The 144,179-nt window shown below is 40.5% G+C and overlaps 3 protein-coding genes across 6 annotated transcripts; all 3 read right to left on the reverse strand.

Moving 5' to 3' along the window:
• Nucleotides 1-344: 344 nt before the first annotated feature.
• MYH15 (myosin heavy chain 15) lies at nucleotides 345-42,722 on the reverse strand. The gene is made up of 42 exons (XM_053934599.1): nucleotides 42,598-42,722; nucleotides 41,453-41,556; nucleotides 40,784-40,927; nucleotides 39,169-39,325; nucleotides 37,771-37,798; nucleotides 36,842-36,935; nucleotides 35,562-35,579; nucleotides 34,865-34,957; nucleotides 33,538-33,601; nucleotides 33,347-33,445; nucleotides 31,383-31,486; nucleotides 30,834-30,972; nucleotides 30,163-30,281; nucleotides 28,925-29,074; nucleotides 28,426-28,596; nucleotides 27,151-27,330; nucleotides 25,745-25,877; nucleotides 23,921-23,988; nucleotides 22,423-22,510; nucleotides 22,077-22,194; nucleotides 21,722-21,845; nucleotides 20,904-21,040; nucleotides 20,280-20,535; nucleotides 19,602-19,844; nucleotides 18,821-18,997; nucleotides 18,166-18,311; nucleotides 17,491-17,581; nucleotides 16,135-16,524; nucleotides 15,035-15,161; nucleotides 13,787-13,905; nucleotides 13,099-13,295; nucleotides 11,706-12,055; nucleotides 11,035-11,159; nucleotides 9,577-9,692; nucleotides 7,449-7,641; nucleotides 6,595-6,798; nucleotides 5,473-5,598; nucleotides 4,915-5,085; nucleotides 4,313-4,417; nucleotides 2,953-3,048; nucleotides 2,305-2,442; nucleotides 345-495 (listed from the first exon to the last, which is right to left on the reverse strand). Exons 1-42 carry the CDS (start codon nucleotides 42,689-42,691, stop codon nucleotides 478-480), a joined length of 5,814 nt encoding a protein of 1,937 aa, XP_053790574.1. The 5' UTR covers nucleotides 42,692-42,722; the 3' UTR covers nucleotides 345-477.
• Nucleotides 42,723-51,535: 8,813 nt separating this feature from the next.
• On the reverse strand, nucleotides 51,536-90,816 carry CIP2A (cellular inhibitor of PP2A). 4 transcript variants are annotated; one of them, XR_008429374.1, is made up of 22 exons: nucleotides 90,618-90,816; nucleotides 89,473-89,620; nucleotides 87,680-87,792; nucleotides 85,701-85,795; nucleotides 84,977-85,073; nucleotides 83,919-84,041; nucleotides 83,625-83,767; nucleotides 82,849-82,924; nucleotides 81,530-81,757; nucleotides 80,889-81,048; nucleotides 79,890-80,031; nucleotides 78,980-79,079; nucleotides 77,969-78,087; nucleotides 75,282-75,474; nucleotides 72,986-73,060; nucleotides 72,792-72,902; nucleotides 71,858-72,054; nucleotides 67,895-67,977; nucleotides 67,261-67,400; nucleotides 66,030-66,171; nucleotides 60,814-60,987; nucleotides 51,536-51,876 (listed from the first exon to the last, which is right to left on the reverse strand). XR_008429374.1 is itself a non-coding variant. In XM_053935466.1 (21 exons), the coding sequence occupies exons 1-21, from the start codon at nucleotides 90,780-90,782 to the stop codon at nucleotides 51,848-51,850; spliced, it is 2,679 nt and encodes an 892-aa protein (XP_053791441.1). In that variant the 5' UTR covers nucleotides 90,783-90,816; the 3' UTR covers nucleotides 51,536-51,847. The 4 variants fall into 4 exon arrangements, 2 of the variants coding, with proteins under 2 accessions (XP_053791441.1, XP_053791440.1); XR_008429375.1 differs by lacking the exon at nucleotides 51,536-51,876 and adding an exon at nucleotides 53,150-53,229; XM_053935466.1 differs by lacking the exon at nucleotides 60,814-60,987.
• A 15,953-nt stretch (nucleotides 90,817-106,769) lies between these two features.
• LOC128784771 (SH2 domain-containing protein 1B-like) lies at nucleotides 106,770-116,975 on the reverse strand. The gene is given in 5 exon segments (XM_053936650.1): nucleotides 106,770-107,681; nucleotides 110,915-111,083; nucleotides 113,358-113,421; nucleotides 116,736-116,857; nucleotides 116,859-116,975. Coding segments are annotated over 5 exon segments (513 nt in total). The 3' UTR covers nucleotides 106,770-107,640.
• Between the last annotated feature and the right edge of the window lie 27,204 nt (nucleotides 116,976-144,179).

Consider the following 144,179-nt stretch of genomic DNA (forward strand, 5'->3'; position numbering starts at 1 on the left):
TCCCGGAAATTGTTCTCAGCCTGTGGTTTTTCACTTTTTGTAATTCAACTCCCAACTCCATTCTGGGAGTGGGAAGGGGGAAGGGGAGGGAGAGCAAGAGAGTGACAGTGTGATTTGAGAGAATGAAGGGAGAAGTACTGTTCATAAACCAGGATAGCTGCTTTAACAATCTGCATATAAAATACGTGAGGCTGTGCAGCATGACTGGATTTGCCCTTAGTTTTGATTTTGTCAGAGATCTGCCAATTAGGATTTGTTCCAAGATAATGAAGTCGGCTGTTGGCGAGATGTAATCTTCTATTGATCCCTAAGGCTTGGCAAAGTAAAAACACAAATAAATGAAAGAAATACGCTATACAGTCTATTTAGATTTTCACTTGATGTTTATTTCTGTAAGTGCTTATTTTTTTCTACATCTGCTTTCAATTGTGCTTGATTATGTCAAGTATTTTCTCATATTTGTCAGCTTAGACTTTTTTATTCCTCTTCATGAACCTGAAAGGCAATTGAGATAGTATGAAACTGTTAAAAATAGAAATGTCAAGAGGTTTTAGTGTGAGTTCATAAGTAAGTGACAAAAGCTGCACTAATGCTTCTGTTCCCTGGTATTACCAATTTGTATCTGATATAGACTAGCAGCAGTCTAGCCAACATTTACCATCTTATTCCAGCTAACAATGCAGGTATCCTGTCCTTTTTCTAGGTTATATAGATCCTTTTGATGGCAGAGGACTTCTACAACCCTTTTTAAATAGATGGTGGTGCTCTGAATGACATACACTCCCCAGAGTATAAAGGAAATGGTTACTGGTAGCAGTAGACAAGGTATTTCTAATGCTGCAGGATTAGAGTAGTCTCTACAGTGCCCTTCTCTCCCCAAAGGACATGTGATTTTTGGGACAGCAGTCTCCACCTGAATGTACTTCCTGGCAGCTCCTGCAGTTGCTGCCACATGACCCTACTTGTGGAGCTGCCACCTCTGCGTGTTCCACTGAGCTTATCTTTTGGCAGAGCAACACTCTGCTCCATTGCCAGAGCTGCAATTGGTGTTGGCAAACAGCATCTGACTAGTAAAAACAGGCATCCACTTTTCTGTGACTTCTGCATGTTTGAAGCAGAAAGAGGGTACCAGTAAGGTACAAGAAATAAACAGCAACTGTAACAGTATTTAAAAAAAAAAAAAAAATTCTCATGGTGTACCTGTTTCAGTGTTTGTGTGATGCCATGGCTTTGTGAATCTTCAAATGATCCATATTAATTTTGATTTTTTTTTTGTAGGGGTAGAATAATTTAGAAAAATCTGTGGAATTTTTTTATCCTTAAAAGCTGCAAATCTTTTGAGGTTCCATTACAGTACTGCTTCCATTGCACATAAATGTGTGATAAACCAGATAGTTAGGTAGTTTTAATGTATCTTTGCTCTGGTGGAGCAGCACTAACTTCTGTCAGTCAAAGGTGATTTCATTAGGCCAATACAAAAGCAGAAATTAAGAGTGTAAAGGGGTTTTCTCCCCTTTCTTAGCTTGGGAGCTATCAACTCCATAAAACATATGTGATGTTAAGCATAGAAGTTTGTTCAACTTGCAAATGAAATAGATTAAGCAATGACCCTGCTCCTGTTTTTATCATTCCTAAAAGTAACAACCTCACTCTTTTTTGCCCTGTTTGCCACAAGGCAAGTATAGATAAGTTTGCTTTCAGTTCCAGACTAAGTTCTTAAGCGCTTTCTAGTTTCATCAACATTATTCTACTACTATTCAGTTCAAGTGCAAAACACCACAAATATATTTCTAATCTCTAAAGACTTTCCAGCATCTAAGTGACTAATCACCAATATTTTCTTTTCATCCAGCTCTTCCAATCAATACAAGTTCATTGAAAGAGCCACGTTAAAATATCTGCTAATGTGGTAATGACCAGGCTCTACTACATACATAGAAATCTGCATCATCAGGGAGAGAAAAATGGGGAGTCTTTTAATATCCTTTCCAAAAAGAAACCCAAAAACCAAAAACAAACCCACCAAATCACCAGTTCTCCTTCTGCTGCTAAGAACAGAGGTTAAATGACAACAAAAATACAGAGAATATATTTTGTCTAAGTGTCAGATTGCTGTCCTACAGGGTTATCTTAATATTAAAATAAGGGGCAGAGTGAAACAAAGCAAATGTAAAAACCCAAGAATTTATCCTAGTCTACACTACTTTCAGAGGTGTAACCGATACAGAGCATCCACTATTGTGTGTTAACACAACTAGTTAACACTATTGTGTGTCACATCTACCCCATACAGTATGACCATACCTTTTTCATGCCAATGTCTCTTGACTTGCTCCTCAGTTTATTAACTTGAGATTCAGCTATTTCAGCCCTTTCTTCAGCATCATCCAGATCATGCTGCTGTTTTCTATACTTTGAGAGGTACAGATTGGCTTGAGCTTCCTGGTGAGAAAAAAAGAGTACAGCTGATTTCCTTCTGTCCACATGAAACAAAGCTTTTAATTTCAAGTGGGATGGAAAGTGCTCAGCATGAGTAGGTAACAGCTGTATGGGCACCACTTGCCTCCTGCAGAACTGAGATAGTTGTTTTACAGAATTGATATTTCTAGTGGCATTTTCCATGTTAAGTGAACTGAGAGGCTCTCAGCGTGTCTTCTGAGGGGCTAAGACGGGCTGAGGGGCTGTTCTTTCCCTTTGTCCCCTTCTCTTGCAAATTATACTGCTGTCTTAGGATAAAATGGCATACTTCTTTAAATATAATCAACACATATGCTATATATTTTATTTTATATATAATATAAAACAGTTTTATATGCAGGGCTTATATAGATATGAAAAGAATTATTTATGGACATAAAATGTGTATTTGTACTAGGAGTTTCTATGGATAAAAAATTGTGGGTTTAGAACAATACATCTCTCAAAGGTAAAAAGACCCAGATGGTTACTTACAGCTTCCTCTGCTTGGTGCTTGTAACTCTTCACTTTTAATTGTAGCTTGTCAATCAGATCCTGCATCCTGGCAAGATTTTTCTTATCTTCTTCTGACTGTATCAAAACACCATTAATTGGGTTGATAGAGTAAAAAGGTTTAAAGCATCTACCACAATACAATAATTATGGATGCCATAAATATTTTCAAAACATAGCTCAAAGCACAAACTAGCCATGTCCTGTGTACACATGACAAAAATTTCTACATCGTCATTGAAGATGTGTGTGTGGAGGATGAAGACTGAGACTACCCTTCCCGTGTATAGATGTGTAAATATAAATGTATGTAAAGAAAGATATACAAGTGCACAGACTTTCAGAGGTGATACACGAAGGCAGAGTTCCTTGCTCGGGGTGAGGAGCATGCTTGTCATTATAAAGTGTGTCATTATATATTGAAGCAGATACGGCTGAGCCTGGAACTATGTAATTTGCATAATTTGAAGTTTGATTCACAGGCATTTCTGGTAAAAAAAGCCTAGTTTAAGCTGTCATGCTCCATAAGCAGAGGGACCAGCTAATTCTGCCTGCACACCGTATTCAAAGAAAACAACCCTCAGCTTCTGCATACGAAAGAGAAAATAACAGGTAGGAGGCTAAATAATCTCCTAAGGCAGATGGATGGGTTTATCTTCTTAATGCTGTTCAAAGCAAAAAGATAAGTGCTCTGTCCTACAGGCCTTTTTTGAAGGCCAAGCAGCATGAGCAGCTGTTAGCAAACCTGGAGGAGGCTCAAGACTAGATCCTGCTGCTCAATAATAGGTGACAGAGCCCTGGGACTCAGCATCCCTACGCTGAGCAGGGCATTAGAGCCACCTGAGTCCTTATGGCTCCTTTTAGTAACAGCAGCACAGCTGAGAGGAAGCTGGGTTCTTTCTTCCCTTGCATTGTAAATAGTCATTGAGGCCTGTTCCATATTAATACTGTGCTAAAAATGTCCAAATCCCCGCAACAGAGGCTTTCTAACATTAGTTACAGCAAATCAGGCAACAGGATGATGATCACTGGCACAGGTAGCGCAAAGAACCTGTGGATGCTCCATGCCTAGAAGTGTTCAAGGCCAGATTGGATGGGGCTCTGAGCAGCCTGGTCTAGTGGAAGGTGTCCCTGCACATGGCAGGGGGGTTGGAATGAGATGATCTCCAAGGTCCCTTCCAACCCAAAGCATTCTGTGATGGAAGCCGTAGGGAGATGTTCCTCCTCTGCCTAAAGCTTCCAGCATTCAGAAAGGTCTGACTAACGCCATTTTTCCTCCTTCACTGTAACCCTGAGGCTGCTTACAACATGTCTTGCCGGTGACCTGGTGCTGGCTGCATACCTGGTAAGTCAGCTCCTTTATGCGTCTCTCAAACTTGCGGGCTCCTTTCTGGGCATCTGAATTGCGACGGAGTTCAGTCTCAAGTTCATTCTCCAGCTCACGAACCTGCAAAAAAGGGAAAACCCTTGCCATTATGCTACTTATATTTAAAGCAGCAGATAATTTGGTTCACAGTTCAAGAAATGCTTACTTGCTAGGTATCTCCATAGAGTCAAATTTCAGGAAGACATCACATTTCCACTCTGTTTTTTCATAAAAGTATTCCAGCTGCACCATCAGTCAAAAGTGCAGACATGTGCAAAGGCCAAAAAAGTTTAACCAAAGCAAGCATTGGGAGAGGCTTTTGCTGAGTTTAGGTGCTGGGGCTTTTAATTCTTTTCTAATCAAGGGCTTTGTTCATCTGCTGGTCAGCAGCTCATAGCTGGATAATGAAGGGGAATCATGCCTCCACAAATTGTTCACCTGCATTTTGTGAAACAGAGGAAAGTGTCCATACTACCCCCTCTCAGCCTCTGTGAACTTATTAGGCAGCACTAGGCTACAGATCTGGTGCCAATTCTGTAAGCAGAAGGCTGCGGTCTGAAGTTGGATCACAAACTTACCCTGGATTCCAGTTTTTGGATCTGCTTCTTCCCACCTTTCAGAGCTATTTGTTCTGCTTCATCCAGTCGCTTCTGGAGGTCTTTAATGGTTTGCTCCATGTTCTTCTTCATTCTCTCTAAATGAGCACTAGTATCCTGCTCCTTTTTGAGCTCCTCAGCCATCATTGCTGCCTAAAAAACAACCACATTTTACAGGAAATTCTGTGTGCTGTTGGATTATGTTTCAGAATAAATGCCGGAAGATCAGTCCTGAACTATCCCTTTCTTGGATAAATCACTGTAGCCAAAGCTCCACAGAATACCTTCTGTGTGCATATCTTGCCTGGACAGAGAAAATGGAAGGACAGAAAAACCTTGGAGGCCTTTTCCCTCCTCTCTGTTCTAATGCTTTTATTTAAGATTCCACCTCTCCCTTTTTCTCGTTTTCTTTATCCCTGTGCTTTACCACTAGGCTTCTAATTTACAATGCCTACAAGTAAGCCTGTGACATTCACTACACTCTAGTGTCCTGAGATGCTGTGGTATGAAAAGAAGTGAGCAAGGAACCAGCCTACTTACATCTGTGATTGCTTTCTTGGCTTTTTCTTCTGCATTCCGACACTCCTGGAGTGATTCTTCCACTTCATTCTGCATCTGGGAAATGTCACCCTCCAGCTTCTTCTTTTGATTGATCAAACTTGTGTTCTTTTATTAAGTTTTTCCCAAATGAATAGTGGAAAAGGAGGAAAAGTGATGATTAGAGACAATTACTCTAAATACCAGAGCACACCAAGGCTTCCTGATTTTTGCCACTTCTGGATTACTCAGAGCAATATTTGGGAATGGAGACCCAGCTATGTGGTAAGGGCTGCCTTGACTAGCATCGGTAGCTTCAAACTGAAGAAATATTAAAAATACTCTCAAAGCTGTAAATATTCACATTTTGATTTAGATAAAATAATAAGCAATAGGCTGAAATAGAAGAATTAATAAAGCTGTTCATTTTGGTAAACTAATCAGCCACTGAGGTGATTAAAACAACATCACCAATGGGCAGGAGAAAATACTGCAAAACATTGCCAGCCTGTAGCACATTTTCATTTCTTTGTGACTATTATTTGGTGAAGAGAAGCTTTGGGTTTTAGTAAAAATGCTGTCAAGTCAGGACATGCCCCTCCATGGCACCCTAGAAATGGCAGTGTCCACCGGGACAACACCCAAAGGCTGATCTCAGTGGAGACCTGCAGGCATAGAGGGCACTTTGCTGCAGGTGGGTCCCTGTTGTTTCCTGCCCTGCATCATCTCCCTGTTGTGAGAGCCCAGCCCTGTGGTTTTCACTGCTGAGTAACATCACAAAAGCAGCGCCTGCATTGCACTCCAGAGAAACACCTCACTGTCTAGGGCATGGCTTAACTAAAGCAGGAAACTGGTTTTACAGCGGGGAAGAATAAAGGAAATCAACTTTACTATTTTTGTTTTCTATCAGTGTTTTTCCTGGAAGCTGTTTAAAGCAGTTGGATGAATCATCTGTTCCAGCTAACTTGGAGTCAGGTGGCACATCCCCAGAGTGACTTAACTCCTCTGCCTCATTTTTCCTCTGGAGGCATGCCAGACTTGTGGTGGCCATGAACAAACAGTGTCAGTGATCAACAGAGAAGGCTCAGGTTAACCAGTGAGGCAGAGGGCACAGAAAGAGCCAACCTGACTGTGAAGCAGGTTCACACGTTCAGTGGCTTCCAGCAGTTCATGTTCTGCCAGCTTCCTTGCCCGTTCAGTCTGGTCCAGCAAAGCCCTCAGCTCATCCAGCTCTGACTGGAGAAGATTGTTCCTCCTGTCAGAGACCGCCAGCTGCTCCTTCAGATCTTCATTCACATGTCCTGAGTCATCCAGCTGCACCTGAAGCTCCTAAAATAAAACAACCCCATTTCAAGCCTCTGTCTTTATATCAGGTTGCAGTGGCTACCTGGGATCAACCTCAAGAATTTCAGTACTTTTAAAATTTATTATATTTTTATTTTCTTTCCAAACTGTAAGTTGAATAGCTTTTGTGGTATGTAGTGCAATGGAGGAAAAAAAATCTATGCTCTCAAATCTCTCAGAGCTGGTGGTTCTGGGAGAGGAGACAACAGAAGAGGTGCCTTGGCAAGAAACACTTTTTTTTTTTTAAGCTATTACAAAGGTTGACACAAACAAGAAAGCTGAATATACACACAATCCCTGTACTCCAAACAACCCACTTGTTCTCTGCTTCTTTTAAAAGCCTTGCAAGCTCACAGGAAAATGACAGGTTTTCAGTTCCTCATGCTGTACCTTTCTGCCCCTGCAAGAGGCTGCAGCCAGCAAGGGTTTTGTGACTGGATCTTGTCCAGCTTGTATGCAAGTCTGAGAAGAAATCCACATTTCAGGATTTTCCTATGCCAGACATGATCACCAAGGCTTTCCCTTTACATTGTTGGGAGTAGCTTCTCTCTTAATCACCATCACTACTGCTGGTTTGGTCTGTGCTAAGGAAACCCAGCCCGTGAGTACTGCTGGGTGCTTGGGGTCACCAGTACCTTTATTTGTGTCTGCAAGACTCGTGCTGACTTGGTTGCTTCTGCAGCATGCCTGTTAGCATGGCTGAGCTGGATTTCCATCTCATTGAGGTCCCCTTCCATCTTCTTCTTAAGCCGGATGGCCTCGTTTCTGCTGCGGGCTTCAGAATCCAGGGTGGACTGCAGTGAGTCTATGGCACGTTGCTGGTTTCTCCTGAAAAGGACATGAAGGATGAATGGAATGATTTTCCTCTCTGTTCAGGGACACAGAAGTACTTGCAGCAGTACTTCACTTTCTGAAAGTGTCTCCCTTACAGAAATAGTGTATTTCTGATGGACATAGGTAGCACTCATAATAGCATGCATAGCTTGCAGTGCCTCACTGCTGTCTAACTGGCTGATGTGCTTCACACCCTCAGCTAACTCCTGATCTGTAAGCACCTCTAGCATCCTTCTTCTGTATTTCCTTTGGCAGTACTGGAGCAAGGAGTGCTCTCAGAGCTCTTGTAAACACAAGCAAGTATGGATTTGAACCTGACAAGAAGCACTTCCAGCCTAACAGTCACTTAGTAAAATATTTACTGAATAATTTCCTGGAATGATTTACATCTTAGCCTTTTACTGAAGGCATTAGTGGAGGGGATTAATCAAATTGAAGGTAGGTTGCTACATTCTAAGCTCTAGGTGCTCTTTATAGTAAATGGCACGTGTAAGCTACAATTTATTGTGTCTTAAAACAGATGTTGAAAAAACTTCTCTCGTGCTAATTATAAGGGGAATGATTCATTAATACAAATCTGTGTTACGGACATCTAAATTTAGAAGTGATTTTAACCCACCCAGCTGACAGCCTGGTCCCCTTGGGAAAGGCAGCTTAATGTCAGTTTAAAGACATAGCAGATACAAACAGCCTAATTTTCTTGATTCTGTAACAGAGAAGTCCTACAATGAAAGTTTTGCTCTCTTAAAATCAGAAAGTAACTCAAAGCACAGAATAGGACACACTTGGAAAGATTTATTTCACTGCTGGCCAAGTTCTGCTGAAAGTGTAGGAGTTCTGGGAAATCACCAAGTCAACAAGATAAAACTTGAGGGCTTTATTGCCCAAGACTTCCAGTAAGCAACACAGAGCACTCATTGTGAAACTGAAGCAAAAAGCACTGATTAGCACAGCTTGTCCCAAGATCTCTGCAATCCAAACATCTGCAGGACACCAGAAGGTGAAAGGGCCAAAATATTCTTGGTTCTGAAGCAATTAACATATCAATCCCTCTGGGTATGCTGGCCAGGGTGGGCCTTGGACTTCCCCTTCCCTATCCTTTAGCCTATCAATAACCAATAATATGATTCTTGAATTAATGACATCACAACACTGACTAATTCAAGGCTAAAGTTTTCTGAATAACTGCACAAACACATAGGCTAGCATGGCCTCCTCTTAAGGGTATAACTCTTCAGACTTGCTTTTCTGCTGGGTGGGAGGGGAGAGACAAAAGACACCATCCTCCTCTCACCTAATTGCTTTCCATTTTTTACTGTTTATCCATCTTGTCTGCAAGTTCCTCTCCTGTTCCATTCACACTTTCTGCACATCTGCAATTCTCACTGCTTACCCTAATGGTGTACACATAACAGCAAGCTCTTCACATCCTCCCACACTCAGTGTAGCTGTAATTGCATAAATTAACTAAATGCCTTCAGATAGCATGGGTTTGAGCACCACTGAGGCAAGTAGTGCTGATTTTGCCTGGGGGTCCCCCTGGGAGGTAGCCATCCCACACAGGATAAGGAGATGACAGCTCTCTAGATCTACTTACCTCCGCATTGTCAACATACAGAGTTAGTGGCCCTGGTCTGCTGTGAATTGAGTATGTCAGCCAGTTTTTTACAGCTGCAGTGTGTTATGCATGATGGGTTTAATTGTACACTGTCAGAGGCTGATCTGACAGGAATATTTGAACTGAGCAAGGGAAATGTGGCAGGGCTAGCCTTCGGCAGATAGTCAGAGCTGTCTTGGTTTCTGGTACGGACAGTATCTGCCTATGCTGGCATAACTATCTGCGGTGTGTTTAACTGGCTTGGGTTCTGAGAATAGTTCCAGTCTTTTCAGACTTTTCCCTTAAGAAACATGCTGCTTCCTGCACAATACCTTATATTTTCCATTTCTTCCTCCTTTTCTGTCAATTTCCTTTCAAACTCTGCTTTAACCTGAGAAAGTTCAAGCTGAAAACGAAGAGTCTTACTTTCTTCATGTTCCAAAGCTCCCTGAAATAGAAAATACCAAGAGCTTGCAAACCAGGAATTGATTTTTTCTCCAAACTACAAACAGCTGCACAAACATGATCCCTCCACACTTCTCTTCCTGTTTCCTCCTTCTCTCTCTAGGCAAGGACACAAGTAGCTTACATGGCAAAACAACACATTTATTTGCCTTCTAATGCAACCTGACAGCTGGAAAACCGAGCAGCAAGCTCCTCAGAGGACAAATTGTCGAACAGTCCACAGCTCACAAAAAAACACCCAAACAACACCCCAACACCTTCAGCCCTGCCTGCATGGTTTTGACACCAACAGATGTTCCCCACTCCACACCTCTGTACAGACACCCTCCAGAAATTCACAGGCTTGTAAGGGACAGGGGTAAGCTAAAACAAGATTGTTGTTGGGAGAGTGAAGGGGTCCACACATCCATTCGCTCCCGCTCACAAAAATCTCTCCAAATCACAAAGTGTTGGAAACTTCCCAATTACATAACCTTATTAGGCAAGATGACTTCAAGGAAAGAAGTAACAGACATCAGCTCTGTATGACAAAATGCAAAAACTCTCTGTTCATTCTTTCCAATTAACATGAAGACAAATCTGTGAAATGGGTGATTTGTTCCTGTCTTTATTCCCACATTTCTCTTATATATAGAAGTGAAGAACTAAGCAGACAACAGCCCATAAAGAAATAACAAAGCCTCTGACTTTCAGGTCTCGTATAAGCCAGTGTCATTCTGTCTCCCTGCTGCTCTCCCTCAACAGGAATGAAAGCACAGAACTGAACACCATATTTTGGGAGGTGCTCTCTGAAGGGTGGAACTGCACAAGCTTAGCTAGGCTTCCATCGAGAGAATGAGGAATGAGGATTGTGAAAACAAAACTGTACAAAATCCCTGCTGATCTCCAACCAAGATGCAGCAGGTCCACACATCATGACCAGGAGCCACAACATATTAATGGGAAAGGCATGTGGAAATTCTTTGTCATCAGCAGTGACTGCCAGAGGCCCAAATTCACAAGAAAGGGAGAAAATCTGCATTAACCCATTTCTTTCACATCTAAAGTAAGATACATCATCACTTTACTTTTGTTAGTTCCTAATACCACTGAGTTTTAGAAAGCCATTCCACACAGTCCAGGAAAGTAAACTGTGCCCCTTAGATCCCTCAAGAACTGATGTATTCTTCCCTTCCTAGCAGGGGAAGCTTTTTGACAGAGTACATAATCATTCTCCACATCTCAGAGCTGTGGAAGACATGTTCTGGTAAAGTAGGGCAGATGAAAATTATGGAAAATCCTGATAAAGACACCTTCTCATTTTCCCTTGAGCTTTCTTTCCTTACCTCTGCTTCTTCCAGAGCCAGCTGAACTTCCGACTTTTCTTGCTCAACCTGCTTCTTGATTTTTTCTATTTCATGGAGGCTCTTGTTTCCTTCACTAATCTGATTGGTGAGATCAGAAATCTCCTCTGAAACAAAAGAGGATGGATGGATTTAGCAAACAGAGAGTTTGGAACATCCTGCAATTCATGGAGTGTGAATAGAGAACCCATGCCTCAAACTGCTACCTCAGGGGCGCCTCTGTACAAGAGCCCTGCCTTACTTTCACTTACAGCAAGATGTTTTACCTGAACAACTTGCAGACACACCTTTTCTTGTGAATGCTTTTTGAAGAGGCTATAGTGATTTAGTTTTTATCTGTGATCTGCAGATAAAAACTTCTGTTTAGGCTTCATCCACTGCACCTCTATGATCTTTCTTGTTCCTCACTTGAGACTGCCTCCTCTGCCAGTGAGTTTCATTGGCAGGGGGCAAAGGGAAGCCTCTGTTCTGGTCATACCAGTCTCCATGTGCAAAACATTCACTGGCAGCATCAGTGTCTCAAATGACATCGGAAAGCTCATCTCAGGATGAGATAAGCATCTTTCCCCACAGCTGCTGCAGGGCACCTGCATCCCTCCAGCCATCTGCTGATGTGGCTCTTGCATTGGCTGCAGGACCTGAATGAAGCCTACCTTGGAGGTTCTTGTTTTCCCTTTTCAAAGTCTCCAGGTGGTCCAGTGTCTCCTCATAGGCATTCTTCAGTTTGAAGAGCTCAGTGCTGAGGCCACGGGCCTCCTTCTGGGAAGCCTCCAGCTCTGCCTGTGACTCCTCATACTTCTGCTTCCAGTCACTGATGATCTTGTCAAAACCACGCTGCTTCTTGTCCAGCGAGGCAGCTGCTGAGTTGGCCTTCTCCAGGTCAATCATCATGTCTTCCAGCTCATTCTGCAGCCTGTGCTTTGTCTTTTCCAGAGAGGAGCACTTGGCATTGGCTGCCTCAATTGCTTCCTCAGCTTCTTGCAGGCGAGCAGCGAGCTTCTTCCTACCAGGTGGGAAGACACAGTGAAATGACCAAGTATCACTGCAGCTGTGTTATCCAGAAAAACTGACACCAAAGCAATAACTCAGTAAATCAGTTCTTAAAGGGAGAATAGGGAGGGGGTGAGGATGAGGATGAGGATGGGGCAAGAGGAAGAGGAACAGAGAGGGAAGTTGAGCCTCTCCCTCTCTTCTAGAGAGAAGGAGCTATGATGGGAAAAAAGGCTTAAATTATGCATAGTGGTATGTGGCAAAACATTTTGTTGCGTGTCTGTGCATATTTGAAATTGAACTTCTGAACTCTCAGGCACCAGCTAGCTACTTACTAGCTGCAACCAGTATGGGCTGGTTGTAATTTTTTTATAAGACCTGCTCTAAATGACAGTGTCATTTTCCTCCAATTAAAAGATGAGACAACCAGCAGTTAGGAGGCTGGTCATGCCCTGGGCTTTTGTTCATAGACTATTTAGATCGGGAAAACGGGGAGTCCTGGCAAGAAGAGGTGCTGGAAAGAAAGCACTGCCTAGAAAGAAGATTATGGAGATAATACATTAAGAAAATATGCTGAAAGTGTGGTAAGATCCTGCAGATCAGAGATGTGTAGAGGCAGAAGTTGGAGATGTTCAGAGACCTTGCCCAGCAACCTGAGCCTGGTAACTGGGAGCAGCTGTACAGTGTGAACCAACATGACTTTCTGCCCTGCTTTCCCAGGGCAGCAGTCACTTCCCAGTGGGAAAGGGAAGTCAAGACCAAGGAAAAATAGTACTGGGCTGGGGCAAAGTAAGAGAGTGTGATGTAACTAAGTAGGACTATCTAATTTTGTTAGTTCTCAAATAAACCCCCGTATCTGCATCCACTGCTCCAGAGACAGGCACTCAGCAGAAACATTGACCTGCCCAAGCAATAAGAACAGAAGGACAGCCCCAAATTACAGCATTGAGTCAGAGGGACTTTCCAGCCAGGAAAGTTTATTACCCTTAGCACACAACAAGACCTGGTGAGCACAGTTCTGCCAATCAAGGGTATGCTGAAGCCCACATAACTCACTTGGCATCTTCCAGCTCCTCAGTTCTCTGAATGGCATCAGTCTCATACTTTGTTCTCCACTGTGCCACTTCTGCATTTCCCTTGGAGAGAGCCCGCTGCAGCTCTGCCTTGGCTTCCTGTTCCTCCTCATACTGCTCCCGCAAGAGATCACAGTCATGCCTGGCTGCTTGCAGCGCATGAGCCAGGGCATTTTTGGACTGCAGGGATAGAAAGGCCACAGCATTGCAAGGTTACCTACAGCAAAACCAAAACAAACAGCCCCTAGAAATTCAAATGGAGGGTTAAGCTTCTTTTTTCCTTTTTGCCTCTGTCTTTGACAGTCCAGGTCAAGTGAGGTGAAAATTGTTTGAAGTCATCCCTAACTGGTGACATGAGGAGGAAGCTGTCAAGACTGAGGATAATTTAACAGCTTTAGAGAAACAACCCAAACTTTTAAGATGTAAGACCTGAGATTTTGGCTATCCTGCAGGGTAAGTTTTATTTAGCATTTATGATTTATTTAGCCGATGATTTTCCCAAACTCTTCTCTTGTGACTTGCCTCAGTCAGGGGCAGGAACTTATATCAGTACAATTAGTAGGAATCATTGTCATGCCTATGTCTCATTTCAGCTTTTATCTAGGCTACAATTGAACATGAACACTTTTCACCATTGCATTTCAAGGAATGGGTCACAGATGAAGAATTACCTTGGTTTCCTCTTCTAGCTGTCTCTTAAGTTCTTCAATCTGTTGTGTAAAGGATGTTTTTCCCCGGGACAGCTGACTTATCAGTGACTCCTTCTCTTCAAGTTGTCTAGTAAACTCACCTGCCACAAGATTTGACAAATAAGCAAACAAGAAAAAAAGAGCAAGATGATGAAATGACAAAGTTGCAGTCAAAAATCATAGTTCTACCTGTCCAATTCTGCTGATGAAAAGAACTCACAGTGATTGTGATCAATCTGTTGTGAAGCTTCTTCCAAAGTTGTAACCATCAGATACTTCACCAGGATAGTTTTTCTTAGATTTTCTTTTTTTTTTTTTTTCCTTTTTTTGGGTGGGTTTAATGACTTGAGTTTTCTTGTTTGGTCAGTTGGGTTTTTTTTTATACTGCCAATAGCTTGATTCATTAATTTTACTTCAGTTTGTGAATCAGACTAGACTGAGGCTTATTTTCATGGGCAGTTGTAGCTGGTTTCACTTCTTTCACTATTTTATATTGCTTTTCCACAGACTTCTTTTCAGAGGGCTGCAAAGCACCCTGAGAACCTCACAATGACCAGCATACAGAACAGATGAATGCATAAGGAAAACATAATTGGGCACAGGAAGTGTGTCACTGCAGGGTCAAAACCACAGTCTTACAGGAGACACAGAAGTTACAGCTAACAGCAAATGAAAAATATGTCTAAAAATACACAGAACAGTGGCATCTGATGAGAATGCAGAAATTAAATAATACTGCTCTGGCCAGAAAGGTAGCAAGAAGTTAGAGGACATGTGGTATTTAGAGGATATGTGAACATCTTCTAGGGTGCAATGCTCAAGGTCAGGCTGAGGAAGATGGGATTCACACAGGCACAAGTCCTTTTTCCCTCCAGTACTTCTAGATACACATATGCTTGTTCCTGAAAGTAGGCACCTAGGCAGCCTGGCACATCCTGGGTTCCAAGCTGGCACATCCATTTTGGCTCATGAAACGGTATCACTGTATGCTGATAAATGTGGGTATAGGTTTGTTTTAAAAGCCAGTCCAAGGCAAGGTGTCCCCACCAAGGTTATAAGAATACTGAAGATAGAAATGTCAAAAGACACAAAGCTACTGCTCCATTCAGCAATTCCAACCTTGCCACCTTCAGAGCAGATGCATTGCAGAATGCATCTCATTGATGCAGTGCAGAGGTGCCCCATATAAATTCCTGGGAAGCACTCTATCTGGGCAGAACATGCACGTACCATTCTCACTCTGGAGTTTAGTCTTCTGAGTAGTGAGGTCATTCATGAGGCGAGTCATTTCCTCCAGTTTTGTTTTTGTCTCATTCAGATGGTCTTCATAAGTGCGACAAAGCTTCTCTGCATTGGCCTAATTGGAATCAGGAGAAAAGACAAAGCAAGCTGTAGCTTCCAGGCAAATATTTGGAAGCTCTAGCCTTCAAAATGTATCAGTTTTTCTGTGTGTTTGTCTTTCAGAGGAATGGCAGATAGCAAAGACACAAATATCACAGCAGTAGAGCAGGAAAGGGCAGCCCCATGTCTATGATCCCAGGACATGGGACTCCCCATCAGAGCACCTTCCCTGTTTGTTTTCCCTGAACTCTGTTCTGGATGTAAGCAACAGTGTAAAAAGGCTCTGCAAGAGCTTCAGCAGCAGTCAGTGCCTAAGAAGTGCAGGCATAGCTACTTCATAATTGCTAGATGGGAAAATCACCTCCAATGAAAATTGCTCTACTGATTCTGCTTTAATTGCTATTTATCATAAATTGGGTTTGATGACAGCTTTCCAACTCTGAGAATACTGAGAATTTCTTTTCCTCACTTGCACTGAAAGAAATCTATTTTGAGTGCTCTGAAAGCTACTGAGATTATCTGCTCAGGAAACAAAATCCACAATTCAGCTGTAGGAAGTGAAAATACACAGTGTGATCATGCAAGCCTTTGCTTTACACTCCGTGCTAGCATGGATCAAAACTGTGAACCAAGGGCAGGATCTGAAAGGACTCTGCTTAGGGTGAGAGATATCCTGACTTGGATGGCATCACTTCAGCTGTCACCAGCCTGGAAGAGCCAAATTTACTTGACATGTTTTTGTGCCCTGAGATACATGGATAAACAATATGCCTGGGACTGAGGATGTACCCTGTGTTTCAGACAAGCCATCTTAATTGCTGTCCCATCTCTAGGGAAGAAGGGTTGTACCACCAGCTGGGTAAGGGAGGCATGATGCAAGACACCACCTTCTAAAGCACTTCAGCCATACCAGGTGTCCTGAGAAACCTTCAGACCAGCCTTAGCTACCCATGACTTTTGGGGGGGTTGGGAAGCCTCAGGACCCTTACTTTTCCCTTGACCATCTGCTCCATGTTGGATGACAGATCATCCACTTCCATCTTCAGCTCGCTTTTCTCCTTCTCCAGTTTCTGCTTGACCCTCTGCAGGTTGTCCAGCTGCTCGCCCATCTCGGCCACACTGTCCGCGTGCTTCTTCCTCAGCGTGGCAGCCGTGGCCTCGTAGTGCAGTGTGGCCTCCTCCAGGTCCCGCCGCAGCTTCAGGAACTCCGCCTCGCGCTTCTTGTTCATCTCCAGCTGGGCAGCTGTGGCTCCCCCAGCCTCCTCAAGCCGCTCACTCAGTTCCTCCAGCTCTCGAGCCAAATCTGATCTCTGCTTTTCCACCTTGGCTCGAGCAGCTCTTTCTGCTTCCAGCTCCTCTTCAAGTTCTTCTATACGAGCCTGCCAAAGAAACACGAACACTTTTGGGTCAGTGTTACAATGATTCCCATCAGAAGTCCATGAGGCACCTTACAAACTGTTAAACCCTCTGCCAGCCCACATTTTACCTCACTGCAGAAGCTCAGTAGTTAATGGACTTGCCCATTTGTGCCAGTAAATCAGATCCTGAGCTACAGTAATGATGGTGAGTCACATCTTGCTTGCAGTAGATTGTGCTGCAAGTCCTAGTTCAAGACATATAGGTCCAGTTCATTGACCTTATGTTCACAGGTTTGACATTCAGCTGAAGTACATCTGAGGAGTCACATGCTAGTAGGAGTAACAGCAACAAATTCTCATTTTAAGACTTCCACATCTGGAGTAATTTCTCTCTAGGAGCATTAAGACAGGTTTAAGCAGAGTGTAGAACTGCCTGGATAATGGATATTTCTTGGAAACAGTCTTTTTTATTAAAAGATTCCTTTCACCAATCTGCACTTTTTATCCAAGTTATATAAATATTCTTTATTAACAAAAATTGTGGAGCTGTCGTTTTTGGGTCCAGACATTGTGTTTGGACTGTGTTGAATTTCTTTGGCCTTTAAATTTCTGTTGAAAATTTCCTGTGTGTTTTAACCTTTTCTCTAAATTTCAAATCCATGCTTATCACTGCTGAACTCCTCTCCACTAACTACCCTCACCTCCATGGTTTGGAACCATATTATTTGCTTAAAACAAAACACCAGGACCTTTCTGCCTTGACTGAAACCACTACCATTCTGTGGTCATCTGTCCTGCTACTGGGAGGAAACATCATAGAGCAACCATCCTGAGGGAAAAAAGGGATCTGCCTGGGAATCTATGGAGATGTACCACTTTGTGTCTCAAAGAGGAGCTGCAGCTAGCCATGAAAAGTTTCTGCAAGGTCTTTCAGTAAGGCACAAAGAGAAACTCATCCTAAGATATACAATAAAAAAGCAAGCTGACCTGAAGCTCCTTGATCTTCTTCTGCAGCTGCATCACTATAGCTTGTTCATCTTCTATCTTGGAATTCAGCTGGCTCATTTCAAATTCTTTCCTGGCACAGAAAGGAAAATCCTACTGTGACAATTTGGCTTGAAGCGTCAAGCTAGGATTTTTAAATTTTTAAAGAGTTGTTCAATAAAACTTCTAACATATCTAAAAATGAAAACACTTCTCATGTATTACAATTTGCATGAAAACCCATTTTCCTCTGAGCAGCAGTTTCTGAGTCAAGCCTCTGCATGCATTTGTGCAATTATATTTTTGCTTCTTTGTGTCATACAAAAGCAATGCTATTTTCAGACTCAATGGAAAAACATATTTAACAGTCAGGTCTCCTAACAATACTACCACAGTTAGTTAGAATGAACAACTTTATAGAATTTCTTCAGCTTTCTCTAAGCAATGAAAAACATTAGTAAGTTTCTGGGTGGCTTTTTTTAATGTAGGAAAGTTTAATGAATTCTAATGTTTCAAGTGTCGTGTACATAAGAGTTATTTTGCTTCCCTCCTTGGCTACACATTTTCATAATGGAATTTTCTTTCAGCCAGAATCAGAGCAGGATGACACACCTGAAGGCTCTTAAATGACACTGGAACTGTGCTGCTTTATTTGGTACAACAGAATCAACTTCTTACTTTTTCAGCTTTTCTTCCATCTGCAATTTATCATTTTCCAAGTCCATGACACTCTCTTGGGTCAGCTTCAAATCCCCTTCCAGTTTGCGTTTTGCCCTTTCCAGATCCATCCTCACTTTCTTCTCTTGTTCCAGTGATCCCTCAAGCTTTAGGAGCAAAGTCACTTAATAAATATATTGAACACAGATGGTTTACAACAGTCAATTGTAGGTTGTGCCCAGTTCTGTGCTGAGTTCTAGTGAGCTATGAAGCAGAAGCACTTAAGCACAAGCATCCTAGTTTACGGGGTTTGTTTTCTAGCAGCCAGTGGGCAAATGGGCTACAGAAATAGAACAAAAGGGTTTGTCCATGCTTTACATTTGTGCAAGCATTACAGTTCTCTTAGTGGCAAAGTTCTGTCTGACTTCATGCCAATTACACTGCAAGTGTGAGTTGGGAGGATTTTCCCTTGTTATTGCAACCCTTTGAAAGGCTGAACACAGATCATTTTTTGTGGTGTTTCTGTAATTATACCTTTTACAGACAGTACAAGGCGTACATTTCTAAAAGGAGAGGAATATATTTCGAAGTTTTGCAACCTTTCAGGCTCATGAAAGGTCCACTGTAAGTGGTAGTCAAATGTGTCTCGTAGAACATAAAGGAAGAGACAGCTTACATCATCCACTTGCTGTTCCAGTTTCACTTTAGCTTTGCTCAGTGTGTTGACCTTGTCCTCTTCTGCTTGTAGGTCATCTAGAACTTGCTGATGAGATTCCTGCAAGGACTTTTTCTCCTTAGTAAGTTTGCTGATATTCTCATCAAGTGTTGCCATTTCTTCTGTCAGATTTTTGACCTGTGTGAGAAAGTAAGATGTGTTTGTAAGACTTTGAAGGAAGGGATTATCATAACACGTCTCAAATGACTATCTGGTCTGAACTTGTAAGCAGGAAAACAAGAGAAAGAAAGGGATCTCTCCTGTCCCAGCACCTCATGACTTTTTGAGTTAGATTGCCATTAAGGGAGTCTGCCAGTTTTTGGTATGGGGGTAATACATTGTTTCAAACATACTAAATTCTTTTCAGAGTCACTCCCATTGATGGACTCCTGCTTCTGAGTCTCTCTGGGAGGAGTACAAGATGAACTTTTTACATTTACAAGCTTTAAGGAGGAGACCTGGAGGAGTTCATGGTTACAGCAGAAGATTGTTTACTTAAAAATGCCACAAGTAGGTATAATTCTTTAGCTGAATCGCAGTAAGACTCTCTTAAAAAAAAAAGGAAACTTAGGCTCAGAGGTAACAATTTTCACCTCATAAAGTCCAATTACTGTATATACTGACCCTTCAGTGTGGCCTGTGTTAACAAAGAGTGTAAAACCATCAGAAGACCCATAGCACTTTGTGTAAAGGTAATCCATGCCCAGCCTCTTTTGAATATATGGTGAAGTTCTGAATGTACCTTGTTTTCAGTAGCATGTTTCTCTTTCTCTACTTTTGCAAGTGTTATTTCAAGATCATCAATATCCTTCTTGAGCTCAGAGCACTCATCTTCCAATTTTCTCTTCTTAGAAGTCAGCTCAGAATTCATCTCTTCCTCATCCTCAACCCTCTCTGTCAGTTCTTTGACTTTGGCTTCCAGCTGAATCTTTGATTTAATCAACAAGTCACAACGTTCCTCGGCATCTGCCAGAGTGTCTTGCTCCTGGTGTGGTACAAGGAAGAGGACAGCAATGACTGCCTGGCCTTTTTTCTCCCTCACTTGTCCCCTAGCCCGTAACTGGTCAGGGAGCCTGATACAAAGCAACAAAGCGCAAGGAAAACTTCCTACTCTTGATTTCAGAAGACAAGTAATTAACAGAGCAGGATGATATAGTGGTGAGCATGACTAGTCATGTACGAGACTACTTGCATGTGTTACTGCTGTGGACATTGCCTTAAACAGAATCTGTTAAGATTTGCATTGTTAGCCCACCTGGTTATACGCCAAAACATGAGAACTTCTATCCACTCGGAATTTTGGCCAGGCTCTGACAAGATCAACAGCTTATTTTTATTGAATTCCACTAACACTCTAGTCTGTATACCTTTGCGTTTCAAAGAACATCTAATGAGTACATAAATCTATGTGTCTACTCACAGCTTGGAGCTGGAGAAGCAAATCATTTTTTTCCTGAACTAAAGAGACTTGCTTTTCCTCAAGTTCTTTTCTCCGGGCTTCAGATTTTTCCAGGGCCTCCTTCAGTTTCAAAAATTCTTCCTTCATATTGGCCATCTCCTTTTCAGTTTCTGCAGTCTTCAGAAGAGGCTTGATCTTAAAGAAAAGCTTCATCCAAGGCCAGTTCTTGACAGCCATAAAAGCACGGATGTTCCACTGAATTACAAGAAGGGCATCCCTGGTTTAAGAGAAAATAAACAAAACTCAGCCTGAACTGAAAAAGTGAGGGGTTTTGTTTTCATTCTCAGTCAGTTTCATAGTTTTTTTTCTGAGCAATATTAGGAACCTTTACTAATTTCTAAGAATTACAAGAAACTTCCTCCAGATCTCTTTATTTTCAGAGACACAAAAAATTTCCAAATCTCATTTTCACCAAAGCTGCAGGCAACTAACATACAGTTGCTATTATTTTTATCACACATACACTTAAAGCTTTTAATTTAGGGTTATCTATAGCCTTAGGGACTGTAATTAATGGCTCTATTCAACTTATAATTAAATGGCAATTACTATTATCTGCTAAGATTTAAGGGGGTGCCTTCATACCTGCGCTCCACTATCTTCTGAAACTCAATCCGCATCAATCTGCCACGCGCTCTTGCCTGGATCATCGTTAAGATTTTAGCAAGTCTCTCATCCCTCATTTCTTCTAGATGGCCCAAGAGACCAGCCTTGAAGAACACCTGGTATATGCACAGATGTCAGTTCACCACAAAGAAGGATTTATATCAGAGCTACAATGACCTTGCTGAGATGGTTCACCCTGTATTCTTATTGACACATTATAACCTAGGAGAGTATAGAGGGCCAAATACTACTTGCCTAAGGGACTACACTGTAGAGTTCCAGAGTTATTTTAAAACTGGGTTTTATCTCCCCAGTTTTGAATAGGCCAAACTACTTTATCGCCACAATACCTTTCAGCTGTGGCATGGTTCCAAGTAGGTCAGCTGAACCACAACTCCTGACTCCCAGAAATCCCTGCTAATGGGATCATGTGAGAATTCCACACAGCCTCATTTCAAAAGATGCAGCTGATCTTGTGGTCCCTCTATGTTTGAATGTACCTATATTATACTAAATAAGCTGTTGTTTTACTGGGGGACATGGAGCATCAGCTGGTGCTGTGTCTGCTTGTAGAGTTGCTCTAATAAAAGCTCTGTGGAAACTTGAGCCAGAGAGTTGAATTTTCTCTAGCACAGCTTAGAACCTACTATCACTTTGCTGCTATTTTGCTTGTTTCTTCTATTTTTAAATCTCCATTAAACACCACCACCAGAAATTGCAGTGTCCTATTCTGCAAATTAAATACCAGATCTATCACTTTTCTCTTTACATAAGCAATGATAGTCTCTTCCAGTTACCTTAGTGTGTCCAAAACGATATTGGGTATGGTCAACATCTAAAGATGCCATCAGTTTTTCAGCAGCTTTTCTACTATCCACAAACTTATCCTCTGGGATTGCTCCTGGATTCAGGATGCGGTACCTTTTGATAACAAATGAAAAATGTGTAAAATCGGCTTAGATTCCACTTTAGGGTTTTTTCCCTCTTCCCCCAAAAACTTAAAAATAAAAAACCCAAAGCAAAACACCCAGGGTAATCTGCTTTTGTATCTACACAGACACAAAGAAGAGCAGAATTCTACCTTCCATGTCAGGCAAACTGAATGGAAGGTATACTTGAATGGAACAGGAAACAATCATAGCTCTGCATTACCTTTGTTTGAAGTCAGCATAAAGCACCCTGTTTGGGAAACCCTTCCGGCAAATGCGGATGCCTTCCAGGACACCATTACAGCGGAGCTGATGCAAAACAAGAAATGCATCCATTTCGCCTGCAGGGGGAAAACAAGGCAAATTAAAAAGAGTTTCTCCACAGGGATTCATCTTAATTTCTTCAAGAAAATTGGAAAACGTGAGATGTCATCTCCTGAGAGAACAACATGACTGGATAAGGTAAAAAGCACAGACAGTATTTAAGTACAATCTGGTGACTCAGAAGTAAGTAATAAAATGACAGAGTTAAACATTCTAAAAGTTTAAGACTATTGTCTTTTTCATACCTGGAGTTTTTGATTCATTTGGGATAATGCATCGCACAAAGTGAGGGGCTGTAGATCTTAGGTTAGTCATCAGCTTATTTAAATTTTCCTAGAACAGACACATTAAAAACATTATTAGCTTTAGTGGTTTAGTGGAATTCCAATCACTATTACTTTGGTTTGCTGGTTGTTAATTTAAGAAGCTCATTTTTTTAAAAAATTTCCAACAAAATTATAAGCATACCAAAATTATTAGAGAGAAAGGTGTTCAAATAAACCAAAGTACAATTTAACATTATTATAGGATTCCACATCAGTTTTATCAAAGAAGCTATGTGTTTTGCTTACAACCCCAGAAACTCAAAACCCCAGATGAACAGCAAGCAAGACTCAGCATCATCCGGTGGAGCAGTTTTGTGAAGCCAGCTGTATCTTTGTCTAGTCGTTTCTCCACTCAGTAGGAAGAGCTCACCTTTCCCACCTGTTCCTCATAAAGGCTGGGTTTTTGTCTCCTGGCCAAACATTTTCCCTTTATTGGTCTTAATCAGACATATCCCAGGCAGATAGCAAGGTAGCTCAGAAGAAGCCAACCATTCAGAGATCACCAGGCTCTGGGGAAAGTGTTTTGTCCAGTAAGTAGAAAATGGAGACCATGGGAGGTGGAATGTAATGTCATCAGCACAGCTGTGCAAACTGCAGATTCCTCATACTCCAGTCAGGACAACAAACAACCTGAGCTGGGTACTAACCAGCATGTGTGCTGGAAAGTGGGCTTCTATCTGTGGCTTATTGTCTGAGTGCTCCTTCAGCCACCTTTATACCTCTTTAGCTGGTAAGATACAGGTCTCTATTTCCTGTGATTTCCCTTCATGGGTAGTATCTCCAAACAAGAAAAAATAGTGTGACTTGTGGGTAACTACATCCTTCCCAACCTGAGGTTTATCTACATTACAGCTTCCTCAATGTTACCCATATAAATGATAGTAATGGTAAAAAAATTGTAAATAGCCCCATTTTTCCTCAGGTATGATCCTAATGACAGCTTCCACCAGGAGCACATGCCAATCCCAGAAGAAGGGAATAACTGAGGAAACAAGAGGCTTTATGCCACTTCATTCAGCAACTTTTGTCTTCCGTGTCTGCTCTAACCCTAGGATCCCATTACAAGCAGTAATCAGATAGAGACTAGCAAATGACTTGTAATCAGTTCCTGTTCCAAAGACAAGCATGAAGCTGTAAGCAACAAAATAAGTGATACAGGTTGTTGGCTCAATTTTGTGAAACTTTCTCAAACACAGTAAAAAGAACAATGTCCTGACTGCTCCAAGATGATGAAATGGAGCAGCCCCTGGCATGCAGTTTTAATAGCAGTGTATTTCCTTAGCCAAGGTCAAGAACCCTGTCCACAAGTCAAATTTCAATCTTGGATTTCAATTTTTTCCTATCCATTACAGCCCTTAACATTCTTCTTCAACTCATTGTCTTAACTCAAACTGCCAGGTGTGGAGAGGTAGCAAACCTTGTGCAATGAGGATACGGTTTGGAAAGAAGCACCTTTCTTGCGTTTCTTTTCTCCACCCTGGTCACCTAAGGAGGAAAAAAGAAGCATAAAGCAATCTGTATCTCAGCAAGGGATGCAGGCAGAGTGTGGAAAATAGACCATTTTAGTAGTGCTGTTCTATTTGACTAAAAGGCTCTGATTGCTCAAATTTTATACAAGACATTCTGAATATCATGTATGATACATCACACATTCACAGCTCTCTGTACATAGTTAGGAATTTTGTCAAAAACCACTGTAAACTTTCTGGATTGCATTTGTATTTCAGATCTATACTGCATCACTTCTTATGCAGAAAAGCCCATAAATATGAATATGGCAGAAAAAAACTTTTAACAAAAGTAATTTGTAGTTCATTAGAAGCTCCATAGGGTGAGATGATGTAGAAAAAGAAAAACTTAAAGAAAAATAATGCTTACAGAAAATTTGTATTGCACATTGTACTGTATAGAAACTGATTCTCTGCTATGCAGACACTGAACTTGTACAAGTAAGATTTGTCTAGAATAGAGGAAAATAAATATTTTTAATTTTAGATATAGTAACTTTGCATCCCCTGAATTTTGCTTATAGTTTTGGAGTCAAAATCACTCAGATCCTTCAAAGGAATGCTAGTTTCCAACAAGACCTTTACAAAGTTTCACAGGTTCCTGACATGACCCAGAAATGTACAGTATCTGCTGCATCTTTCTTAAGCAGTGGGCCATTAGATCATTCCCAGGAGATCTGTCATTGTGTCACCTGTCAACATAAAAGGAGAAGTGAAGAGTGAAATGTGCTTGATGCCATTATCCACAGCCTTTCCACCTTCAGAAGGTGATACTGATGAGAGTGGAAAAGGTTAATCTAGACAGGCGCTTCCTTTCTCCTGACACCAAAGAAAAGCAAGGTAGTATTCGGATAGACAGGAATATCCACAGGCAAATAGGCAGTTAGTGACTTGCAAGGATTTGCTCATGGCAGGGTGTTTGCTATTTACATTCAGCTTCATCTCATTCCCATTACAAAGTCTGCAGCCTACTTGCTTTCTAGGAAAGTGTCATGTGATTAATGACAAGAGCATCTCTTGAAATGAGGTTTCTGATAAACAGGCTGTAAGTGATTGCAACTTCAGGACCTAAGAGCTACATCTTTGTAATGAATACAGTTATTTACTTAAGATCAATTTTGTGAATGCTTGCTACATGTCTTTTCACAAATAAAAGAGTTCTTTAAAAAGAATAGAGATTAAATATGTCCTCAAATATACATTAGTATAATGTACATTGTCAAATAAAAAAAAAACCAGCAGCAAGCAAAAAGGAAGACATATTGGCAAAGCCTTCTATTGTGGCCAATGTGGGATGGTGTTCCAGTACCTTCTGTGTGTACTTGACACTAATCCAATAAAATATTCCATAACTCTCTAGCCTACTAACAAGGAGTACTACAGCGTGAGAAAAAAGAGCTGTTCTTTTTCATTGGCATTTATGACACAATCTTTTGTGCAGAACTTGCCTGCATGTCTGAACACTTGCATATTCAAATTCCCACAGGATTATTCACAACACAGCTCTCCTTGCCACAGTTACTCAGAGGCACTATACATTCAACCTAGCTGAGATAATAGTCTCCTTCCTATAACTGGCAAACTCCTACAGCTGTCGTGCACATTTAAATAATTAGTCACTCAATCTAGCATTGAGGCAATTGCAGTTGAGAGAATTGCTTAGTTCTTGAAAATCATTCCCAAGCACGCATCCCAAAACCCAAAGGAAGCCCATGTGAGCTGGTTCTGCTTACCACTGTCAGCACCAATGTAGCTTTCAAACAAGCTTGCCAGGAGTTTGTTGGATGATTTCTGGAAAATACCTACTACAGTTTCATTAAGCGGGTCCTTGTTCTTCTCAAGCCACCCAATGATGTTGTAGGGAACCTACAGCAAGGCATTGAAAACAAACCAGAGGTTGCCAATGGTCCCCTTCAGAGTAGTCAGCAGCTCTTTGCAGTTTGGCTTGAAGCCAATGACTTTTTGTGAAGGGCTGTGCTCAGAGCAGTACCAACTGCCCTGGTTTTCATCACTTCCCCTCCAGTTCTCTGCTTCCTAATTCCCAAAACTCTCTTCCTAATAATTAGCATGTGAATCCCACACACCCCTTCCAAACTATCTGGTCCCTACATCTTCTCATGGACTCCATGTGGTTATCTGTGGAGATACCATGTGGCATTGGTGTCCCAGGAAAAGTGCTGAAGTATAGATCACACAAGTAAAAATTTAACTTCAAAATAGAATGCTACACTGGAATAATTAGGGTTTCCTAATAGAATCTTAATTATTACAAACTAACTCCAGGACTTTGCTGCAGCTCTGTTTAGTGGGAAAATATGTTCTATTATCAGTACCACAAGAGAATAGAAATTCTAATTTTCTCTGCTGAATGCATTATCAACTGCAGATAAGTACCAAGATCAGCATTATTTCTTTTAATAATTACAATATTAGTTTAATGTTCAATTATAATTTGAAATTAACAGCATCAGGTAAATTCCTGTTCTGCTATGCTGAGGCTTCTTATCAATTGTAGTTTGATTCAAAAATTCCTGTGACTCTCTCAAATTATTTCTGCCTATCTGGTCTGAAAACAGAACTTCAAAACTGGACAAGTTTTGGCTCAGGTATCACAGTACTGGATTATGTTCTCTTTCACCTTATCAGCAGTGAAACTGTAAACTGAACCACCACATCAAAACTAACCACACTTCCTTTTGCTTTTTTGACACACTGGTCCTAAAATGAACAAAAAGTAATTTTTTTTTTCTTTTAACAGTCCCTTGAGTTACAGCAGAAATTAGTTCATTTTTCCAGGAAAACGAGGTGAAAATTTAGATGCTGCTGCTGTTTAATTACTAATCTTACTCAGATTGGAGGAAAAGTGATAAAGGCAAAGCAAGACACACTTCCAGCAAAACTAGTAGCCCTCCTCACTTTATTTCATTCTAATTGTGCATGTAAGAAGCAGATGTCCTGGAGTCTGGAGACATCTTACCATGCTGCAACACTTGTGCAGAGAGAGTAGATATTTGTTTTTACTCCTCACCTTTCCTTTCTGCCCCTCTTCATCCTTCCCACCCTCCCTTGTTGTGTGCTACAGCCAAACCCACCTAGAAGACCTCTGATACAAAGTCTGCCTGCCAGCAGAGGAACTTACTGCACCAGCATAATGAAGGAGTTCAAAGTGAGCTTCATATTTCCTTTTCTTATCAGGCCTGGGCTTCTGTAAGTTGGGTGACTTGCCAAGATGGTTGTCATAGAGTTTGGATTTGAATGTCATATCTGTAGCTTTTGGGAACATGCACTCCTCTTCAAGGATAGACAGGATTCCCAGTGGCTGTGGATTTAAGAGCATCTTTGTTGGGAAATGTTTAGGCTACCTGCTTTCAGTGGCTATGCAGTCTGTAAGTTTTGTCTGATGGAATGTTAAGCCTGCAAAATTTCTTCTTAACCTGAAGAGGAAGTTTTTGACTATTCTGTTAAAATAGTAACCACCCCGTTGACTATTCAGTATGTCACCTTTGACTGTTCAGTATGTCACTTCTGCCTTAGGAGGCTTTATGATGGCTCCCAGAAAGAGTTTGATTTATCTTTCAGGGCAGCTGGGCCAACTAGCATTTTATCATTCATGTCTCAGGAAGAGATGAATGAACCTTGTAGCACTGGGCAGATTGGTTTTGAGGGATTAGGATCATGCACAGATATCCTGCCCTTGGACAAGAAAGTAATCAAATAGAAGACCACTTAATAATGAGACTTTTTACTGCTGTTACAAATTTCCTGCTAATGCAAGATGCAAAATTTCATGTTTCCTCACAAATCAGCAGGGTTAGATGCCGTGCCATAAAACATGGCAGAAAGAGATACAAAGACAGGTTATACAGCAGAGGACAGCTGTCCCCACCAGGACCACATTATACTCCCAAAAAAGGGAAAAGGAAAGGCATATCCCATGCTGGAAAAGTGGTAGAGGTTTCTTTCCTTTTCAGGGTAGAAAGAGCACAAAGGACTTTGCACATCAGCATGTAATGTGAGGAAGAGGAGCCTCATGGGAGACATACAGGGCACAAGACTGAAACATTGCATTTGCCCTGAAAAGCTGATGAGTTTGATGTTAAGCATATGTGGTACAGACTAAATGGAGGAACAGCAGGGACAAAGAAAGAGAAAAGTGCAAACCAGGGAAGATGATACAGCCATACAAATTACCAGTTACAGCTTGTTGGCTGCTGTTGGCTCTTTAAGGCAGAATTCCAAAGGTAAAGCTGAGTGGCCACAAATACTGATTTTCCTTTGATTCTGTATTGCAGGTAGACAGGCAAGAAACTTGTCATGCTGTTTATCCTACTCTGTTCACAGGGCCATGAGGACACATCCAAAGGAGCATTGTGAATAAAACCAATTCAGTGAATACTCCTTGGCATGTACATACCTTCTCAATTAGATCAATGCAAGCCTGCAGGTCCATGCCAAAGTCAATGAATACCCACTCAATGCCTTCCTTCTTATACTCTTCTTGCTCCAGGACAAACATGTGATGATTGAAAAACTGTTGCAGTTTCTCATTAGTGTAATTGATGCACAGCTGCTCAAAGCTGTTAAACTACAGAAAGAGAGAAAAAATAAGCATTTGCATTGCAGTTAACGTGGTGGAACAGCAAGAAGGAAACTGTTTACAGCCCAAAGCATATGAGATGTTGCTCCCAGGAGCTATTGGCATGTCCAGCCAAATGGTTTTGATATCTATTCATGGGAAAAAACCAAAAACAAAAACAAAAACAAAAAAACATGTAAAATCATACACATTATTTGCCTTATGGCTTTCTCAGTACTTTGCCTTCTGTTCATTTAGAAAGAGAAACACACAACCAAGAGCTATCTCTTGGCATCTTTTATGTCCTTCCACCCAGTCCTCACACATTAATACTCACATCAAAGATTTCAAACCCAGCAATATCCAGGACTCCAATGAAGAACTGTCTTGGCAGCTTAGTGTCCAAGGTCTTGTTGATACGGACCACCAGCCATTTGAACATTCGATCGTACACCGCCTTAGACAAGGCCCCAACAGCATACAGAACCTAAAATACATGTTTTAGAATACTGCAGTGTGGAACAAAATTTACTGTGGAACACAAAGATTTTGGTGCAGTAGACTATTTCAATGTCTGTTTACAGTTTAAATGAAATTTTCCAATGCTTTGTATAATCACCAAAGGCATAGTTAATACAACACAGTTTCTCCTATTATCCCTGCTGAATTTCCTTCAAATCACTGCTAAATATATGGATGTCTACTAACACATATGGTAAAGTGCTCACGAAGTACATTTTGGGAAACAGCTTGACAGCAAGTTCCAAATGTTTTAATCCATTATGTTTCTGCAGAAGTAAGGTAGCAGAAACTCACAGGCCAGAAGCCAGCTATGATGTCCAGAGCTATTGCCAGAGTAGGGTAGAGGTTTATGCTCAAGTTGTTCATTGACATTTGCTTCTAATTTTTGAGGGATGCTATGGCATGAAAAGGCAATAGGAAAAGTCTTTCTTAAGTCTCTTTAGCCTGTGCACATCTGCATCATCAGAAAACCTCTCTGTAGTGTTTTTTTACTTACTGAGCCTATACCACAGGCTGTCTTCAAACAGCAACTTTTATTGTAACCAAAATGCTGCAGCATCTTCTACATTATTGCTACAGCGGCAGCATAGCAACCCAAGGAATCCTTTTCCCTTAAATTAGGAGATAACTTTAAGTGGATTCAACCTTTAGCTGATTGAGGTCACACAGAAATTAAAATTACATTAATAATCAATGAGCGATGAGAGAATAAATAATGCATGGCTCAAATCTTCTAGGTAACTATTCTCAAGCAGAATTAGCTATCAATCCCCATGTGGTTTAACTGCACCTGGTTTCCTGGAGTGGCTGCTACTAACATGTCAGAAAAACAATTCTATCAAAAGTTGTGCTGGACGGTATTCCTTTGTCAGTCTCTTCCCCAGTTTCCCTCAATTTCACCATATATTTCCCCAAGTTTGGGCACATAAAATGAGAACAGGCACTAGAAGCTCATGTTAATGTTTCTTGCAGCTGTCTGTCTCTGACATGTTACAGGCAAATACTCTAGGCTTGCAGGACATGTATTCAAATATCATGAAAGCATCTCCTTACTTGTTCAACACTTTGACCTTTGGTCACATACTCATTGCCAACTTTCACTCTAGGGTGCAACAAACCCTTAATCAAATCAGAGGAGTTGATTCCCATCAGGTAGGCAGCTTTGTCAGCACCTGGTCAGGAGAAATAAGGTTTAAATTTGCTTTAAACTTCTACATTTTAAAGTACATTCACTTCAAAAGACAAACTGGATAAAGGCCTTGGTCTCTTAATGATTTGTGGTAGGTATGCCTGTACTCTCCCTTATGGTAGGTCATCTGACTACTTTATACCCCAGTTGCTGCAAGAATCTCACTTAAGAAGCTCTTCATGTTTAGGGGAAAAAACATCTCCCCACACTGGTTATAGACAATTTCAGGTGCAAGAGAAAATAAAGAAGGAGAACCTGAAGTCATGAAAGAGAAAGTTAAGGCAGCAGGATTTCACAACCATTTTGTGTAAATGGTCTCAAACATGGAATTTGATCCTGTTAGTCTGCCTGTGCTCATCTCCTGCTGAGTAAGGTTATCCACCACTGAATAAGCCTGTTACAAATACAGCACTCTTGGCTGATCAGGAGCTACAGTGTGCAAGACCAAAGCAAACAGGCAGCTGCTTCCTCAGCACAGTGCCTGGTACATGCCAGACTTTTGAAGCTGAGGAGTAATTTTAAGTGTTATTCTTACTTTCAGTGCCATCAGCCTCTGCCTGCTCTTCTCGGGGTCTTTGCTTGAATTTCATATTCCCAAAGTGCATGATGGCACCTGTGAGCTTGTAGGAACCAGCCTTCTCATCAGGCACAAATCCCAAAATGTCCATGGCTTGCTGTGAAAAGGAAACACAGATATATTGTCACTTCCCTGCTCAAAACCAGTGGTGGATGCAGCCCTATGATCTACCTTTGCATGGATATTACTATCCTGCCAAGAGATGTTATCACCCAAAGCAGCCACTGGAACACCCTGAAGACCCAGCAGTGGCAGGGGACCCAGGGGAGAGCTCTCTTCATCTAGCAATCTATATGTAAAAAATTATAAAAGGTGCTCATTACATGGAGCAAGGCCAGATTTGAAAGAGTAACAGTTTACCAGGCCTTGTGCTTCATAGTCAATGCTATTAAGACCCAAACCTGCTTTTGCTTTAGTCCAGTAGTTTCAGGGAGAGAAGTCATGCTCTTCCCAGCAGTTTTCCTCCCCTGATCTAGGAAACCCAAAGTCAAATCCATACAGACTTACATCCGTTGCCAACAATTCTTCTCCATCGTCCAAGTTGTCCACTGTAACCACTCCTTGTGAGCAGAAGTGGTAGTCATATGGGTTGGTAGAGATGAGGAGCATGTCTGTAAAAGAACTGCCAAGGTCAAAACTGCCATCCATTCAGGTTATCAGAAATGGAGATGGAAAAATCAACTGTAACCTACATTTGCCTCTGCACTACTGAGTTGTTTTGTTGTCTTTATTTTAATAACTGCAGACCAAAAACATATTCTACTATGTTAGTCTGAAGATGTAGAGGAAGTGAATAAAAAGAATATGGAAATACTGCATATTAACATCTACTGTACATACACATCTATTGAGCTTGTATTGCAGTATATTGAGTCCATAATTTCCTATATAGTCCTACTTTCTGCCTCACATGTTTTTAGGGGTAAAAATCCCATCTAAATAGAGAGGAGAAAAAGATTTTAGTATGATCCAAGACAGGGAATATGGGCATGGCTCTCCTTTTTTATAACAGACTCAGAGAAAAGTGACTTCCAGCACCCTTTGCAGAAGACACTTGGCTTTTCATGAACAAAAGACAGAATATGGCTTGCCCTATTGTCATTCCTTCATATCAAAACCCAAAAATGCAGAGTTGTTTCCTACAAAGCTAGCTGCCTCTAAAAGTACAGGCAGAGTCCTGCTTCCTTAAATGAACTGAAAGTTTAACCCACATTCCCCAGACTGAGGTTTGGTCTAGATTTCAATCTTTTTTATGCAGACACACATCCCTACATATCTAAATATGCATATATGTAAATAAATGGCTATCAGTATATGTTTATATAAAATCTTATTCTCTATAAGCTTGTCTTTGCTGTGCAGTCACTCTGATATAAATTACTTTAACTATAGTTATGTTCATCCATACTTATTGATATTTATACTTGTACATATTTAGATACGGATGTGTTTAAATACAAGCACATACATTTCTTGTCTGCAAAACAGAAGCCCCTGTTGATTCCAGCCTCTTTAAGAGCCTGCAGACATCTTCCTGCTGTCCAGAAAGGTGTGTGCTGTTGTGGAGCACACAGGGAGTTTATGAGAAACAGAGCATTTTCTCAGCACAGAGATCCTCAGGGATTCTCACAGGAATCTCAGTGCAAAGCTTCCTTGAAATCTTTCCCACAATTGCCATTAATTAGGCCACGTAAAGCTTAGAGTGTTAGGGACTTGACCACGCACTGTCCGGATAATAAGACTTCAAAAGTGATTATGATTGCTATAGCTTAGTGGGAGTGTAGAAGAGCAATGAAGTGACTCTCCAACATATTTTACAAAATGTGTTCCTTCAGAGCACAAATTGAAGTCAGCAAAGCATGTCACTAAAATAACTAGTGAAGGTTTTATTCAAAGCATCTCAGCCCCTCTCTGCCCTTCTCCAGCGGGTCTGTGGGACCATGCTGAGCCAGGGGAAGCTTGAAAGGGGTAATCACCACATAATCAGCAGCAGGCAGCTTTAAACATTTTCTCCTGCTACACAACATGCTGGAATGTCAGTTTTGTCACTTGGGGCAGAAAGAGGAAACTAGGTTTTCTTTGTGTACCTATAAGCAAATCTTCTCATATGTGAAAATCTGGATTATTAAAGTTTTATCACCACAAATGCTTTGGAGGCATAGCATTTTCCAGATGTTTTGAGACCTTGGATTACACAAATTCAGTGTGACACTTTTTGCCTTTATAGTGCTATGTTTTAAAAGTCCTGCCTGACTCTTATTCCCATTAGATTAATCTGTAATATGAGAAAAATGGTCTCTGCTGCTACCACTGGAACAACATCTCTAAAACATTGTATTTGACAGTGGAAGTTTAGTTTCATCAAGTAGAAGCACAAGGCCCTTTCTGCACATGGGTTTGCCTCCTAACCCCTTATCCACTGTCTATTCAGTTTTAGGTTCTTAAAAGCTGTGGATCCACATAATGCTTACCTAGTAACTCTGGTTTCTTTCCTGACAGGATCTGGTAGAAGATGTGATAATCTCTTTCACCAGGTTGCTGGAAAATCACTCGGGATTTCTCCAATAAATCTAGTCACACAAAGGAAAATGCAGTGAGAAAGGGTCTTGCAGCTTTCAGATGAGCAGTTGTATTTTTTAAAAGGAGAGAGTTTGCTGCTTACAAATCTCAATATCAGCAGATGACAGCTTGCCTGTAGTTCCAAAATGGATTCGGATAAATTTACCCTAATTCACACAGAAGAATATTCTAATTAGTGCATATAGTATAGACAGAGGGAAACAAAGAATGCAGTTTGGAGGCAATCATTTAGCCCAAAGAATCAATTTATGCAAACTCCTTGGCTTTGCACAGGCGTATTTTCAATGAAAAATATCAAACAATGATATTACTATCTTCCAAGCCTAAATCTGTACATAGAGCTATGTAATCTGCTTGTGGAGAAAGGATAACAGCGTACTTATCTGCCAGGCTAAGATATGGCAGAGCACATGGCTTCCAGTTGCATGATGCAGGTTTACTGTAATGCAGGACTCAGAGCATTAAGCCTGGACTTAAGACACATAGGCTCCTTTTTTGGCTTCTCCTCATTTGCAGTCCTAACTTACTTATGTCAGAAGAGTGCTGTGATTTTACACAGCTTTGCCCATTAAATTTACATATCCATCTCTCCCAACTCATAAAAAATTAGTAGTTTTCATTTAGTTTCTCATATTCAAACACACAAAAATAAATAATTTCCCTTCCAGCAGACAAGCTCCTTATACAACTGTGTAGCTTTACAGATGCTTACAACATCTGGTCCTCTCCACCTCTTCCAATTTAATTTTTAACAGGATTTGTTAGGGAAGCATGGGCTCCAAACTCAGGCTTATCATCCTCATGCCATTCCTTTTGGACCTCTCAGACAATGTCAACCAAATGTGGCAGAGGCAGAACTCCCAAGAGGATTGCTCTCCTGCCAATCTAATGGAAAGGAGAGCCCCAAGGTGATGGCAGCACGGAGGGACAAGCAGGGACAGCTTACTGAGCCAAAAAGGAAAACCTAATGGCTCAAGGATAGGAGTACTGCAGGGCAGGTGGACACAGGGGAGGATGTGGGGGGGAACAGGGGCTGTGGTGTATTTCTGACAGTGGCAAAGTACAGCTACTATAGGAAGGGGGAAAGACAGGCTAGTGGAAAAAGGGGTAGGAAAATAATGCAGAGGCAGTTCTGAGAAAGATCTACCACTGCTTTTCAAAGGGCTTCCTAATAATGGGGTTTGCTTTTCTTCTGTTCATTTTAAGCAATTTAAACAGTTTAAACAATTATTCAAGCTTGATCTTTATTTCTCTTCAGGTTTTTGTTAGATCCTACTACGTTATTTTTCCACTATGTGGAAATCCAATAGTTTTAGTGGGCAAAATACAATCTATGAAGGGATTATGACATAGATGTTATTGATGTCCACAGTTGAATAAGATGTCACTAGATTATGCTGCAGACTTACAAAACGTGAGGAATTGTCATTTCTCAGGGTTTTGGCATTTCCAAAAGCTTCTAGGGCTGGGTTTGCTTGAATGATTTGATCCTCCAAGGTTCCCTAGAAATCAAGGTTGAAGTATTATTGAGAAACCTACAGGCCAAAGACTCAGCTGCTAGCTCTAGCTCAGCCATGCATTCACTGACAGAGCTGAACCTCTGTAGCAAAGTGATTTATTTAGCTTCACGCCAGGGGCGGCACGGTGTGAATGGCAGAACAGAACATCAGTCAGTTACAGCGCTTTAAAAGGCCTCGAACATTCTGCTGCTCCCTACTCTTTGGTTTTGTAGTTTTATCTCTTGTGCCATCTGCATGAGAAAGAAATCACCGAATGTACTGCGGAGCATGTGGGGACACCCGAGGAATGAGGAATATGTGTAGGAGAGGGGCTACTGAAGACAGTGACAAGCACTAGAATGCATTTGATTTAAAAGCACTCGGAGCTTGTAACATTTGGGATTCTTGGAGATGAGGAAAGCTTTAACTGTTGTTCGCACAGAGTTCAATTTGGGAAGTGGATGACTTTTCCTGCCGGGGCTCCTGGGATCATTCACTATTCACCCGGGAACCACACAAAGTGAAATGCTGAGGCTCATGGCACATCTGACAGAGTCCAACATCAATTCTGCGAGGCAAAAATAAAATAGCAAAGCTAATGGCTTACCCCCGTTTTCGTAGCTGGCTGTTGACAAAATAGGAACACAATGGAGAGAAAAAAGAGAGAATGTGAATAGCAGCACAGAGAACAATACAAAATATAACAATTAGCAAGGTTAGTTGTCTCATGGGCACCAACACACCAGCAGTGCTTTTTGAAGCCCTCGAAAAGCATGTGTGGCTATTACTTTGCATTCTCCATACATCACAATGGTGCAAAAACAGATATTGCAGCTGGAAGATGTTTCATGTAGGTCAGGTTGCATTTTCATCACCCTTTTTTACCTCAAAATTATCCAAAAGTTCAAGTGAGGCACAATCTTATTGCCTAGAACTTGGCTGTTTGCATTTACACTCTTTTATTCTTGCCACCTAGCAGCAGTTTCTTTTCTAGTTGGTATTTTGGTCTATCATAGGACATCTCCAGAGCAAAACCAGGTAGATTTCTGCAGTGGAAGTTCCAACAATAAGCTTGGGATAGGAGCACCATTGTTGCATGAGCACAGCAGGTTTGAGACACCACGATGAGCACCAGCCTCATTGCATGCAGGAAGCTGGCTCTGGACAATTCAACCATTTGTTAAGAAAGCCTTGCAGGCCTCAGGAGAACATATATTAGAGTTTGATGATGTGAGTTCTGTGCACAGACTTGAAGCGTGGCTAAAATTTTGGCCTTATAAATACCATTCATAGGAATCAGTTAATTCACCACAAAAGAGCACTGAACCCTTAAAGTGCAATGAAGCTCATACCAAAAAGCTCATAGCAACACAAGATAAAAAGCAGCATGAATACAGTATTCATTGTAATCTTAGAGAGCACTTATAAGCAGAACAGCACTTGTCCAAACAGAAATACAGAAAAGCTGATTGAAAAAATATCTTTTGTCAAAGCAATCCTTTTTTTGTGGACAAAAAGGCTTTCAATGAAACAGACATTTTGATGAGAAGGTATAATCCTAGTATCTTTGAAGACTATTTTCCATTTGGAAAAAAAAAAAATCTTATTCCTTACAATCTCCTCATCTTTTGACCAGTTTTAACACAATCAGAAGGATATTTAGCACACACAAAAACCAAAACTCCTGGGGGGAAAAAAAAGTGACAACAACAAGCATCTGTGCAGAACCAGAGGTGGTGTTTCTGCTCCATCTGGAGCATGGTAAGTTCATGTGTGCCTTTCTCCCTTCAGATCAGCATGCTCTCAGTACTTCAGACTCGTGAGGTTAGTTGTATACAAGAAAGGAATCTTGGGAGTCTGAAATGAGTCAGCCAGCAGTAGACTTACATTCTTTTTACCAGTTTCACCCAGGGCTGCCACTGTGGCAAAGTACTGGATGACTCGTTTTGTGTTGACAGTCTTGCCAGCACCAGATTCTCCGCTAGAGGAGGGGGGAAAAAACCAAAAACATTGCTCAAACACCTGCAACTCATCCTTTTAAACCCTGTCCAGCCTGCTCCTCCCATCAAGGCTGTTCTCAGACTCACTGACTCTGGTACCTGCAGCCTGTTGCTCAGCCATTTCTGTGGAAATACCTCAAATTGATTGAATGAAGAGGTGAAGTTCCTCCTACAGCTGAGTGCAGAAGTCCCGTATAAACCGACTACACTGAGCTTCTTTTAGGGGCATGAGGTTTAATTACAAGCATCCAGACTGACTCTCTGGGGTACACATATCTACAGTTAATGAGCTAGAAAAAGCAGAGGAAAGCTGCAGTAACTTGCCATTATTACCAATATTACATGTAACTTTGTAGAGACACCCAAGTCTCCATCCTTTCATGCTTGCCAGTAAACGTCACACCTGCTCTTTTCTACTTTGGTCATCTCCCCCTCTTTAGATGCATCTACACAACACTCTGAAATATAACTTTCAGCAAGAGTAACAACACTGAACAGAAGGAGTCCTGCATGTCCAAAGATGGCAGCCACAGAAAGGCTAATCCTGCAAGGAGCAGTTTTAATTGACTGCTGAGTGAATGCCTACATGGAATGTTCACCAGTTGTGGATCAGAAATGGGCCAGACTCCATCAAACCTTTAGCTACTCCTTTCTCATGGAGGTCAAGTTAACCATCAGATGGCCAAATTGACAGTTACTCGATTCCAGGCAATTTAGCTGAGATTTTAAGAGTCAATTTGTATTTTATCAGGGTTTTTTTCTTTGAAGTTTTTCACAGCAACAGAGTCTCAAATCAGTCAAAAAAGAAGAACTTACGTGATCAGCATAGACTGATTCTCCCGATCTGTGGAGGGGAAAAAAAGAAATAAGAGAGAGAAACTTAGTAGGGTATACAAGTCACTTATTATAATTGCAAATGAGTACCAGAATCAGTCATGCAAGGACAGGAAAGAATCACATGAAGCAAAGACAGAAAGATAAAAACTGGTATCATTTAGAATGATTTCCAGAAGTGCAGGTTCCAACCCTGCCCTGAATCCTTTTCTTGTGTTTTGCTCAGATTGCTATTAAATAACTGTCAGTTGTACACATTCATCTGTGTACAACTATAATAAAGAAAGTAATTTCCTGTTCTGAAAACATTTATTTTCTTACTCCTGAGTGTGTCTTTGCTCATGTCTGACCTTTCTGCTCCTGCAGTACTAGACCAACCCAAGTAATTTTGCTCTTTTTTTCTCAGGCTGTCCCTTAAAATGCATGTGTACTCCTCTTCAGCTGGCCATGCTACTGGAACTAAGCAGCCTATTGTCCACGCCTAATTGCCTTATCAGAAACAAGCATTTATTAGAACACCCTGCAACCCTAATATATTATTAATCAAGTTCAGAAAACGCTAAATCATGGCAGCTTCCCTAGTCATTAAGCCTAAATTCCTCTTTTCTTTTTATAATTCCAGTTGTCATGGCAGGCTACATATTGAGGAGACTTATCTGATAAAAGAGCATCTCTGCAGCCACACACACATCCCCGCTGCCCGGGGCTTTTTGTGCCCTCACAAAAAGGCGCTTTTCCATTTTTTTAAAAGCAAGTGTCAGCACCATGTGTTCTGCTCAAGTCTCTTTTGGATTTATCCTTCTGCCTCGCCAGCCCTGGTGTGAGCACATCGCTGCTGCCCTCTGCTGATAAACTCTTTTATCCCCAGTAACGCCAGGGTCAGGGCGAGGAAATTACCCAGGGAAATCTGGAGTTCGCGACACTCGCGCAGGTCAGGGTCACGGCTGCAGTGTGACACGGCCGGTGCAACAGCCACGGGGCTGGCCTTCACCGGCCTGTGAACGCACACATCTCACCAGCGTCATGACACGGAGCGGAAACTGATCGGAGGTTTGGTTTTGAGTTTGGGAAGGCACTAACAGACCTTTGGGAGCTGGCCCCATTTCTGGATTCACTCAGCTCAGACAGCCAAATTTGTGCAGCTGACAGATGGCCACCAGAAGTGCCTCGGGAACAGGCAGGGCAGTTTAGAAATGAAGTAAGTGTACAGATATACACACATATATAAAATCATCACAGAGTGCCAAGGCCCTGTTGCTTGTGGACTGTTTTCATGTTTGCTCCGTGCTGCAGAAGCCCTCACGCACTTCCCTGCAGCACAGCCACGCCAGCCTGACTGGCAAGGCAAAGGCCGCTGTGGCAGCAGGCAGTGGCACTTACTCCGCAGCATGTCGTGGTACGCATTGTCAGCGATGGAGAAGATGTGGGGAGGAGCCTCCGAACGCCGCTTGCCTTTGTATGCCGCAACTACCTCTGACTTGTAGACAGGCAACCACTTGTAGGGGTTTATGGTCACACAGAATAAACCGGAGTATGTCTAGAGAGTAACACAAAGCCAGGGTGAAAAAATTCACTCAAGCGATAAGGCAAAAAGTCTTGGTTAACCAAGCAGGATGTGGAATTGCCAGCTGCAGATTTAGGCTTGAATTCTGACTTGAATTTCAGACTTTCTAAATTTCGGAAGCTACTGATTTGCTAAGTGACTTCCTAATTGCAATTCATGCGAAAACTGCAGATGTTAAACAGTTTTCAAAAGGGGAAAAGTGGTTTTGAGGTGTCAACCTGAAATGAAAACATCCACTTCAGTAAAACAAAGGAGCACAAATAGACTGGTGTCTGATTCTGTCCCTTGCTGCTCCACTGGAGTTGTTTCCTTTTGAAAACAGACATTGCAATGGAAAGTTACAGCTTCCCTGTTTGAACTCCATTTTTAGGAGGAGAAACAACCTCCCATTATTAATTGTATGCAAGAACCTTGAGACAATTTCTGGTGGGTGTTCAAAGAGAAAAACCACATGATAGTGTTGTAAAGCTGTGGAACCTTTCTCAGCTTTTGGAGATGCCAGGTTGGTAAAAATCTCTTTATAGTTGCTCTTTGGATGATATACATGGGGCCTAGTCACTCCGAGGAAGAACAAGCTTTGAGTTGTAACCCCAGGCAATTGGTGTCAGCTGGTAACTTTTCAAGTACTTAGCCCAGCTTGGAGCAATATCTTCAAAGAAACCCACTTATCATAGGGGCACAATCGCTATATGCACATAGATTATTGAGTTCAATTAAGTTCTAAAAGTTTCAGGTAAAATCCAGGTCCCTTCCCCTAAAAATAGCATTATAACATGCTCCCAAAGGGCCTTGGCATGAATCCTCTGTCCTGTTTTCTAGAAAGAAAAAGAATCCACCCCTACCAGTAAACGGATTAAAGATGCCAGTTTAATTCTCTATATATACTGATCTGCAAACAAAGCTATGCTTTAGGCCTTACATGTTCATACAGGGGTTATTAGAGAAACACAGAAAATGTTTGACAATCAGAATTGAAATGGGTAATGTTGGATTTGCTCTTCTGATGAATGCCAAAAAACAGAGCAAGGGTTGGCTTGGAAAATCAATGGATTCCTTTGACTGATATAAAACACAATTGAATGCAGCTAACTGGGAGCAAAAGAAATCCCTATGGCTGGCATTGACATGGGTTAATATTAGAAGATTAAAAATAAACTGGGTCTCCCCAGCACCTTGACTTAAGAAAAATGTCCCCCACCACCCCTTTCCTGGGCAAGCAAGCAAAACTAAGGAGACAGGTGCCATCTTACTCATTCAGTTTTGTGTTTGTGTTCAGCCAGCTCCAAGCAGCCTCTTTCTTGAGGTGAAGAGCAAGACCCTCACTTTTGTGACTTATCAGAGTAAAATGAACATGAAGAACACAACACGTTCACACACAATGTCAGCACTTGAAATGCAGGTTGCTAAATCCACCCCTGCAGTGGCCCTTACGTAGATCATCCAGTTGCTGTAGCGCCTCCTCAGGTTGTACAGCACAGAGGCCTCGTTCAGGTGGGTCAGCATAGACATGTCCTCAATCATGTCAAATTTGGGAGGGTTCATGGTCTGCACGTCATCTTCCTTTATAGTCATGGTCTGCAAAGACAAACAAATACAGCAACACTGGAAGACACTGGCATCCTCTGTTGCTTCATACACCTTATGGAAGAAAACACATTTTTCCCCCAGCAGAGGGACTTTCTCCAGGTCAGTCCCTACCTATGTGTGCAATACTGTGTGTTTCCACAGCTATCAGAAGAATGGGGGAAGGCTGAGATTATAAAAGTAAGAAGCACGATGCTATGGATGCAAAAGAATCCATGAAATTTGAGCCTGGGTTTTTAGCTCTGGGCACCAAGCCACAAATGGTTGGTTGCAAACCTCCAGTCACAGCCCTCCCCTGGCTGCACGGTGGCTGATGCTCACCCACCCATCACTGCACTGCTGGTTTTCCCTTGGTGGTTTTTTCATGTGTTATCCTATCCTGGCATCGGCTTCCAGGATTCACAACTCATTCACAGCCCATTTCATGAAAAAATCAACTGAGCTGAAACCAGGACAATTCTGTAGCTTGCAGTTCTGGCCTTGTTAGTCACAGATCAGACAAAACCAGTTGTGTACCCTTCCATCCATTGTCTGCACGGTCACTTTGCCTTCACTGGTTTCTGTAATTTCAGCTTCAACGTAAGCTTTCTTTTCATCAGGAATCCAACATTTCTTCTTCCCTGTGAAATTAAGAAGACTGAGGGTTCACAGCCTTACATCAAACAGCAACACCATGCCTAGATAAGTGAGATTGCTGGATTACTTTTTCTGCAGAACTGACACAAAACCTCTGGGATTGCAGCAGATTGGCAGTGCTGGGAAGCTGCGTGATGAAGGAGAAGGCATAGGGCTTCCAAATGTCTTCCTTTGAAACTAATGCTCGGCTTCCTCTAGATCCTTCTAGCACAAGGTGTCAAAATATTTCACAAATGCTGGCTAAGCCTCAGCCTCCATGGGAAATCCATAATCATTATCACCAGTGTGCAGATGGAGGAACTGAGATTCAAGCCCAAATTAAGGCGTTTGCTAAAAAGTCACACAGAGAATTTCAAACTGCTCAAGGAATCCAGCCCACGTTATTCAGCTGTCATCTATCAGATTTAACCTTATTCCTTCACATTCTTCTGAGTATTGTGTTGAAAACTAGCAATATTTGTAATTCACATTTAGTTATGTATGTGCCTTTTTAGAGTTTGGAGCAGCTGCACAAGGTCTTTAGTTACAGCAACTGTTGTGAATTGTGAAAGGCCACAGTTATTGATGTATTCACACTTACTACTAAACCTCAGGGCTCACAGAAACCCATAAAATGAAAAATAAATTATGGGAAAAGCTAACATCACATTATTATACAAGCTGCAAAGCAAATAAGACATCTAGTCTGAAACATCAATGTCTGTTGTTTTTCTCTAAAACTGACAGAGAGATGATTCCTCTTTTAGCAGAGTGGTACCAATACACCTTGCTTCTAAATCTAGATAAACACTTACTTGCCATAGATTACTTTTAATTTTTACCATCTGGGAGTTTTTAATAGCTTTGCAGAATAAAGGAACCCAAACTTGGCTGAACCAGCTACCTCCAACAGCAGCAGCACAGCAGTGACAACGGAGGCTTTGCATCCTGCTTTGCTCTGCATTTCTTTGACTCAATTTTTATGTAACCCTTACTCCTCTGAACCAGCCCCTGGCAGCACAAAGGGCTGTGAGTCTGCAACTCACCATCGAAGGCCACAGTCTGAGCCTTCATCAGCTCCTTCTCGCTCTTTCGGAGGTAGGGAGCAGCCTCCCCAAACTCTGACATATCAACCATCATCTTGGCAAGGGTTCAAGGTGGCACAGCTCACAGAGGAAAAAGAAAGGCACCCAGTCTACCAAAAAAAGAGGGGGAGAAAAACAAAGCAATTTTATATTTTGTGAACTATGTCAGGAAATATAAAATGTTCAGCATAACATGGCAGGTGGCTGATCAAATGGATGATTAATGTTAAACACAAATGCCTAACACAGATTTAGGGTTACACTGCACTTTTAGTTAAACCCTTCCTTGACTCAGTTTATTAAAAGTCAGACAGGTCTTGAAGGCTTCTAAACCTCAACATTGGTGTTATCTCCACAGGAGGATTTTGTCTCTTTTTTTGTGGCACATATGGTGCTCAAGCACAGGAGAGACCACTTGAAGCTGTGATTTTAAAAAACACTTAGCAGGAGCCTCTTCTGGCCCCTTTCAAAATTGCCTGGAGCAGAGGTATGCTCTCCCGCAGGTCTCCCTCGGGCTGTGCCGCTCAGCCCATTCAAGCACCATCTCAGGCAGGCGTTTTCTGGGAAACAAGGAGCAAGACTTCACTGCAAAGCAGCAGCAATGTATGCCCACACTCTCACTGCAGAAAGTCAGCACTGGAGTTGGAAACAGAACTGCTCCCTGCACTTCTCTGATTCAGGAATTGTCATGCCAATAAAAACACGACTAACACAGCTCCGGGAGGTCCTGTGCTGGTGCAGCTCCCTCTGAATTCACCAGGCTGGGCATCCCCCTGCAGGGGGCAAGCAGGGCACAGCTGAGGGCAAGTGTATCTGCAAAATTGGTGCAAGGGCTTCATATGTTTTCAGATTGCTTTGAGTTTATCAGTCCAGCTTAATACCCACACTTGTTTTCTCAAATTACAAGGGCACAGTGTTTAAGAGTCTTTTTTTTTGTGAAAGAGAGGGCAGGGGACATGGGTCCGTGAGAGTAATTTGCTGCGTTTGTACTGTCAAGTAATTAATTTGTTTTGTACTCTCTAAAATCATCAAACAGATACGTTGGTTTTTTGGATTTTTTTGTTTAGTTTTTTAGAGATTTTTTTACAGTCATAGATATAAATACTTACACACTCACACAAACTACACAGCATGTTTTCCAGAGAATGTCTAAAAGAAGTTCCACAGCTACAAGGTGTACATGCACAATTTTAAAATTTCAGGTTTGTTTTTTTTTTTTTTTAAGTCAGGACACCATTTGACTACTATTTAAAGCTGCATAAGTGACCCTCAGGTTAATCTCTTCACTTATTTTATTTACTGTGCAATATCTAGGGGATCTGGATAAATTAAGATAGACACTGTAGTCTTTCAAAATGTAATTCAATTTATTTCTAACAAAATCCTAGTAAGATAAAAGCTCCTCGTCAACCAAGGCAGCTTCTTTTTCAACATGTTCCTCCGAGGGAACAAAAAGCCCTAAGACAGCAGAGTTTCCAAAGCATTACATCCAGCCCTCTCCCGCTGCTGCAGTAAAAGCTGGATACCTTCTGTCTTGTTGCTGTAGAGCAAAAACTTTCTTTCTCAGAACTAGCTTTAATTTTTTTTTTTTTGACTTTTAAGTAATTTTTTAAACCTTAATCTTTTTAAAGATTAAGCACCGACATAAGCACAAGTATCGCAAATTATTTTAACATCATCTGAACTGGCCAAAATTCCCAGCTGGAGACACAACTCAATGGCAGAGGCTCTCTCTCTCTCTAAGTGTGTCTCTGCTCTAGTGGAGCAATGAAATTACATCAGTTCAGACATTTAAACAGAACAGCATTAGAGCACATAAGTGTAATTTCACATTAAATGTGCAAATGCCAGAGGGGCCCTTTAAGTGTTAATCTCTAGAACCCAGGGCAGGTTCCCACGAGTCCTAAAATACACTAAAGTGTTCTGAATCACTTTTGTGCAACCTGGTTCCATTTGCAGACCTCCCAGGGACAGTTCCTCAGCTATCACCCCCTTGTCTCTCCCTTTTTCCCCCCTCATCTTCAGGGTGGACCACTACAGCGAGTATATTATGGTGTAAAGCTGCATTCTGGCAGGTGGAAGAGAATCCTTTTTCCTTCAACAGCCTGGGTCTTTGGAGTTACGGCAGAGGCTGGAGCCCAGGTCATGCACACCTTGGGGTGCAGAGAACTCAGTGAGGCAAATCCATCGGCAGATACAAGAAGTGGGAAATTTTATTTTGTTATAGATGCAAGATTATTTTTTAAATGCAGAATAGTCGGGAAAGACAAGGCTAAAGCTAAAGGTGTTCCCTTTCAACCTGTTGTAGCCAACAACAGAAGGAGCCAGCCCTTGTATATCAGCTGTGGGAGATCCTTGAAAATGCCTGCTCTCTGTGGAAAGCCCATATTGTTACACAAAGTGAAGTGGCATGGCCAGCACCAACAGTTTGATGGTGCATCCAGACTTGGAAAAAAGGGACTTAGTCTATCTTTACTGGGGCTGTTGGAAGTGACTGCAGCATTAAGGGCAGGCAGGGATAATGCAATAGCAACTGTGGTGGCACTGCCTGGCCTGGAAAGGGAGCCCAGTAATGCTCCAAGGGTTGTAACTCAGGCTGGATTAAAGAATGCCTCAGACCAACAAGCTGCTTAAAATTGTAACTTGTATAAGCCATCATCTTTCGCAGATGATAGTGAGAGCAAAAAAATGACTTGCAGGCACTGGCTAATCATTTCACTCAGATGCATAATTACAAGGGACCTGACACTTCCCTAAGTGGTTATTCCAGCTGGTTAAATGAATGCACTGATGTTAGAGAAGAAACATGTATTTGCTATTCTACCATTCGAGCAGCATCCTACAGTGACTACCACAGGCTAGATGTTTACTGATACTACTGCTAAAACTTTAAGCCACATGAAAACCTTAATCATATCAATCCCACAATACAGTGTTAGACCACAGCATCCACACTTAAAAGTGAGAGAGGTTGGTACTCACCCTGGAGAGCACACAGAAAGTGTCACGACTCTGCCTGGTCCAGGCTTTATATGCCCCTGTCTCAAGGTCGCTGCTGATAACTGTTTAAAGGCTTCAGCAGTTTTCCCCCATGCCTATATTTGTCCGCTGGATCCCAGCTGAGGAGACAATGCTCAAGGAGAGGACACGTGTGGCTGTGCCCTGACGAAGGGGGGCAGGAATGTCAGTGGAGAGTGGCACTCTTGGTCCCAGCCACCCCTCACCACACTTTCATTCTTGCTCCATGACTTAATGGAAGAAGCCTTTCCTGCTTCTGTGTTTTCACTAGGGCAAGTACTGCTTTTCCAAGTGCTTCAGAACTTAATTACTGTGGGCTCCGTGGCCGTGTGTGTGTGTGTGTGTGTGTGTTTGTGCGTGTGTGTAAATTAAGACTATTCAGACATAACTCCTTTGGAATATGCAAATCAAAGCTTTTGCACCAGGAATAAGTGATTATTAAGGGAATTTGGTTACGTGAGCCAAATTCCCTTCAAGCAACAAGGCTAGGATATGGGTTCTTACATCCCAGCCAAGGGCTATAAATCTCTTTTTGGGCCCCAGGAGTTTTAAAGGCAAGACTATAAGCTCAGGTTTGGAATACACAGGTGTTCCCCAGTTTATGAACAAGGCAAGACAGGGAAGAAATCTAAGAATATATTGATTCTGCCTGGAAAGTGAATCACAGCTAAAGAACAAAGTAAACATCAATTTTAGTGAGTCCTTTGCTTCAGGAAACTAATTTATGAGTCTCAATTTAGGCAATGTCTGGCCTTTTTATTGTAAACTCATTTTTCCTGTGAAACAAGTACCATGAGTAACTAAGGTCTCATTTCATTGCAACCCATAAATAATAAAACAACTGACACTGCCAGACTGATTTGCTTTTATCAGCATCGTTAGAGATATGTGTTTCCTTTGGTTCTAGTATAAGCTGAATATAAAAGCAGAAAGGAAAATAAATACTGTGGATAATGCTTGTTGGCCACAAGGGAAGGCAATATATTTGTGCTCTACAAAATTCAATTCCAAGGAAGCAAGGAGGGAGCTTATCCACAACTTCATTGAATTCCTAGATACCCACAGGAACAAGTATCTTGGTTTGTGACCAGGCAAGAAGGAAAATGTCTGCATAGGGAGTCTGCTATTTTTAAAGCTGTTATGCTGATGACTGGACAGGGACAGGTTGTACAGACAAAGTTGGTTGGTAAGAAACAGGAATTTCTGGAAGCGATAGGCTCAAAGACAGGAGACTGATGTGGCAGCTCTGAGGATTTGAGCACTTTGGAAACTTGGTATTTTTAGCATTTGGGGGATGCAACCAAGAGACAGAGAATTACTACTGCTGTGCTAGAGACATGCTCACCTCCAGACAGACTGGAGAAAAGAGTACTCTGCTAGGGAGCAGAGACAGGGATAAGACCTAGGGATGAAGCTTTCCATCCTGGTCTGGATTCATCTGTGAAAGGAACCTGCACTCCAGCTGAATACAAGCAGCTTGTGTCACATTCTCGAGTCTGACTGGCTGTCACACTCACACCAGAACTGCTGCCTAGCCTGCTGCTTTAGAGGCGTTTGGTGCCCTGCAGCACAGATGCATGTTGGTGTTGGATCTGAATCACCATCTTTTTGCTTTATATCTGGCAAAAAAAGAAAAGAGAGGTGGTGATTTTGGCTGCTGAGGTGAACAGTGAATGGTTGTGTAAACTCAAGCAGATGCTCCTGATCACATAATTGGAAACAAGGTAAATCACAAGCATCACCAAGCTTTATGGACATTGTTAATCTGCTGAGAAGACTGAGAATGTGATTATTTCAAGCCATGAAGATATAAAATGCTGATACTCTCTCCCTCTTGCTCCTCTCTCACATAGCCAGGAGCTTTACTTCTAAACACAATATTCTCATTTACCACCTGCATTGCTTAGAAGAAGCCATCTTCTTACAAATATACGGTTATCATTTACATCTTTTCTGTTCTGCAGCTATTCAGCTTTAATCAGTACTGCATGGACACTACAATCTTGCTCCCATGCCTCCCTTTTCTTTTTTGGGGTTGCAAACAACTGTTTCCATAGCTAATTCTAAAGCAATTTTAATGCCTGTGTTGCTTAGAAAGGGACACAGATAACTGGTTCCAACATAATCAATTTATTTTCTTTGCTAGCCTGATGTGAATGGATGCTGCACATTAACCCTGCCTTTCTGGAGTTTATTTGCTTTCTCTTAATAAGAAACAGAAATTGTAGCACATTTTTCCTAGATTAAATTTGTAACAGGAACAACCAAAGACATTTGTCTTTTGCAGGGACTACTTTTAGAAAGGTTAATGCTGGTCACTGTTTCTAGGGAAACAAGGGTCTTCGATAAGGAGCTCTTGTGACTAAACTATCTTTAATAACATTACATACTGGAAAGGAATGCAATAACATTTATCAGCTCCAGACAGAAGATAGTGTCAATATTGTGGTCTAATACAGAAAAGTTGACATATTGTATCTGTAAAAAGCTCAGTCATGACCCCTCTCTATTTTCTTAGACAAAAAGATCAGCCAGCCAGCTGGGTTTTGACAAAAGCTGGCCTTTAGACTACTCTTAATAAAATGTTTACTGTAATAACCTGGCACTCAGGAAAAACAAGATCAGTGAGGGAGAAAGACATAGATGCTTGGGGAAAACATCTTTGGAGTCAGGATCCTCTGGATTGCTCTATAAAAAAAAAAGCAGAAGGGCTATCGCTCCACAAGATGCATCTATTTAACAAACAAATGGGAAAGAACTAAAATGACTTAGTTGGATGAGAAAGTTCATCCATCTGGGAATAGTTCCAGGAGAATAAAGGTGCTAACATCGTATACCCAAGCAAAACCAGGCCTACTCTGTACAAGTGATTTATTTTGTCTTCTGAAGATTTATGGTTTAATTCCTCAAGCCGTTGATGGCCCAAAGTGAAATTGGAGGGGGAAGAGAAACTTAGATTTTAAAATAGTTGCACTCTGCTACATCTCTTAAGGATGAGAAAATTGGCACTGAACAGTACATTGAAAGTGTGTTTATGACAGCTAGATTCCCATTATTAGACCGGAGATTTTCAGGTCTCTGCCAGGCTTTGTGCTCCCCCTGCTGCAGTGCCTCTGCTCGCCCTTGGACACATGTACCTGTAGCCTGAAGAAGTATCAGGAGCATCTCTTCACCTTCCATTCAGCATCATCATTTTAAATACTTTCCCTCCATTAATTCTTTGCTGACAGCTACTGTGTGGTTTGACAGTAGAACGGAAATTTAAATCTCTCTATGGAAAGCATCTGCTTTCATAAAAATATGCCTGGTGAAATAATTCCTAAGCCACCAAAATACTTTAAGTGGCTTTTAAGCCACTGTAATCCGTGATCTATTGCTATCAACATGCAAACCCCGACATCTCTTCCCGTTTTGAGCAGCGTGGGGTCAACAGGGACTGCAGACATTAACCCTCTAAACCACAAGAGCATAGCCAATTTTCCCAGCTTGGCAGCGCCCATCCCTCAGCCTCTCATCCCATGCCAAGTGCAGAGCTCAGGGCTGCAGCTGCATGCTCTCCTCCTAGCCTGGCCGGGACAATAAACATTTCAGAGCTGTCACTGCTGCCTCTCCCCTGCTGACATTCAATCATTACGGTATCTTAAGAACGTTTAAATAGGTCAGGTTTTTAATGGGAGAGCTTGGCTTCTGGGAGTGAGACTGATAGCCTTTTGAGAGCAGATTAACAGTGCTGATAAATCAATCTGAGTCTGACTCACAGCCATAAGAAAAATAAGAAGATGAAAAAGGAGCCTAGTTAAATAAATGCTCTCAGTTCTTCAGCTCTGGAGATGTACCGGGGGAGGGAAAGAAGGATTTTGTTATGTGCCTGGTCACTCTTCTTTCTCCAAATTTGACCACATCACCCACTCCACCAATGTCCTCTGTTGGAAGTTTTCTGTCTCCAATGATCTTGAGCATCTCACCCTGCCCATCAGGTCAGAGATTAATGGCATGTTTTGAGAATTGCTGTGCATCCTTTTCCCAACTATCACATAGCCTAATTGCCATTAGTGAGTTTTGGGTTTCTCTCCCCCACCCCACCCCACCTTAAACTACTCTGCATTATCCATAACCACCGGGGGAAGGCAGGGGTTAAAAGCACTTAATAATGCATGTAAACAGTTCAGGTTAATCTTTTGAGTATTCATTAACGAAGCATTTGTTTGCATAGCACATCATTGGAATTACCATAGTTCCACCACCAATTCCATTAAACATATCTGAAGTTAATAGCAGAAGTATTTTAGTCTTGATCAATGCAAGGTAAAAAAGAAATCTTCTAAGCGTCTCTCTGGGGTTTGTATTATGCAATCTGACTTCAAAGACAGGGTACTTCATTAGCCTACTTCAGCCTCTGACTATGATGCACTCTGTCTGTTCAAGCAGCCTGAAAACCACATTTCCATTTCAATAGGCAGCGCTGTCCTAAAATACTCCTAGGTCTTCAGATACAACATATTCTAGCTCCTGGTGCCAAGCCCCTGCAAGACAACTTGCCTTTTTTTGCCTTTTTTATATTTCAGCTTCAAGGATTCAGAGCCTACCCTTCAGGTACGGGTAGGGGTGGGTACAGCCCTTGCTGATTGCCTGGCTTTGCTGCTGTGGAAGCTTATTTTTCAGAGGAGTTGAGGGCGAAAGAAGTAAAATATTCATGCCTTTCAGACACAGGACATTTTGTGATTTTTCAATTTTTCGCTGCTGTAACTCTGAGTCATAACTCGACTTCCAGTCAAGGATTGTTTGCTATCTTTTGTTTACCTTATGCCAACTGCAAACTACACTAAAACATGCAGAGACAGTTTAATTGGTGAAACAATTTTCATGGGGATACTTTATTAACTTTGCAAGTGCTGATGGAATGAAACCAATGTGATTGGCATGATGCCAAATAGCAGGAGACCACTGCAGGAAGGAGTGTGGATTTCTCAGCATTTACATTCTGTAAGCAACAACAAAACATCATTTCTTTCCAAATACAGATACACTGGGCTGGTCACCTCTGCTGAAAATTCAGTCAGCAAAGCTTCTTGAAATATTAAGGCCAGTTTTTAAACAAAATCTATTTCCAGGACTATTACCTTCTGCCTGAAAAAGCGCAAGTCTGTTCTTCTCACATGGCCTAATGATTTGACGCTTTTTGTCAGCTGAATTTAAACACCTCCAAAAATGGACATGACATCCTTCTCTCCAACAGCAATATTCTGGAGTGACTGGCTAGGGTGTGCATGTAAGTGTATATATAGGAGAGACACACATATATATTTATACATCTGTATGTATATCTAAACATATCTATACATATATAGACTTATAAATTGAAAACAAGTTTATTTTCTAAACCTCTCCCCTCCCAGCTGTGATGCTTCACACTTGGAGCTCAGTACCAGATGAAACAGCCTTTTCCTTGGAGACCTGCAGACATGACCCTGCCAGGGCTGCTGTACCACAGCCGAGCCGTGGCAGACTCCCCCTGCTGTGCTCCCATGATGCTGGAGCTGAAATCCTGCCCCCAGCAAACCCCCCCAAAGGGCTTCGGGCTCAGCCTCTCTTCTGCACAGGGCGCTCCCATTCTGTGTGACGAGCACATCGCACATCGTATCTAACGCCAGGGTCATTTCTGGAGAGGCACAGCGGGGTGAGGTGGGAAAGGGGGGAGCTGTTCGGGGAGGGCAGAGCCAGGAGTGATGAGATAACAGGAGTTACAGGAGAGAAGGATGGTGAGAAAAGGCTGTGCTGGACCACCCAGAGGAACCTATGGATGCCACTAGAGAAAGGCTGCACTACCCACCCAGACTAAAACACATGGAGCTACCATCACCGATACCAGCCAGGCATTGCCTTTGAGGAGGACAACCAATTTTATTACAATAGTGAGCAGCAGCTGAGATTTTCAGTGAGGCTACAGGCACAGCTCTCTTTAGAGTCACACTGGATCCCCAGCAGCAGCCAATCCTGCTGTAACAGAATTTATTCAAGTTGATTAAAAAAAAAAATTATATATATATATATATATAGTTGGTAACTGAAATACACACTTTGTCTTTACAGGAAAAAAATAATGAAGGAGATGGAGTAAAAAAAAAAATCAGATAATGTACTTGAGGCTTCGTGCACAAAGCCAAAGTATCCAAAGTATATGCGATGTATGTAGTTATAGGCACTTCAATCTCACCCAATCGTCTAGAAAAGAAAAAGGAAAGAAAATATTAACATAGCCAGCATTATGATGCAAAGCTAGATTGCTGTAAAAAAGCTGAACAGGAATGGAACACATGCCCTGCCTCACTGGGCCCCTCTGAAGCTTTACTTTAAATACCAGTAGTTCAGAAACATAAAAACACTAAAGAACTCATTTGACAAGATCATCAGCCCGGTTGAGTGACTCATTTTCATCAAAATTCACTCAACAGAAAACCTTGGATTTGGATCTATGCAGCCTATCCCACAGTAACTTCTCACCAGCAAATCTCTATTCAAATCTCTTCACCAACAGAGAGTTTGGGAACAGTCTTGCTTGAAAGTGTGTTTACCGCTCTGTGGGTGTACACTCTCACTCATCTCACCTTTCCAGATGCCCTTTGCAGGGCTGGTGGTTGTGCCTTGCTTCTGCTAGAGAAGAGAGTGACATCCTAACAACAACTCCTGCAACAAGTGCAACAAAATAACATTTTTGTTTATGCAGCTATAGAAAAATGTATATCATGATTTAAAAATCAACCTGATGTTTTTCTGAGAATCCAAACTTACAGCAGGAGGCTAACTAAAACATTTAACTCAGAACTTTGAGAAAAATATAGGCTATTTTTGGGTATGCTATATTAAAAAAGATAAAAGAAAATATGCTATATTAAAAAAGATAAAAGAAAAGGAAGCTGTATTTTTTTAGTTGGATCATTCTGCCTCTTGTCTGTCAAGCAACACGGTCTTGGTAGACTCTCTGGTTCTTCTTGTACTGCAGTTGATTAACAGGGATTTTCCAGAGCAGAAAAATCTCCCCTGTTGTCACCACCCAAATGTGCACCAGAACCACAGAGAAGGAACTGCAGGTCTAAGGTCCAGGTAATTTCCACTGGATTGCCAGCATAGCCTGGATGCCTACCTTTATCCATTACTGACACACCTTCATGTTAGGGTTAGGGTTTAGGGTTAGGGTTAGGGTTAGCGTTAGGGTTAGGTTTATGGTTAGGGTTAGGCATCCATGATCAGAAGAAAAATAAAATTAAATAAATGGTGTGATGCCGGAATTGCTATCACCTTTCTAGGAAAGAGAAACTGAGGCAAAGGTAGGGGTTACATCCATATAAATAATGAGGCATTCAATTCCCACTGCTTTTTCTGTGTGGAGGTACAAGCAGATTCAAAGAAGAAGGACTATGCAGTGTGTTCATGGTCATGCAAGTGTCCAGGCAATAGGGCTGTAAGAATTTGACAGTGCCCTCGGAGCAAGTCCCATCCTTCTCCATGGCATACAGGCTTCTCACCACATGGGTCATCTTTGTCACACTTCCTTGCTTTTAAAAGTAGGAATTTTACCTGTGTAAAAGTGAATGGCAAGTTGTTTCTTACTCAAGGAGTTTATTCTGAATGAAGAATGAGAGGAGCAGATTTTAGATGCTGCACGTGTAAGGCACTGTTGTTCACAACAGAATACGGAGATACATTCAAAGGCAATAGCAATGTCCATTATACTTCCAGTTACCCTGAAGGAAGATTCGGCTTACTCTTCACTGGACACACAGACTTGGGTTTTAGCTATTTGCAACAATTGGAAAACTATTCTGAATACACCTGAACTGCTTACAGTTTTCTAGTGACACAGAGAATGTCTGTACCTTGTCAGGTAAAAAGCATGCCCATTAAAGTATGACACCAGTGAGCAGAATTTATTTCAATGAGAGAACTAACCAGAAAGCAGATGTTTAGATCCATTCTCCAGAAATAGTAAACCAAATTACATATAAGCAGTAGGCACCATTCTGTCCCATACTCATGCAATGCAGACAGGTCTTACTGATTTTTTCATAGCATATGCATGAAGTTCAAAGTTCAAACCCAAATATTTCCCTAACCAGAAAGGACACAGTCTTTGAGACTACAGATTCAATATGTGTTTTAAGGAGAGTTTTAAAAAAGTATGAAGCTTATGGGAAGAGGTTCCTTCTGCACTCTCCCTATTCCCGATACCACAGCCTGTTTGTTAGCAGTAACAATGTGTGACATGTCACATGGGGCTCTGCTGAGATGAGCTCCACACCCCTGACCCTGAATCACTGATAAAGTCATGACATGGAAAAAAGGGCAGCCTGAGTGCCTTCACAACAGCCAAGCTCTGGGACTCAGCAACGCCTGCCACAATCCTGTTATCTCATGTAAGTGTCTCCTACCACTGTTATCAGAACCAGAAATGCAGAGGTATTAGCAATAGAAAGCTATTTTGGCACTGTGCTCCCTCACTGGATGGGGTTCCTGTCTGTGTCCCACTGTCCAGTCCAGCAGCAAGGAGCTGAGCACAGGGAGCACGTGTGTGTGGGGGCAAGGGGGACAACCACCACGGCTGCCTGAGTGGGGGCATTCCAAGGGAATCCAAACCAGTCATTCAGCCACACCTGAGCAAATTCAGAGCATTTGGTTTTCCTTAGTGTCACCTCCCTTCTCTCCCTGCCCTCACCTAAGGGCAAGATGGTCTAGGAGGTAACCTGTGATTTCCCTTCACACCTTTTCTTGGACTTGGGGGAAAGCATTTGGCAGAAGGAGAACACCAACAGACCTCATTGCTTGTGTCTCCACTTTTACAAACCAAGACAACCAGAAATGGGCAAAAAAAAAAAAATAGCTAGCAGAGATTTGTTTCAAAGATATCCCCTTCATCCCATCAGAAAAACCGTCAATGAAACAACAGTGTGGACACCTTCACCTTGGTTGCTGCTGCAACCTGACAAAAGATATTAAGCACTGACAAAATTGACAAGATTCAGCACTTGCCATGTTTATCAGTTTCTTTGGAGATCTGAAATATCAAAAAAAAAAAAAAGGAATTCAGTACTTGCTAAGAGAATATTTTCCTAGCCATAAAGGATTAGAGTCCCTAAATAAATGAAAAGCTAAAAATTCTGTGTGAACTGATGATACGAACAAATCATCAATATTAAAAATGCAAATACAGAGAGGATATATACCATCCTCCCACACCAATGGTATTTCTGATCAGCCAGTCTAAGTAAATCCAGCCCAGCACTTACACACTCAGCTTGAAGTAAAATATTAAGGACAGAATAACAGTTAAGAATATGACAATGATGTTGCCTCCAATAGCCTCCAACCAAGCATCACTAATCCAGGAAATTAAGAGATGAGATCAAAAGAAACCCAACTGAATTGAAATAAGAGACATGCAGCTACAGTCTTCAAAAAGTCTTCATGTTGTGGCACAGTGAGGACAGATTATGACTAAGGCATCTATTTGTATTCCTATGAGCCTTCTTAGAGCTGATTCCACCTTTCTGGACTCATTGAATGAGTAATCACTAGCATTCATTCATTTTATCTGGCTTTTTTTTCCCCTCTCCTTCAGGAAGTTCCTATTTCAAAATGTCTGTGTGGAGACTGAACGAAAGGCACCAGCTGTGGCTCCTGTACAAGATTTCTGTCCTTCTGGAGGAGCAGAGTGCTATTTTAAGGGCAGAGCCTCTGGAGAAGCACAAGACAACCAGCAGCCACCAAACTCTGAGGAGGCTGGTACCTGGTTTGCCTGACTGAAGCCTCACACAAAGCAGCCCATTCCGCACGGGTTTGGCTTTTAATATGGGTTAGGGCATTTTGCTCTCTAAAGGGAGAAGACATACAAAGAAATGCTGGAGGGATCCTACAAGCACCAAATGTTCTCTGTGGTTCTCCCTCATTCCCAGTAGCAGGCAAGGTCTCAGTGGCATGGGGGACATTTCAAGCAGAAACATGCAAGCCATTCAACCATTAAGCTATTTAACCTTTCAAGGCTAGAGCTAAGTGACATAGCTAATCCACCAGTGTGTCTGTGTGCACTCTGTCTCTCCCATAAGAGTGACACCCCAGCCACTGCAGAATGATGATGGTAAGTTGCATTATTTCCAGTTTCACAGTAGAACTAGTTAAATTTTTTTAGGCTATACTCTAGATGTAACATTAAAGACAGCCACTGCTAATAACTTAGCTTAATTATTAGTTGATTTATTCATATACATGCAGGCAGAGGATTTCAATTATTTTTAATTATATGGAAAGTTCCAAGTGTCTTTTTTATTCCATTAAGATCGTTCAAAACTCTGTAAAACCTGCAAGCACTTAATTCTTTAAATGCCAGTTTTTAATTAATTTGAACTCTAAAATATTTGTAGACTGCAACAACCTAATTCATTTTTAAAAGGCAAGGTTTTACATCTGCAACAAATATGCTCTATTTTCCATTGGGATTAAAGATCCAGCCCCTATTTGAAGTGCAAAACCCTCTTCAGCCCTAACAGTGGAATTACAAGTGACAGCAGGTAATAGAAGTGCTCCATCAGCTTGGGCTGTGTGCTGCAAATTACCTCCAAGTAATCCAAGTCCACTGCTCCCACTTGCATGAAAATCTGGGCACTGGAGACAGAAACAAGTGTTTCAGCAAGCCTTTGGTGGTAACGGCCTTGGCTTAACCCCTTACTTACCAAATACTTCCCTCTTTGTGCAGCACTGGATAAAGGGAAAAGCCAATGGCCCCCTCTGACAGCCACCCTGCAACAAAATTTGCTAGGTACCCACAGAAACTCTAGCTTCAGTGGGTAGCTTCAAAACGGAAAGGCAAAGGACTTTAAATTTGTAAGCAACAAAAATAAGGCTGTGGTTGTGCTACAGATATCTCACCACCCACAGCTACTTTTGTCTTCACTGATGATTTCTAATGTCATTTGATGAAGGGGAAGTGACCCCAGTGACAGCCCAACAAGTCAGTAGCTGGCTGCAGGCTGGACTATGAAACCAACAGAGTTAGGAGTTGTTTTTGTCATATTCTGTATCCCAGAGCCCAGGCTTGCTAGCACCTCCATAATTTCCAAGCCAGAATCATGACATGCCATTTCCACCCCAGGGACCCCATTGCTGGAAAGTTGTAGGATGTGATTGGACCAGGTGCTATACAATCCCACCTAGTCTCCCTTTCCCACAAAAGGCTGGACCAGATGATCTTTCCAGGTCCCTTCCTACCTGGGCTATTCTATGATCGCTAGGGGCACAGAAAAGAAGAAACTTTTCTGTAGAGCAAAACAAAGGCTTAAGGAGGACAAAGGACCTGATCCCACTGTGCACAGATTTTGCTGCTTTCAGTCTGCACTGCTTTAAAGGCGTGAAAGTCACAAAGTCCTTGACTGGCATGAGCCAAGTTGGATTTTCATCACACCTTCACACAGCTGCTGGCTATGAGCTTCCTTCATATACAAATATAGCTAATGTATACAGTGACTGCTGGCTTGATTCCTCCATTTGGAGTGAGCAATGCATATAGCCATAGTAACCAGCTCCTGCCACTGAGTCCTCCTCTTCTGAAGGCAATCCATTTATGCATGGCTCTGTGATGAGGAGTTCACATTCCTCCTGTCTGGAAGAGCAGGAGAGGGAGTTCTGGCTCTGCAGTTCTGCCACACGCTGCAGACATGACAAGGCTATTGCTCTGTAAGTGGTTTTCCAACATGTCACATGCATCTGTTACATGCTTATCGACCCACTTCAGTCTGTATAAACGAGCCAATATTCTCTTTCCTAGGCAGTTATTAAAAATGCATCATCAATGTGCAGTAATATCTCCAAACAAATTTCTTAGTCAAGATATTAATAGTTTTAAGTATTGGATAAATATTTTCAATGAGCTCATGGAGTTTCGTAGCAAAATAGGCTTCTAGCTAACATTCACGTTAGTATTTCTCCTGCCTTTTAATGCTTTAAAGATATGAGCATGCCAGAGCCTTTAACACAAGATAACAAAATCCAATTTCACTTGTCTTGATCAGCCTTTGTAAGTGCTGCTACTCAAGTGCTGAACTCAAGTTCCAGATCTGATCTAAGCTTGATCCCTTTCTAAATGGGTAAAAATAAACACATCCTTTCTTGCCCTTTATGGACACAAAAACACTGCAAAGAAGGAAGAACACTTGTACTCTAGAGAACTGAGCCAAGCTGCAAAGATTACCTCAAAAGGGCACACAGCAAGTACTACTTTAGTTGTTGAGCTCTTTATGGTAAATAGTGGTGTTTATATATAAAATAAAAGATTCATATGGCAGTTTAGACTACAGACCTGTAAAAAAAATCTCACCTCCTTCCCCAGAAAGCCCTAAAGAGGTTACAGAGACCTTTGCATAGAAGAATAATATGCAGAGACCATGAAAAACCCTAAAGCTATTGTGATATTTTTAACTGCTAAGCAGGACTTTACTGAATAAAAGGGAAGCTGGCCATATGCATGAACTGTGGAAAGCAACTATTTTAGACAGCAGTGAAACAGGTTTGACCTAAATGCCCGAGCCCAGAAATTACCAAAGCCTAGCTGGCATCAGTAGCTCATGGAATCCCTAAGCTGTGAGGCATGAGTATAACTATCCAACAATATGAATGGTCATCGTTTAATATTTCTGTCCAGCAGAGTTCTCATCCAAGCACATGTCCTTGCTGGATTTTCCTGGGACTGATGATGTTTAACGAGTCTGGGAGAAACCCAGGAAAATGTTATCACAGAACAACAGACAGAGACTAATGCCAGACCTCAGCTACCCAATCTAAAATTGTTATCACACTTCAATTAATGGAAAATAGTTCCCAAAGATTAGGACCATTCCTTCTATCTCTCCTCTAATTACTTTCAATCTAAGTTCTGAGAAATGGAAGAACTCTGGGGAGGTGATGGTGTAGGGGACACTCTAGTTTGTGTAAGACAAGCCCCATGCTTCCTAGGTTGTGGGGCAACCCCCACTCTTGCATCCGTCTATCCATGGATGTAGTGTAATAGTTTTTTAAATTACCCACATCACACACAGTGGTAAAATTCTTACAGATTTAAACACTAAGACTTTACTTTTAAATACTTTCCCTCTTAGACTTGTTTATACAAAACCTCAGCTTTATCTCAACGGGATAATAAGGAAAGATAGAGGGGACTTAACAAGTATTACCTTCCAACAAACAGCAAAGTTATCACCTGGAGAGCTGCAGCTTAGGACTTGCACTCATTTGGGGTCGGCCAAAAGGCTTTTCACCCTCTAGCAATGGTCACTTGCAATCCTCCCTTGTAAGCAGAGTTGATAAGCTAATAAAATCCTGACTGTAGCTTAGGCCTAGCTTCTGTCTTTTCTTCTCACCAACTTATGAATAAAGATGACAGAATCATCAGGCCTTGAGTAGTTAGATATATAATAAACAAGGTTGGGGAGCAGGAGGGAAAGAGGGAAGGAAAAAATGTCATTTGAGTACTCCATGCTTCAGAAATAGAACACAAATTGGAGGCTGTGTGACCTCGCACCAGCACCTGCGTGCATAAGCGCTCTGCTTCCAGTGCTGTGATTAGATGCTATTTTTCCCCCGGGGGCTCTGCCTCATTCTGCATATGAGATAGGTCTGCATGGGGAGGAAGGCAGAGTCAGGTGGTGAAGGAGACTCTGCTGTCTGCTTGTCCCTTTCCACTCTGTTGCAGAAGCTGCCTTGTGTATGAGTCAGAAGTGGGAAAAGAAAGATGATTTTAAGATTCAAGTAATTCCTTGCTGCATTAGTATGCCAGGAGGCTTCACTACAAAGTACCTGTGTGATGGTAAGCAAGCCATTTACACCAACTTTCAGACAGACTACCATAGCTGGTTGTATTTCCTATGTGGCTAGAGGTTGAAACCCCTGATTTGCATGGAAATGCTGAGAAGAAGCACATAAAAGTACGGCATGCCAGGGCTGCAGCCAAGGCCACCAGGACCAGCCTCTGGAGCGATGGAAAGCACACTTGTGCATGCAGGTGTGAAGTGTTATGGACTAACAAATGGAGGCTTTCAGCTTTTCACATAAGGAGCCCCAAAACAGCAGTTTACCCCAATGCATCTTGGTATCATGAAGGCAATTGTATGTGGATACTGTAAGTACCCCACAGAAATGACTGACTGAGAAAGGCTACACATTACATATTCTATCTTAGGGTTTAATAGCTAAAGGCAGACATATCTTTGCACATACATAACCACAGAATGTGCTCAGCTGGAAGGGACCCTCAAGAATCACCGAGTCCAGGTCCTGGCCCTGCACTGGACACCCCAGGAGTCACACCATGTGCCTGACAGCATTGCCCAAATGCTTCTTGAATTCTGTCAGGCTGGTGCTGCAACCACTGCCCTGGGGAGCCTCTTCCAGTGCCCAGCCACCCTCTGGGGAAGAACATTTTTCTAATATCCAACCTAAACATCCCCTGACACAGCCTCATGCCATTCCTGTGAGAGTGTTTGAGCACTGTCTAAACAGCAGCAGCCTTTGAGCAGCTACATGCTGCAGCCCCGTTCTGCTGACACAGGGAGGGCCAGGAGCAGCCTCTGTCATGGCTCTACAGAGCAGAGCAGCCTGTTAACCTCTCTGGGGGAGAACAGACATCTGGGAGGGTAGCATGCATCAGCCAGCCCAGAGACTGTGCAATCTAAGCACACCTGGCCTAAAAATACAGAGCACTTTGGCCAGACACTAACCAGAAAGGATGCTGTTTCCCAGCATATTCATACACACTCCTTCCCCCAAAAAACAACTTCTGCTCTGGATAGTGAAAGGCAGGAGGGCATGTGCTTGGTCTTTGCAGAACACAACTAAAGCAATAGCACAATGCCTCAAAGCACATTCTGAGCTTTTTGGTGCTGAAGCAAACCACTCAACTGATACTGAAATGAACACAACTCTGCAATTTCCCACTGCCTTAGAAAGCCACAACAAAACTCATATTGTTTCACCTCATCCTGAATATAAGCAAGAAAATTAAATGCTTCTTTCAAAACTAGATTCACTTCCAATTACTAGACACATGACAAAAATAAACCAAAGATATTTTCCTCAGCTTTAGTGTCAAAGGATAAAAAGAGGAACAATTAAGGCACTCACCATGACACATGAGCAAGCAGAGATGGTCCCCGCACTTCAACTAAGATTAAACAAAATATATTGTAACTGATCACCACTGGACTTTTTTTTCCTTTTAATATCAGGCTTATCATCATCCTCTGGCTTTTTAAATTACAGTAGCCTTAGATTTCCTTATAGGACATCCCGGCTATGCTGCAAAACATAATTGAAATTCAATATTTGAGTATCAATGTAAGCAAATAATACACCCAGATAGATTATTCTGAAGTAAAACTGAGTCCAAACAAGAGCTGCTTGCTTACAAAATTAGTTTTTAATAACTTAATACACTGTAAGAAACCTAAGCCAGATTGTTAGCTCAGTTACTCTAAAGAAACATTTAACCAGTACAGTATTTGTCCTCTCACATGAAGGCTTAGCTACATATGGGTAAATCAAGGGCTGGCCATCCCTGCTATGAGTGGGATCCTAGCAGTATGAGGTGCTTGTTCTGCATGCAGAGATAACCTTTCCAAACATGTACAAGATCCTTTGGAATTTAATCAGTGCCTATTCAGTGAAAACTCACAGGCTGGACTAGAGTCTCTGTAACATGAGCCAGCCACTTTCAAAGAAAACTGCAGTCAAATACAGCCAAAGGTATGATGATACATCCAAAGAAATCTAGGAGTATTTCACTCCTGTCTTAGGATCTGGTGACACAATCTCACCCTTTCCATGTACTCCTTGTCCCAGAGTACAAGCAATGCTGGAAATGTCTCAGAAAAACAAAAAAACGAAACTGTGCTGTCTGCCTCTCCAGACTTGCAATGTTGCAATGAGGAATGTGCAAGCCACCTCCATCACATTTCTCAAACACTGATCATTTCTGACACAGAGCTTTAGAAGGAAAAGATGTTTTAATGCTCTGCAAGCAACCAGCGCTTTCAAAGTCCATCCAAGCAGCAAGAGTACAATGCCCACTCCCAAGTAACATGCTGTCCTTGGCTTGTCACTTCTTTCTTTAAGGAGAAAGCTGGAAGCTTTGTATCACACATGTGCACAGTATGCTGTGTTTAGGACTAAGATTGGGTACTGGCTGAAAAGATACTTCAGATCACACCCAAATATACTTCAAGATCCTCTGGACCTTCTTCCTTCCTGCCTCCATACACCAAATAAAGTGTTTCACTACCTGCTTTCTTTGAGGTCATGCAAAGGCTCAGACATTGTCTCAGCATCTTTGGATTCAGTTTTACAATAATGCACAGTTGATACAAAGAGGTTGAATACTTCCTATTGCCATTAAGATTTGCCTTGCCTGTGATCCCTTTTGTCCCCACAGTCCATTTTCCAAGCTAGGCCAGAGCCTGCACTGCCACACTTAAGTTCTGTGGGAGGTGAACCTACAGACCTTTCCTCACAGCCAGGTGCCTTACCCCCAACACCTTCTTTTTTGTTCCTTTGTCTCTTATGTATAGAAAATACAAAAGGCTACCTAACAGAGAAAGTTGTGCCCCAATTGTTTCATTATATTCCTTTCCCTTTTTAGGGGTTTCTCCACAAACCTGCTCAGAAGGGAAGATACTGGTAGGGCAATGCAGCATTCAGTGATGCTCTTACACATTTCTCCTGGAAAGATGGGACAGTGGGGCAAACACCACAGAAGTTTTAATAGTTAAGGACCACAAGTTTGCATATTTCCATTTCCAAAGACATCCTCTGTAACCAAACCAAATCTATTGTTGGCAAAGTGCAAAGTGGATCCAATGTTTGCTTAACACCCAACACAGCCCAAAAATAATGGGTCAGGAAGACAGACTATACACTGGGAGCAACATTTAACATAAGGGATCCCAAAACTCCTGAGTTCCCATTTTTAGACAAAAAGCCAATGGCCATAAAAATCCCAACCCAAACTGAACTCCACCTTCTGCACTCAAACTTGCACTGAAAGCTCAGTTAAAAAGTCATGTGGTCAGTCATGCAGGCATAAGAGGAAACACAGAAAAGTTCAAGTGTAATGCTAAGCATGAAACACATACATGGACCGAGCTGGCTCTTAGTAACTGCCCTTTATAGGAATTATTCACAGCAAGACAAAATCTTCCAGCTAACCAGCAGCTCTGCAACCAAGAGCATCAAGCAATCTCAGGTCAAAGAGCAGCATGCCAGAAAGGACACAAGGTTGTTGCTTAGGAAAGGTTTAATGTACTGCAACCATAAGAACCTCAGGCACAGCAGATTCAAACAGAAGCTGGGCATAAAAAAGAGACACTACCTTGTTACATCTGCTCTGACATTGATGCCCTCTTGGATACAGCTGAGCAGAACAACCCAGACTGCTATTCAGGAGGTGGGGAAGCACCTGGCCCTTGTTGTCAGGCATGGTCTGGGTCTCCCAGAATATTTACATCAACAGGTATTCAACTTCCAGTGTGGCATCACTCAGCCTGTTTACCCCTCATTTCTCTGTACTCATAGGAAAGGATCCAATTTAGCTTGGACTAGGGTAGAGAGAAAAGGATGTGTCACTGGGGACATAAATCTAGCAGACTGTTCCAAATTTCAGCACTCTGCAGCAGGGAAATTGGTGAGGGAGATGGAAAGGAAGCATGCTTCAGTGAACAAATCTGAAGATTTCAAAAGTTACCAGATGGGAACGCATGGAAGAGTTTATTTATATATAAACCAACTTTGCAAGGTTGAAAGCATTTTTGAGATATAAGTACTGGCCTAAAAATACCTCATCTTTGGCTGCTAACAATAAACTCCAAGAAAAAGGAGCAGAGAACCTCTTCTTACATCTTCACAAGAATGTTGAACCAAACCTATAAAGCCGGGTGTCACAATTTCAGTGGAGTCTGTCCCATTTTTGGCCTCCACTTATTCCAGAAAAGCACACTGATAGACAATTCTAGACATGTCACTCTGAATAAGGAAAACTGTAAACATAAAAGAGAGCTGGCATAAATCCCAACCAGCAGCTATCACTTTCAGCACTGCTGAATCTGTAGCCTAAGTGGTTTCTAGATTTCTTTATTCAGAATTTTGTTTTGTTTACACCATCACTAAATAAATCCTACTGGTCATCATGAGCACTAAATACTTCCTGAAAAATCTATCCAAGATCAGAGCAGCTGTTCATTAGATTGCTTGCTTTAAAGAGGCCTTCTTACCAGCCCTTACATTTAGGATCACTTTATACTTCCTAGAGCAAGGCCATGCTTTGTTTGTAAAGCTCCAAATTCCTACTGTTTGTGCAGGATATTAACTTCATCCTGAAGTTAAGAAAATTCCAGTTGAAGTTTCACAAGGTTGGGAGGAATAGGTTTTTTGTCTACATGAAGTTGCATGTGCCAGCACAAATACCACAGCACAAATATTTTGGCCACTTTACTACCACTACTAGTAAAAAGCTCTGCCTTGTTTATAACAGGGAAGTGTGGGGTGAGGGGGACAATGAAAGGAATTGGTTCAGGTAAAGTTTCCCATTCCATCTTCTATATAGGTGAGGATGATCAGTTGGACTTAATTCAAAAGTAAGAGTACCATTCCACAGGCTGTTTTATCCTAGGGGTGGGAAGGACTCCACTAATAGATCCAAACAGCACACAAGGAAAGCTTCCAAATTTCAGTAAAAGATATTTCACCAGGGAAAAGCAAATGGTAGGTACTGTCAGTTGGAATCAGTGGTGAAAGAGAGGTGAAGAGATGGAGAAGAAGGGGAAAGTGAAAGGCTAAAATAAACCACTAGCAGGGAAATAAAAAAAGATCAAAGGATGCACAATCGAGACTAAAGAGGAGTGCTAAAATGAAGACAACAGACAACAGGTGATGAATTGAAGCGTATCAACTCCAAACCCTGTATTGTGTCATTATTCCCAGTAAGTACACCAAAAGTGAAATAGAGAGCACAGAAAACACACAGTACAGAAAAATAAATACACATTTAAGGGTATTTTTAGGCATGATTGAAGTAATATACAAAGCCATATAGAATCACCTGTTAAATGGAAAACTTTCTTCAGATTATGTAGAATAAAAAGCAGCTACTTTCAGATAAGAAGTACCGGAATGCCCAACACTGAGATGTGACAGTGCTCAGAACTAAGACAGCACAAAAGTCTCTGCTTGTAGAAAATGCAATTGATAACCTGACATGACTCAGATAATTAAAAATCGACTATTACAGAGCTATTTTTTGTGCTGGTGCCAGCTACTCCCTGCACTAAATGAAAGAGCCTGTGGGGAAAGGGAAAAAAAGTCCAATGGCACGGTGGAAAAGGCACATAACATGAATATGAAAATAGCACTGGGAACTTTATTACAGAACTATTTTGATTACAGAACTGGTAATATCACAATGCCTAAAAGCAAAATCCCTTACACAGGTATTTCTTTGCATTAATTAAGTACAAAAATCTCCAGGGTTTTTTTACAGTATTGAGAGACATATGTTTTAAACAAAATTTTAAACAGACAGTAGTTTGTTAGTTCCATTAGCCACTATTCACTACCTTTTGGAAAAACACTGCCACAAAAAAACACAGAAATGCTGTCAAAATGCCTGGATGCATTTATTTTCTATGCAACCCAGAGTTCAGCTACACTTGGCTTAGAATAGCATATTGAAACAGTACATTTTTCCAGTGGGGGAAAAAAAATCAATATTTATATACTCTGGATTCTGTCACATAAATGCTAAAGATTAATTTATCGTTTTCCGCACACATGTACCTTATTGTCACCTTACTCTGGTGAGCAGTTTGATGGCTTCTCCCTCCCATTCCACCATTTGACAAAGTCAAACTGGCATTTATCAATTTAGTTATTAACATGCTTGGCATTTCCTACTAGAATTTGTTTACTTGAGCACTTTCTGGTAGAAAAGGAGGAAAAAAACCCAAATAACAAAACCCCTCCCAACATTTACTTACCCCTTCCCCATGACCAAGACATTTATAGGGAAAGCACCCATGTCTGCAAATTTACTTTGACACTAAAAGTTTTTAACCCATTACACTGACAATTTCTTTCCCAAATGAGTTTGCAAAACTCCAACTAAAACCCCTTAATTCAGCAGCTCTGATAACATTTTATTTTGTTGCTGACCTTTCTAAGCAATAATTGCATACCAAACTGCCTGTGCTGTGTACAAAGCTAGCAGTCACCCCTATAATTTAGCTCACTTAAGAGAACACATAAAGCACAGGAAACAGAGCCCTACAAACTGAGGTTCACTGTTTCTGCACCTTGCTTGCCATCGCTTAGTTTGTGAATTGCTGCAATCACACTGGTATGTATGTCCAATTTTTCCTTCTGCAGATTTATGACTGCTTCTTTTTCTGCCAAGCAGCCTTCCAACTGGGATTTTTGAACTTCCAGAGAAGATGCCTGGAGAAACAAACAAAATGTTATAGTTTTCTCTATTACCAACTGAAAACCACATAATACAGTGAAAGCCGAGTGGCCTGGTGGTGAACTTAAGCAAGTAATTAAAAAACAGTTTTAAAATTACAAGCCTGTTTCAGAAATCTCCCTCAGCTGTACAGCTGGTACACATGAGTGCTTACAGCTACTGCCACACTGCAAAATGTTGGATACCATGGGAAAGTACCAACCCCTTTGTTATCATTGTGCTACCATCTACTTTTCATTTCAAGCACCACAACAATAAATATTTACTGAGAACAAAAGAAATATTTGCTATATAGTGATTAATATTGCCTGAAGAGATTAAGCTTTTGCTTCCAGGAAATGGAAATACACTACATGTGGTTGTCAGACTGCACACTTTGCATTTGCTGATCAGTTAGCATGTAAAATGAATCTCTGCTTTGTGATTTTAGAGGGAGTCTTACTTGCAGTCAAGGACATGTAGGCTGCACTGAAGCTTGGGGGATTCGTTTTCTGGGGGGTTTTTTTGTTTGTTTGTTTGGGGTTTTTTTTTTTTTTTTTTTTTTTGTTAACATTATTCTGTTAACTTGGCATAGCCAAAGTGATCTCTCTTTTGAAAGAAGACACTTTTTTCTTGGAAATAAAAATGTTTTTTTTTTTTGTTAGAACTTCAATGATCAAAAGAACCCCAGGCACGTTTTGGTGCATACATATGTACCTTAATTCAATGTGAGAAAGGGAGGGAAAGCAAGCCGACCTATTTTCTCAGTAGTCAAAACTACTGAAGAGGAATTTGTTACATTCTGTTATTTAACATTCTGCCACAGGTTTGGTGGGTTTTTTTCCCTTCCCAACATTATGTACTCACATACCATGCCTCACAGAGTCTCATTAGAACTTAATCCTGACTTAAAACTCAAGAGGTACACAATTAAAGTTGAGAGAATTTGTTCTTGTCCATTACTACATCAGCTACTCTAGGGTCTTTAGATATTTAATCATCAAAATACTGATTTACCAACTCTATCAAGTAAACACATACCTAAAACTCCAGTCTCAGGAATGCAGGATCAGGTAATTCCTTACCTTGATACTCAGTTCTTCCCTTGCTTGCTGTGTTTCACTTAATTCCTTTCTAAGAATATCGATAGTTTGTTCCATATGTATTTTTTCTTTCTGCTGAGTTTTTATTTTTTCTTCCAGAACATATATATTCTGTTGCAAGGCTTAAGAAAATTAACACATAAAAAGATCAGATGCCAAACTTAGAAAACAGATACTGCATTGGCCTGGGAAACAAGGGGCTTTTTTTATTAATTTTTTTTAGACTCAACATGGCTGCTAATTGAACTACTGAGTAGTGCCACCTACTGCTAAATTTTAGTGGTTGCTTCCAGTCATTTGCAGAGAGTTAAATTAAGCTCTTCTAATTTGCTTTTGTATAGAAAATAGTTCTAATGAACATGTTGCAATAAGATCCTGAAGGGACACAATATGCAGAGAGTCAGTCAAGTCTGGGAAATCAACTTCATGCATACTTCCTAAAAGATTAAAATTTGTTTTTGTTTCATTCAAATATTAAATTAGGTATCAGTGCCCAACTTTTAAGGTTTACAAGTTGCTCAGTAAGTTATAGCAGCTTATCTAGAGCCCATAATAACAACATCTAGTTAATACAGTTAGTTCTCTAGCTTCAGTGACCTTTAGATAGGTGACTTACTTGCTATTGTGCCATCTCTCTCCTGTAGCTGTTGCTGTAATTCATTTCTGCGATGTTCACTTTCTACTAACTGTGCAGCATTCCTAAAAGTGCAGAGAAACAAAATTTAATTATTAAAATGAGATATGCCACAATATCCCTTCCCAAGAAGCTAAAATGATTTTTGTATTATTTCCTATTGTTGTCAAGAGCTTCAAATCATCAAACCTATGAATGTGCATGTTGTGAGCAGAGATAGATCTTATTTCCTTCCTGCCACCATGACCCAGTCACTGCCCTTCTCTGATCATGGTAGGAACTACTGAAAAGGCTGATACCTGGAGCACAAAGGCCAGAAACTGGTGCCTTTGATCACAGCCACAAATAATTCAAAATACTGTGGCACAATTAATATTGTCATTCAATGCAAGTAAAAATTCCCTGCCATTAGTGATTAAAGACACTGGGGTTTTAGCTCTTGCTATGCTCCTGAAGAGACAATGCAATTAGTAAAACCTGTTTCAGGTATTATCTGTATCTATACACAAAAAAAACCCATTCTGAACATCTCCTGGATTGTCACACAGCACTCAAAAGTGACCATACCATAAGACAGTGACAAAGCTTTTGTACAGGCCTGCCTCAGTTCTCACTAGCTGGGGTAATCCTCAGTTTCCACACTCATTTAATACAGAGGTACTGGCATCTACCAGCAGTACAGCTCTAACATGAGCACTTGACATTCTCTGAAGCTAATCTACTTTTTCCATTAACAGCCAGACTAATTTCTAAGGCATATTCTATTTGCCACTTGCCTTGCCTAGATGGCATCTGATGTCACTTTTGTTTACTTGTTTATCCACTTCCTATCTACCAGTTTCTAAGCTGCAGCCTCCAGCAAGAGGGAGGGATGTATATTTCCATTGTCTCCATTTCTGTGGCAGTTCAAGAGTATCTATATAATAAACTGCTCCTCCAGACTGGCATTAACAAGGGTCAGTTTTCATCAGAATATCTCCCCAATTACCCTGAGCTGGATACTGCACCATTTGATGTAAGTAGGCAAATTTATTCAGTAGCAAACTAATGTATCAGAATGAAAATTTTCTATCTGAATCAGAACTCAAGGCAGTTTGAGTTTGCTCTGATTACTGGCAAGTCAAGAGCCTGGAAGGGTGAAGTGAGCTTTCCAAGTAAAACCAAGAACAGCCTTTTATTTCTCAACTGAATACAAGGCCTGCCTAGGAATATATTTTAAAGACATCTTCTGAAAAGTTATGTATTAAATAAAATCTGTCAAAGAAGAACCTATATTCCCTTAGTTACAATGGTGAAAGGTATACCAGACCTCTATTTTAAGCCATCAAACATGAAAAATTACTTTTCAAGAAGCCATAGGTAATGCTAGTTTCATAGTTGAAAAAGATGTTTTATACCACAGGCAGAATATCACCCATCATGACTTCTAATGTAACTTTCAAATGTTTTCATTGAGTTGGGTTGGTTGTTTTGTTTTTTTTTTTTCCCAACTTGAAAACATTAAGAGAAAACACGCAGGCTAGAAGAAAATACACGGAAATTTTTGCGTGATAAAAGCATTTAAGAATTCAACAACAATCAAAATAACACCTCCATACTCTCCCAAATGCACCTAAGAATTGGGTCATCATCTTTCTCTTCCTACTATTGCTGAAGTCTGTTGATATTCCCTCACCACCTCCAACCAATTAAGGAGCAAATAAAATAAACCACCAAAGTCAGTACTACAGATTCTCATTAAACATAAACATAAAAATAAACCCTGAAACATCTTTGGCTAACTTCACTTCTCAGATGTTACTTACAGCACAGTTGAAAAACTGAGACTAAAGTGCTATTTAGTTTTACTGTTTGACTTGCTTTAAAAAGACTGAACTGATCTGTCATTCTGCTGCTTGAGTGATTAATTTATTTTCATCATTGTTTCTACTTGTTTATTTAGTGAATTGCAGTAATCTGTAGATCTTTATATTGTTTTTCTTTATATTGTTGTTCCATACCTACAAATCAAATGTAATTGCTTTTGAAGAGAGCTTTTATTTTAATAGTTTGCCAAATAAAAATATTTGATATGATCTGTGCAATAGTCCCACTCAAGTGACAAGCCAGGTGTTTCTTTGGAAGGGGAGGTGTTCAGCCGAGTGTTTTTTGGTGACAGCTGGCTGTTATTGTGTTAGATTTTTTGGGACTGTTTTTTTTTTAAATGAACATACTTAGAATCATAGAATCATTTAGGTTGGAAAAGACCCTTTAGATCATTGAGTCAAACCATTAATCCAGCACTGCCAAGTCCACCACTGAACCATGTCCCTAAATGCCCCATCTATACATTTTAGATACCCCAGGGATGGTGACTCAGCCACTTCCCTGGGCAGTCTGTTCCAATGCTTGACTTGGAAGAAGAAAACAGACAAACAAACCAACCAGCCAAGCTTCAGAGGATCCCTTACATATTCTGAAGCATTAATGATCAGGAAGCAACCTCCCTCCAGCAGAAAACTTAACAACTGACAAAACTATAAATATCTTTAGAAATTTGCAAAGACCTTATCTATAACAGTTTGTATATGTCAGTCATTTTTAAGGGACCCTTTAAGGGTCCCTTAAGGTCTATGGTCTTCTATGATCTTGTCTTGTGATACTAGAAACTGAGCATACTGAAGACAATGCAGTGTGTAATTAATACAGGCTTATGAGGCAGATTTCATGCTCTAAGCAAACATTTCCCTACCTTTCTACCAAAAGGCAAATTCTATCCCCTGATGTCAGTCAATTGACTGTTTTTAAGGAACATATTTCATATTTGAAGTATGAAGGTTGTTTTAAAAAGTAAGCTTTTGCTTTAGAAACACATTGTAAGGATTAGAAAGTTTTGTTCACAGTTTGGAGAATTAAAAACTGTTAGATACTAGATTGAGGCTGATTTATTTCCCACGAATTAGACATGTATTGTCTAATTCGTGGAAAATAAATCAGCCTCAATCTAGTACATACACAAAGTGTATGACTGCCTACAATTCAAGTAAAAATAGAGGCACTTCCACAATGACCATACTTGACACTTATTCAAGAAATCTAGTAATGGAAAAAAGTTTTATACATTTTCCTCCCTCAATGACTCATTTATTGGCAGCAATATGCTTTCAAAATTGTCTACTAATGCTTGCTCCTGTTATTAAGCAAGAAACTTGGTCTCAATGTTACCAGTTACTTTGCCTTGCTGACACCTAGTGTCAGCTCATGTAAGCTGAGAAGTCCAAGCTCTCTTAAGCCTTTATTCTTCCAAAGCACATTTGATTTCCAATATTTTCTATCTTTATGTACTTTGTGTGTCTCATAGATTCTTTTTAGCTTAAGATCCCAAAGAAATAATGCTTATAAATAATTCAGGACACACAATGTGTCTCTTTCCTCCATACCTCACTTTCACCTAATTTATGTCAAATTTGGTACAGACTTGACCAACAATACCAAGTCCTACATTATGCAAACACACTGATATTGGCTGTTTCTCCAGAACTCATGCAAGCATGTCATCAAGACAGCATGTAAGATCAAAGACAGACATGATATAATCAAAGAGCATGATATAATGCTAACAGAAAATAAGCATTGTTAGTTCTGTGTCTTAGAGAACAATGGTCTCTTTTTATAGAAAGCTTGTGCTATTTCCTCAACTGGACCTTCAGCACCTACAGTTCTCATTCCACCAAAAGCTGAATGTTAGTATATTAATAAATTTAAGTATGTTAAATGTAACATAAATTTGAGTTCCTGAAAGACCTTATTGACAAGCATACAGAAGGAAAAAAAAAAAAAAACAACCTTTTCATTCAAAAACATGACACAGCATGTAATGTTGCTCTTTTAATGTGCCTAGCACAGTAAAGGACATCAGAACTCTTTTCATATGAAATACTTGTTTAGAGATCCTACATGTCTTACCTCTGAAGGAGATCAAGAGTGGATTTTTTTAATATTTCGTGTTCTTCAGCAACTGCCTGCAACTTCCTGTTGTGCTGAAAGAGCTGTTCAATATCAGTCTGTGCTCTTTCAGATTCTACCTGTTGAGCCTTCAGCAAATCGTTAAGCTCTTCATTTTTTCGTTCTGCATCCTTCAGCATTGCAGCAAGAGTTCTTGCCTTTGGGTGGAAAGATACCCCCAAATAAAAAGGGAAAAAAAAAAACACATACATTAAAGGGAATTCTGTTTCTCAATTTGTATTAGGCATGCTTGAGGCCATAGATCTAACACCAAAATGTCACCATCTACATTAAGAAAATAAATTCTCTCACCTAATATTAACTACAAATTAATTGGTTCACTACATTCCTTTAGCTCCATTTATAGACAGTGTGAGGGAAGAGGGAAGAACAAAGTAAAAGATGATACATTTTAGCTGTGGATTTAGTAACCAGTAGCACAATCTTTAATATAACCTTTAAAGAATAGAAATTATTCTCACTTTTCAATGTGCAGCTCAAATACAGACCCTACAAAACAAGCTTTATTTGCAAGTTCATCTCTGACCAGTGAATCAAAACGGACAAACAGGAAACAGTTCTTTATATACCAACAAATTTGATAGAGAATTCTAGTCAGTGGGTTTATTACTTTTTAATATTGCTGAATTACCACTAATGGTCAACAAATTATATTGAGCAGAGCAGGCTGGTTTTGCTGACTTCTTGTAAGGGAAAGGACATTAAAGAAAACTGTGCCAAAGAACAGTCCAGAGGAAAACAGGATGTTCATGGTGAAAATTAGGACTGCCCTAACTTGCAAGCACAGATAAGCAGTATAGTTTTCATGTGTGGTCACAGTTAAAGCTACCCAGATAATCATTACTCAGTCCCACCTTGAAGCTCCTCAACTTACCTCAGACTCAGCCTGGGCCCTCTGACACCGGTACTGAGCCATCAGCCTCTCAGCCTGAGCCAGAGCTACTGCCTTTACTTCCAGTAGATCCTGCAGCCTTGTTTCTTTAGACTGCATATAGGGAGAACATTTCTCATTAACATTTTCTGATAGTACCAACTGCAGCGTCCCCATGCACATTAGGCTGTACTCACTGCTAACGCCAACAGCTTCTGCTCGTACACATCCATTATGTCAGATATCCTCACATCAGCCGAGGGCTCCTTCATCTGTGGGAACGTTTTCCAATTACTGATACTGGAAATTTCTATTTACTTACCCAGGTAACATGTCCCTAAAGAGCTCAGTAGTTTTGTGAACTCCCCCTGCCACCAGACTTTTTGAATTCTCATTTTTGTATCTGAAGCTATCTACTCAAAGATATCCACCTGACCCTTGAGAAAAGTTGTGAGCAACTGAACTGGTTAGGCTTAATAGGAGTCATCTGCAGAAGACTATCAGTCCAGCACTATAAAAAGGTAAAATCATTCCCCTTGGTCTAATCTTTGCTGGAGAATTAGCAGGCCCCTCATAGGACACCTAAAATAATCTGCCCTAAGATTAACAGCACAAAATGCATATGGCTCATGCACTGAACCATTGAAATGCAAAACTCCTTGTTCATACTCTGTGGCTTTCTCAACATACATATTAAGAGAAAAGGCCCAGGAAAGTTTTTCTAGGATACTGGAAAGGATACTATTGAGGACCTACAGAATCTACTGTGTTAACCCAATGACTTACTAGAGGAAATGCACCATGTATGGTACAACAAGTCCTAAGTGTTTATTGAAGTATATGCCTGAGTCAAGTGAGAATGCTACTTGGTGATTTCAGGATATTTTCTCTTAGGCAGTGCTGCTACAACATGAGTTCTGAGCAGCTCTTCACAATTGCTTATGCACAACCAAGTGCAAATTATGCCAGCTGTTCATACATTGAGCACCTACAGAAAAGCCACCATCTCCGCACCATCCTGAACCTTCATGTAAGAATGCTTTTTGCAAATTAACAGGAGATCCTGTGTAGCTCCAGTTCTCAGCTCATTTTTCTGTCCCTAAAGTATGAAACAAGTAGTTTATTTTCCTACTTGCAAACTTAAAATATCTAAAGGACATAGAAATGACTCTAAGAAAAGATCTAAGAATGAAATTACCTTCACTGTCTCAGAACAGTGATACTATGCAAAGTGTTCTCTCCATTACATTTTTACAAGCATTTGAGCTTCACACAATACACAGAGAGAACTCAATTACTGGATATTTTAAATGAATGTGTATATTCCTTTTGAATTACTAATTAGAAGGTCTAAGAAAAGAATCACTCAACAATTCATCAATGACTTTCTTCTCTAAAAAAAAAAAATTGAATCAGGTTTACAATCTGTCACATTACTGTGAAGCATTAGTATTGTGTAGGCAGCTGTTCTTGCTTTGATTTACATTACTATAAACACAGTAATGCACCCACAGACTGTCATGCAGTCCTGAAAAGAATGATCAATGGGAGCATCCAGTAGCAGAGTAAAAAGTAAGCCAAGGAAGACTCACCTGACCTTTTTCACTGTTATTCTGGCATCTCTGTGAGATGGTAGCTCTCTGAGTTTCACTTTTATCAGTTACAACAGAAAGATAAGAGTTGCAAAGCTAAGGCTGGAGGCAATACCACTCATACAGATATCAAGCTGTTACCAAGAAACTTCTATTCCTTTTCCCAATTTGCATACTGTTCTTTTAAGCCAAAAGAAAACAGAATCAACAATCAATTTCTCAGTTCAAAGTAGCTACAAAGCAGCTAACTTGCATTGAACAGAAAAGAGAAAGAGGAGATATATTCAGTATCTGCCAGGATGGCCCACAAAACAGCACACAGTATGTGGTGCCTGGTTGGGTGTTTCATTCCCAATGCAAGTTGCTGCAGAGGAAAGTAAAAAACTGCCTTCTGAAATAATAACAACAACTTTCCAAGAAGGCCACAAAAGCTGAACTGCAAATGCTAGAGTCAGCTACAGCCAACAAAAGGAGAATGTCAGTATGCATGTTTAGGCACACAAGAGATGCACCACACTTCTCTGCAGTACCACAGCACCTCTACTCTATTACAGGCTATTTCTTCGGAAGCAGAGGGAGGAGGTTCCTTGTATGTGTCCCTGCAAGTCTAGGCAGCGGGACTGCACCTGGCTCCTGCCTCCACATCTGACAGCTAAGATGACTCTGGGCAAACCCACTGGAGAGGGCCCTCAGTAAGGAGCCCTACCTTCAAGTGTAGCTCAACATAGCATCTCTGAATTCTGCTCAGGAGCTCAGTAAAAAGAGCACGTCTAAACAGACAGAAATCTAAACCAAACTTAACAGTTCCACACATGGTAGTCTGACACTTAGATTTTGATTTCCATCCCTCCCAGTGAAAGAAGTGTCAAATGTTCCACAAGGATATGTAAATTCTACTAACCTCTAGTCCAGAATGAAGTTTTTGTATTAATTCCTCAATATTTGAAGCTTTGGAGTCATTACTTGAAGGATAGGATGAAGAACACCTCACTGAAGTAGTGTTGGTCACAGGTGCCTGCATTTGGATTCTCTTTGCTCTGTGCTGCATTTCTTGTTGTCTGTAGGCATTATTTGCTACAATGCTTTCACCCAGCCTGTATAAACATGAGGCTATTAATGACACAACTTGCTACAAATAGCATTGCAAGGATTGGAGATGAGATCGATTTCATAACAAAATGTACAGTCACATTTGCACTATCACACCTTATGAAGATGTGTGTTAGGCATGTGCTCAAACTGGCCAGAGATACAGAAAAAGGGGAAAAAAATGTATCGTGGCTAACCTTTAGAGACAAATACAGACAAATCTCATCAGAAAGGGCATAGTGCTCAGCTCTTTTTGAGCAACAGATCATATCTCCTATGAACCTGAGAAACAGGTTATTTCACCTGTTATTATTCAAATTAACTAGGCCACTGTTTGTCTCAAAGAAGATGGATAAAGCATTAGTAAGAATTTTTATTTGGCATAAAAATAAGATTGAATCAAGAAAAGGCAGACTGCAACCAATAAACCTCAGTTTTTCATTGTCTGCAATTCTATTTTACAAGACTGTATTGCATACAGCACATTTGATTTTGTAGAGTTTTAACGAAAATTTAAGTATGCAGATAAAATGCAATCTCTTTAAATTTGTATGGGAAAGAGAACTCAAAAGCTTAGAAAAAAGTAATTTCAGCACCTATATTCAAGTGTCTGTATGTAATTTGTGGCTGGTATTTTCAAGGCAGGTGTCAATAACATGTTTCAAACAAGAATGATAAATCAAGAGCTGATTGTAGAGGCACCAGTTACAAATTTCTTGCTCTTGAGAAATTCCTTAATTACTAAGCTATCCCAACCACTTCACTGAAGTGGTGTCTCAACTGTTTCCTAAGCGGAGCATAGCTTATTTTTGACTTGCATTTATAGATATGTTATTTGGCTGTTCCATTGTACAATTCCAGACATATTTGATTTTACAGATCCTTCATTCTTTCAGCCAGACCATTCATTATCGGCTACTATAAAAATATTTCTTATATCCACAAACCCATATAATTATAGAATAATTAAGATTGAAAGGGACCCATCTACACGCTGCCTAGTTCAGCTCTCCTGCTCTTAGCAGGTTGCCCAGGACTATGCCTTGTAATTTTGACTCACTCAAAGCATGACAACTCCACAACTTCTCTGGACAATATTTTCCAGTTTGACTTCACCTTACATTTAAAGGGTTTCTTTTCTGATATTTAAAGAAATCTAAAAGGTTTTTTCTTATATTTCAGTTTGTGCCTACACCTATACTGTCAGTGGATACCATTGAGAAGCCTGGCTCTGTCTCTTTTGTTCCTTTCTATCAGACATTTCAACACACTGATAAGAACCCTGCAAGTCTTCCCAAAAGCAAGCAAGCTCAGCTCTTGCAGTCTCACCTTGTGTTAATACACTAGACTCACTCTAGGATGTCCGCATGTCTCTTGCACTGGAGAGCCCAGGCCTGGACACAACACTACAGGTGTGGTCTCACCACAGCTGAGCAGAGGGGAATGACTACCTCCTTTGCCCTGTCATCAGGACTCTTCCAAGTGCAATTCAGGGTGCTACAGATCATCTTTGCCATTCTTGAAGACAGAAGTTACATTTGTTTACTTCTAGTCTTCAAGAACCTGTCCCAATTACCTCAAATTTTCCAAGGCATTCTGGAGTGGCCTTGGAATGACAACAGACAATTCCCTAAGCACTCAAGGGCACATCCTGTCAGGTCTTCTGGACTTCTGTACACCCAGTTACTTTAGATGTTCAATAACCTGACCCTGTGCCACCCAGGGTACGTCTTGCCTCCTCTAGGCTTTCCCATTGCTCTCAGGGACATTGCTCTGCCTTTGGGAATCCTCATCAATGAAGACCAAACAAGGCATTTAGTATGTCAACCTTTTCCATGTCCTTTGTCAACAGGTCCCCTGCTCCACTCAGTAGAAAGGCTCACATTTTCATGTCTGGCTTTTGCTGCTGATGTAATGGTCTTTCTTGCTGCCTTGACATCTGTCAGGTTCAACTCCAGGTTGTGATACAATTTAAAATCTTTTTTTTTTTGTATTTTATTATATCTTCGAAAATAAGGATTCCATCAGAGTTTCTCAATACTTCTTCCACTTTTTAAACCACCTTAAATACTACCTGAACTGCCATCTGCCTGTGTCTTACCCTAATCTATTCTTTCTTGGAAGATACTGCAAAAGGGTGCGCAAAGCTTTAGGAACTGAAGAATGACACATCTGACAGAGGTTGTTGGAGAGCAATCTGACAGTCAGATTGGAACCCTAAGTTCCAAGCACAGATTTCAGACAAATGAGCACAGGGACAGGAGTCAAATGCTCCCCTGCTCTCTAGGATCTGACATAAAATGAACACCATCAGAATTGCGATGGCTTCCTCTGGCCTCCAGGATCACTGTGGTCTTATAAGTGCACATAAAGCAGAAACAAGACAATTTTTCTAAAGTTTTTGTCTCTGATGAGCTGAAAATAGTACTCCAAAAAACATGAATATCACTAAGCCCATAAAAATGTCAAATCTAACCAGAGTATCACAAAAATACTTACAATACGGCAGGAAAATCTGGTAAGGGTGCAACCTCAAACAGGATTTTAAGCCCCACCTGGACCTGCTCTCCATGGTCTGATGTTAAAGCAAATGTCAAAGGCGTAATCAAGCGCTGATCCTAAAAAAGAAATTAGTTTGGTCAAAACAAGATATGGCAGATAACAAAAAAAAGCACCCCACAAAACACAAACTACCAAAACATCACAGTATCAAGGCCCATGAGCACAGAAATGTTTTATTCCAAACTTAAGTTACCTTCTTAAAGTATGCCCTTCTAACTTTCTGAGCCTGAAGTCCACGGAAGACATGTGATTTTAAAAGTGGTCTATACTTCTGAGTATTTGAAATCGCATTTTACATTAGGGGCAACTCAACAGGTAAAGAGGCTAGTTAATTCCTGCAAGTTTTCAAGTGTTTGATACTCAACATAAAAGGTCAGTAGGGGAAGTATAAAGACTAATCGAGGACTGTAAAACTCACTGTTATTCATTAAATTACACAATTCCCATTCTAGAATGAAAAATCTCCAAAACAGCAAGAAGTGTTTGACTCTCTGGATTGCTTTTCCACCTATAAAGTAATTTATTATGGTATCATCTGACCAATAGGTACCAGAAACTGTTTTGGCCACACAAAGTTCCAAATTAGATGTACATATTAAATAGTAACCAACCCCACAAATGATTGTATTGTTGTGGTAATTGTTTTCTAGATTGCTACCTTTAAACTGCAGTCATAATGCAGTCTTAAAAGGATCATTCTTACCAGGCAGCTAGAATATGATTTCATATGCATTACCAAAACCAATGACTAGAGTAAAAACAAACTACTGTTATTTTAGAAGAATTAATAGTGAAACAACCTTTAGGAATTGTGCATAAGGCACTGTATTTTCCTAGAAGCTTTACCACTTCAGAGATAACCATGCAAAACATTTATAACTAAAACTACTGTAGTGCAGGGACACTTTATTTCACAGATACATTTCATAAAACATTTTAAAATCATACCTGTAACATTTGGTAGAAGCTGACCTTCATACCAGGTACATCCTGCTGCAATCTGCTCATAAGATCAAGTGTTTTCAAAATAATATCAGTAGCAAGTTTGCTTTTAAACATCCAAATAGAAAAGCAAATTGGGTGAAAAAAAAAAAGGTGAAAAGGTGAGATATGTCAAATCAGCACTTCAGCACTGACAAATCCAGTCAATTAAAAAAAAAACCCTAATAAATACCTTCACAAAGAAAATAAATATATCTAGCAAGGCAACGATACTGGAACCAGAGATCATACTGAGTTCCCTGGACACATGCCTGAGCTTCTCCAGCATGTCAGGGATGGCAACAATGAAGAACAAAAACACCAATTCCAGTTGAAAGTGAGGAGGGTTTAATTATAGGCCCAATTATATTCCACTGGGTTTTGACCAGTGAAACTGGCTGTAAGTTATAGCTATAGCTTAGCTATAAGTTATAGCTAACTTATAGCTATATTGACTTTTAGCTATAATGACACTGAGCTGAAAGAAACATTTATTTAATGTTTAACATGTATTTAATTTTCAGTGCAACAACTGCTCCCCGTAGTGATGTGTGGTATTTTGGAACTCAGTTTGCATAAAATCAAAATGAGAAATCACATGCCACGAGCAGTTCTAGTAAGCTTCAACTTGGATCAGCCTGAGCATGAGGTTTAAGGTCATTATTCCACATAAGTGGATCTCCAGCTTATGCCAAAAACATTATCTGAATGAACTGACCAGCAAGATTACTTTTTATTCCACAAAATACTAATTTAATTTAATACCAATATTGATTTAAATGGTACTTTCAACTACCATATTCTTTCCATTGCAACAATATCACAACTCTCACACCAGTCATGCCTAATTAGATTTTAGAGAAATATGTGTGCTCACCACATTTTAGAGTCCACCAATTTTGTCCTAAAACCAGTATCAATCCCACAATAAGGAAACTGGTGTTCTATCAGACATGTGCATTGGCTGGCAGTGAGCACCTTCGAGACACGCATTTTTAGTGTGTCATCTCTGCATAGCAGTAGGCAGAGTTAAGAATAAATTCAATATACTTATGCCTAGGTATTAGCACTAAAAGGCAACATTCTGTAATAATAAGGCTAGAGCACAAAACCTAGGGCATCAAAGCAAAGAGCCTCTAAAAATGCTTTTAATACCCAACAACATAAAGCACTTAAATCAAGTCTAACAAGTCAAATAAGCTTCACTTTTCAGTTAATACACACACTTATTGGAAACAGACAGTGAAGGCAAACCTTAATAAAATAAGTGGCATAAAGAAGCATAGTGAACAAATGGCAGGGACCAGGCAGTCCCTAATACAAGACCCAGTTACCTAGAAGTGATCTAGCAGAGACTTCTCCACAGAACTCAGCTTAGATGCAGGACTACACCCTGCAGTCATGCCCTCCTTACTAAACTTACTGTGGACACTAAGGACTCAATGAGGAGTGTAAAACTGTATCATTCCATATTATTTTTCCTTGTTTCTTTATCTAAATGTGTATCATATTTGGCTGGGAGCTGCACTTGACTTAGCTAGGCAACAACACTACATGGATCAAGAAAATGGCCGCCCAAATTCTCCACACAATTTCAACGGAAAACACTCATCTTTGTTTTTGATCAAGAAAGGGCTTCTGTTCTGTTGAATAGCCACAGCATTTTATCCTGCACCAATGAATTACAAAATAATTTCACAGCAATTACAAAGGTACTTTAGATCTCACAAGATGACATTTCTGAGTAAAATTAGGGCAGTTATTGTCATTAGAAGCTATTAAAGTGACCCAAGGTGAACATGCCTTTTAATATCTTAGAGTAGATCATGGTGGAGGAATAATAAATCAGCTGCCAATAAGCACATAAAAAGGATATTTGTCAGGACATTAATAGCCTTGACCATTCTTTCACACTTTTTCTTCACTAATAGCTCATCCACAATCTGTTCTGGCATCTGAAGATGATCGAGAAGAACAGGCAGCAAAAGATCCATAAAGTGTTCAGCTGATTCACCATTCTTATTGTTAATAACATCCTGTAGTAAAGACATTTTATGTCAATATTTAAAAGTACAGCACAAGGAAGCCAAGCTTATTCTACCCCTTCCTGCACCAGTCCGTGTTCCTGCTTTCCCAGCCTCTTGCAATTTCAGGTTTAAGACGGCTGACCAGTATCATACTGGAGGAGGAAGTTTACAGGCAACAGAAACAGCAGGAACTTCTACATTTCTGTAAGTCCTAGAAAGGAACCCTGACGATGTTCTACCTACCTCATGACTTCATAAATTGCCTTGTCTTACTTACAACAGAGACATATTTCTAAAATACTGTATGTCTTTAAAAGAACAGTTGTTTTACGAAGTATGTTTATTTCAACATAACTGTTTTACAATGAACTTTATTACAGGTATTTTTGTATGTGCTATTTTTCATGTCAAATTATAACAGTTGTTTAAAAAGAATTTAAAAATAAGAGCTACTAAGAACCTCTTCAAACTCATTTATCAATCTTGGTACCTCAAAAATCTCTTTGAGTAGTTGCAATGCTAGACCTGAACAGTCTTCAGAGCCTTCCAATGGTTGGTTTGACAAGTGCACCAATGCAACAGATGGTTCAAAACTTTTTGAGCTATTCATAAGTCTGGTGTTTGCAGAGACTGGCAAGCCAGCTGGTTCCAGTATCGCCTGCCGCAGGGTGTGACGCAGTTCTAGCACAGAGCAGAAGGCAAGCAGCAGCTCTAAGATCTGTGTGAAGTGAAGAAGAGTTCAAATGCTTTTAAATCAAGAACTTAAACAGAAACTGCAACTCCCATAACACAAGTCTAAAGAGATATGCAAGCTCTATGCAACTCCTTTTAGCACTTTCAAGTTTTCTCAGGAATAATTTTCTTTCTTTTAAGCCAAGTCAGCAGCAGAAATAGTTCATTGGACTGGTGAAGGCTTGTGACAGTATTCTGTGTATTGCATTCTTTTTTTCTGACATGACTGCTGGCTAGTGATACAGTAGAAGTACAAACATCTACTGAGTATACACTCAGCATGAAGAAAGCTGTCAAAGAAAAAACATTCTGAGACAGGAATGGATGGACATCCATTCTCTGAGCATGCACAAAGAGAAAACGACCCTGGAAAGCTCCATGTCAACATGCCTCTCTAAATAAACCAAATAAACAACAGCAAAACCACACAGAGAGAAATAGTAGCATCTATTATTAACTAGGATGTGTAACACATACATAGAAAAAAGCTCCAGATCTGTTTCACAGATATATTTAGCCCCAACATTTTCACATTTCATATTTTAGCCTTTAGTGACAGATAGCCAATGTTTAGTTACATAAGGTGGTAGCAATACAAAGCTGAATATAACAGTTCACTGCTTAAACAGAAGTGGCATGTATTTGTTCAGCTAAGGTGAGAACACTTATTCCTACACATTTGAAATTAGCATCAGGGTTCCCTGATCACCAGTTGAAGTCTGAATAGTATTAATTCAAGGTTTACAGAGCAAAGTGGGATACACTGCATTCCTGGTAGATCCCAAAATTTCTTATTAATCAAAGCACGAAAGGTGTTTATGTTGGCTTTTTGCCTTTACATCTGTTGCCTGAAAGCAAACACACAATCTGACAAAAACCCCAACATTAAAAATTAAACCTGACAGCCTTTTGAATAACTAGAAAATATAAACTTGGTGAATTCTCTAGGTCATTTAAGAGTCCTGAAGGCAGTGTATTTCATAACCAACCCTTGTACACAAAGAACCTATTTATAATAATAGATGAGAAACTAGATTAGGAATGTAGCCTCTTAGCCTTTAACTGAAAAGTAAATACCTTAGATGATGAATCAAGGTCCCTTCCATGAAGAAGATCTAATACTTGACCAAGGCAATAGGTGAAGTGCTTGTATCTACAGCAGGCATAGAGAGGAAAAAAATTATAAAATTGAAATTTCAGCATATTTAGACATTTACACCAAGTGATGAAAGAAAGTGCCCTATTCTCCTTCTTACCCCCAAACACTTCAAGTACATTGATGGTTTTGATAACTTAATTTCTATTTGAAACAGAAAAAGCATTAAAAATATTTAAACTTATTTATCACTAACAATGAAAGCAAATTCCTTAAAATAAGCTATCATTTTTCAGCTATTTTTACTGCTTGATTTAGATTGAAAACCAGCATCTAAATTAGCAGAATTTGCAGAACTATTAGTCAAGCTCTCCACAGAACCACTCTAACACCCCCCCAAAAATTAATACTTCTTACAACTTCAACCATACTATTCCACTTCAAGATTATATAACACTGTAAAAGGCAGGATAGCTACTCATCCTGTTGTCTGACTACCAACACTGTCCAGACAGAACATTACAGAACAGGGCATTCAATATTCCTTCAGTGACAATGAAAAAAACAGATTTTAAGTCACACTTCTGTGTCAAACTAGTAACCCAGCAACCCTTTAGGTTCAGATATAGTAGTTATAATCAACTAGCAACATTCTTGGGATTTTTTTTCCTAGTGTTTGGTTTAAAATTCAAATAGCATACAGCAAAGAAACTGAACTAGAGCTTAGGAAAAATACTTTTAGGAAATGGAGCCATACCTGGTAAGATAATCTGCAACTTTGGGGTTCTTCATAAGATCCATGAGTAAATCAACAGAATATTTTCTTGTTAGAGTATCTCCATTTACAACAATATTGAATATTAACTGAAATGTCTGATGGATATTTCGAGCGTGAAAGAGCTGAAAGGAAGAAGAAAGTTATGTATAGGCATATACTTTGCTGAGTGTCTTTCTTATTAAAACTAGCTGGAATTAGAATTTTATTTGGCCAGTGTGACAATTGGTTTTATCTACAACTTAAGAATAGAAACAGCTTCAAAGACACACTTACTTTTTCTCCAACTTCTTCATTTAAGGTAAGGCTTGATAATACCGAAAGTGCAAACACAACCATAGTCAAACTGCTGTGGGCCAAGAAACTTATTAAGGTACGATAGAAACTCTTCACATTATTCTACAGCAAAAATGAGAAACAAAGGTATTACAAACACACAAAATGTACAGGTTTGACATATTTATACATAAGCCATACAAATAATGAATAATTAAAAAATAAGTTAGCATGGTAACAGTTCTCCAGGAAAGCAATTTCATTGTTCTACTGCACAATATTGGCATTGATGTTAATGTTCTCTTTTCAATCTGTATAAGAAAACATGAGAAAAAACACCCCAAAACAACAGAGAACCAACCAAGTAAGAAATTCCATCATTATTTTAAAGGAAGATGAGAAAGTCATTTTGCTAAAGCCTATAAGAGAAAATAATCACTAAAAATTTACTCCTATCCCTTCTCTGATTAATGATCAGATCTGATAATAGTTTCTCAGTTTTTTTTTTTTTTTTGCTCCCCGCCTCTCTTCCAAGGTAAACAGAACAACATTTGCTTTTCTGTAGATTAATGTCTCTTTCTGAATTAAAAAATAACATGTTTGCACTGATTTATGAAGACACAGGAACCAAGCAGTTCAGATATCCCTGACATGAAGATCAGTGCTATTCTAGTTATCTTTTGAAAGGCAAATCTCCTTTTTGCTTACCAAAATTCATCTACAGTCTTTGTGTTTTAATGACATTTAGTTTTTTCTGTGGAAGAATGATAAAATTTTAAATTCACTTTTCAGTTGCAGAGAACAGTTGCAAAAACCACACACATAATACAAGCCAGGGCAACAACACAGCAATGTACCACAGGAAAGAGGATATTCAACTTCCTGTTCTACTGGTTATTTTCTCCAGCATGGGAGAAACAACTGCCCAGTGGGCAGAACAAGCAGGTCAGGGTTATCACTGCTGAAAGAAAATTTAAGAAGTACTAAGGTAATTACCTGGAGTCAATTAACTCTTACCCTTAAGCCAGAGAATCATGACACCAAAGCAAAGTTCTTACCGAAGATTTTATCTGATTTTGAATAGACAAGTTGTGACGACAGAGGTTTGCCAGGAGTCCTAAACATGGTATTGTTAACTCATCTTCAGTGGATTGACTTAAAAGAAAAGCCCAAAAGATATTTTCATCAAAGCATCCCGAATTTAATTACAAGAAATTGTAGGGTGGAGGTTGGGAGAGCTGTGTGGTTGGGGGGACTTATATTTTGTGTCTTGGCAGGAGTTTGTTTTTTAATGAGACACCATTTTGCCATGTAAAGCAAAAGTCAGATTGTCATCCATGCAATGTAGACAGCTTTTAACTGAATACATCTGAAAAAACCCCGAAGTATTAGAGATCACTGCTATCAGAGGTTGTTTATTACATATACTTACAAGTTTCATTAGCTTTGTTACAAGAGCGCTTGAATCAAATTTTTATTAATCTAACAAGTCTGCTCCTAGTGACAAGCATGAATTCCCTCTTGGCTTTTCTCTTTGTAAGCTCCCTGCTCCCAGAGGTGTGGAAGTGGGCTGAGGCAAATTAATATTCCATCACTCGAAGTCCCACAACCACTGCATTTGACAATCTGCAACAAGTACCTGGTTTTCAAAGGAAAGTCTGTTAACTTCAGAGCACAGCTCACTTTGGAGACCAGGTTAGTACAGTACTCTAGTGGCCTTCAGAAAGTTTAGAAATTTAGCTTGCTGTTTCCCATAAAAAAAGACACTGAGTACACACTTACACATGATGCATTAGAAACAAAATTAATCCATCGATGTTGGCACCAGCACAAAAGATGAGAACGTTGTAGGTTAGTCTCTGCAGCAACTGAATACCCTGAGGAAACAGAAAACTGTTCACATGCTTCTCCTACACCATCTCAGGAGGAATGTTACAAAAGATGAAGCTGAGAGGACAAATATCAAGACACCACAACTGAATTAATTTTCAGACTCTAACATTAACATATTACACAAGCTGCTGCAAGCACATTGTAATGGCCTAACATACTGATGTACTTAGTAAAAGCCCAAAAAGTTTATTAAGATTCTATTTTGACAGAGGAGTTACCTTTTCAGCCCATTTGATGCCTTAAGTTTTAGCTTTCATATTTTTCAGATTCTGTACTGCCTTGGTGTGTAACTCTGAGCTTCATACTAAGTGTTAGTAAGATCTCTTCACAGAATAGATGGACAAAACAATCCTTCTCCAGCTTGGGAACCAAGGACATCTGTTACAAGCTTCAGGCCCAAAAAGCATAAACAATGGTGAATTGAAGAGAGCAAACATGGAGGATGGAACTGATGCTATAATTGGACAATTAACCCCAATATGTAAATGGATCAAAACTTATAAAAGTGTGAAACCTTGTGACCAGTTGTCCATTTTGTGATCATTTTGGGTCCATCTTGGCTGTAGGCCTGGCCAGGCTCTTGCACTGCCCAAGGTGTATCCTTTTAAGGCCTTTTAATAAATACCTTCTTTTTTTTTAGCTCTGTCTAGTCTCTGTCCCAGGTCAGCCTCTCAAGGCATCACATTCAATTCTCCACGTTTGCCTCACCAGCAAGTTCTCCATTCTGTCAGTGATAAACAGGCTTTGTCCTACTGAAAGGTCTGGAAGTCTCATCAAAATCCAGAAAAGCACTTTGCCACCTCTGGTAGAAAGGATGCCTACAGGAAAACAGGTTTGCTCTAAAGACTACCAACAGATCTAAGAGTAGTAAAGTCCTTCATACAGCACTCTTCTGGCACATAACTGAAGTCAATAGCCTCAAACATGACAAAAATCACAGCTGAGGTTAGCAGTTAAAACAAAACTTAACCATTCAGATACCTAAGAGCTTCAGGGTCTTAAGACTGGATCTATCTGGTGACTACAAAATCTCTCCTATTGACTGGTGAGTCACTTGGATCCCTAGATCTTGTGGTACTCCTAGTGCTTTCAGAAATATGCAAACCACAAGAAAGGGGATCTTTACTGGATGCCTGGCTTATTTTCCAGAGAACAAGAGCCACAGGACTACTGGTAAATTAATTTTCTGTTTTTCAGAAAGAGACAAGTGACAACAGGCAACCAGCAAGTACTTGCTGAAAGCTTAGAGGAAAACTGGTGCATATTTGAAAAAAATAAAGAAAACTTTAAGGACGGGTTAGACTTGGTGAGTTCAAACTGATAGTCAGACATTCCCTGTAAGCTTTGATTAGCACAGCACCTGGCATTCACTGGCAGATAGCACTGACCAAAAAAAAGGAGGCCACATATGCTCTGCAAACCTCCCATGAAAACAGGCAGCCACAGCTTTCCAGGCTTGTGCTATGAAATGGCTTGTGTCAGGAGAAACAGCCAAATACGGCAACTGGAAATCAATCTTCTGAGCTCTCAAGCAGTGACTTCTTGAAATAATTTTTAAAAAGCAGCTTTTTTTTTGGTTGGTTGTTATTTTTGCTTTATGGGATTTTTTGGGGTTCTTTGACTAGAGGAGGTGAGAAACACCGTAAGATTAAAGAGAGTACAAAGAACTCTATAAATTGTTAAATTCCTGTCATATCCACCTCATACAGCAAATAAAGTACACAGCTAAGATCAACGTCCCCCTTTCAACATTATTTCCAATAGAGCTTTTGAAGGGTTATTATACGCATACATATACTTGGGAAAAAAATTGTATAATGTTCATTATGCAACAGGAGCCAAACATTATGAAGCATTAGTTCCTTTACCTCTAATAACACTGGGTCACTCAGATTAGTAGAACTTCGATGAACTACTCCTGCCAGCACGCTGGTCAGATTGTAGGTGTCCTGGAGAGCTTCTCTAGTCTCAGTGTCTGAAGCTGGAATTTAGGAATTATTAGCAAAAGAAACTGTTATATTAGCTACCAGTTCAAGCAGAAGTCAAAGTCTCTGAGCAGTCCTTCATGTATGTTTTAAAGGTAATTACAAACAAATGATAGCTCCTATGACTTTGCCTCTCTACCTCACTTTTGGACATACAGTTAATTATAACACTAATCCATTTCCTTAAGATGTTTGGACACTGAAAGAATAGTCTACCTCCTACCTACCAAGTTTCAGTTCTGAGATCTTGAAACCTGCACTTCAAAGGCTTAGATCTTAAACTCAATGCGCTCAGTTTCTTGCCTCATGCTATGGTGGAAAGGTAGACTCAAACTGATAACTTGATAGGGTTATCTAGCATTAGTTAAATAAATAAATAGAAGCCACTTCTGCTTAGGCAATCCTCAAACAGTTGTAGCAAAACAGGTAGAGCAATAGATCATTTGGAAGAGGACTTAATTCTTAAAATTTTTCAGACTGAACCCCATAACAAATATAATTTTACAGTAGTTGTTCCAAAAACATAAAAGGAAGCTCAGAGAGGCTTAAACTCCATAAATCAGAGAAGATAAACAAGGGAGCATCATAAAGGACTCAAATCTTGAATAACTACTCATATATGATGAGAAACTACACAGTGATGGGATAATTTTTCTCTGTATATGTAGGTTGTGCTCTGAGCACAGAGCTCCCTGGACAATGAAGTCCCATTTCTGTGAAATAGAGGGGAGGGAAAAGACCACAAAAAAGGCATCTCAATACACAAAGAAAAGGCAGTAGAACCTCTTTTGCAGCTGGGAAACTTGATGCATATAGGCCAGGCTATTGGAGAGCCAACAGTGCCAGCAAACACTCCAGCGGGAGATGTAAACTGAGGTGATGACAGTTGAGGATTGTTGCAGACAGGTAAAAGATGTTATAAAAGGTCTTATAAAGTATGGTTTAGGCCCTGCTACTCTAGCTAAAGCTAGCAGTAGCTTGTAAGTTCCCATATGAAGAAATCCTAAGAATGAGAATTTGTTTGCTTAACAACCTATTCTTAGAGAGAAAAATAAGTGGCACCTACACAAACAATAGGTCTGTCCCAGGAGAATCCACCAAAGAAATATGTAAACACCTGTAGATGGAGACAGCCTTAACACCTACACACACAAGCACTTTCTAACCAATGAATTAAGGAGCAAGAAAACTACTAGCCAATCGGAGTTGAACACAAGGTCTGTTAAAATTGTGTAAAAATAGTTATGTGAATAAAGAATTGGCTTCTTCTGCATGAGGATGCTGAGTCCTGACTGATTCTTATTAAAACAGAGGATGTGACACCATTTCTCCCTATCCTTGCACACCCTAGCCAGGTTTCTCACTTGATTAAAAAAGTAGCCTTTTCCAGCTCCAAAAACAAAGGACAGAAGAATAATTTCTCACCCTACCCAGTGGATAAACAAATTCTGACAAGTATGATCATTGTCATTCACAGGGATGACTTCAAATCTCCTTCTCATTGCAAAGCTTCTTAACAGGTGGCTTAGCCAAGCACTCCACTACAATGAAAAAGTACTTCATCTTTCACATCTCATGCTTCTTCCAAGACATTAATCACCCACAACACAGAATCAGCATCTGTCTTATCTTCCCTTGCCCAGACAAAAGATAGAAAGTTCAGATGCAAACCTTACCTAGCTGTGATAGCAAAGTAACCACAGACAAGACCAGAGAAGGGTTTATATTAGTGTCCTCCAGGAGCTCTACAAGGCAACTGAGACATTCACTTGGTAGAATCTGGTTTGAAGCAAAAAAACGGGTAAGCTTCAGTCCAGAGATAACCTGGAGATGAAAGGAGAAAAACAACCTTCCTTACTCAACTGCAACAATGTAATTGACACAGAAGTCCAAGCACAGAGTTGCATGAAATAGATTATGTCCTACTTGACAAACTGAGAACGTGTCATTCTACTGGGACATTTATGTTCACATCTGCTGGGGTGGAAAAAAAGCAGAAATGGAAAAAAATCTGTTTTTCATTTCTTTATGCTTGGAAAGTACCAAGTTTATTTATTTTGAAAGAATAACCCAACAGAGGGCACAACATGTAGAAATCAGCCTGCCTTCCAAAGGTCTGGACAGGGATCCAAAGGTGCCGCTACGCGGGGATGATATGCAGTGGCAGTCAGTGCTGTTTTGGGAGGACTCTATGACTGGGATGAAAAAATGGAACTTGAGCTAGGGGAACCCTATATAAGAAGAGGCAAAAAATGATATACCTTTACACCAATACAGGTAGACACAATGTATATTTTCCATATGGGATATTATGCATAATGTTGGTTTTGTGCATTCCCTCTGTATCTCTTTACAAGGGATATAGAGAAAAAACCAAAGCAAGATACTAACTCTCACATAAACGTTCTAGCAATTAAAATAAATCTGTATTTGAAAAAGGTAACTTGGAGATTAATTCAAAGGCCACCACATAAATTCTACACAAAGCTGAAGATCAGGGCAATGCACTGGCTCACCTCCTTAGTAAAAAACACGTTTGAATACGTGTTGCACGGAACTGAAAAACTCCAGATACATGACCAGTTCGTCATTCATACGCTATTTTTTAAGCTGTGAAACGATTCACGTGGGCCAGAAATTAGGGGATAAATAAAAAATTAAGTCCCTTATGACATACACTATCTGCTTGGCCTGGGTGCCTACAGACTCACAACACACCTCTGTAAACACACAAACACACCATAAAACATTATAAAAACAGACGCCACAGCCACCCCACGCCCCGCTCCCTCCGCGCCCCCGGGACGGGCGTCGCTCCCACCTCCAGGCTGCGCTGCAGGAGCGCGGCGCTGTGGGCTGTCTTGGCGGCGCGGTACTCCGTGGCTGCGAGGAGCAGGGCCTTCATGCAGCTCGGGGGGTCCATGGCGGCCCGACTCCTCGGACGCTCCGCTGGGCCCTTACTCACATTTCCCGCCGCCGCCGCCATCGTGACGCAGCGACGACTGAGCGCGAGCGGCCGCCGCGCGGAAGCACGGGAGACGCCGCCGCCGCCATCTTGCTTAAGGGAGGCAGCCGTGGCTTGGGGCTGGTGGTGAGAGCCGGGGAGGAGCTACGGGATCTGGGCGGTGCGGGTGCTTGGCTCGGTGATGGCGGCTTTAGGGCTCAAGTGCCGTCGGGGCGATCCAGAGATGATTTTTCTAAGCGGAACTCTGTGTTCCGCATCTAAATTTATTTATTTAACTAACGCTTCTAAATATTCATCATCTAGTGCAAAGGCTTGCCCTTACACAGGAAGCTTTATGGACATTTCTAGTCTCACACAAACACAGAAGAATTTTTCAGCTGACTAGAAAATCTTTAAAAAAAAAAAAAAGAGAAATAAAAATCAGAAAAGCCTATGCATCCTCACATACTAGATGTCGGTTACTAAAGATTGGATCTGTTTTGTGGGTGAGTATACTTCCCATTCACACACACGGTTACACCTCTTCCCCCTGCAAACAGATGTGTGATTTTGGGTCTGAAAGAAAGGGCTATCTTTTTTCTGTTCAACCGGCTTTGGTTTTCAAAGTCAAGGGGTATTCTGCCTGGATCTATTGCCTGGATTTATCACCTAGAAGGTAATAAAAGTCATTCAATATTTGGTCAAAACTGTCCTAACTACATCTTCACGTGAACCGTTTAGTCCAATTTAGGTTGCTTGCATGCAATTTTTTCCCCCCAAGTATAAAGGCAACAAAAGAACAATTACATTGATGACAGATCATGTTTTGCAGGAAGACATCTATGGCATGTTTAGCACGCACCTATGACGTGCCTTTTATATTAAGGGATTTTTTTTTCAAGAAATCTCTTTACATTTAATTGTTCCAATTCTTTAACTCTGGATTCGTTCAAATACTGAAAAACTCTCGTTAAAACCAACACTTTGCTTTCCACATATCAGCTACCACCATTCTATTTGGGTTGTCTAGATAATAGCAATCAGTAGAGGGCAATTGTAGGTATCACCTTGAAAACAGATTTTCTTTGATCACAGTCTATATTTTTACAACTATCATTCTTATAGAAACAGAGTTCAATTTAAGATCATAAGAATTGTTTCTAGACTGCTAATAAGATAAGAAATCTACTCTGGAAATTTACCGAAGCTCATTTGCTTTACAAGAGGAATGTGAGAAATGGAATGTAGGCAACCAGGTGGTGAGAAACCCATTCCAAACCTGTAACTGAATATCTTACCATGCCTTGACTTGATCAATGGAGAAAATTATGAAGTGTTCTTAGTAAAAACATAGCTTGATCAAGCAGATTTCAATTGAAGAAAGAACTTGATTGGTTGTTCATTTCTTGAAGTTCTGGAGGTCAAGATTGGAAACATAATCACTACAAATACAGTGAAGTCAATAAGCTATTGATTCCTCAGACCCATCAAAATATCCAAGAGAGGCTTTGTTTGTAAGAGGTATGTAATAAAAAGGCACTGAATTAAATGACAGACACATACTTTTGAATGGACAAGTCCTAAAGTTAACCTCTGGAAAAGCAGGACATCAATCAGAACAGAAATTCTAGGAGCAAGACATGAAATTGCAAGCTGGTTTTAATTCAAAGGTAATCATGCAACTGTGTCATGTCTATTTGTTCAAGATCATACTGCAGTACTTCTGCCAAGTAGAAATACTGTCAGAAAAGCTGAAAGTGCACTTTCATTGCACTAAGTCGAACTGCAGCAGTTTTCACAGCGGAACCACTTCAATAAGCAGCAGTGTATCAAAGTTCCTATCAAGCCTTCTGGATTAGTACTTGCAAGTTTCTCAAATGGATGAACCATAGTATCATTTCAAGTCATTTGGTGGGAAAAAATATGTTGAGCATACATGGTGCCTTGTCCATCATTTCTAGCTTGCCAAAGCAGAAAATAGCCATTCTTAGAAATCTGCAACTACAGCATATGTAACATCTATGCAAAGCGCACACTAGAAATTCAGGTAGAAATGACCATTTCTTCAAAGGCTGATAACTGAAGAGAACAGAGCAGAGGCTGGGCTGCTGCATGTCCCTACAATTTTTTGTCCTCATCTGGCAGAAATCGATTGAGCAGGAAGCTCATTTTAAACTTAATTTAAACAGTGACTAAAAGCACACATATTGAAATTACCTTCTCCAGATCTTTCTATTTCTTCTAAATATGTCTTTTAGAGTATGGAGAACTTATGCTACAGACTGCAGAGGCACTAAGTAGTGACTAAAGGAACTTGCCTATCAATTGCTTCAAGGTAAGGAAGTGGTTGTCCCACTATCCTTCTTCCCTTCTCCTCTGCAAAATCGAAAAGGTTTTCATCAGAAACAGTCAAGTCATCTATCACAACATCCAATAGATCCAATGAATGATCTAGAATAAGTATTGTTCTACATCGTGTCCTTCTTTTACCCCTTTTAAAACTTGGCTTTCAGGGGGGAAATGGGGTTCTTTCATCTTGGGTATTTCAACTCCATGAAAATCTACTTCTCAAAAGTAAATGGTGAGGAATTGATTGGGAGGCTTGCTTCTTCAGCAAGGTGTTTGAAAAGTGATTGTCAAAGCATACCAGTGAAATTTGGAGAGTAGGAAAACTCTATTAAACAAACTAAACTAATGAAAAGAAATGGACCTGATTTGTACAATCATGTACAGACCCATATATATAGGCATCAATAAAAAGGAATCTTTTATTCCTGGAACCAAACCATCTTAAGTTGCTTAAAACCATAGAAATAATGACAAATAATATTTTCAATTATAACTCACAGAAGAGAGCACTGCTACTTACTTAGAAGAAAAAATCATATTTGAAACAATATTCAGGCCAAAAGATTTTTCAGTAGCAATATGGTTTCAAATAGACTTGGATACTTTCTACTCCTTCAACCGGCAAGAGTTACCTTTGCGTTGTGGAAGAGAAGTGAAAAAGTGGCAACCGAAGAAACTGTTTCTTTGGTAGTTTGTTTGTGAGTTTGAGCTTTTAGGTTTTGTTTCTTGGGGTTTGTGGTTTTGGGTTTTTTTTCCTTGGTTTGCTATTATTTCTAACACAAGATCTGTTTCTTACTGCTAATGTTAATAAACTCTATCAGGAGATAGGTTTTGATTTGGGAAGTACATCAAATGTACAGCAGTTTTTCTAGAAGTTCATGCCTAGAACGCAACATGAAACAACTCTTCAGATGTAACCAACTAATTGTACACCTTTCTTTCTAGACACTTGGGACTAACTATTTCTTTCCAGCAGAATTCTTTCCGTTGCTTTGTCAGTGTGGATTTTTTTGTACTAAGTCTTTTGACTTTTCGAGATTTTTGGAAACCAAAATCTCTGTAACAATCTATATCAGAGCAACAAATTAATTCACCAGGAAAAACAACTAGATGGTAGATGAGGAGATGCTATTTTTTTTTTTTCCCCAAGTCTAGATTCTAATAGTGGGGTAAGTGCCCTTCAAGCAAGATGGCAGAAATAAACATAGGAGCATGTTGCTCTTAGAAGTCTGATGAGAAGCTCTGTTTGATAAATTATGAGTGTGTTCTGTGATTCTGGAAAGAATAGAAAATTGTCTTTGCTCGATGGTGGGAAAAATAATGGAGAAGTATAATGGGAATACTGTTTGTTTTAGTGCATTTTTCTTCTAGAAACAACAGCATAAATGCTTTCTAATATTAAATGACAGAGCAGCCAATTGAACCATTTCTGAAAATTTTTCCCAGTGTTCCAAAAAAAAAAAAAAAACAAAAACAAACTTCTGCAAATATTAGCAAAAAACCCCAAAATGATCCAAGAAGTATTAAATGATAGATTGTAAAGGCTATTAAAAATGCAAAAATTGCTGCTGGGAAGCTAATAGGTGGCTAAACTTTTTTTCACAGGGTATATGTCTCTAAAGAAATACACTAACTAAAAGCCATAAATTCTTTATATCATCATTTTATCCTCCTTCATGTTTTAAATGAGAATGAAAAACATCATTAAGGACTCTAGATGTAGATCTCAGATTCTTCTTACATAGCAAGCAAATTTTTTTCACTGCTTTGCGTGAAGTTCTGCTGACTGCATTGCACATTTCTTGGCTTGCTTTTTTGCTTCTTTCTGCTTTCAATACTGGGCAATTGATGCTATCGACAAAGAGTATGATTTCTCTCACCTAAGCAAATGAATTTCATCTTTAGGATCCCTGTCTATTAAATGGACAGAAAAGGAATTGATTTACTCCACCTAACATTGATTCTTTTGGTAAAGGTCACCTGGAGAAAACTTTTTTCTGCTGGCATTCAACTCAAGGATTGGAAGAATTGAGAAGACTGGTAGGCACTGGAGCATGGGGAGCCCTTCAGCTTCTGGGGCGATATACTACAGAATCAAATGATCAACTCTCTCAACTTCATGGACTGTACTGAGCACAATTCTGACTAGAATCTCTTTCACACATAACTACCCCTTTGAAAGACACATGGAAAGATGAATCTCACCTCCTGTTCTGTGCAGGTGTGTGTATTTCTATTCACTATTTAGGATAGCTAGATGAATTTCAGATGTCTAAAGTTAGGTGAGACAAAGTCCAATCTCAAGGCCTAGAAACACCTCCCTAGAAGCTGCAAAACACATAATGCTGCACTTCTGTCAAATTTGACAAATCAATGACTATAGCAATAAAACAACCTGCACAGAAATTTTAAAAATATATGCACATAGGAAGATTTGAAGGCACATCTTTTATCTCTTCAGGGAATACAAGCCCCAAAAGAGAGAAGTTTTCTGAATTTAGCACTCCTGCTATCACGATTATTTAACTACACATGAATTAGTTCAAAACGATCGCTTCACAGAAAGATTGGTAAAGCCAGATAGGAAAGCAAATAAGAAATTGCTTGCTCAGAGTGCGCGAAGGAACACAGGGAAAGACCTCAAACAGTGAGAAAACAAAAGGAAAAAGTGACAATGAGAGATATCCCGCAAGATTCTGGAAGGCTTGCACATTATTTAATCAGTGACAAAATCACAGAACCCTAAAAAATACGAGCAAGAGAGGGATAAGTGTGCTGTGATGGCACAGTTTCTCCTTGCAAAATGTAGTGGAAAAGTTTTTCGCTAAGATGTAGATGACTAGAGAGGCAGAAGACGGCGCTCCGGAGCTGGCCGAAGGGAAGCGCCGGTTGCCGGCGTCTTTCGGCAGAAGCGGCGCTCCGGAAGGCACCGCTGCCGTTCCAGTCTTCTGTGCGCGAAGTAGCCGCTTCTCCGCCTCCGGCAGCCAGAGATCGCGGTAGCTTGCAAGAGGCGAAGAACGAAGCCGCAAAGAAGCCGGCTTGTGTGCGAAGCTGGCAGACTGCTGGAGGACGGTGGCTGCCGCTCTCCTGCCTGCTGAATTCACTCTTGGCATGCGGATGGAAGGCGTTCCAGGACAACTTGCCTGGGTTTTTACGTAGTCCTGACGCATCCCTCCTGGGAAAATCCTGCTCGTCCCCTGAGGCTCCCAGATGCAGAGAACACGATGGCAGCTGCTGAAAAGAAGGGCAGCAGTGAGTTTGTGAAGAAAGAAGAACATAGGCAGCTGACTGTGCTTGGCAAGGAGCAGCTGCTGCATGCTTGCAATTGCCTTCACTGCGCACAGAAGCCCGCTGTTCTGCTGCTTCGTTTTTCCCATTCAGGCAATTGCACCGTATTGAAGCTGAGGCAGGCTGTTCAGCTTTGCTGCTTTTCAGCATCTCAGCTCTCCTAATGCTGCGTTGAAAGCTCTCGAGGTTTTTTGCCTTCGCCAGGCTGGAATGTGCCCGCTACTACCAAGAGCTGGGCAGGAGCGGGCAGAGAGCACGGCCATCTGCCAGCAGTTTGCAGGTTGCCCAGGAAAGTGCAGTGTCCTTGGCATGTGCAGCAAATCCCATTTCTTGGCAAGATCGGGGAACGTGAGCAGTGCTGGTAGGCTTTCTCCTTGCGAAATGCAGCGGAAAAGCTTTTCGCTAAGATGTAGACGACTAGAGAGGCAGAAGACGGCGCTCCGGAGCTGGCCGAAGGGAAGCGCCAGTTGCCGGCGTCTTTCGGCAGAAGCGGCGCTCCGGAAGGTACCGCTGCCGCTCCAGTCTTCTGTGCGCGAAGTAGCCGCTTCTCCGCCTCCGGCAGCCAGAGATCGCGGTAGCTTGCAAGAGGCGAAGAACGAAGCCGCAAAGAAGCCGGCTTGTGTGCGAAGCTGGCAGACTGCTGGGGGATGGTGGCTGCTAATTCTCTCACAGATATTGTCTTCTCAACAATTGCAGCAAAAGAGTCTTCTTGTACAAACCTTTGGGCAAATTCTGTCTCATATTTCCTAGTGGATGCAAATAGGGTTAAAGTGCTGCTTCCAACCCTTCTGTGCGCTTTCTCTACCAAGGCGGGGGTGACCCCAGAAAGAAGTATTTGATCTCTTTTCAGAACACAAAGCACATCATGAACTCATTCATCTTTTTCTGGGACGCCTAGCATCTAAAGACTAAGAGGCTCTCTTGCTTGCTCAAGTGTGTTCAGCAAAAAATCCTTTTCCCATCAGTAAATTTGAACACAAATATAGTAGAATCAATTCCATCCTGGCAGCGGAATACCCTACCCGAGTAGTAATCTGCCACTGTGTAAAAATATTCCCGTACGAAGTAATCAGAGGGAAAAATAAAATTGGGAAGAACTGCCCATGGTTCTGGAAAAAACCTCCTGCAACAGTCTTACAGCCATCATTTGCTGGTATAATTTTTAATCCTTGGAGTTCTATTTAATTTGGTATAAGATAAAATATGACTGCATCTTGATGGTTTCTTAATAGAAGTACAACCATTTCTTAATAGCATAGAAGTAAGCCATTTGAATATGTACAAATGGCCTTTTGGAAGACATATGCTATAGCACACTGTGAAAGTAATTAGCTAGAAATAGAAATGCAAAGGTTGAAAACTATTTGGAATCAAGTAGGTCTAAGGTGATAGAAGAAGAAGAAAACGGCACTTTTCTTCTTCTGGTGAAAAAGAGAGGAGGCAATTGTACAGTTCAGGTGTATTGTTTCACTTCCTGAAAAACGGAGTAGGTTTGCTATTGCCAATGGTTTTCATTAGGATGGAAGCGATTCCTTTGGAGAAAAAAGCTTCCAACTGACTTTACATCAATGTTATGATACTTAATTTCACCAACCATGAACAAAAATTCTCATCACTTGCTACAGAAATCATGATGGTCATGGAGACAAGGATGTCTAGGCCATGCATCAGGAACATAAAAAGCATTAGATTGCAGGTAAGACTGAGCTCCTCTACTCATGAGAAGAGACTGCAACAAAGACATTGTCCTTTAAAGGTCTTCAGGATTAACAGCAAATCCAATTTTTTCATGTGAAGTATTTATGAATAGAATTAACCTTGAAAATAATAGCATTGTCTTCAAAAACCTATTGACAGTATCTCTTCTAATGATACACGGTTATCAGTAGAAAAAGAAAAGCACTTTTTTTCAAACTGTTGTGCACTCCTAAACAATCGACAAGAAAAAGAGTATTTTTTCATGCTGGAAATGATGTTAACTACAAAAATGCCTTGTAGCACACTTAGCATGGTAGGCACTTGATGAGCAGCATTTTTTGATTCATCGAACAAGTTTCACATTGACTATTTTTCATCTTGAATTCATGGCGCCTTTGTACTTAGGAAGCATCTTTGAAGAATTTCTTGGGTTTTATTTTGTACTCAATCCTAAAGGCAATGCAGGTTCTGCATTCTGCCATCTGTCTAGCTTTCCCATTTGATGTAGCTTCTGGGAGGTATTTTCAGCCTCAGGGACTACTTGCAAGAATGATGTTAAATACATCCATTTTACTCCTTGCTTCATGCAAAACTATTTTTCCTTTACAGCAAAATAATAATAGGAAAATAATGATGATAGTTTCAATTCTTGTAGTAATGCAAGAATCATTAGAAACCAAGCAAGTCATATTTCTTCCACATGCAGTACAACCACTAATGCAAACGACCCTGTCCATTCAAAATGAATCTCTCTCATAGGAGTGGATCGAATTTTTCTATTGCTATTTTGCTTCAACCAGAAAATTAATTCTTTTGGGAAACCTAACTTCCAACTACTGCTTTCAAAGGGTCGAGACATGTCTGTTTAGAAAACGATACGGTACAGTACACAATAGCAGATCAGGTCATATACATTCAAAAGTAAAAAAGATCCAAGGACAGAGTCATTCACATCTGCAAGCCCTTAAGAATGTACAGGTAAAATGTCTGCAGAAAACTAGGCTGGTGGCACAAATTTTTTATGTTGGCATCTTTATAGGATGCAATCTTACTTACAGCACCCTTCTTCTGCAATCTTCTGTACCCCTGCCCAATACACCTTCTGCTCTATTCCTTGGACTTCACCTTTGCAGTTCCAAAGAGTCCTGCAAACAGACTCAAAGTTCAGGTCATAGATTTCCAAGATTTAGAAATCTTGTGTTAAGTTGATTTATGTCATATTTCGTCCCGTCGAAGCATACTGAAATATGAAATATGTCAAGTATGTCACGTGTATTTTGCATGTTAGTTCTCCTTCACATTCAAACTTCTCACAGACCCCTGTGATGCCTTACTGTAAAAAACAGAGAGCTGCAAAGAGTGGTTCCGGGAAGTTAGAATAGCCAGAAAACAATCGAAACAATCTAATAATAGAACTTTGAATTTCTGAATAGAATTGCACCATGTAAGGTCAAAATAGAAGATTTCAATTCTTTTCATATAAGGATGAGTGTGGGGAAGAGAGAATCCAGATAGGCCTTTTTTTTTTTTTACAGGTCCAGGAAAAAAATAGTCTTAACTTGGAAGTATAGCATTCAATATTTTTATACAGCATGAATTCTCATTACCTAATAATATGATTTGTAGAAATGAATTGGAAAACAGGAAATAAACTAAGAAAAATATTCAAGCCATAAAAGAGATGAGTTTTCTCTCACAGTTTAAGATTTTCTTTGTATTTCAGATTAAAAATATTGGGTAGCTAAATGGTCAGCCATTATTTCAAAAAGCATCTGGACATCCAAAGGTATAAATTTCTGCAGGACTTGGATGTCAGGTATTCCTGAAAACCTTGATTTCACTGCTGCCCAACCTTGATTCAATCCACTTCAATGCAGCTGTATTTCAGATGCTCAGTGAAACTCTCCATGGAATGCATAGCGTTTAGAAATCATCTGCAGAAAAAGCTAGATCCTTTTGAAGATCTTTTTCTGGAAATGACATTTCAATTCTTTGTACAAACACACAGATGGGATTCCTGCTGTCTTCTTCAGGCCACTTCCTCCAGAGACCTCTCCATTAAATCTCTATAGTTCGACTCTTCTGGTGATCCAAAATCAGCACTGGCATTGCCCAACTGCATGGCATTACTGTATGCTAGAGCTGCACACTGAGGACTTCTGTGTGCGGCATCACGTGAGCTCTACTAATGTTGCTAGAAACTCAGCTAGCTCAGCTGGCTGACAGCTGGATCTTAAAGGACAAGATTGTGCACTGATTTTGGAATACAAATGAGGTACTAAAAGGAGGCTGGAAGATTTAAATATTTCTGCCTCCAGCTTCAGCAACACTAAATCTTGGTCTTATGCATTCTTTTTGGCCATTTTAGTAATGAGATTTCCTGATATGTTCTTTCAAGCTGAAATTGGTCCTAGTAGATATAAGCACACTGGTAGGTAAAAGTAGACTAGAAAAGAGACCATTCAGATATTCAGACTATAAAGGTAACATTCACGTCTTCCCATTCAAGCCAGTGAAGAAAGCAGACAGGAGATCTTCAGATAACATGCTATGTGAATTGAAAAGAATCTGCCCTTATTTGAAGCAACTGAGAAACTCACACGAGGAAATACAGTTCAGACAGATGAAAGGGTCACATATGATGTCTAATCTATACTTTTAATGTTTGAATGAAGCGAGATTTCTTGAAGTACAATCCTAAACAAGAAAGGTGAATTTGCAGAAGCAATTGAACTGGGTCTGTTTTATAAACACAATGTTTTCTAATTCAGCCGAGGCTTCAGGAAGGCAACCTTGACATTAAAAGTATGTAGAAACATACAAATACCAAAACTGGCAGTTCATTAGCTTTGACAGTCTCTTTACCATAAGATTGATTTGGAACTTCTACTTGTAGTGGGTCTGAAGCCTTTAGGAATGCTGCAATATTAAAGAAAAAAAAAACAAAACCAAAATCCAGACACCAGAGAAATGATGATTTTTAGGGGTTAAGTAGTCCTTTAAAATTGTCTCTGGGAAAAGAGATAAAAAACCTCTAATGACTGTGAACTATATTACAAAACTGCAATGAAGCATGTAAGGGGCAAGAGCCTGTAACAAAAATACTATGCTGGGTTTATCTGTTGAAAGCATTCCAGAATTGTCGAAATGACGATTCAGATGCTGTGGGAGGAAAAAAAAAAAAAAAGAAGAAGAATAAAACTGAGGAAAAAAATATTTGGAACATATTTTCCCATTCCAAGAGGGTATAATGGCTTTATTTCATTTTGTTCCTAAGACTATGTAATATCTTATGAAGTGTTTTACAATAGAGAATGAGAGTGTGCACACTAACCATACAATTTGGATGGGTGTCTTTTACTTTATACAGCAGCAGATATGGTTTAGCACTCCACAATTCAGTCCCCGAAAGTGAATGAGTGTGGCAGATTTAACCTAACTGCCCAGTCCACCAGAATCCCTCATTATCTTTAGAAATGCTTTGCTATATCTCGTGATCTGGGCATGTCTCCCTATCTCCACTTTGAGCCCCTTGATCTTTCATCTACAGGATGAGATCCAATTTGGCCTAGCAAGCCTTTCAAAACCACATCTTTTATTTTCTCTATTCTTAAAAGTCCATTTATGTGGATATGACGGCCTGGTCACAGAGCGAGAAAATGAGGTAAGTTTTCTGACGGCGGACTTGGCAGACTTTTAGGGAGTTGTAGAGAAACGATGATAGCTTGTTATTGTAAACAGCCTGCAGCTGGTGTTCTACTCTTTGTTTTTCTGTTCTTCTCAAGGATTGAGTATGAGAAAAGTGGTTTTGCTAATTAGCCAATCAAGTAGAATGTGTTGGAACAGTCTATAAAGAGAAGACGTTTCTGCATTAAAGTTGTGGTTGTGCAAAGCAGCCTTCTTGGAGTCCGTGACGCTTTCATACTCGGTAGCGACACCTGTATACTGCAGGGAACAGTTTGGAAGAAGCTAGTTTTTTTGTTTCTCAGCTATGTTGCTGCATAAAATAGCTCTTCTTTGAATTTTTTCCCTGCTAAAGTATAGGGTCTGTTCTTCAATGATTGTGATGCTAACTCATGATCATATATTCTGTAGTCTTACAGAGTATGCAGCAAAGTTTTCTTCTGCGGACATCTTCCTCTTTCTTGAAGAAATGTTGAAGGTCTGAATTTAGTTGCAAAGGTCACTGATACAGATTGCAAAATTTTTAAGTCTAGTAAGAGTAGGGAAAGTGTGCTGCTGATGTGTGTGTGTAAATGTCATGTCAGCTGCTGTTGGGATTAAAAGCATGAACATAAGCAAAGATATATCTGCATGGCTATAAAAGAAACAAATAAGAAGACATTTGTTGTGATTTCTGCACTAAGGAACATGAAGAAGTATGGAGCCCTCATTTCAGTGGCTCGATGTAGTATCTCCTATGGAGGAAGGAGGGGCAGGAATGCCTTGGGAGGATACAAGAGTTTAGGTGAGAGTGACAACTAGGGTTTTTTTTCCCCATGGTTCTGTGTTCTTGATGTTAATAACTGTTGTGACATCACTTCTAGTCCCTTCCCCAGTTCCAGTATGTTCACTGTTTCATACTTTCCCATTGGTCCTTGTTCTACGCTACTCCCCCTCTGTCTAGCCATTGGTTACTGTTCCTTTAGCTCGCCTTTGTGCCTGCCCTTATGCTTCCTCCCACTGGCCCTCGAGTTGTTTCACCCCACCTAGCCCTGGTCAGTTCAATACCTTGCACCCTCCCCTGTTGGAGGCTCTGACTTCTGGGCTCTGAGCCCTGCTCCTCGCTGTCCCTTCAGCCCTTCTGTTAATAAACAATGCTCGGAAGCCTACACAGAGAGCCTCTCCTGTCTTCTCTGCTCAGCCTGCTCTACACCATCTGCCTATGCGAGCGTCCGCTGCTCGTTTGGGCTATCCGCCTTGGTCAAGGGAGACGCTCTTGGAAGGCGGCCACATCTGCCGCATTGGCCGCAGCTAGATAGTATCACCCTTGGGCCAATTCTCTTCAACATCTTTCTAACAAGCTGGACATGGGACTTGAAGGAATATTAAGTAAGTTTGCCAAAGACACTAAACTGGGAGGGGCTGTGAACCAACTGCCTTGAGGGCAGAGAGGCCCTGCAGAGAGATCTTGACAAAGAAGAGAGATGGGCAATCACCAAGCAGATGAAGCTGAACAAGGGCAAGCACTGGATTCAGCACCTGGGACAGGCCAATCCTGGGGTGTGTATAGACTAGGGAGCAAGAGGCTGGAGAGAAGCACTGCAGAAAGGGACCCAGGCTTCTGGCCAATGGCAAGCTGAATGTGAGTCAGCAGTGCCCTGGCAGCCAGGAGGGCCAATCCTGCCCTGGGCTGCATCAGGTACAGCATTGCCAGCTGGGCAAGGGGGGCGATTATTCTGTTTTCCTCTTCTCTGCTATGCTCTGGGGTGAGTTTTCCTTCCTTCCTTCCTTCCTTCCTTCCTTCCGCAACTTCCGCAACTTCCTTCCTTCCTTCCTTCCTTCCTCCTTCCTTCCTTCCTTCCTTCCTTCCTCCTTCCTTCCTTCCTTCCTTCCTTCCTTCCTTCCTTCCTTCCTTCCCTTCCTTCCTTCCTTCCTTCCTTCCTTCCTTCCTTCCTTCCTTCCTTCCTTCCTTCCTTCCTTCCTTCCTTCCTTCCTTCCTTCCTTCCGCAACTTCCTTCCTTCCTTCCTTCCTTCCTTCCTTCTTCCTTCCTTCCTTCCTTCCTTCCTTCCTTCCTTCCTTCCTTCCTTCCTTCCTTCCTTCCTTCTTCCTTCCTTCCTTCCTTCCTCCTTCCTTCCTTCCTTCCTTCCTCCTTCCTTCCTTCCTTCCTTCCTTCCGCAACTTCCTTCCGCAACTTCCTTCCGCAACTTCCTTCCTTCCGCAACTTCCTTCCGCAACTTCCTTCCGCAACTTCCTTCCGCAACTTCCTTCCGCAACTTCCTTCCGCAACTTCCTTCCTTCCTTCCTTCCTTCCGCAACTTCCTTCCTTCCTTCCTTCCGCAACTTCCTTCCTTCCTTCCTTCCACAACTTCCTTCCTTCCTTCCGCAACTTCCTTCCTTCCGCAACTTCCTTCCTTCCGCAACTTCCTTCCTTCCGCAACTTCCTTCCGCAACTTCCTTCCGCAACTTCCTTCCGCAACTTCCTTCTTCCTTCCTTCCTTCCTTCCTTCCTTCCTTCCTTCCTTCCTTCCTTCCTTCCGCAACTTCCGCAACTTCCGCAACTTCCGCAACTTCCGCAACTTCCGCAACTTCCTTCCGCAACTTCCTTCCTTCCGCAACTTCCTTCCGCAACTTCCTTCCTTCCGCAACTTCCTTCCTTCCGCAACTTCCTTCCGCAACTTCCGCAACTTCCGCAACTTCCGCAACTTCCTTCCGCAACTTCCTTCCGCAACTTCCTTCCTTCCGCAACTTCCTTCCGCAACTTCCTTCCTTCCGCAACTTCCTTCCGCAACTTCCTTCCAAACTTCCTTCCAAACTTCCTTCCAAACTTCCAAACTTCCAAACTTCCAAACTTCCTTCCGAACTTCCTTCCGAACTTCCTTCCTTCCTTCCTTCCTTCCTTCTGAACTTCCTTCCGAACTTCCTTCCTTCCTTCCTGCCTTCCGAACTTCCTCCCTCCCGAACTTCCTTCCTTCCTTCCGAACTTCCTTCCCTCAACTTTGATGTTAATTTCTAACTGTGAAGTAGTTACAGTAAATGACTCTTCCCTAAATAGCATTTTAAAGCATAGAAATGGATCAACAACAAATTTGTGCGAAGAAAGAGCCTGTAAAAGTGATTTTAAAGTGAGAATTTGAGTTAGATCTTGAAAATTCAAAAATACAACATTGAAATGATGGAATGGATGGTTTGAAGGGGTTTTCTTTGTCTTTCTTTGATACAAATGATGATCTCCATTTTTACACCTTCTAAAAATTCATCTTGAAAGTTACTACTTTAGATAACAAAAATATTTCCAAAAGAAGGAAATGGATTGATGCAGATCAATCAATTTCCTTCCAGCCGCCCAGCCTCTGGAGGGCCGCCTCCCATTGAATCTGCCGCCGCTTCCCACCTGGCACCCGCAGCCCTGCCTCGCCTTCCCGCTGTCTTTCTAGTCCCCATTATCCTTTCCCCTCCTATTGGGGAGGGCTTAAGCCCCGCCAGAAGCCAACCTCCCCTCCCGCCTGTGGTTCCCTGGCCTCTCCCATGGGAGGGGGAAGTTTTGGTGGTGTCCTGACGACAGCGGGGACCGACCCCGGGGCCCTGCAACCCGGCCGCCCGTCCCCCTCACACAGCGACCCCCACAGGCTGCTGCGGGCACAGCGCCTGCCCCTGCTGCCTGTGCTGCAACAGGAAGCCATTCCTCGTACCCGCCCCGGGACACCGGGATCATGCCCTTCTTGGACCATGTTCTTCCTTACACCATGTGCTCAAAGTTTGAGGGAACAAGAGGTTCCGCGCCTCCACTGCTCAACCCCCCAACATGGACAAACATGCACTCACCCACCTTTCGCATGTTGGCAGGTAGATGCTGCTGTGTGAAGCTTTTGAACATGTTTTCTCAACTTGTGCACGGATTGTTTTCTGCCATATTAGGCCTGCAAATATGTGTAGGAACATCTATGTCGGCCTCTATATTTTCCTATACTGTTAATAGGACAAACATTGCCGTAAAGGACAGGCGAGCAATGTGAATGTAATGTAAATGTCATTGTGTCTCTTTTTCCTCTTTCAATTCCTTGATCCTTCTTATGTCCCCTGTTTCACATGACTGCTGCAAGGGAACGCTGGGGAAGTGACTGGAGTGTGGGCTTGGAGTCACCCTCAGTCGTGGACCAAGAGCTACAGCCACCACGACTGTTGTAAATCTGAGTCCAAAACACTCTGTCAAGTGCCACCTAAAAGACACCACTGCCGGGCCCCTGTCCTCTGCTCAGCCATCAGAGTCACTCAATAGGCACCATGAGGCATAGGCTGGGATTCCTTGTCACTCGGCCTTTTCCCAAGGCTGAACATCAGTGTGACCGAGTGAGCATCTGGGGGACTGCTGAGACTGTCATTTCAGAAAAACTACAGTGTTGTGCTTTGTGGAGGACCATGCTGCTGGAGGTGGAGTGTCTCAGCATGGCAGTTCCTCAGTCTGGTACCTGTGATAACCTGCTATCAGACAGGCTGCTGGATTCTGCAAGTGAAATGTCAGTTATGTGCTTCTACAGAGCAAGGGCTGGGGTGTTTATGTCCCAGAGTATAATTTTTCATGGACAACTACTTTCTTTTCAATTAATGAAGTTTTGGACACATATTTTAGTATTTCTTGGCATTGCTAGGGTTACTTAATAGTCTAGGTTGTTTTTTTTTTTTTTTGTCTCTTTCATGCTACAAATACTAGTTGAGCCTGGAGCCAAAAACTCTTCAGCACTGATAAATTCATAATGAAGTCCAAAGCACTGAAAGGTCTAAAATTCCTTTGACAAATAATGGTGTAAGAGAAATATAATAGAAAAAAAAATCTAACTAGTATTACCCATTAAAATACAAAAATAATTTGTGAAGGGTCTTAAACATACAACCAATAGAAATGTCTTCCTCACAGTCTCAAATGGTGAGCGAGTCTGTAGTAGTGACTATAAGAGTCAGGACATACATTCCAGTTTTGGCTGTGGCTTCTAGTTGCAGCACCTTCAGAACTGAAGTATTTATTAAGTATTTTAAATTGAGGTTAATATTAAAGCAAATTCTTGCATTAAAAAAACTGAAAACAACAAAAGACATATACATAATACAGAACTAATGGCAGTAGAAAATGAAATGGAGTAAGCATTCCCATATGTAAAGAACCTATTAAAAGAAGGATGTGTTCATGCTGACATTTATGTAGAACTTGTAGTCCTCTTGTAATCTGCCAGAGCCGTTCCTCAACCTTAAAAGTATTTCAAACCGTTTTCCTCTGGTTGGTTATTTTTTATGGCATGGATTTAACACAGCATTTTTGTTTTAATTTGCATTATTCAAACGACAGACTACTAGTATTCCTTGAGATTGCTGAAATACTATTCATTCCTCCAACAATGAGGTAACATGAATCATGTGCAAAATAACAGAGTTTGGGGGTTTTAAAGCATCTTAAAATGCTAATCATTTTGTCATATATGGTTTTTATCAACACCTATCAATTCTGCCATAAATTACTTCTTTATGCCTATTCATTTAATGTATATTCATTTAATTGCTGCCTTCTAACAGAATTCTGTTAGAAGATGTTCACTGTAGCAGTCAACATCTTAGACAATTTGCTGGCTAAAAACCACCCACAAGACACATCCATGGACACCTTCCCCCGTACCTTTATGTGTGTGTTTGTGTCTAACGAAATGTACTTCTTTTATTGCTGAGTGAACATGCATAATAGCTTACACTGGATCTACTGGTTGAAGATACAGCTTCTCTGACAGTCTGCAAAACGAGGAGGGTAATTCCAGATCTAGAGCAGAGGACACCCAGCTGGAAGCTCTCCCCACCTGGGGCACTGTGCCGGGGCACATCCTGGAATGGCAGCTTCCCAAACCATGAGGTGCAGATCCTTCAGGGTAACACATCAACATAATCACCGCTGTCTTCAACTTCTGTGAAGTAATCAATACAAACAAAACAAGATGTCATTGCAAGGCACTCTTCTGAAAAGCTGTAGGAAGCAGCACGGCCTGTGGCAGGGCAGCTATCAGTAACTCAATTTGGTTCCTCAGTGTGCTATTGCAGGGCCAACATTTAGGCCCCCTGTCCTATGGACCAGATTCTCCAGGGAAAGGCAAAGCCTGCATTGCCTTTTCTGAGCCAGCAAGCACTGTTGTAAGCAGTTGTATCCACATGATACCTCCTCCTTCCTGAGGAACAGTTAAAGGTCAGAAATCATCCATTCTTGGTAAATCAGATCAGTAGCTGAGATATCTGTGACTTTCATAATGCATCCCTTCTTCTGTAAATAAATACCCAAGAGAAAAGTTCTCATCTCAACTAAAGGAGGAGAGCCTGAAAAATACTGTTCTCTCTTAGACTTTGTAAGATTGGTTATGGTTTTTGAGAAGCCAGGGAAAAGGCAGAAATTTAATGCTTAGAAATCAAAGCTCCACTATGGAAACCTATTGCTCTTCAAGCAGCTGCCCTCAGAAAAGCTGTTCCTAGGCTAGAAAACAAAGCTCAAATATCTCCAACCACCAGGATCGTGACCCCAGTCCCTTGAGGTGTTCCACTGGTTGCACTGGAGCGCTCAGTCCCATGTGTGCCGCAATGCCAGCTGCTGATGGCATGTGAGGGACAGGACAGGATGCTTGCTTTACGGAGCACTGCTGTGCTTTGGGCAGTGCCTGTGTTTGGGAGAGAGCCATCATGACATTTACATAAGCCCCTGCTGTGGGCATGTAATAATGCAGCCTGAGAGGGATGTTTGGAATGCTATATAAGTGAAATTTAATTAAAAATTTAATAAAAGTTATTCCAAAGTAGCTTGATTATTTCTAGAAAGCCTCAATTTTTATGGAAGGCTACATATATTTTGGCATTGAAATGAAAGGGTTTGTTTTCCTCCCTCTGAGACCAGATGAGGACATTGTGCATCTTCTAGAAAAATTCCTATTGCAGGACCAAAAATAAAATTCATATTACACCTGATTCTTCCTAAAAACATATCCATGTTACTGCAATATTTTCTGTCTCCCTGCAACAGCAATGATAAGAAACCATAACAACATTTTTAGAGCAAATGTGGCATATTTGCCATGTGATACAGGTGACAAGGTAATGTTGATGACGTGGGAAATGTGTCTCTGTGGCTTCCCCTCAGAAGGTTTCTGGGTCTCAGGCCCCAAAACTGCAGCAGTGCACGCAGTGCTGGGGGAGCTCGGCCAGAGTGGTTGCACTGTTCTTGTGTGTGAAACCCCAGCGACTGTAGCACAGAGGGGCTGCCTGCCAGAGACTGAAATAGTTCATGCCTCAGACTTTGATATAAAGTTCTGCTCATTGTAACAAAAACTGAATAAAGAAGCTACAAGCAAAGAAGCCTCCCTGAAGTTGCCTGACCGGAACTTTGGACTGAAAGTCAAACTACTGAGATTAGATAAAGGAAAGCTCATTCTTCAATCACCTGAAACAAACAAGTAAACAAGGAAAAGAATCACATGCCAAACCCAGCAACTGTACTAAGAATCATCTCTGCCTTGCTTTGGGGTGAGGGAAGCCATAGCCCACAGACCCCTTTTCTGGGAGGAGGTTTGCACAGATTTCTCTCCCCACCGAGGTGGGGGGAGGAAGTTTTGGCATGTTGCTGCTCTGGAGCAGCATCCTCCCTTACACAAACTGGCCCAGCTGTGGAACCCCCAACCTTGGGAAGACCACATCCATGGGACATTCACATGAGAAGCAGCTGAGAGAGTGCCTTAATTCATCAAAGACCTCCCTGAAGTATCCCCCAGAGTCGTTCTTGAAGCCTTGCACCACCATCACGTGCAGACGTGATGCAAAAAAACCACAGAGTCTGTTGTAAGAGCAATGGCAAACTCCTCCTTGCCCCAGGGAGGTGCTTGGGTTTTCCTACCTAGCCTGAGTGTATATTAACCCATCAGAATCTATGCTTTCAGAGGGGACCTTCACCACCAAGAAGACCAGCTGACCAGCTGAGAGGATGAACAGAATATTGTTGGGATCCACAATGATATTTTGGTGATATTTTCTGACACTCTCTTTCTGTCCCCCCACCTCTTTCTCCTTTCTCTTATTTTTACTCTCCTTTTTCTTTCTCTCCCTCTCTTATTTACTATCAAATAAAACCCATACTATTGTCACTCATGGCATATGGTCTCATTTGCACCTTAATTCGGGCAGAGGTATTTCTCATAACTTTAATAACTTAATCATAACACTGCTCCACACCACTGTGCTGAGCTGCTGTTGGGCATGAGATTTAAATCACAGGCCAGGGTGGAGACTGCAAAGTTTTGTTTCCTTTATGATATCTGTACTTAAATAAAAAGGATTTCCCTTACTCACGTGTGCCCTGGCTGGGGCTCTCGGCACACTCTGCCAGAGGTCATGGAACAGTTTCGGGGTAATTTTGCAGCCCATGGCCTGATGGATGCTGCAGCTCAGTGCTGTACAGCAGGAACATGAAGAATGGTGTGAGGGATACTAGCAAGTTATCAACACTATCTGCAGACATGCTTCTATAAACAAGGATGTAATGATGACATGGGGCTATACAACACAGTCTAAAGCTTTATGAAAACCTTTGTCTTTACTGTATCCATTTGCATAATTCTGTCAGGTAGAAGCATCATGTCCTTGTCCTACAGCTGGGACTCGTGAGCATAAATTAGCAGAAGAGCAATGAGAGGCTGAACTCTAGTTCCAAAGCTGTGATCCTGAGCACAAGGCTATATGCTTGTTATGTTTGAACACAAATCACAAGCTGGCTTGCTTGCCTGCCCATCTTAGAATTAAGGTTTTGAGATAAAAATATCTTGGAACCTGGACAATGTAGGTAAAGGACAGCCTCAACCCCCAAGTGCAAGGGCCTGGTACCTTGGCAGAAGCACATTGGATAAAACTGGTTCTCAGCCTTCTCCAGCCTAGAAGCATCCATGAACGAGAGAGCTAGAGGCGGCTTTTTTCATCATTGTGTATCTCTAGTGATTTTAATTTGTTCATTTATAGTGGGTGAGGGTAAGTAACCTATAAGAATAACCATTTCAGTGAACATAAGAGAGAAGGGAGGATGAAAAACTTCTGTCCATGCAAGTATTCATGGACAAACCTGTCAATGCTGTTATCTTTAAAAAAACCACAAAGGCAGAGCTAAGTTTCTCACCATCATAAATGTTGTCCATTCCTGACTTGAACCTCTGGCTTCTTCGCAAGGCCTTCGGTTTCTTCACTGGGTAGCAGAGGTTTATTATCAGTGCTTGATTTGGCTTTTTAAAAGTGTATATTAAGTCCTTTAATGTTTTGAAGGTCCTGTCTGGAACACCTTCAGAAGTCTGTAAGGAAAGGATAACAAAATGTGTTTGCAAGTTCCCTTCACATGGAGTCCCCTAAATGAAAAGAATGTTAAGTTATTTCTTATTTATCAAGGAGCTCTTTTGTGAACAGGTTTGGTGACAGAATATTGCACTGTCCTTAAAACACTTGGGACACCTGTTTGGAGTCATGGTTATGGCACTAAAAGTAACCTCCCTCACCATCTTTTTTTTTCAAAAAGAACATCAGTTAAATTATTGGTGTAGTTATGCGCTGCAACAATCCACTACAGCAGAGTGTTGAAGAGCGACAGCATTACACACCACACTCTGGTCTGAGAGCAAAAGTTTAGGGATAACATATTTAGTTCTCACTTAAAATACTGCCTTCAAAAAAATAGGTGACAAACAGAACCCAAACTTTTACAAAATATCAGCATTGGGAAGCAAAGGTCATGTGCAAAAAACTGTTCTTTAAGTGTGGGTTCATATGACAGGACTGAACTGCTCCTGCAGCTCAGCCCCGCAGGGGTCTGTGCACGGACTTTACAGTCCTGTGATTTCAAGGCAGTGACAGACAGTGAGCAGCCTACTAGTAGTCATTAAATGAGAACAGGGCTTTGGTATCACTTAATCTGCTAGCTAACAAAGAAACGTGTTTATTTTCTTTGGTTTTCTGCATCCTTCCTCTTCCATTCAGCCCTGGATGGACTGGGTGCCAATGCCTGTGTTTACTGGGTTTGACTGGGATGAGTTAACTTCTCTCATAGCATCCTACATAGTGCTATGCTCTGAATTTGTGACTGAAATAGTGCTGATAACACAGCCACCTTTTGGGTGTTGCTGAACAGTGCTCATGCAGCATTAAGGATGTCTTTCTTGCACTTGGTTCCCCTGAGGAGTAGGCTGGGGGTGTGCAAGATGCTGGCTGTCCCATCTTAGCCCATCTGACACTGTAGTCAGCAATAAAAGCCTAGGGAAAGGGAGGACGTTTGTAGTTATGTGTGTGCTGAGGCCTCACTTTCCAGGAGGTTGGTAAATATCTGTATCCTGATGGGAAGGAGTTGCTAAACTTCTTTGCTTTGCTTGTGTGCATGACTTTGCTTTACCTATTTACCTATTACACTGTATTTTATCAGGTCCAGGAGTTCCCTTGCTTGTGCTCTTTGTGTTCTTTTCCCCCGACCCTGTCCTGCTAAGGAGGGAGGGAGTGAGCAGCTGTGGGAGTGCTTAGCTGATTGGGGCCAGCCTGCTGCACTCTAGAAAGCTCATGTGTGAATCTGGCATTAAAAAAACAAAAAAAAACCACCTCTCCTTCACCATCAATACATTATTTCAGTCAATTATTTTAGTAAGCCAAAATAATCTGACTTAAAATTTTTAAGAACTGAATTATTCTTTCACATTATTGGCAAAACTTTATAAGGAAGAATGAGTTTGAAAAGTCTAAAAATATCTGTGTTACCTGCTGACAGGAATGACAGCATAACCCCAGTAGAGTGGCTAAGGTCCAAAACAGAATATTTTTTCTTAGTAAACCATTCTTCTTCATGAGAAATTTTGTCTTTCATACACAGGCAAAGCCACTAATAAGCAATAAATTACCAGCATATGAGAGCTTGGAGTGTTCTTTATGAAGTGATTTCCTCATTCCACTTAAATCCTGCTTAATATTGGCAGTCTTCTTGACTGCGCTACTACAAGCAGGGGAGTGAGCCAGCTTTTAAGTGTCCTTTCACATTGCTTGGGGATTTGACTGATACATTAGTCTCATACTTGTTTTACTTGAATAAGCAGCATTATTTGGCATTGTCACTTCAGTCGCACAGAATTATAGATTCTTTAAATCAAAAATATCATTGCAATATCCCAGATCTCTATGAGATGCTGCATGCACTAGCAGTGCTTTCAAGTAGAAAAAGGTAATTAGGTAATTAGAACAGGAGAAAGTAAGAAAAGTAATAGATATTTCATCAGTGCTATCAAAAAGAAATGATCAAATGAGAAAACAGCTGGTTAATAAATAACAGAGCCACTTAGATTATAAAGAAATTCTACAAACACTAACTGTTTTTTGAGTTCACCTATAATAAGAATTGAGTAGAGAGCAAACTTGGAAATATTTTCTATAGTATTGTGTTTATGGATTTTTTTTAATCTATGATCATAGACTAAAATGACAATAGATTTAAATGATCATTGATCCTAGATGAATCTAAGATCTTTTAATTTATGATTTTTTAAAAATCTATGATCCTTAATGCAGTCTTTATAGATGTAATGAGAGTTACTCACCTGTATTCTAAAATATCCTTGGTGTTCTCTGAAGATACGGTAAGTGTAGATGAGGTCCTCAAAGCTGTGAAAAAAAATTGTGCACATAACACATCACATTAACAAAGTGGACATATCTGCAAACAGTGTTAAAGACATGAGAAGTGCAGTAAAATTATACGAGACAGACAAAGGAAAGCAAAAGAGAAGAGATCCTAGAGATTACAAAATGAGTGAAGGTTTAATATCTTTAAATATAAGATTATTCTGACCAGGGATTTCAAAGAATATATGAACTAAGCCTAACATAGACCTTTAACAAGCGTAATTTAATTCCACAGACATCACCTCTTCTCATCTCTCTGTTATCTTCCTCACTGCTCTAACCTTCTTTTTGCATTTCTGTCACAAGAAGGCTGTTGAATTCTTAGAGAGATGTTGGCAGAAAATGGCCTCCAGTCACCAGCACCCAGAAAATGACTGTATGGCTCCTACTTCTGAGAATAATGTTCTTCCTTTGCATTTCCCAGCATTTTAGTTGTTATTTTCGATAATAAGCAGGTGTTTGAACACTGAGGCTACTGATGTCTTTGAATATATTTTGTCAACAGAAATAAAAGCTTTATCAGATACCACAGTAGCAGCAATTCAGGAGGTGGACTGGAGATTGTGACTGTGGTCAAAATGGTAGCAGAATTGCAAGAAAATATACATCACAAATAAGTGAGGACGTTGGGGAGAGGGGGGAGCAGCATCTGAAAACAGGATTTTTTAACTTGTGTGCCTATTCATCAGGAGGACTTCAGCTGTGGCTATATGAAGTGAACTGTCATGAGAAGGAGGATCTTGGGGCAGAAGACTGGCTCAGGGCACTTGCACAGAAGAGTTACTGAAAATAAACAATGTTGTTCTGCAAAAAGCTTACTATGAACTGAGATCAGAATAAGGCTTTCAGTTATAACAGATTTAAATTAATTCAAAAAGTGGTATCACAGGAATGCATATTTTGTTTCTTGTCTTCTTGAGATATCTGTGGAAATATATGTGTTCCATGCTGAAAAGTACTTTTACAAATGTGAGTGCATACAGAGACAAAAAAGTGAGAAAAAGAAATACCAGGAACTCATCCTTTTTGAAACTTGTTCTTTATTGATCAACTAAATATTAAAACGTTTGTGCCTGGATATTATTCAGGTACTGTAATTTTTATGAAATGAACATGAAACTACCATTAAAATGGAAACTTCTGTCTCCTCATTAACTACTAAATGCTTACCAAGAGCTAGTAAAGGGTACAAATAAACAAAATGTTTGGTCTGGAAGAAAAGCGAGGTGAGAGGGAGAAGGGTATGTTGAACAATAAAGAGAACAGTAGTAAAACCTGCAGGTCTGAACTGAGGTGCTGTCAGAGACCTGGGATAATTCTAGATGAAAGAGACAGTGTGCTGTGGAGGAAGAGCTGTGTGCCTTGCTTGATTGGAGGAGAGATGCATTAGAACTGGTCACACCATTCTGCCTCTCACGTCCTCCATGGAAATGCACTCCCCCCCCATATCCCAGTAAAAAAGGACAAGAAAGTTTGTTTGTTTGCTGTAGCAAGTGGATCAGTGTCTCTGCCCACAGATCAGTTAATTTGAGAAGGGTTTATCAGTTTGCACATAAACCATGTTAGTTGCTAAACAAGGTGTTGAGATGCAATGCTAATTCAAAAGTTGCCTTTGAACATCACTAAGAGTTTCAGTGTTGGTTGCCCCCAGTTTTAGGGCAGTTTGCCTAGTGAACCACTGCCAGGCAGCCCAGTTTCTGGGGCAATTCTCAGCCAGTGCACTAATACCATCCCATGTGCTGTCTGAACACAAGCCTTGCTCTGACCTGTGCAAGCCACCATCTGTGTACCACTGCTGCTGCTCTCACAGTTTAATTATGGCATTTGTTCATGTGAGGATTATAGGCAAATCCACTGAACACTTCAGTTTTGATCAGCTTTTAACACTAAAACCCACAGAGGCAAAATGGAAGTCATGATTTTTCATGTGTCTGCACAGAATATTGTGGGAGGCAAATGTGACAGGCCAAAGTATGTCTGCAAGACATCACAAAGCAAATCTGCTTTGCCCTTAAAAAAAAAAGAAAAAAAATATGAAAGGAAAAGCAACTGTGTTGGTGTGGCACAAAGCCTAACCCATTGTTATTTTTCTTCTCTGTCAGGTTCCCCATTTGTCCCCTTTAAAAAAAAAAAAAAAAAAGATGAAAAGCAACTGTGTTGATGTGGCACAAAGCCTAACCCATTGTCACTCTTCCTCTGTATCAGGTTCCTCATTTGTCCCTTCTGAGGAGGAATGCATGCGCCTTCCCTCCCACCTCCCTGCCCTCCTCAGCCCCTGCATTGTCCCATTCCACACCATATTGAAAGCAGGTTCCTGTAGCTCCCTTGCTGAGGGCTCTGTTTGTCCCCAACTTGATATTTCTCTTCTACTCATTCTGTTATTTTGCAGATCTCCTTTCTTTTACCCACCAACCCAACAGTACTCCATTTCTCTCTCCCTTTTTCTCCCCTCTCCATTGATTTGATAAGAAATTCATTTTTAGTGATTGATAAAAACATCTCATATTTGTTCATTAATTAGATGTGTCAAAAGGTTTTCATGTCACACTCAAATGTATCTGGAACGAGAGTGTGAAACTTCATAGGTTCAAACAAAGACCTAGATTCTCATTTTTAAACTTTGAATAAATTATGAACAGATCAATTATATATGAAAAGTGTAAAAAGGGAAATAAAAGTGCTATTCCCTACAGAACAAGAAAATAATAAAATTTTAATTGTAGCAATTAAAGCTTCGGACTAGAAGTAGCAGTTTTCTAAGCCCATCTTGTCTGTGGATTTGTCATATAAATTCAAACAGAACTTTGTAATTTTCAGCTTCAGCCCATATTCTTATATCAGGTAAAATTCCTTTGAACCACAAGGCTGAGCTTTTATCAGACAGAAAGTCTACAAAGAAGGAAGTGTTTTGTAACATGCCATGAGACTTTTCAGTGTCTCAACAGTGCTAAAATACTGTTTACTCATAATTACAGAGGCAGTTACTTTGAGCAAGGATCTTAGCATATTTTGGCAGGCTGAGATATTTTCTCTGGGCTCCCCTTATTCTCTGCAGAGAGAGACCAGCATCACGAGATTATAGTTAATTTATCATTTGTTACATAAAATAGTTTTTTGGAAATGCCACTCCCTCACTAGTCACTATAAAGGAAACCTAAAGCATCACTTGAATACATAGACACACTCCCTTGGAGTCTGTTAATATCAGGGAAGAACTATCAATGTTAGAGAAGATGATTGTTGTCTTTGGATCCAACTGAAATCTCATAAAAATTCGGTGTTAGGTTACTTACAAAACACAGAGACACAAGGCTCCTTCCACACTCTCACTCTCCCGTATTAAATAGCTGCCATTCTTTTTCTTCTTGCTCAGCAGCTCTTCACAGGTTTTTCTTGTTATCTTTCTGTGAAAAAAATGGGAATTCCATGGACCAAAGAAAACAAAGTATCTTGCCTTTCAAAGCAATTCTAGAGCAAGTCAGAAACCTGGCATGAGAAGAAACCTTGTTCCAAAGGCAGCTTCCTGTGGACATCTGAAGCTGGAGGTGCCAAGGACACACAGGAGTTCATCTGTGTTGTTTACTGAACTGTCCCCAGTGAGGTGGGTTAGCTCTGCAGCTTGACAGCTCATGAGCTCCGTGGAGGCAGGAAAAGGTTGGTCTACACTGGTCACAGTCCACATCAAAAAGGAAGACATTTTTGTCACATTATACCAGCAGAGTTTTGGGTTATGTATCACACCTCTAAGCTATGAAATCACTAAGTTGACACTGAGGTATAGTTACATTTTTAAGTTAACTTTTATGTTTAAAGTCGCTCAAAGCCCAGCAAACAGGGTCCTATGATTCAGGAATGTCAGGACTGTATAGGGGAGGAAAAAATTATCTAAAAGAACCCTTGTCTTTTTTCAGGTGATTTTGAGAAGAGAAAATAAGTGTTTGTGATATTTTAATCAGCATCAGTCATGAAGCCATAGGACATGCCAGAAAAAAATTGGCAATTCTCTGTTGATGAAGAGGTTTAAACACATGTCCTCAAAATAAGCTGTAGAATGACACAAGGTGTTTAATGGAGGAACAGGGTGAGATGCAGGGACTCCTGTCATCTTGATCACAGAGAAAAAAACCTGTGAAAAAACCAACATAAATACTGATGGAACACTGTAAGCAAAAACAACCATGTTTTCCATGCAGCTGTTACATTTGTGTTTTTTCTCTGACAACTTTGTATGCACAAAAATCTTACGTTAACATTTGTGTGTTTAACTGCAAGTTGATCATGCATCACACTAAGACCATTTCCAGATGGTATCTTAGTTAGTTTAGGAATAAAGTACCTCTAAAAAGGTTCTGTTTTGTCTCAAAGAAATGTAGAAACTTAAGGAAGAAAGATATACCAAGAGAGAAAGCGAGAAACGGCAAGTCCATGGTGATGCTGTCACTGAGGTCTGTCCTGCAGTGACCACAAGTTACTGATAAAACAAGTCCTGATCACCAAGGAGATTAACTTGTTTAGGTATTTAGATCCTCCAGTTTCAGCTGTCTGCAGACAGTTGCATTTGGAATAAATCTTATTTTATCCTCCAATGGGATGGGGATAGTGATATTGGGAGAGAAATATCCCAGTCTTGTAAGCATCCTTAAGAGCAAACATCCTTATGTGACAAAGATTCTCCTTCTTATCAAATGCACCTGTATTTTCCTCAGGTTAAAACTGTGGCTTTTTTTCTACACATTGTTTAAATAAACATTTTCCATGAGGTGTTGTGAGGTGAATGGCTTTTCCAGAAGCCCAGCTCTGCAAATGAAGAGCAGCAATTGCTCAGCACTGTCCTGCTTCAGGCAGTTCTCTGCTTGCATTGAAAGGAAGGTAGATAGGAAAGAACTGCAAATTCCTCTTTCAAGACAGTAATGAATAAACATTCTTCACAATTTTCCCCGCAGGTCTTATTACTGAAGTGCAGGAATATAAGACAGTAGTTTCAGTAGATCTTGCAGATCTTAATGTAGAATTTACTTAAAGTGAAACAGCAAACCACATGCTACCTGCTGTTGTCTTAGCAGAGTGTTTGTCAGATAAAAAAAAAAATCATAAGAAGAAGAAAGTGCTTGAGGAGAAATGGGGCTGGGGTCTCCTTCCAGCAGCAGTTGCCACCCACTGGCGACTCCTCACCTTCCTCCTCAGTTTTCTCCACAGCTCCCTGAGAGAATTCAGGGATTAACATTGTCCCTTTACCTCAGCTTACCTGTCTGTAATATTCAAATGGACCTGGGAATAGGATAGAATGCTTGATTTACAAGCAGAAATCATTGAAATATACTAGAGAAAGGGGTCTGGGAAGGAGAAAGGAGAGAGGCTGTAAATATGGTCTAGTCAGTCAGTAAATATGTGTGGGTATGGGTGTGTGTATGTGTGTGTGTTTGAGGTCTAACCCAGGGCAAAACCACACAGCTTCTGGCAAATACACAACAGGACTTGCTGTATTCCATTTGGGATACCTGTTGATGGGTGCTTGTGTAACACCTGGCAGATGGGGACTTTCCTTGTCAGTCACCATAGAGCTGCACCATGAGCCTCACCAGAACTTGTATACACAGCATGGAATTTTTACCAGTGCATGTAGGGGCCACATAACAATATATTGCCATAGGCCTAATGTAGCCTCTGAGCAAACATTTCCTAACACAAACATTTCCAGCTTAACAAATCTCACAAATATTTTTGGCTTACACAAACCTGCATACCCAGGCTGCCTCCTCAGCCAAGTCTGAAGAGCGGTAAGAAATATGACCTGATGATATTAAGTTGTTGTAGATGTCGGCGAACCCAATGGGAAGAATGATGATGTCTAACTCCATTTCAGAAGGCTGAATGATTTCTTTATTATAATTATGTTATAATACATTAATATGCTATATAAAAGAGGATACTAAATACTACATGCTACTTTCTCTAACTATCATATCTCACTAACTCACAACTTGTGACCCTGCTTGCCAGAGTCCAGACACAGGTGTATCCAATTGGCCATCAGGCCCGAACAATCCACCATGGTCCAACCAAGCACTCACTCTGGGTAAATAATTCTCCAAACACATTCCACAAGAGAAAAAAAAAGGAGCAGAAATAGAAATTGTTTTCTCTTTAATTTCTCTCTGTGCACCTCAATAAAAAATCCTGAGAGAGAAAGAAATGTGCTTGCCACATTAAGTCTGATTAAATGTGTGATGAGAGACCTGGGGAGATGGAACCAAACCAAGCAATAGCTCTTGTTAATCTGTGCTTAAAGTAATTTTATTTACTCCATTCCAAAATAAAATCGGTTGTTTTTTATTTCTCATCCACTTCAGGAGATTTCACAGTTCCTAGGACAGCCTCCTGCAGTGACTATCCTTTCAGATGGCAGAGAGCAGGGGACAACCAAAGTCCTTTTTCCTGAGAGACTGTCTCTTGGCCTGCTTCTACTATAGCATAGGGAAAAAACAGAGTTTTTCCTAAAAATCTTCTTGTCAAAACAATTGCATCCTTCAGTCAACCTTATGCTTTCTGAAGTTAATGCAATCACTTCTGAAGGAAGTGTTTTTCCATAAGCTGCCTTTTCTTGCAATTGTTCTCTTTACTTTTCTCTGGCACCAGTTTGGCTATTACTTCTATAAAATTTGATGCCTATAAATAAGCAAGTCTTCTGATTAGAAGAGCAGGATAGTTAGCCACTCTTTCCTTCACAAATAAGTGTTAGAGAAACAAGACCTGCAACATTTTGGCAGGAGTGCCAAGCCCTTGTTGACAGTATATCTAATTGGTTTTCTGCTGTTCGGCTGCCTGGATTAATCTTTTTTTCTTCCTGTTATTGTAAAACTTAGCAAGGCTATTTCACAGTGACACCTCATGTTAACAAGCACAGTTGGAGCTCTGGTTCTGCAATATCTCCTGGCTACAGCTCTAGCTCAGCAAAGCTCTTGATAGTGCCTTCTTTAAGAACAGGAAATCTGGGGAGAAGCTAGGCTGCTTGACAACACTGAGGGTCAGATGTTCAGTGAATCATCAGGCAGAATGTAGGACTAAATAAAAGCTGTGGTCAAAAGCAGAACCAGTGTGCTTGCGTAAAGCAAGGAGCTGAAGGTCATTTGTTATCTGGCCAGAAAGAAGAAAACAGCCACAACATAAGAAAACAGAAAGTAAGTTGAGCTCTAGCTAAATCTCCTGAAATATGAGTTCTTGTTGAGCTGTATCGCTGGGCAGTCCCAGATTACTGGAACTAAGTCCTGTGGCTTGCTCTACCAACAGAACAATCATGTTTTTGCAAGAAGAACTGCTACAGCAAAAAATTACGTTTAATTTCAATTTACAGCTTTAGCATGATATCTACACCAGGCTGTACTTTTGCAATTTACTGTGCCTGGATACAAAGAGATTTTTTTGGTAGTATCTGTTGATGGCAAGATTTACTTGAGACTGAAAGAAAAATAATAATGATGTAAATTCAAGAAGAAAATTGAACTAGTGAGTCTATTACTTAGAGATTGCTGCTACAGCTGTCAGTAATTTCCTTCTCACTGGCAACCACATTGTCAGGGTTCAGAGTGATCCATATTCAATTACTCTCTGAGCTTATAATAGCTGTTTGTATTTAAGTGTTAATGCTTGCATTTAAGTGTTATGATCTGCCTCTGAGGCAGGGTAACTGAGGCTCTTGTTAATAGATCCCTTGGAGTGAATTAGAGTGAAACAATACTGAATGACCAGTTTATAAATGAGGCATACTTTTTTAAAAACAATTTAACTGCATCAGAAAGAAGGACTGTAGCCGTTTTAGTTCTTTCCTACAAAAATATATCCTGAGAATTCAGCTTCTAAAACATCATTCATTGATCTCAAATATCACATAAATCAATTAATGAAGTGCAGTAAGAAATTATCTCAGGTCATGATGCCCCCAAAGTACTGCCTTCCTGTTAAGAAACGTGCAAATAAAGCTGTAGGAAGTGACAAACCTCACTTACACTTAATCACGTTTCTGTACTTCCGCTATATACTCCATCACATATAACTGCACTGTAAAAGTTGGAGCTTTTGTCTTAATATTTTACAAGACTCAGACCAGGGTGTTTATCTGTCCTTCACATTTAGAGTCATATTAACAGTGTCATAATTTTTACCTTGTGAATTTTCTCTTACTAGTAGATCTTTTTACCATTACTAATATTTTACTAGTCACTAACTTACAGTGTCCTATGAGAATGCTGTGTACATGGCAACTACAGCTTGCCACATTGGAACAGTGCCATCTTTGCATAATATTGAAAACAACACTGATTCCCCCTCCCCCCCTACCTCCCCCACCCCGTAGTAATTAGTCACAGAATAATGTAAAGAAAACCAGGATGAGAACATACAAACTTCAGAGGGCTCTTGCACTTGAGTGCCAGCATTTAATTTTTATCCTGCAACTACCAAACTTCCTTCACATAATCCTCTTCCTTTACTGATGGTCTGGGCAGCACTACAGAGAGGTGATCAGAGAACCAGGCACTGCAAGAATGTGCAGTGCATGCACAGGACAAAATGATGGTCCCAGCTCTCAAGAGTTTACAGGACAAGTTCACACAATGCTTGGCTTCATATCTTGGGCAAGAGAGACATGAATCCCCATACAGAAACTTATGCTTGAAAGTATCAACTTTCTAAAGCTAAAGGCTAAAACACAAATGGGAGTTTAAGTAACAGACATTAAAATATGGGGTCAAAAGAATAGGCTAGGAGACTGGTTAAAGCTGAATTTGTGGAGCATATCAAAAGCAAAGAAAGCACTTAGGCTGCCCATCTGGTTTAAGCCAAAAGCCAATATCCCACTTCCAAAAATGGCTACTAGTTGATATGTAGAAAAAGAAAGAGTAAGATACACTTTTTTTTTGTACAAAAGTGAGTCCAGTTCTTGTACAAAAGAGGATAAATACTGTGAAAGGACAGCTAGGATAAGAACCTTATCTGTAAAAATCAGTAGGGAAAAACACGTCCTGCTAGACAGAAGCTGCAAAGTTCAGATGAAGTCTGAATATGGGAACCTACAAAAATGGCCCAGCAAAGGTGCCATTCAGCTTTGTGTCCCTTTAGTTGTGCACTGTGGTAGAAAACATAATGGAAGAATAGTTTTAGGGAAAACTGGCTTGGTAGCCCTAGATTCTAAGAGAACGCATCAATTAAATTAAAGGGGTCTGTTAGCCAGCTGTCTCAGTCAGAATCTTCTGTGATTCCTCAAAGGAAAGCCAGAAAGAAGCAAAGGGAATCCCTCAAGGAGAGTGGAAACCACAACAGAGCAGATCATAGGATAGAAGGAAGGGAGACAGACAAAAGGGGCACAGAATGAGCAGCAGGCAATAGGACGCATAAGTGAGATCCTGTAAGGAGTCCTTAAAGTGAGGGTCACTAAAACCATGGGAAGAGTGGCAAGTGTTCAAGGCCAGTCACACTCATCCAGCTAGCTGAGGTCAGCCACATGGGAAGAGAAAGGCAGAGGCAAAGCAACAAAGGAGGGAAAGAAAAAAAAAGATTAATGAATAAAACAGAACGTGATTTTCCTAAAAAACAATCAAAGGCTGATGAGAATAATAAAAAGGGGAAAATATCTAAAGACCATTTGACTTAATTTTTTTTAAAGACGTATCAGCAAGCACTGATACACGAAAAGTGATTCATTAGGACAGTATGAAGTACAGGTACCATGACTTTCATGTGAACATAGCCCATGAACTGCACTGCAGGATGGTTTTCCCAAACTGCTTCAGCTTCTCTGATCAAATTAATTTTTATCTTCTCCAGCACAGTTGTATATGAGCAGGTGAAATTTTCTCTTTTGCAAGGACATTTTATAAAAGTGACCTGAGTGGAGACCATGTGAGGATTCCCAGCTTTTCTGTGGATTTCAGAAGAGCTAGAGCTTCACTTTGGCAGCTTACTATTTGCCTGCAAAAGCACCTGCCTCTCTCCATGAGAAACATTCTCCCTAACCCTTAGCTGGTCTCCTGCTAGTTTTCATTATTTTGCAAATAATTAGATGAAAATTTAGGAAATTAGAATATAGTTTAGCATTTCAGCCCAAATCAGTGCTTGTAGACTCCCAAACTAGTTAGACAACCTTTGTTCTTTTTGACACAAATTAGTAGAGGCCAACATTTATCGAGGGCTTTGTGTTTTTACCGCATGCCGAGATTAGAAGTGCTGAGCCAGGTAGGAACACGTTTTCTGTCACTTGATTAAGAGGGGGAAAAGAAAAGACTTGAACTACTGCAGCACAGCTATAACAGACTCTCATGCTGATGGAGTTCTCAGTTCTGCTCCATTTTGACTCCCTTTCACAGGTAAAACTTCCCACTGCTACTGTTGCTACTATCAAATTCATATTCAAACCCAAATGCTCCATCTCACAGCATGAAAGCCAAGTGCAATGATTCTCTGGCTTGGTGCCTCTGAAAATAACTCCACTGCACTGGTTAAAATAATCATGAAGGAGGAAGCAGAAATGAAAATTAATGGCACAAACACTTCAATTTCTCTTTGGAAGTTTGTGAGTTCATCAACAAAGCTTACTTAACTCCTGTAAAGGAGAGAGGGGTAAGATTTTGTGCTTACATAAAGAGTGCATCTATCTGTATAATATGTTCCATTAAAAAGGAGGAAAATACACCTTACTATGCAATCATTTGTGGTTCACTTCTACAACCTGACACACTGTCAGTGTAACTGTGGCAAGCCCTCACTGTTCTGTTTGTTGAGTCTGTTCTACTTGCAGCTCAACACCTCACTTCTGTGCTCTAGAGAACACATCTGTTTGGATGTGAATTCACAAGGACCTTATTACTCACCTGTGAAGAAAAGACTTGTTATGAGACACCACTTAATATATATGCAAAAACATTTCAAATGTTCTGCAGCTGTGATTAGGACCAAAAGAGAGAAACTGCAGTGCAGAAACCCTTTACATACAAGCTTCAAGGGCCCTGAATGCAGCCCCCAGGGATGACTGGCATGGCTGCAGGGTGTCCTGGGTGCTCCAGGAAACTGGCAACCCAGGGATGACTGGCCCTGGGTGCCAGCAGGTCCCCAGCCCCATGGAAAAAGCCCATGAAGGACTGTAAAACTGTGCAAGTGGAACATCTGGAATTATAGCAAAATTAGATTTTATCCACAAGTTTCCTTGCAAAATTTGAGATCATTAGTCTTATAGTAAAAGGTGATTATTAACAGCAGAGCTTTCAGCAGACTGTCAAGTAGATCTGTTTTCTTGCACACCCTCTGAGAGCCCCTTCCATTTTGCAGCCCATGCTCTTTACTACATGCTGAGCTTTTTGTTTTAGTGAGGAGTTTTTTCAGCAGTTTTACTGCTGAAAAATATGGAAGGCCTGTCATGCTGGTTTGTCAATTCATGATCCATTAAATTGCCTTCTCAAACTGAGAGCTGCTCTGTAGGTTTCCTCAACAACTTCCATAAAATAACATCTCACTCAGCTTGTTGCAGACAAATATGCAATGGTTACATCTTATACTGGGCTAACATCAGGTGGGGTAGACTTTGGCTTTAGAAAGGTACTCAGTTGTTAAATTTTAGATCCTCAAAACAAGTGAGAAATTTCTTTCATAGTGAGTGAGAAACGGATTTCTGGATAATGTTACAGAATTTGTCCAGTTATTTGTTTTAAACTGCAATTAAATTATGTAACCAACAAGGTAACTGATATAAATCAACAAAACAGAGAGATTTGATCTCTGTATTAGCATATTATATTTGGGCAATACACATCTCTCTTTATCTATCTAAAGAGAGGCAGAGAAGGTTTTTATCACAATTCTTAGAGTAATTCTGTGAAGGGATAGGAGCTGTAATTGAGACCAATCTCAAGAGGCTTCTGTGGGGCTGCCTTGTATTGGTATTTTTGGTTGGAATGTGTCTTTTCCCCCCCCTTTTTACATTTCACACAGCTGAGTTAAGAGAGAGAAAAGAAAAGGAAGGTTCATTTTATCATCTCAGGAAAGAATAAGGCTGATGGGTACATGGTGACTCTGTGTCCAGTGGTGATTGGTAACTCCCAGTACATTGCATTCCTTTTGCTTTGACTTTTCTCCCTGGATTGAGGGCTACAGCAGGATGCTAGGGCCAGCCTCAAATTTTGATATGTCCCATTTTCATGAATCAATTCTAGCCTTGTATAAGGTTTGTCACTTCAAAAAACAAATGCTCTTATATGTTAAAGAACGGGTACAGAAAAGAGCAAGGCAGGGATTTACACACTCACTTCACCACGGGGCTGCACTGTGGTGGTGCAGGAGGAGCAGGGTTGCCCCGTGGGCTACACAGCAACTGCAGGAGCAAAAAGCAGTGGTAGGGCTTCCTTTGGCTCTAACATCCTCGGCGCCACAACACAGTCACTCTACCAGCTGTCTCAGGGAGGGCTGAGACTTACCCTGCCTAATGGTCACTGGGTGCAGATATGCACAATGGCTCTTCCTGCAGGAGCTAATCCTGGGTTGGCTGTGATGGTCATCAAGCTTCTAGCATCATTCTACCTTCATTTCTCAAAGAGAAAAAACCCTTTCATGAGGTAAAAACAAAATAGTGAGTATAATACACTATATACTATAATATACTATACATAATAGTATGATAGCTAAGCATCCTTATGTGCCCATTCCTGAAGCAACAAAAACCAGTGTCTCCCTCTGCCAGGTGAAGAGTAATTATTCAACAAGATGTACTTCTGGGAGAAATAAGGGTCCAATAGGTCTGCCAGTGATTTTTCCTTAACCCACACAGTATGTTATTGTTGTAATTCAGTTAACCAAACCCCATTTTCACTCTGCTTAAAAGGGAAAAATGATGATTTTAAATTTGCATGGTATGCAAAGAAATCATGTATTCAAGCATCTGTAGTAGGACTCTCTATCTAGGCTAGGGTACAGCAGCTCAAACTTTGCCTAATTTACAAGCTGGCAGTGATGAACTGAGCGAAGAGGATTTTTGGTGTTGAAGAATGCTTGCCAAACAATCTCAATTTAGACCCATCATGAGCAAGTGCCAGACAGATGCTTCCTGGCTGAGGCTGGCACCAGTACGGGTGTGCAGCCCTGAGAGGAGTGTGAGAGCCAGAAATGTTGAGTAGGAGAAACTCAGGAGCTGATAATATCTCTTTCAGCAATAAAGCACATTTTGCTGAGCAGGTGTATTGGGTCTGGCTGAGCTGGAGTTCATTTTCCCTTAGAAGCTCTCACAGTGCTGTGCTTTGCATGGGTAGCTGGAAAGGTGTGGATGACACACCAGTGTTTTGGGTACTGCTGAGCAGCACAGGCACAGCATCAGCGCTGCCTCTCCACATAACCCGACCCCCAATCAAGGGGCTGGGGGTGGGCAAGATCCTGGGAGGGGACACAGCTAGGAGAGCTGACCCAAATGAACCAAAGGGATATTCCACACCACAGGGCATCAGCTCAGATATAAAAGCTAAGGAAAGGAGGAGGAACAGGGTGAGCGACTTTTGCTCTTTACAATATTTGCCTTCTGGAGCAACCACTCCACCTGCTGAAACACTGCTTCCTGGGAAATGGCTGAACATCTCTTGCAAATGGGAAGTAGAGAATAAACTTTTTTTCTCTTTGGTTATGCACTCCCATACTTTCACTTTTGCGCTAGTAAACTGCCTTGTCTCAATCTATGAGTTTTTTTCCATCTTATTCTCTCTCCTCTGTCCAGCTGGAGAGTGGTGGAGTGGCTTGATGACCTGGCACCCAGCCAAAGTCAGCCCACCACAGTGGGCACAACAACACATAATTATATATGATTGACAGTTAATCATTTTATACTATAAAAGACCAGACCAACTTTTTCATGGAGGGGATTATTAGCATACCTCCCTAAGGTGTCTGAAAATTCTTCTCTTGCATTGCCATCCTTGGCCCCTCAAGGATACTTCTCAAGGCTGCGTGAAAGTGATTGCCCATGGCCATTGGTATGGGTGACAAACATCAGTATATATTTGATTAGCTAGCTCTGATAATATTGATTTAATAAAAAGTGCACTATATTTTTAGTTTTATTGTGTAGTAAATAATTCTGATTAAAGCCTTTTTTCTTTTTGACCTCTTGTCCTTTTCCATTTTCACTTTTTCAATTTTTACCTAATCATTAACAATATTTAAATAATTGTTCATTTTATTAATATTGAATATCTGGTTTGCCATCCTAAATCCTGCAGGACAAACTCGGATAGGGGTTCTATTTCACCTAAACAATTCTTTAGACATAAACCAATGACCAAGTCTGGGGACAGGACTGGATCCAGCTGCACCTCGACTCCTCTCTGAGAAGTTTAGAAAACACGATGATACATCCTGCACCTTGTGACTCAGCAAGAGGGTCTCCCTAATAAACTTTTCCCAAAGTCCCCATTCAGTTGTGCAACAGCATCCAGTGTAAAGGCTGGGGGTAGCTGTTGTCCCAGATCTGAAATGGCTTTACAGACACTGAGAAGGGTGGAATGGGGGATTGCCAGTTTTAGGGAATTGCTGTGCTCTCCAAACAACCTGCAGAGCCTCCAGGCCTCCAAATCTTCCTCTCCCTTCTTCTTCAAGGCCCCAAAAATATGAAGTATAAGCACAAATTACAGCACCTCTGTGGGCCCTGGGTTTCCAAATCCCCAGAAGTGGGGATTAAATAAAATGTTTGCATCTTCTCCACAGAGACAGGAGACATAACTCAACTGATTTTGGACACCTGACTGAATTATACAAACTATGGCCATGAACCATGTCACCCAATTCCCAAAACTGGCTTTTTCCTCTTGGGCCATCTGAATCCCAAATTGTCTGACACAGATGCAGGAGAGTGTTTATAGGGGCAGATTGCAACTCCTGCTTCAGGTCTCAGGAAAATTCAGAGTGGCTTCTTGTCATTAGAAGACATTAATTAAATATCTTTGGTTTAATTAAAAAAAAAAAAAAAAAAAAGGAGAATGTGTTACTTTTCTGCTTTGCTAATCCCAGATTTTTTACCTTGGTCTTTCTGGTAACTGGCTTTTGCCAAGCGTTTCCCCCCCCTGCACATTATGGAACAGAGAGAGATAATGCTCTTCAGACACTCATGCCACTCTGCCTTCCTTCCTATAGGTGTGAAGGTTGTGTTTTCACAGCCGACACTGAGCACACAAGCTTCCCAACACAGCCCTAACCAGAAAGGCTGGAAATGCACAATACTTCCTGTAGGAGCCTTGCCTCCCATCCCAATAAACAGAGCAAGGGAAAGCATGTCACCTGCATTCACTGTGAAGTTCCCTCAGATTATCTCATGAGTGCCTAGTGCCTTCTGCTGTATAACACCACAACTGCACTTCAGCCAAAAATACTTCAGGGGCTCAGGTTGGTTATCAGGTTAGTTTTGCTTAAGCCTGCCTCCACCAGTCTCTAGTCTTCTTTGCATTTTTTAAGATAAGATTTAAAAAAAAAAAAAAAACCCATGAAGACAAGAGGTAGGCTTGTGTTCAAAACTGGATATTAATAACCACAAAGCAAGCTATTGTTTCAGTGAAAAGCAGTGTTCTCAAGGCATAATGTATTAAACCTATGACAACAAAGCCTTCTCTGTTCCTCTAGTATCAGTTCTGAAAGCTGTCTGCAGTCTCTAGATGGCACTGTGACTCTTTATAATGATTAATCTAAAATGACCAACCCCTGTAAAATAGTGCATTGCCAATTGAGTAAGAAGTCACAGTTGCCAAGTGACTATCTTCCATCCTTTATATAGCAGACATGTAATAATAGCTGGGTTTATAGTGCCTATTTACTTCTTCAGCCACAGCACAAGCTTGTGCTTCATAAAATACCTCCCTCAGTGTGCTCACAGATAATACTATGCATATAGCCAGCTGGTGCTGTTTTACTCACATGTTCTTTCTTAAGTAATCTGAATTATCCAGTTAGAGATTCCCTTCCCTACCATTCAGTCCCTGTACTCTGGATGTAGCTGTACCTATAGCCAGGTTGTTATGTCTGATTAGAAGCACATAAGTGAAGGGTTAATCAGGTGTTCACAATTGCAGGGTATTGGTGTGATCAGTCAGTGCTAGTGAATTTACTGCTAGCCATCATGTTTTTGAAGGCATGGACAGATATATTATCCAAAGTCTAAATCAATGGAGATAATAATTTTTTCCTGCTTCCAGACTGGAAATTAATATAATTTAAAAGTTTTCAAATATAAATCAACTTTCCAATCCACATTTCTATTCAGATTAGCCACTTGCAGAAACACAAGTGTAGGTGGTGCGGGACAAACCAACCAAAAGCAGGTTCAAGATCACAGGGATCTTTTGTGTTATCAGAGACTGGCATTTTGTCACCTCCTGATTCATAATGATAAAAGCCTCTAACATTATTTCCTTAATGGAAAGCAGCATGATAGCTGTCATGATGAAAGATCAGGCTTAACATTTTGTATGAGCATTCTGTGTATTTGGGCTGCAGTTGAATATTGTCTCTAGGAGCGCTACAGAATTAGGATGAGAGAAGAACAGAGTTTTCACAAAGAAGCTTAATCTGTTCCAACCCACTGAGAAGTCCAGTGCATTGTATAATCCTTTCTTATTTGTAATAAATACTTTAAAATAGTGGTATATGTTATCATTATGTGACCACACTATGTTTCAAAATGAGATATAAATAAATGTTATAATGAAGGTACAACAGTTGGAATAAAGTTATCAAATGAAAATGTCAGAATTCTTTGTGGTCACATACCAAAGAGGCCTAAGCTGTTTTATCCTCACCTCTGGGATGCAAAGATATGTGTCTTTCCTAAATTCAAGTAAAATGTTTCAGATTTGCACAAAGATTATTTCACTGCTGTAAACACGAGAAGAAGCCTAAGCCAAGGCCACAGGGCCTAAGACAGTCAATTGGTTCAGTCAATTGCCCTACAGAGTGGATGCAGGCTGTATTCAGACTAGGTGTTGGTGATTTCTTAGCACAGCCATCAACGAAGATGGCAAGAGGACTGGAAGACATAATGATCATCACTGAATTCCATTAAGTCATAGACAAGTGTCTCCATGTAGCAAATTTCTTTATAATGTCCATCTGGGACCAGAGAGCATTATGGTTGTGAGCATGATCCACACAAATATTGCAAATAAATAATGCTGGCTCATAATTTTGTGTCTCAGATCTCAGTGGGAAAATGAGACACAACTGTAAGATATAATTAGTAAATTCTTGAATAGATGAAGTGAGGACACTTTAAACTTTTTAGCATTAAGTTGTTTTTCAAGTGCTACATTTAATTTGTCTAATATCCCCGATGTTCCTCCAAGATTATTTGCCTGTTTTGGACACTTTTCACAGAAACAAGGAACTTTACCAGAACAGCCAAGCAATGCCCTGCCCTCAGAAGTGGGCTTGAACATTCCCTGAAGCAAACTTGTGTAACCTGGTACCAGTGCAAGGTGGGAGAGGAGCGATGGTCCATTTGGGGGTTGCAGGATGAAAATGATCAGGCTCCAGTTACTGCTGGTGCAGTGTGTACATCTAGTGGGCTTGGACTGTGGGCCTGAACAGACTAGAGAGGAATGTTTTTCATCAACAAGAGGTTGTTGTTGTTGTTGTTGTTGTGGAGATATGCTGCTAAACAAGCAGCAGCATGGTGGAAATAGCAACTACAACTGATTGAGTTCTGAAGATCACAAAGCCCCTCCAACAATTAGGCACTGTGCACCCTTCAGCTGTCATAGGGCATATGGAAATGGATGGACCAAGGCAGGCCTAGAATTACTGCAATAAATCAGTTTATTCCTGCTTCTTGCCTCAGTGCCAATGAGACTGTGTTCTGACCTACATTTAGCTAGAAATTTGAACTAAATGAGAAGTTAATCTGAAGTAATCTAGATTCTGTTTTGCAAAATGAATACCATATTTTTACTGTCCACATCCAGAGAAGAACCAAAGTGAAAGCAGCTTTGGTTAATGGAAGAGCTGTTGCATTTTTTTGGTCCTATTTCCCATTCCCCACCTCTTTATTCAAACACAAGAATAAAGCAACTGATGGTGTACCTTACAGTAATTTTGGCACTTTAATAATTCTGCATCTCATTTGTCAATGTATACTGTTCTCCTTGGAAATCTGAAGATCTATTTATTTCATTCATACCAGAAAGAGATGACTTGCCAGTAAGGTCTACCTGCTTCTGGTTCTCAAATGCCATTTACTTACAGATTTAATACCATTTTAACATGGTGTCCTGATTCCAGAACACCAACTCACATCTGTCTTCTCGCTACATTGCAGAAAACAAACCTCAAGCTTGTTCTATGCCAAGATTAGAAGTATATTTTATCTAGGGAACAGAAATAACATTCAAAGACAATTCACAAATCAGTGGAAAGCCTTATTTCTTCTGCATTTGTGCCATGAAGTTCCACTTTTGATGGCAACCCACTTGTTTAAGGGGATGCAGATTTTGATTCAAAACTTCTTATTTAAAGGGTTCAGATTTATGATTCTTTCATGATTTTGACTGAAAAAATCCCAACATAAACTCTTTTGTTTCAATTCAAAGATTTGAAAAGATTATTTTTTTTCAAGGTTTGGGATTTGAATATTTCAGAATTTTGCTCTGAGAAGCAATAATGATTTAAACATTGCCCTGCTTCACACTAAAATAAATCAAATTTTAGCCGGTTCTCCTGCTGGAAATTCAATTTTTTTAATGTCCTGATTTGCACTGTAATTTCCTTCTTTCCTTTTTTTTGCATCTGCCTCATCACACATCCCAAGCACAGAGACAAGGAAACAGTTAAATACCTCTTTGAGAAGCTTCTCTGATATCTGCCCAATGACATAAATCACTACTTGCACTTTGACTGTATTGGAAAAGCTATGTAAGCTTTCCTCCTGCAAAATGAGACTGGAAGTTTACAGGGAGAGCAGCCTTTGTGTACCAGTTGGAATAATTTGGATAGGGGTACAGTAATTCCTCCCAGTTGACAGCAGAGCATTGGCAATGTTTGCCCTAGCCATCTGATTAAGCACTCCTGCACTCCTGAACATGGGGCCTGAATATTTCCTCCTTTTTCTGATAGTTCAGTTTCAAGTAATTTAGATTTGTTACAATGTAATATTTGTTATTAATTCAACTATTCATTTATTTCCCTAAAGGAAAAATCTGCATTTTATTCTGTCAGGACTCTCTTCATAGGCCTAGGCCGTGTAAAACTTCTAAAACCAAGGCACTTAGTACAAGATTTCAGCATTTTAACTTGGAATTCCCTGGGGCTTCCCTTGGTTTTTACTTGAATCTCATTTTTCATTTCTTTGCTTATGATATGAAGGGATTAGTTGAGTGCAAGTAATTAATGCCAGTCAACAGTTTCTCTTGTAGTTCCCGCCTATTTGTTGTTCTCCGAGAGTCTCAGCAATTATTCTTGGCTCTTTTTCTGTCCATGTGTCTCCTTGTTTATCTGTAAGAGGTCCTGTACAAGTACAAATCTTGATGAATGTTACTGCATCACCAATGCCTTTTGCTCCACCTCTTTCAGTTTCCTTGTTATTCAAATGCTTCTGACACATTTTGTGCCTTATGCTTTGTTTCACATCAATCTTTTTAAATCTCTATTGCAAGTGTTCACAGAAAAAACAAGGCTCACCTTTGCTTGCTTACTTTCTTAATACAGATTTTCCATTTATTCATTTGAGGGTAAACACAACAAAACACCCAAACCATTAGCATAGTGATGTTTCTCAAATGACAGAGTTAAAGGGGATGAGAATGTGCTTGTGCAAGTCCAGCTTTTTGAAACTGGAGCTCCTCTCTCCAGTATCACTTGAAATTGTTGTGGTAACATCTTTTTTTATTAGCTGGTTGCCAATAGCTGTCTTAGTGCTGTCTGGCCTTTTGTTCCTTAAATGTGCTTTTTAGTGTTGCTGTATAGCAAGCGAGGTGGCATTTGGTGTCAGCTACTTTGTGCTTTGGTATTTCAGTCCTGGACCTCGGTCTGCTGAAGGCCACCTCCACATGACGTGGGCTGACCCAGAACTCAGTGTGGCTCTTGCTCCCTGCACTGAAAATGCATGCTCTCAGCTGGCCACGAGAGTCCTGCCTGCTTTCTGCTGGAGGCCAACACCAGCAGGAGCAGTAATCACAGCCCAGGTGGAGCCCTCAGGTAGGATATGATTACTTTGCACTCGGATATAGAAGCATAAAGTCATAAATATGTATAAAGGATGTTTATCAGTTCCTGACCTTTACTTCAAGACTTCAGGGATTTGGAGACACACAAGGAAATCCTGTTTGATCAAATATTTTATCCTGCTCTTAAAGAGTGAACAGTCAAAAAACGTTTTTTTCTGATTCTGTAGTGCTGTGTGAAATACTGCTAAAGTAGCAGTCAGATACTGCTTTGGTTTCTGGGCTGTTACTTCAGAGAAATAATTTAGAAACAATATCAGCTTTGGTTGTATCAATAAATAGAGGAAAGGTCTTGTGATTGCCAAATTAGGCAATCTGTAATTTAGGCATAAGATCTCTACCAATACAGACATCCAGTCATAATGTTGGTCATTGCTAAATGGAGAGGGAAATTAAATTTTCCTTTTATTCCACTGCAAGTAAGGAGGTGATTTGTGGTATTAAAATAATGGGGCAAACTTGCATAAATTAAGGGACTCAAGCCCTAAAACATCTGTTCTCAGTAATTTTCTGCCATTACAAGGTAATTATTATTTTACATTTAACAACTTCCAAAATTTTAAGCCTATTGTAGACAGCTACAGTTGAGTGCCACCTATATAGTAGTCAATCCCATACATTTTCTATTACTTAATTATAAATCTTTATTTCTGAATAATATTTACTGTGGAGTCAAAGTATAGAAACTGTAGAATAGTATTGTTACCAATTGCAGAGAGGACAAAACCAAAAGGCTCTGTTTAAATGGACTATTCAGATTGCAGCATATTCTAGGGGTGTTATACAGGGTGTTCAGGAAGAAAAACAATTTTTTTGATGCAGAGACAGCTTCTGTCTCAGGTTTCAAAACAAGATCTGTTTTATATGAAGAATCTCTGTTGAGCAATCACAGTATTTCTGTAAAGAAGTGAAAAATTATGCACCAAACTGAGGATGCTGGCTAGAAAGGCTAAAATGCTATTCTTAAACCATTTTGAGCAAATTATTTAGTGCTCATTTTGCTTTGTAGGCACAGGATTCAACAGCACATGACTGAAAAATAAGGAGCTGAAATTAGGAATCTTTCTGATTTATCAAGCTAAGCACTACTGCCCATTTTAAAGTGACTTCTTTCTTTGGTTCATAATGACTTTGACCTCTGTACCCCTACCCAGCATTTTAGATATGTTCTTTGTACTTAGAGTTGGACTGCTATACATAACCTTGCTTGTGTAACCAAGGTCAAAATAATTCCATCTGTCAGACTTCAATTCCATAAATGATACCACCCTCGTGCTCTGAGGCAAAGAAAAAGCTTTCAGGCAGTGTTGCTGGTTAATGAATCCAGCCCTTGCGTGAGTTACACAAGGGTCATCTTGCCATACACCATTCAGGCAAAACTGTGATAGGAAGAACAGGCACAGCTTCTTCGTGGAAATTTCTCTGACGAGCTTGGAGCATAAAGCCAGTGCTTTTCAAAAGATTTCCTCTTTATGTCAACAGTCTTGCTCTGCCAACTACAAAAATGTATTTACTATTGGTGTCCTAGCGTTTCCCCAGTTGCCCAGAATGACTTCATAGGCTGACCATGATTATGTGCTCTAGATCAGTAAGGAAGAACTGGGGCTTTCTGGTCCAATATGCACCATTTGCTCTTTATGTGGCCTGTCAGGCAGCCTGTCAGACAAAGACTGATTCCAGAAAGAAATTCTAGTTCAAAACAGAGATATATGGCAGAAAACTATTTCTAAAATCACATAATAGTTAGGGGTTTTCAAGACCTTTACACAACTTACCCTTGCTTTTTAATAGAATATGTTCAATTATAATACAAAAAAACCCCCACAGACTGATGTTGGGGAATGTGCTAAGAGAAGGCAAGATGTTATATGTCCAAGTATGGCTTGGAATGGTCCCCTATTTTTGCTTTTTGAAGTGCCAAACCATCATCTTTCTGGCATCATTCAGGATCAGACCCTTATTGCTTGCACTTGATATTTAGGTATTGGCGGAGGGAAGAGCTCAGTGACAGAGGTAACGGGCAGATCTTTGCATCAGAAAGAGTTCCCTAACAGTTTAACTCTGCATTGCACAATGGCATTCTCCTTAAGCACACAGATCCTGCTCAAGCAGTTTATGTATCAGACTAATTGCTTGAGCTTGATTTGGCATAGGTAAACCCAATAGTAAAATGTCCTCAATAAAAGACCATTTGGACTCTTTATTGCCTGTTTTGGGACTCACTGTAATGGGACAACCATTACAATCATTGCTAAATCTCAGAGGATTAAGCGTTCAAAGTCTGTCATAAAGCTAAGTCAGCTCAGAGTTGGGCTACAGAAGTAAAACATTGCCCAACACTTAGAATGAAAACTTCTTACAACTCAGACTTTAAAACTTGTTTTCCAAGGAGGAACAAGAAGTCAAAAAGAGACAACACACAGCATTAATTAAAATGGAGCTTATATCTCTTGCCTTTGATGAGATGTAATTTTTTGTTACCAGTCCCCTGTAAATTCAAGCCTTTCAATTTTCAGAAGGAACTGCTTCCAATAAATAAAAAGTGGCTGGGATGAATGAGGATTAGATGATTTGCACTTGTGAGTTCTTCTCTTCTTAACTTGTATTGGTTAATAAGAGAACAACAACAAAAGGTTGTTGCTGCAAAAGGCTGGGGAGTTTTCTGTGTGTCTAACACACCAGTACTCCCTCAGCATCCCCCTTTATACCATGCAGTATTCTTACTGCAGCCATGCTGATGGTCCCGTTGCAAGGGTCTTGCTTAGAGACAGCCTTCTAGATTGCTAAAACCTGGAAGCAAATGGGGGAAGCTCTGTTGGCTGAGCCCTTCAACCAAAAAAACACAAGCATGGACTTCGGTTACATGCTAGACCATGAAATGTTATTTCAACATGAAGGACAGATCTGCTAGATGAGTTGTGATCACGTCAGAGAGGTTCACAAACTAAAACCATGACCATTAAAATGCTCAGATGTTTCCTTACCCCAAGAAACATCACTTACAGCTCATTGAAGTTTATCACCCCAGTGCAAACATTTTAAAAATACAGATTTTGATCAGTAATTTTCATTGCCTGCAGCTCTAACATTCAACATCACAATAAATGGTAACCCTTGAGAAATGGATTTGCTGATGCAGCTGGCTCATTCTATATCCAAATGAAACATGATCTCCCTAAGGCTAAAGGTTGTTCTAAAATTATTTGCTTCAAGATTGATGGTATCCATGGGCTTTTTTCATTATTTCATTACTTATTTTGTTGAGTTTCCCCATCTCTGCCTTCTCTTACCAGCCTCTCTAAGAATGGTTTAGCTTTACATTGACTCCATAGTTAGCCCTTCATTTTTCCACTGAGAATCCCTACATGAGCAACTGAAAAATTTGTGTACTTTCTTCATAAACAACAGATTAGTAGAAAAAAAGCTAAGTTACACTTTGTGTTTATATGGGAGATGCCACTTTTCTCACTTGGCAGCCACATTAAACAATGTATTCACAATCTGTTTTTGAACTGTTGTACTTTTTGTAACTAAAACTCATTGGAAGAACTTACGTGCCCAGTGTGAAGGTATGGGATTGATATACTTGTTAAAAATATATATATTTTTTCCCTGTTGGCACTGTCTGAACTTTTATTTGATGATTATCATGTTGATTCTAATAACGAAATTACTATAATTAGTGCTTTTTATGTATTACTAATGGAAAGGGGCAAACTTAACTTGCATTCTTTTCTTCTTAAGCATATTTGGGTGTTTTCTTCAGTGAAAAGGCAGATTTTCAGGATTCTTATGCCAAAACTTTGTTTATTTATTAGTAGCAGTTATTAGGCTAGTTGAATGTTCCTGTTCAATGTGGTATATTTAAACTTTGAGAACAATAGACAGACAGAAAATATTTGATTTTTCATGGAATCTATAATATAAAAATAATACTAGAGTGAAACAACATTTTAAAAACCAAAATCAAACCAAAAAAACAAACCCAAACCTGACACAGTAGTTGATTAAAAAGATTTGCCTAATGTTTTGTCTGAAATCTCTTTCCCCTTCCACTTTTTTAAGGAAGAGAATGATTTTAGAATGAAAGAAAGATTTTGCTATTAATTGCATGCAAGTCAAGAATAAAAGATCTAGAAGTAAACTTTTCTGAATCAAAAAAAAAGGACAAAATGAGTTCTTTAAGAGAAGTTCACTGATTAGTAGTGACATGCTAACAGAAAAAATCCAGCAAGATGTAGGTGGGGTGAGATGGTGGTAGGAACATCTTCATTTGGGTTACAGCGATCCAGCTCTCAAGAAACTAGTCAAAATTTGATCATATACATTTCTTTAGAATAATTGTCTGTGTTCTCAACACTAGCTGGATTTCTGTGTGTAGAAGTCTTTCCTTTGAAATTTATCATATCAGCATTCAGGATTGAAAATTTAACTACTTAGTTGCATTGCACTGTTCTGTACACTAACAGTCCCCTGTCTGTTAAATATTTGTAGCCTGGGAGAAAGGCTCATAACTAACAGTGGTTGTATGTAACTAGCAGCTTTGGTGGTTTCTGAAGAGTAAAGCAGTGCTTGACAGTGACACACCAGTGTTTCTCTCTGGCAAGTTCTGTTACTTTATTTGCAGTAAACAGGTTCTTGACAGCTGAGAATTGCTCTGAATGTAATCCAGTTGAGTGCTCAAATGCATCCTTAGCTTTAACTATGCAAATATCCCTGCTGAGTTCAATAGGTGCATTTAAGACAAAATATATGCTACTCAGTGCTTTGGTGAATCATGACCAGAATGCACAAAACCTGCAGGATTGCATCACACAGGCCTTATTTTCATTGTCCTTGATACTCACACTGATATTTATGGGGATATCACTTTTAATGATAATACGGACTGGAAAGCATAACAGTTTGGTCTATGAAAGTAAACAATTTAAAATTTCAGAGTGTATACTGCATATTTGACACTAGGAATCATACCTAGACAAAGTGGGATATTACAGTTTAGAACAAGAATCCCAGCCAGAAAATTACTTTTAAATGCAGAAGGATACTCTTCTTTCCAATTGGAACCTGTTTTGTTCTTCTTTTGGTGATCTTTACAGAACTAGCATAGTTAGAGAACTTCTTTTACTTGACAAAAAAAAAAAAAAAAGCCATTTGTTTGATAAGAGCATCTATTACAGGTCTTACATGGTTATAGAACTTTGACAGAAATAATTTTGCTATTGAGTTAAAAATACAGACTCTTTCTTCTGCTGGTACTCACAACTTTAAACCCATGAAGAATGCTATAGTGGATTGGAACCTGCTAAAGCAGTGACAAAAATAGCCAGTGACTCAAACTGAAAAGGATTTTAGGCTTTTGTCACATGAAAAACACATAGGGCTTAAAGCAAGACCTTGACATGGCCATTCTCTTGCATCCCCTTTTCCATGGCTGGAACAAGCACATTCTCCACGAACCGCCTGTCTCTGGATCCACAAGAATCAATAAATAGCAAGTTAATCCCCATGGCTATAATCCAGGATGGGCCCTAATCTGAAGTATTTTTTATGGCTCTACTTGGAAGACAAAAACATAATTGCAGCTAACTCACTGATGTGAAATGTTTTCACATGTGCAAGAATTTGCAGAGCCATTCGGAGCCAGGATGTACTTTTGTATTCAATTGTAGGATAACAACAGCCTTCAGAAATTCTGCAAAATTAAAGGAGAGATTTGTTTGGTTCAGGTTATCCCTCAATTTTCCAATACCTTTTTCATCCCTTACATGCTCTGAGGGCCTCTACTGCTTACACATTACCTTTCCTTTTCTCTTCTGGGCCTTTGCAGGAGTGCAGTAGAGAAATATATCTGTTGGGGCAGGTGGGAATAGGCTGATCAAGATTTAGGCAGGAAAAACTAGAGGTGAAATTAGAGGAGGGATAAATCAGACTCTTCTTCCCTGCAGCTTTCATAAAGCTACTCCAAACCCTTCAAACAGCCCAGTCTACCTAGATTTTAGAACTTCCTTTCAGCCACAGGTAGCACAACTAAAAAATCTAAAATCATCTCCCATTTTATCATCTATTCAGAGATTCTGCTGTATGAGGTACAGCAGGGTGGAACTTTGGTGTTTCTTAGCACCTGGAGTGAGCAGAGAACTATTTTGCATTTCAGTTTCTATCTAAAACATCGATGTTGGCTCTTCCCTGTATCATGAAGAACATCATGCCTATATATGCACTTTTACACCTGGATACTGCACTGAAAACAGACCAAAGATAGACCTTGTTACATGTAAAACTGTAATACCTGGAGGGGGGGTGACCTGCTTCCTTCATAGACTGCAAGCTCTCCTTTTTACTCAATCTGCTGGCACGTCCCTGAACGTCTCCATCAACGTGGAACACTGAGGCTCCTCCTGAGCAGCTCGGCTGTCTGCTGCAGGCAGGCAGTGCTCTAAGTCCATGCCGATTGCTCCTTCATCTCCTTGATTTGGTGAAATGTGGGATGCATTATTCTTCGACTGACTATGTCTCACTTGCTCCTACCTCCTCCGCCCCTCCAAATTGTCTTTCTACTTAATATGCATACGAAATTACAGTGAATTGATTTCATCTGAATTTGAAATAATCTCTGCATTAACTTTGCTTTCTTAAAATTCTTCATTTTCAACTACACCTCTTATGACCCTAATCTAAGACTCTGTTTTTTTTTTTCTTTTGTAATAGGAAAGACTGGTATTTCTTTGTAAAAACAGTTGCAATAATGATACATTTATATTCTGAGGATGAAGCACATTGAAACTTCCAGAATTCCTGTGCACCTGTATTCGTCCCATTTATGCAAAAAGCTCATGTTCTTAACCAGACATTCAGTTTTGTAATAAAAACCTCTACCTTGCAACACTTCCATAGTTTCATGTGCCAAAACAAGACTTGTTGTGTTTGGAGTCCATTTAATCAGCTTGGCTTTTGGTCTGTGTACCTCTGAAGTTGAATGTAAGAGTGCCTCTTTCAGGTTACAGCTTGTGGTTCTGCTTAGTGAACCTCCAGCTATTTCAAAAAGCTTTAATAACTGGTGAGAATTTTGATCATTTTTATACATATTTCATAGACTGTTGAACTGCTCCCCCTTCCCATCTGCTATTTACTTTCCTGTAGTTCAGGTGAGCATTGTTATTCTATGTAGGACTAATGCAGTGTGATGGAGGAATCCAAACACCAGAAATAATCAAAGTAAATGGTTTACTTATTACCAGTGGGATGCAGATTCCTTCTCACCATCTGGGAAAATAAATAGTGGCTTTTTTTGTTTTTCTCCAGGATGTTTGTAAGAGAAAATGCACAGTTTTATGGGAGACAGAAGATGTTAATCAGCCCTTGAAACATCAAATACTGGCTGCCTTCAGACACAGCACTTCAGTAATTAAAAACTTAGTTTATCAGTTCAAAAGGAGAAGTAGCATCACAAACAACTTCTACTGTATAACTGCATTAAGTATCCCTGCTGCTATGACAGGCCATACTTTTTCTGGGAAGCCATTTTAGAGCTGAAGCAAATAAAAGTAGTTTACCTCTATTTGAATTCTTTGTCTCAAATATTTTAAAAATTAAATTTACACTGCATTTTTTTGTTGGTGGTGGTTGTGGTTTTTTTCCTAACACCAAGAATAAAACACATTCTGATTTAATCATGGGAGTCCAGGAGCTGGGTGGGATTCTTGGTCTAGATGTGGAGTGCCTATATGTCAAACTATTCAGCAAGGAGATTTCTATAAGCTTCAAGTACTCATCAAGGGTATTGTTTCTAGGCCATCAATTCAGTTCTATCATCACATCTAAAATTAAAGTTACAGACTGTTTTCCAAATGACATGTGCGTGAGCTTTTGATTTCTGCTGAATGCCTGACTGTATTTCACCAGCCTGTTCTTCAGAAAAAGAACCAGAACCTTCTGCAACACTCCTCATTCATCCACAAAGTAATTTGCAGACATCCCTAATAAAAGAGCACAGAAATGAAAACCAATTAATTGCAAAATATTTGAAAAGTCATTAAAGTGATCTTCACAGCCTTATAAATGAGAGGTAATTATAAAACGGAAGTATGACATATGATAAAAGTTTATGTTTGTTATTCCATGATGCTTTCAGACTAATTACTATGCCAAATTTGGGAGAATTCTACTGATTAAAAAGGGAAAAGAAAATAAATAATGTTTTCCTCATAGAAAATATACCTGTCTTGACTGAAAAAGCAAGAATTTACTCTAAAACCTCAGTTCTCATTAGTTGGCTGAAATGCTCCTGTTGTAGATGTCGGTGAACCCAATGGGAAGAATGATGATGTCTAACTCCATTTCAGAAGGCTGAATGATTTCTTTATTATAATTATAATACATTAATATGCTATATAAAAGAGGATACTAAATACTACATGCTACTTTCTCTAACTATCATATCTCACTAACTCACTACTCGTGACCCTGTTCTCTAGAGTCCAGACACAGGTGGATCTGATTGGCCATCAGGCCCGAACAATCCACCATGGTCCAACCAAGCACTCACTCTGGGTAAATAATTCTCCAGACACATTCCACAAGAGAAAAACAAGGAGCAGAAATAGAAATTGTTTTCTCTTTAATTTCTCTCTGTGCACCTCAATAAAAAATCCTGAGAGAGAGAGAAATGTGCTCACCACACGCTCCATCTTTTCTCCACCTGCTTCTTCTTCCATGCCTCTTGCACAAGAATGTGGTGATTGTTCTGGCTATGAGCATTAAAAGAGTAAATTGAATTTTATCTGTTCTGCAGAAGTATTAATATATTTTTTGGTCTGTAGCCAGCTGCTTCCCATTTAGGTCCTAACCTAAAAAATCACTTTTCACTCATTGTAATGATTATTACACATACATTTGAAAAAAAAAAATATTTGCATCACTTTCCTTAGTTATGTGTCCTCCCAGGATCCATGAATTAGTCCCCTCTCAGACAGTTCTGTAGGCTCTCAACTTTTGGTGAAGAAATCTCTTGCTTTTTTTTTTCTAGAATACATGCAAAAAAATGCACAGTTTTCTTGACTCAATAAACTAATGTGGGTAGGGCTATTTTTGGCTATAACATTTGAAGAGGTAAATCTGAATTTAACATTTTCAGAAATGCTCCAGAGCCTTAGGAGCACAAAGGTGTGCTGACTGCTCTAAGTATTTTGCTGCTGTAAAGTATTTCACTGTTCATGTAGCACAAGCACTGCCTGGTACTTAGAATGTTCTTTGCAGCTCCACATTAAACTAAGCACAGCATTAACTTGCTTTGAAATATTTCACTTTGAAATCTCTAAGCCCTTGAATAGCTTGGAAAAACACAATAGCTCCCTCACCCTCTGAAGAAGCCAAGAACCAGTCAAAGGACTTTCCCACAAAGATGCTCTGGCTTGGAGTTTGGTTTCTCCAGTGCTTTGACACTTGTTAAAATTTGAGCAGAGTTTCATAGTTTCATTATCTCAGTGTAATGTGCACATGCATAAATGCCTCTCAGGTGAGAGCACAAAGCAGGATCCTGCTGCTGTGCCCCCAGTGGCCAGTGCTCGTGGAAGTGCTCCAAATGACAATGAGTCCTACGGCACCTGGCTCCATAGAAAGGCAGATCACACAAACCTTTTTAAGTGAATGATGGATAGGACAGGACTATGGGTATCCAGCTCTGGTGCCTAATCAAAGCTAGACCATTTTTGGATGTGAGAGGTTGAGTTTATGTAGGTTCTTCTAAAAAACTCTTTTTACAGAATAAATTGGATGAATTACAAAATGAACAGGATTTTCCCCCTGTCCTGCACACAAACCAGTGATGTTTAACTAGTTGTTGTAGGACAACAGTTGAGTATCTCCCCACTCCAAGGCTGTGTAGTTGACAACTGCTGTACAATATTAACAGTGCTGCTTCCACAATCTTGACAGTGGTTTTAGGCTTAGAATAGAGGCTGTTTTTAAGTACAGTAATGTTAATAAGCGATTACACCAGGATATAAATGATTCTTTAAGCTACCACAAAGGCCTAGGAATAATTTTGAAACATTAACTGAAGAACTAGAGAAGGAGCAGATCGACACATACAAATCTTTTAAGGTTTATTTCCCTGCACAGCCTGTGTTAAATATGGCACATCTGCACTACTTGCTTTTATGTTCAAGTCTCTGTTTGATGCTACGTTTGAAGTCTACTGGAACAGGCAGCTCCTAAAGAACACCCAGATGAAACTAACCCTGTATTCTGAGCACACACAGGCTGAAACTAAAGACATCATCTCTGAACATGATGGGGAAAACAAGTTTGAAGGCAGTCTTCTGAGTGGAAACCTTGGTAAGACTCTCCAGCAAAGAGAAAAACCCTCACAACGATCTGGCATGCAATGAAAGAACGTTAAATTCACAATGATCTTAAAGCCTCAAATCTACAACAGCAGTCATGGACACTGAAAGCCTGTGCTTATCCAGAGGCTGAAACCCAGTATGACCACAAATAATTCCCAAGTTTCCT

The sequence above is a fragment of the Vidua chalybeata genome, chromosome 2 (genome assembly GCF_026979565.1).
Source record: "Vidua chalybeata isolate OUT-0048 chromosome 2, bVidCha1 merged haplotype, whole genome shotgun sequence".
NCBI classification, from domain to species: Eukaryota; Metazoa; Chordata; class Aves; order Passeriformes; family Viduidae; genus Vidua; species Vidua chalybeata.

What these genes read in the sequence shown, in the direction of transcription:
- MYH15 (XM_053934599.1), bottom strand. Translation starts at nt 42,691, where the DNA reads ATGATGGTTGATATGTCAGAGTTTGGGGAGGCTGCTCCCTACCTCCGA. An exon ending in AAGGTCAAAGTGTTGAACAA is followed by an intron (nt 29,075 to 30,162) that starts GTAAGGAGATGC and finishes CATGTATTTTAG; the next exon opens with GTTCTGTATGCTGTTGGGGC. An exon ending in GAAGAAATGGAAAATATAAG is followed by an intron (nt 7,642 to 9,576) that starts GTATTGTGCAGG and finishes TGTCCTTTTCAG; the next exon opens with GAGAAACCAGCAACGTGCCA.
- CIP2A (XM_053935466.1), bottom strand. Translation starts at nt 90,782, where the DNA reads ATGGCGGCGGCGGCGGGAAATGTGAGTAAGGGCCCAGCGGAGCGTCCG. An exon ending in TTGTTTCTAATGCATCATGT is followed by an intron (nt 85,074 to 85,700) that starts GTAAGTGTGTAC and finishes TTTTCTTTTAAG; the next exon opens with TCAATCCACTGAAGATGAGT. An exon ending in GGGCCCAGGCTGAGTCTGAG is followed by an intron (nt 72,055 to 72,791) that starts GTAAGTTGAGGA and finishes TTCCACCCAAAG; the next exon opens with GCAAGAACTCTTGCTGCAAT.